The sequence below is a fragment of the Ochotona curzoniae genome, unplaced genomic scaffold (genome assembly GCF_017591425.1).
Source record: "Ochotona curzoniae isolate NIBS_2020 unplaced genomic scaffold, NIBS_Ocur_1.0 scaffold_1037, whole genome shotgun sequence".
Lineage (NCBI taxonomy): Eukaryota > Metazoa > Chordata > Mammalia > Lagomorpha > Ochotonidae > Ochotona > Ochotona curzoniae.
In genome coordinates, this window is record NW_024467083.1 from 24,544,776 (window position 1) to 24,677,698 (window position 132,923).

The 132,923-nt window shown below is 45.1% G+C and overlaps 2 protein-coding genes across 2 annotated transcripts; both read left to right on the forward strand.

Annotated features, from left to right (window-relative positions):
• Nucleotides 1-17,866: 17,866 nt before the first annotated feature.
• Nucleotides 17,867-58,497, forward strand: PTGFRN (prostaglandin F2 receptor inhibitor). Its single transcript, XM_040999046.1, has 9 exons — nucleotides 17,867-17,873; nucleotides 18,256-18,624; nucleotides 20,305-20,718; nucleotides 27,057-27,437; nucleotides 39,039-39,464; nucleotides 44,014-44,433; nucleotides 52,997-53,104; nucleotides 56,848-57,153; nucleotides 58,331-58,497. The coding sequence occupies exons 1-9, from the start codon at nucleotides 17,867-17,869 to the stop codon at nucleotides 58,495-58,497; spliced, it is 2,598 nt and encodes an 865-aa protein (XP_040854980.1).
• Nucleotides 58,498-75,788: 17,291 nt separating this feature from the next.
• Nucleotides 75,789-105,664, forward strand: CD101 (CD101 molecule). Its single transcript, XM_040999047.1, has 9 exons — nucleotides 75,789-75,831; nucleotides 83,073-83,453; nucleotides 85,006-85,422; nucleotides 86,994-87,374; nucleotides 90,392-90,775; nucleotides 91,390-91,794; nucleotides 94,943-95,350; nucleotides 98,679-99,071; nucleotides 105,432-105,664. Exons 1-9 carry the CDS (start codon nucleotides 75,789-75,791, stop codon nucleotides 105,662-105,664), a joined length of 3,045 nt encoding a protein of 1,014 aa, XP_040854981.1.
• Nucleotides 105,665-132,923: the final 27,259 nt, after the last annotated feature.

Here is a 132,923-nt window from a genome sequence, read left to right on the forward strand (position 1 = left end):
TGGGCATTGGTTCCTGTCCCAGCTGCTCTACTTCCCATTAAGCTGCCTGCTTGTGACCTGGGAAAGCAGAGGAGGATGGTCCAAAGCCTTGGGACCCTGCACCCACATGGGAGACCCAAAAAATGCTCCTGACTTCTGGTTTTGGATCAGCTCAGCTCTGGCTATTGTGACCATTTGTGGAGTGAACCAATGGATGGAAGATCTTACTCTCTCTGCCCTTTTCTCTGCAAATTTGCCCTTTCAATAAAAATAAATAAAGCTTTAAAAAGGACAAGGATAAACTGATGCTGATTGTCACCTCTGCATCTGTTTCTCCCTTCCCTTCGCCATGAAGGCCCCTGGAGTCTGGTGACTGTTGCTCTTCTTTTACCTCTCACATCTTGCTTGAAATACTACTTTGTCCACCTATAACCTGGAACAGCATAGAGAAGAGGGTTCTGGGAAATATAGTTCCAGCTTTTCCATGTTGCCACTGCACAAAGCCTCCCTTGGTAAAGAAAAATTGAAAGCAAGGATTTTGCCTTAGTGGTTAAGATGCCCACATCTCGCGCTCGAATGTCTGAGTTGGATTCCCAACTCTGGCTTTTGATGGCAGCTTCCTGTTATTCCACCATGGAGGAGAGGCAGAAAGGAGTGGTGTCAGGAGCAGGAGAGACTGGCTGGAATCGAGTTCCCGTCTCTAGGTCTCTAGGCTGCAGCCCCTGGCACAGTGCCAGCATAGCATGGGGCAGAGCTCAGTAGATGGAAACTGCGTCTTTCAGGTGAGAAAATAATAATGGTTACAGAAAAGTCTCCTCAGGCAATGTTATGGTTATGTGGTCTAGCGCTATGCTTCTAGTAAGTAGGAATTCAGTTTGTTAATACCCAGTCTGTTTCTTTACTGCTTGTTTTTTAATTATTGCATATTTACTTTCATTTTATTTGAAAGGCAGACAGACAGAAAGGTAGATCTCCCATCTGTTGATTCACTCCCAAATGCCCCTCAAACATCTAAGTCTGGACCAGGTCCAAACCAGCAGCCCAGTACTCAGTGTAGGTCTCCCAAGTGGATGGTATGGACCTCTGTTGAGGCATTACTTGCTGCTTTTCAGGGCTGTATTAGCAGGAAGGTGGGTGAGGAGGGGAGCCAGGACTCCAACCCCAAAACTCCGCTATGGCATGTGGGCATTCTGAGAAGTGTCTCAACCACAATGCCAAATGCCTACCCCCTGTGGGGCTTGTTCTTGAATTTGATTTTATTTTTGGAAAGAGACAGAGCTCTCTCATGCACTGATTCACTCCCAAATGCCCACAACACTTGAGGCCTTTCCCCAACCTGGGAGCCAGGAACTCGATCTGAGTCTTCCTTGTAAGCAGGAAACAGGATTAGGAAGTGGGACTGGGGCTCAGACAAGGGCATTCTGGTGTGGAATGTGGGCATCCCAAGCTGCATTTTAACAGCTGTGCCGAATGCCTCAAGTTTCAGGAGCAATGCACCGTTTTCTTTCTGTTACTGGTGCCGCTGCTTGCTTCTCTTTCTGTCCTCCTGCCCGTTCTTGTCTATAATTCAGGAGGTGATGATAATCTGAATAGCAGAAGCAAAGTAAAGTTGCATTGACTGTCCAGAGCCTATCAACTCTAGGGTGTGAGGTCGCCTTCCTGTCACCTCCTGTCTGTTATTTCCATCCAGAAATCACCTTCAGAACTTCCTACACGTGCGCCGAAGTGATTTCTGGATGTAAATAACTACAGAGCCAGGCACTGTCAGATGTATGTAAAGTAAGAAAAAACCTTCCCTCTCTGGACCACTCTGCACCCTTCCACACTGGCAGGCTGCCTCTCCTGGTGTTTTTTGTAGCCAGGCACGGGCTAGCAAAAATTCAGGGAGTGTCTTTGATGGTAATCTGAACCTTTAGAAAAAATAAAAGACTATGTGAGCTCTGAAGGCCATACCTGGACCTTATCATCACTCAGAATCCTTTTACCTCTTTGATTGTGGCCGCAGAAGGAAATATCAGAGTTGACAAACTCTTTACCTTCTACCTTTCATATTCCCTGTGTCTTTTGAACCGACTCCTCCTCCTCTGATCCTCTGCATTCGTTTTTTATTCAGCCATTCTCACTGTGGTTGGCTCCTCATCCCAGGGGGTTTCCAGGCATCAACATTTCAGCAGTGACCTATGAACCTTCCCTGACCCTCTGCCATATTTCTTTGCTAGTGCTCATATTGTGTTCAAGTAACACACCAGCCCTCATGGTTATAGTTGTACTGAGGAGTCTCAAAACTCACCCAGCTGTTTCTAACAAAGTTACGGCATCTTTTTCTATTCCCTCTTGTGCTTATTCTAAACCTTTCCCATGATCTTCAGCATCTAAACCCCTACCCACTACTCTACTGAACCAATAGAGGTCAACCAAGGGCTCCTTAAGCTTTTGAACTCAAAATTTCTGTGTTTTTAAATTTTGTTTTATTTATTTATTTTTTTAAAGATTTATTTATTTTTTATTGGAAAGGTGGATACACAGAGAGGAGAAGAGACAGAGAGGAAGATCTTCTGTCTGATAGTTCACTCCCCAAGCAGCCGCAACGGCTATAGCTGAGCCAATCCAAAGCCAGGAGCCAAGAGCTCTTCCAGGTCTCCCACATGGATGCAGTGTCCCAAGGCTTTGGGGTCATCCTCGACTGCTTTCCCAAGCCAGCCATGAGCAGGGAGCTGGATGGGAAGCGAGGACACCGGGATTAGAACTGGCGCCCGTAAGGGATCCCAGTGCATATAAAGCGAGGATTTTAACCACTACTGTATCGCGCCGGGCCCAAAATTTCTGTTTTTACTTATTCTTTTCTTCTCTCTCTTTTATTTTTATTTACTTGAAAAGCAAAGTAAGTGTGGAAGAGAGAGATCTTCTACCCCCTGGTACAATCTCTAATGACTGCAGTAGCCAGAGCTGGACCAAGTTGAAGCCAGGAGTCTAGAACTCCAACTGGGTGTCTCACATGGGGGTGTCAGAGCCCAAACACTTAGGTCATCATCCTGGGCCTTGTAGAATGCAGGCCCAGGGTGCTGGATCAGCAGTGGAGGCACCAGGCTTCCAGCTGGCACTCCGATGTGGGATGCAGGCTTCCCAAGCTGAAACTTAACTGGGCTACAACACCTGCTGCCTTTTCTTCTAACCTGGAAAAAGCGAAGGCTCCAGCTGACTCAGAAGGCTGCAGCTGACTCACTTCTGTCCCTGTGTGATGCTGTGCAACCTGAGGCTTCAACTACTACCCATCTGTTGTTGACTCTCTAATGAGTAACTCTTACGTGGGCTTCCCCTGAGCTCCACATTTAGATATGCAATTGCCTTCTCCACTGCCCCTCCCTGTGATGTCTGATAGGGAGCTCAAATATAAAGTGGCCAGAAGCAGGGCCAGTGTGGGCACAGAGGCAAAGAAGGTACACATTGAGTTCTCAACTCCCAGCTTTAACCTAGGTTAGCCCTAGCTATTGTAGGTGTTCATGGAATGAACCAGTGGATAGAAGATCTCTCTGTCTTTCAAATAAAAATAAAGCATTGTAAAATAAAGTTCATGTTTTTAAAATCCCAAACAACAATCCGACCTTGCCTGGTACAAATGTGCTTCTGGTTGCTCTGGAATCTCTGGAAGTAACGTCATCCCAAACACAGGTGCTTGGGCCACAAGTCTAGTTTATCCTTGACTTGTCTTTGTTCCAAATGCCAGCACCTTTTTTCCTTTGTATGTCAGCTGTCGCCTGAACCTGTCTACCCTTGAGGATTGTTACCACTCCAGCCTGAGGCCTGTTGTCTCTCATCCTTTGCTTAGTCTCTTATCACTTCCTCAGGTTGGTGTCTTTGCTTGCTAAGTGGCTCCTCTGATCTCCCACACAGTAGCCAGGGTGAACTTTCCATGGAGGAGCCAGGCTCTGTCCTTCCCTAGTTGAGGGAAGTCGCAAGCCATGGTCCCTGCTCCTCCATTCATTATGATGCAGTCACACCGACCATCGTTCTGTCCCTTAAATATGCCAAACTTGGCCTTCATGGAATGTTTGTGTTTGCTGTTCTTACTGTGTGAAAAATTCTTGCCTTAGAGCTTTAGCTGCTTGTTGTCTTCCCCATTCTGGGGTGAATTCAAACATGACCCTCTCAGAAAGGTCTTGCTTGACTGTCCCTGCCCCTGGTCACTATTGTTTCTGTATTGTAACTTGATGGGACTTGTCAGTAGGTTTCCTTCCTCACTTTCTTGTTAGTAGAACATAAGCTGTTTGCAAGCTGGACTCTTCTTGTCTTTCTCTTTTTAAAAGATTCATTTGTTTATTTGAAAGGCAGAGTGACTGAGAGAGAGGATGAGACACAGTGAGATCAATCTTCCTTCTGTTGGTTTACTCCCCAAGTGGCTGTAATGGACAGGGCTAGGGCAGACTGAAATCTGAATCCTGGAGCTCCCTCTGAGTCTCCCACATGGATATCAGGGACCCAAGCACTTTGGCCATCTTCTACTGCTTTCCCAGGGTTAGAAGGGATCTGAATAGGAAATGGAGCAGCTGGGACTTAGCAGCTCATATGGATATCCATGTCGCAGGTGTCAAATTAAGCTGTTGCACTCCAATGCTGGTCCCACAAGCAGGACTCTTGGCCTCATGTCCTCAGTAAGCAAAAGGGTTCAGATGTTAAGTGTCTGTCTTCCCAAGATGAACCTCCTGGCCGAGCCCTCTGTCTCCTCTTGTTCTTGTGTCCTTTCCACAGTGTGCCCTCCCATCCTTACTTCTCTGGTTGTTCCCACTCAAACCCCACCTCCACCACTGTAGGCCTCTTCTGTTTACTCATGCATCCGCTTTGACTTTGCTGCATGCCTGACATTGCCAGTCATTTTCTTTACCAAACCTGAGGCCCAGAAGTGTGCAGATACTATGCAGTGCAGGAAGCAGCTTGAGTCTGCCAGGAGCAGGTGCATCCATGGGTAGAAAGTAGGTATTGCTCCCAGTTCTTCCTCCTCGAAATTCTTGCATCCCTCAGCTACTAGGACATTTTATCCAGTTTTCTTTCCGGCTGACTGTTGCCTTTTTCTCTGCTGGTTGTATTTCCTGCTTGTGTCTTATTGGCTTTGACTACGGTTTTGTCCCCCTTAGTCATAGTCTTCTGCATACTCAGCCTCTTGTTGACCTCGTGAACTCTCACACCGTCACTTGCAGGCCAGCTTTTCACCTACTTCCCTGCACACGTGTGATTCTACCTCCAGGTTAGACACTTGTTCCACTTGCCCACTGGCCTTTTCAGATTTCATTGTCTCCTTTTCTCTGTCCTTTCAGAAAACAGTTCTCACCAGCTGTTCACCTTCCTCCCACCTCTGTTTTGCCACCTGCTGACCCTTCCTGTCCCACAGTATTTCCGTCCTGGCACTGCCCTTGTTTGATCCTTGCTGCCGCTCCCCACTCAGTTGGTAGAGGGCTCCCAAATGGTCTCTGGGCTTCCAAGTCCACACTCCAGTTTGCTCTTGAGATCCTGTTCTTGTCATCCTGCTTGGCCCCCCAAGTCCCTTCTTGGGGCTTTGCTTTTGCTTCTCCCCTCATCTCTAGTCTCTTTCCTTCTCAGTAGTTCTGTTCAACCTCCCCCTCACTCAATCACTTCTCAAAGGTCTGGCTTAAACATTGACCCTGTGGAAGGCCTGCTGTGGGAATGTCCCCATTTTTTTTGATTGTTGTACCCCAAGGTTGTTCACACACTTCCGTGAATGATGATGTTCCTGCACATGTTGCTGTTCTTCCCGTACTTAAAAGGTTCTCATTGACCTTCCTACTCTGGCATCGCTGCTCATGACGGCTTCCTGCTCTGTAGTTGTCTGTTGAATGAGTAATATACATATTGTCCTAGGCTTGTCTAAGGGAGGCCTTCTTTTTAGTGGTGATAAGGGCTGCTGTAGTGTAACCGTATTTGCTTTCGGTTGGGGTTTTGAAGCACTGCCATATGTGACTTCATTACACATTCTCTGCTGGCTGTAACTTGTTTAATGTGTACATTGCTGCATTTTCATCACTTAGGGACTGCCTAGAGGGATGCTGGCCCAGTCCCTTCCTGCCAGGCCTCTCCATGGCAAACATGAGGCACTAAAGAAAGGTTTTTCCTTCTGTTGGGTTAGGTACTGTGGCAAAGGGTAGATAAGTTGGCCTATGTGGTTGGGGTGCTTGATGGGCCCTGAATGTCTTAAAAACCTTATAAGACCTCCAGAAGGGATATTGTGCTGTCCTTTTACAAGGCAGACTGAGATACCATAAGCCCTTTAGTTTCCATCTCAGCACTGCCTGTACCACTGGATTCAATAGCGACTGGTTCTTATCTTATAGATGGTTCAGATTGGAGAGTCAGATTGTGTTGCGCTTGGTGGATGGTGAGATGAAAAACTGGAGCAATAATAGGACCAACTACAAGACTCCTTTGCAGAGATGCCATGCTCCACAGGCCTAGATTTAGAATAATGTTTGTGATCATCTGAGAAATAAAGCTATTTCCCATGGATATTGAGAGGAGATAGAAAGGGTAAGACCAAAGATAAGTTTGGTCATATTGGTTCGTCTGATTTCCTTGCAGCTGCCGGTAGCACTTACTGTAATCAGCATTGCAGGTGTAGGTGTTTACCTGGCCTGACTTTTCCTGCTTGTCCCCACCCATTCCCTCATGGTAGGAGAAAGGTCAAGACATTGAATTACTGTGAGTATTCCAAACGTAAGGGAATGGTAAGGTGTACATGGTTAACTTTGGTTTTTACCAAACTACTGCAAAGAAGTCAGAGCACAGGACTCCGAAATCCTGCCTAGATAATTTGGGGATAAAGTTCTCTTTATCTTTCAGATAAAGCCGACATTTAAAGACATTGGAAATTGTTTTTATTTTTTAAATGGTGTATTTGGTAAACTTCTAGTATGTTTATTTGAGAGATAGGGAGATTGACAGAGAGCTCTGTTTTGCTGGTTGACTCCCCATGGGACGGCCACAGTTGAGGCTGAGCTGGACCAAAGCCAGGAGCTGGGAGCTCAGTCTGCGTCTCCCACGTGGTTGGCAGGGAACCACCTACTGGAGCCATCACCTGCTGCCTCCCAGGGCTTGCACATGCAAGAAGCTGGAATCTTGAGCAAAGCTGGGACTCCAACCAAGGAATCTTTCTATTTCTGTTGCTTTGCTTCCTATTGGGCTGACAGCAACCTTGGAGAATTTGGAACATTTAATGGATGATTCCAAACTGTTTTTCCTCCTACTCTGAGCAAAGACAAGATCAACTATAGATAGTGTAGCACTCAAAGGCAGGCCCCTCCAGCCCTCTTTAAGCTCAACAGGGCAATGCACAGGCCATACAAATCTGAGCTGGAATCCCTCTCTAGATAACTCTTATTGCCCTTCTTCTCAGTTTTCCTTATAGGTGAGGGGTGATAGTATCTACCCAATGATCATGTTCTCTGTGTTAATTAAGGTAGCTGATTAGCAGTGCTTGGCTCAGTGCATGGCATGTAAGAGATCCATAGCATATTATTATTCATCCTCTTAATTCTATCCCATTCCTTATTTTGAAAAGACCTGAATTTGACAGTAAACAGAACTGAATATATTATACAATAGATACTTGAGAAATGCTTGTATGATTTTAGCTAGAACTGCAGATTTAAAAATGTCTATTTATTTATTTGAAAAGTAGGGCTACAGAAAGAGAGGGGGAGAGTCAGAGATCTTCTGTTTGTTGGTTTATTCCCCAAATGTGCAAGGACTGTAACCAAGCCAAAAACCTGGAGGAACTCTGCTGGCAGAGACCCAGCTGCTTTTCCATCTTCTGCTTTCCCAGTAGCATTAGCTGGAGCTGGCTCTGAAGTGGAGCAGCCATGTCTTGAACTGGTGCTTGTGTGGGATTATTGTGCCATAGTATGCAGTTTAACCTACTGTGCAACCATACTGTCCCCTTTAAGCTTTTGGTTAATGAAATATTTGTTATTCCATCCCCTTCCAATTAGTTTTTCTATCCATTCCTTGTCACTCTAGACATTAGAGCATGCCCACCTATTAGTATCTACAAGAGGTCCTTTTACCATTTCTAGGATAATTAAAGACCTTTGATATCCAAGCTCCACTTTATTCAGTTCCTCCCTCTCTTTGCCATTGATGACATGTGTTTTAATTATGTCAATCTGTTGCACTCCCGAATACATCGTTTGTATTGTATTATACAGTTAATATTCAGTAGACTTACCTACACAGTAACTTTCTATTTTTTAATCTTCTTTTTTTTAAATTGATTTATTCTTTTTTTTTAAAAAAAAAAAAAACTTATTTGAAAGTCAAGAGTTAGCAAGAGACAGAAAAAGAGACAAAGTCCTGTATCTCTTGATTCACTCCTCAGGTGGCCACAGGCCACAGGGTCCAGGGCTAAGCGAGGAACTGGGAGTCTCATCTGGGATTCCCATGTGGATGGGGGAGGAGCTCTAGCACCTGGGCTATTCTCCACTGCTTTTTCCAGGCCACTGAAAGCAAAGCTGGATAGGGTAGCCTTGAGAGGAATTTATGTCCATACCGAATGCTAATGTCATAGGTGGTGGTTTTATCTACCCTGCCACAATGTCTGCCCCTGCCTTTTTAAATTGGGAATTATTTTCCTTCTATTTGAATGCTATTATTGCTTTTGAATGCAGTTAATTCTCTTTGCGTTGTTGAAAACTGGTTAGGATTCTGTGGCATTTGTTTTTAAGGATTTTTTCTATGTATAGAATCCTAGGCCGCAGTTATTTTATCACTTAGAGATGTCACTCCATAAACCCAGGGGCTTTGTTCCTTCTGAGCATCAGCCTGCAGTTGTACTGTGCTCCGTTCTCTGTCCTAAGCAGTTTTACCTGGATGGACCTATGTGTGGTTTTCACTCATAGACTATCTCAAATCTGGGGTATGATGTCTTTTATGGTTTTGGAAAAATTTTAGCCATTATTCTTTCAAAAGTTTATGCTATTTCTATTTTCTTTTCTTTTTCTTTTCTTTGGCTCCTGTTACATATATCTTTAGCCGTTCTGTGGTGTCTTTTTTGTATCATATGCTCTTTTCTGTATCCTTTTTTCATTCTTTCTTATACCTGGACTTCAGACAGAAGTTAGTAATTGGATTATACTGACTTATTTCATGCAGCTGCAAATATATTCTGAAACCTAACTATTGAGCTCTTAATTTTAGTGTTTTTTTAAAGCATTTTAATTTAAATTTGATTAGTTTAGTAGGCTGCAGCTTGGGAAAGAAAATCCCGTTTTCTGTTTCTTTAGCATATTAATGATAATTACTCTGAAGCCTGTGTCTAATGGCATCAGTATCTAGATCCTACAGATCTGTTCCTATTGTCTGGTTTCCATTTGCTTTGTTTTCAATCATTTGGAATGTCTGGTAACTTAATCTTGAGTACTGGAAAAATTATAGAAGCTCTACATATTATCTTCTTCCCAAGAGAACGTACTTTTTTTTCTTGGAAGAGCATTAAATTAAGGAAAACTAATTTGATCCAATGAAGTATTGAGATACCTTAAGACTGGATCTTAATCTTAAAGAGAGCTAGTTGGCTTTTTCAACTTTGCTTTTAACTCAAGAGCATAGCTCTTCCAGAATTGTAATTAGAAGTCTGGATATATACTGCACACAGTCCACCTTTCACTGTGGATTCACAATTTCAATGTTTGCTTCCCATTCTCTGAGAATGGTTGAAAGCTTTGTTTAAATTTTTATCCTTTTAGTATTTGTTCTCTGCTTAGGCCCTTAGTCACTCACTCCTAATCACTCAATATATTTCTTTTCTTTTTTAAAAAAACATGTTTATTTTGAAAGGCAGAGCAACAGAAAAGGAGAGAGAGAGATTTTTCATCAATTGGTTTACTCCCCAAATAGCTGCAATAGCTAGGATTAGTCCAGGCCAAACCAGGAGCCCAGATCTCCATTCAGCGTGTCCACATGGGAAGCAGAGGGCCAAGCCCTTGAGCCATCTTTTGTTGCTCTCCCAGACACTTTAGCAAGGAACCTGGACTAGAAATGGAGCAGAGAGACATGAAGCAGCGCTCATTAGGGACTCTGTGTCGCAGGCAGTAGCTTAACTTGCTGCACCATAGCGCCAGCCCAACAGTGCATTTCATGTGGCTTCACAGGAAAAGCCACACCGGATGTCAGGCTCCCTTCTCTCCTGTTGCCCTTTTGTTCTAGGGTCTTGATTCCTCAAACTCTCGATTTTCTAAGTGTCCCTGAATTTAAGTTGCTACCTTCTTCATGTGGCTGGAGGCTCTGAGTTAGAAATTTCTACATAGTCTCTGACCAAAGCCATATAAGCATTGGCACATTTTTCAAGAAGAGTGGTGGATGTGGTTTGTAGCACTTCCGTGCGTTTTGTGATCTTTGTCCCTTGGTGGCTCCCTGGGTGTCCCTTGTCCCTGGGTGGCTCACCAATACGTCAGCCTTTTTCTGTCCACTGTAGTTGTTCTCAGATCAGCAGTTGTTCTAATACAAGCTACTCTACGAAGCAAGAAGCCAAGATCTGAAAGTGGAACTCTCAGTTGTTGGTCTTTTGAAATAATTTATAGTCTGCTTATCTCTCCCAGATCCCCCCACAATATCTGAGCAAGTTATTACAATGAAGTACACCTGCATGTGCAATGAGAACGTTAAGATAAGGGTAAGAGATCAAAAGTACAAAGGCACAGGATGGCACAGGAACATATATAGGTAGAGGAAGGAGAGGGTTACTGGGAATTTAAACCATGAGTGGTTTCCATAACAGACTGTGGTATTTAGCACTTACTCTCCTTGAAGCCAAGTTATAAAAGGAAATATGAATTTTATGTTTGTTGGTGAAAGGAGAACTTGGAATTATAGAGAGATTAAAAGGAAATGAAGTCAGCAGTGTCATTACATTAAATGATTTTTTTTTCTTTTTGTAGATTTGGATAATTTTATTTTAAAAAGTTTGATCCAGGTGACAATGGAAGTAGAATGTGGTATGTTTGCAGATTTGTCTAAGGGTGTCTGGTCTGCACAGAGTGTAAACCTGATGCTGGACTACTTGGTCATTGGAATTACTAATGATGTGGCCCGGAAGCCTTAATACCACTGTGCGAAGCTGATCCTGAAGGGTCCTTATTTAAGTCTCAGGGTTAAAGGTGTGGAAGAGAGTGTCTGAACTGGTCTGATGTGAGACTTGCCTATGTAGCCCCCCCCTTTTTTTTCCCCAAACAAGAATTTTTGTTTGCTTTCGAAATTTTAAAAATTTGAGGGCCTAGTGGCTGAATTTCACCTTGCGTTCACCATAATCCCATACAGGCGTTGGCTTGTGTCCTGTCTGCTCCACTTCCCACCCAGCTCCCTGTTTGTGGCCTGGGAAAGCAGTAGAGGATGGGAACCCTGCATCTACATGGGAGACCCAGAAAAAGCTCCTGGTGTCTGGCTTCAGATTGGCTCAACTCTAGCTGTTGTAGTCACTTGGGGAGTGAAGCAGCAGACAGAAGATCTTTCTCTCTGTCTCTCCTTCTCTCTGTATATCTGTCTTTCTAAGAAAAAGAAATACATCTTTAAAAAAATTTTTTTTACTTGAAAGGCAGAGTGGCAGAGAGAGAGGAAGATGTATCTTGCATCTGTTGGCTCACTCCCCAAATGTCTGCAACAACCAGCGCTGGGCCAGGTGAAACCAGAGGCCAGAAATTCCATCTGGGTCTCCTACATGGGTGGCAGGGACTCAAGTAGTTGGCATCATCGTCTCCATTTCAGGGTGTGTGTTAGCAGGAAATTGGATCAAAAGTACATGTGGAACTCCTTGCCAAGCACTCTGATATGCGATGCAAGCACCCTAGGTGGTAGCTTAACCCCCGTCATGCAATTTCAGTCCCTCATGTGTTTCTTATTTTTTAGGGAAAGAGTATACAATGGTCCATTAACAAAAAAATTTTTTTTCTGGTAATAAATTTAAATGGCATTTTATCACAGAGATTCTTGTGTCAGTGAACAGCACAGTATTTTTAAGGCTGGCCAAGAAGTGGTTTTCATATGAAAATTTCTTGTATTGACCCCTGAAAACAAATGAAACCATTGTTTTAAATTGTTACTTAGAGACATGTTTATGGGGTACTGAATTAGTGCAGTTCAGGAAATGTGTGAGATTCTCAACTGGAAACTCGGAGTGCTGGGGAAACTAGACGAACATTTTCCTTTCCCTTTTTCCTTTAATTATCAACTGCTACAAAAGGTTTTGACAAAAAACTGGCAACGTATGACTATGCAGATATTCTTTTTGATTTGAAAAGAGCCATATGCTTTATTTTTTTAAAAGGCAATATTTATTTTTAAATATCATTAGCTCTTATTTAACCATATTAACGGAAGTCTGTGCTAAATACCAGATTGCCTGTGGCAAGCTGGAATTCTGTTACCAAAAATCTAAATTCTTGATTTGCGTGGATGAGGGGACATTCCAGTTCTGCATGCAAGACACTACTCAGGGTTACATCTCCTCCGATTAGAATTTGATCTTTCAACATCTGTTCGTAGCTGCTGTACTTTCCCTTGTGGCGCCATCGCACAGCCCTTGTTAGAGGGACTTTTGCAGGTTGAGCTGGAAGGTACAGGAAGGAGCACCTAAGTGATCACAGGGGAAAGGGGAGGAAGTGCTGTAGGATGAAAAGTGTTGGGAGAGTGTGCTAGGTGGGGGCAGCCCAGGGGAGTGTGGCATTTCCAGAATGGGAAAGTTTCGCTTTGTCCAATGGAAGCAGTAAGGAGTGGGAGAATATAGAATAATGAGCCTGGCCACAGGCCAGGTCCTAGATGATCTGATTTGTCTTTTTAGCTATTCATTTTGGAAGTATCTAGTAAGATAGGTAGACTCATTTTTTTGTACTAGGCTACTTTGCAGGCACTGGAAATCAGCAGTGTATGAAGAATCTATGTTGTGTTGTGTATATACAACCAGTGTTTGGCACAATGAGTAAGTTGCCGCTTGAGATACCTACATTCCGTATTGGAGTGGCTGGTTCTAGGCTTGGTTGCTCCTCATCTGATCCAGCTTCCTGCTAATGTGCACTCTGGGAGGCAGAGGTCATGGCTCAAGGCCTTGTTGTGTCCCTGCCACCCTTGTAAGAGACCCAAATTGAGCTCCAGGTTCTTGGCATCATCTGGACCAAGTACCTGCTGTTATAAGCATTTGGAAAGTGAACTGGCAAATGAGAGATATTTTTCTGTGTTGCTCTGCATTTCAGATGAAATGAAAACAGATGCTTTTTAAAGAGTCACTATATGGACTACTATATTCTATGGAAAGAAAATAGACAACAATAGGGAAAACATCTGAATGCACATCATATATATTAATGATAAATGATAAGAAAATTAGAGCAAGAATAAAAGGGGGGTTGTCATTTAGGATGGTTGCAAAAGGCCCCTCCAGGAAAGCAGTCATGGAATAAAGTCCAGAGACTGGTGGAGGAACCCCTGGTATGGATGGCTAAGACCACCCTGTACTGAGGAATTGTGCACAAAGGCCCTGAAGTTGGTTCAAGGAAACTGTAGGTGGAAAGCATGGCTGGAGATGGTGGAGAGGCAAGATGGGAGGTCTGAGAAACAAAGAGGATCTGGCCTATGCAGCCCTGATGGTCTTTGTAAGGGCTCTGATGCTTTTTCTGCTTGAGATGGGGAGTGTCAAGTCTTCAGAAGATCACTTCCTGTGGAGAACAGAGAATGCAAATGGAGGCTGGAAGAGCAGCTAGGAGCGCTGGAACAGTGCAAGTGAGAGGGATGGACTAAGGGTGATTGAGTTTGGGAGTCTGTGAAGGATAGGGTTTGCCCTATAGGAGATAAGGAAGGAGTGATGAAAAACAAGTGATGTAGTATTTCTATGCTAAAAAGATGATTTTGATAGGCTCCTGGAAAAAGGATTGGAGAGTTGAGACAAGGAGCAGGATCTGTTTTCTGGACTTAAAGACTGACAAGGTCCAGAGCTGCCACCTTATGCCCTGGAGGTCTTGCTGCCGGCAGTCTTGGGAACCCTTGCCAACTTCTTGGGGAGGGACAGAAATGCGAAGATGAGGAGACTTCCTTGCAAACCTTGTCCAAGGAAGCAGGGTGAAGGATGCCAGTCAAGTTTGTGCTAGCGACAACCTTCCTTCCAGGAACCGCAGACCCTTACTAAGTGACAGGCACAGTTGTGAGTGCTGTAAGTGCAGTATCTGTGTTCATCATCACTGCGGCCCTCAGTGGGTCTGCATCTCAGATGGCAAGACTGGGGCACAAGGAGATTAAATGCTGGACTGTGTTGCCTCTGGAGGGTCTCGCCTGTAATGCTTTCTTTTGTCACATTGGGATACTTGGAATTGCCTGGTCCCCTCTAAAAGTGAATGTAGGAGCAGGTGTTTGACCTGTAGGTTAAGACAGGCCCTGTCCTATACTGAGATACCTAGTTTTGAACCTGGGTCTGGCTCTAGATCCTGACTCCAGCTTCCTGCAAATGTAGACCCAAGGAAGCAGCAGGTTATAGCTCAAGTAACTGTCCTTGCCATCCACATCACATAGGAGACCTGGATTGGGTTTTTGGCTTCCAACTTTGGCCTGGCTACTACAGGCATTTGGGGGCGAATTAGCAGAAGGGAGTGTTCTCTCTCTCTCTCTTTCTGCTTTTCTTCCTTTCTTTCTGTTTCCCTTCCTCTCTCTCTTAAAGATATACTTATATTGGAAAGTCAGATTTTCACAAAGGAGAGACAGAGAGGAAGATCTTCTGCCCACTGGTTCACTCCACAAGTGACTGCAGGGCTAGAGCTGAGCCAATCCGAAGCCAGGAGCCAGGAGCTTCTTCTGGGTCTCCCATGTGGGTTCAGGGTTCCGAGACTTTGGATCATCCTCGACTGCTTTCCCAGGCTACAAGTAGGGAGCTGGAAGGGAAGAGTGGAGCAGCTGGGACATAAACTGGCATCCATATGGGATCCTCCCACATGCAAGGTGAGGATTAAGCCACTAGGCTCTCATGCCAGGCCCTAAAATAATTTTTTAAAGAAAGAAAGATGTATTTATTTGAAAGAGTGATAGACATGGAGAGAGATCTTGTATTTGCCGGTTCACTTCCAAAATGGCAGCCAATAGCTGGGATGAGGCCAAGCTGAAGCCAGGAGCCTGAAGCTTCATGTGGATCTCCCATGTAGATGGGAGGAACTTAAGTATGTCATCATCAGCTGTTCCCCAGACACATTAGCAGGGAGCTGGTTTGGAAGCTGGGATTGTAACCAGTGCTCTGATATGAAATGCAAGCATCCCAAATGGCATCTTAATTTGCTACACAACGCAATGTCCATCGCTAGTGTGTGTTTTGCGTGTGTGTATATATGTGTGCGTGTTTTAAGATTTATTTGAAAGGTAGCGTGTCAGAGGGAGGGGGGGAGCTTTCATCTGCTGGTTCACTCCCAAATGGCCACAATAGCCAGGTCTGCAGGGCTGAGGTCAGGAGACAGAAGCTCCATCCTTTCATCCTGGTTTTCCCGAATGAAAAGGCCGGAGCACTTGGGCTGTTTTTGCTGCTTTCCTAGGTAGGTTATCAGGAAACTAGTTTGGAAACAAGTAGCTAGGACTCAACGGACACTCCTGAATGGGCTACCAGTGTTCCATGCAGTATCTTAGCCTGGAGACACTGACTAGTCCTTTATCCTTTTTGGATACCAGTTTTTACAAACTTTTTAAGGTAGTCTCATGTTATTTCATTGATGTTTGGATTACCAGTGACAAAGATGAGCTTTAAAAATATAAGTACGTGGGTGTGATCATGGGTAAGAGTCTAAGAATGCGAAGTCTCTGTGATAAGGTGTTTGAGTTTGTGCATGCACACGCATCTGAGTGTGTATGGAATGATCTAGAAGGCATTGCTGGATCCAGGTCAGTCAGATGCAATCTGCTTACCTCTCTGGCCCTGTCGCTTGTCCGAGTCTGACATGTGGCTGCCTCCCTAAGAGTAAGTCTGTCTGTACATACAGCACCTTGATGCCGGTGAAAGCAGAGGTGTCTTTACAATTGGCTGTAGTATAACAAAGCTGCAGAGGGAAGTCTGCTCTTCCCACAGTGTTAGCCCTGGCTCCTCACTGGGGCAGAAAGTATGGGGTCAGCCCCACCTAACAGATGGGGAGTTCTGACAGCTGTCAGGGCTGTGCTGCGTGTTTGCTGGGAGTGGGAGGTGTGAGACCGTAGGTGCTGCTTTGGGAGTGAGGGAAACAGCTTGTTCCGGCACTGCTCCCCCACAGTACCGAGCTATGAGTCCGTTCTCTGTAGGGAGTTGGGAGACACACACACACACACACTCACACACACACACACACACACACACACACTCACACACCTCTGGGTTGCTACTACCTGCAGCAGCTATTTGTAAAGAGGGCAACATGGTGCAGACCTCTGTAGCTTTTCTTAGAACTGGAGTTAGTCTGGTCCTGCCCCAAGCTGGACGCCATGGCTCAGAACACACATGATCCTTGGTCACTCTTCCTCTTGCAAGGCTACTTTCTTTCCCTTCTCAAGATAAAATGATGGTGGGTGAAGAAAGCTAGACATCATTTTAAGAAAGTGCTCCTCAACTTTTTTTTAGCCCTAACTCAAATCAAGATACATGGTTCTCTTGCACAGTAATTGGGTACACATATAATTTTGTCTGCTTAAGAAAGTTATAATGAGGGAGGAAAAAAAGAGAAAGTATCATGAAACAGCATTTACCTCTTATGAAGTGTAGGGCATCTTAATACTTTCCATTCCATTTATATAGTTTTGTTGGGAAACTCACACATGTTGTCCACAACCATTACACAGTCACTTCACAGCCCGTTGAAGGGTGCCAGCTCCAGAGTGTGAAAAATACTAGTTTAACCTGTGGAAAGCAAGTGGCGTTGAGATACATGCTGGGGCTGCCTCATTCAAGTTCCACGATGTGGGGGGGCATGAAGGACAGAATTCTGTTGCTTACCAGTTTGGGAGGCTGGAAGTTGAAGACAGAGCTGTTGGCAGTTTGCCACATCCAGGAGCCTGGTAGCTTCAGGCAGTTGTTGAAGTTCCTTGGCTGTGTCTTTGCTTTCACCCTCATGTACATTCTCCTTGGTTGTGTGACTGGATCCCAGTCACTTTGCATTGTAGCTGCTAACCATATCCACTACAAGTCCCATTCCCTAAACCAGGTCCTATTCTCAAGTTCTTGGGCGTGGGTGTCAGTGTCTAAATTTTGAGTAAGGGAAGGCTGACCCATTTGTAACAAATGGAGCATGCAAGTGAAACAAAGTTTCTGTTTTAATTGAGCCCTTGCTACCTGGCCGACTCTGAGTTAAGGGTTTTATTTCTTTCATAGAATGAACCCTTCTTGCCCCATTGTAGAAGTGAGGAAGCTAAGAGAGGGCTTGGGCTGAATCACGTTTTCTTCTGTATACTTTACCAGTCTGGCTGTTCCCGGAGCATGAAAAAGCAGCTGCTGATGCACAGGTCTGAGCACAGGTCATAGGTATTCCTCCACACAGTGCCGATGTTTGCATCTTAAAGCCATCATAGCCTCCAATCTGTCCCCCTGCATGTCATGCTTGTGGGCCAGGAAACACCCCTGAGCCCTTGGCCATGCCCACTGGGCTTGTCCCTGCGTGGCATTTTCAACAATGCCCAGCGACCTACCAGGTTCTCTCCCTCTGTGCTTCCCTATCTTCCTTCTGAATTTAGATCAGAGAGAAGGAAATGAGCCAGAAAATAGAAAATTAATACTCGGTAGAATCGTCATATTTTGAAATTAATTTATAGACCATGTTAGATAGCAGGAATTAAATCATTTTATCAGCAAGCCACTCTGGGATTTAGCAATTGGCATCTATCATTGTAAATCAGGTCCTGCAAGCCCCCAATGGATGGTATGTAGGGATGAGGGTTGATACCTGGTGGGCAGAAATGTAAACACTTGATAAGCCATATCCTTCCTTTCACACCAATAATTCTCCATCACCCCCAAATGACATGCTACGTTCAGCAGCAACTTGAGGGGAAGCTAGCCAGTTGTTTGGTTTGCCTGCTTTAATACTTACCATATTCGCTGTCCATCCCTAGGAACTGGTCAAGTGAGAGGTGCTCATATCCGGGACTATTCCTGGCTCATGGTTCCAGGGATTCGCTTATCCTCCTTCTGCATCAGTTGCCACATCTCTGCTGTTAGCAGGAGCCTCAGCAGGCTGCTGCACCTGGCCTGGGAAGATGTTCTGTGATGAAATTCCCGTCTTTGTTCTCTTGTCATTGCAGCCTTGTGTCGAGGGCGCGTGGTGAGAGTCCCCGCAGGGACCCTGGTCCGGGTGGCAGGCACAGAGCTCGTGATCCCCTGCAACGTCAGTGACTACGACGGCCCCAGCGAACAGAATTTTGACTGGAGCTTCTCACCTTCCGGGAGCAGCTTTGTGGAACTGGCGAGCACCTGGGAGGTGGGCTTCCCAGCGCAGCCATACCAGGAGCGACTGCAGAGGGGTGAGATCCTGCTGAGGCGAACAGCCAACGACGCCGTGGAGCTGCACATACGGAATGTCCAGCCCTCTGACCAAGGCCACTACAAATGCTCAACGCCCAGCACGGATGCCACCGTCCAGGGCAACTATGAAGACACAGTGCAGGTTAAAGGTATGGTCCTCAAGTGGGATTTACCTGCCAATGGCTAGGTCTTCCTCTGCCTACTCCTGTGGCTGGCCTAGCTCCTTTGGGTGTTTAGTCCCTCCATGGACAGTGGGATCCTAGTGACTTGCCTGATGGAAGGCAGGTGACCTCAGAGGGCCAGTTTTGTCGTGAAGCCTCCCATGAAAGGGGAGTGAAGATTGCCTAGGGTAGAGCCCAGCTCTGGCTGCTTGGGCTTGTATGACCAATCACCCACTCTGCCACTTGTCAGCTGCATGGCTGTGGGCCCATCACAGCCTCCATACTACAGTGTCTATCTTCAAGGCTGTGAGGAGGTGGTGGAGGTGAACGTGCAAACACTCTGGAGCAGAAGCGTAGTAAGTGTTCAGAGGTTAGTGATGAGGAAGGGGCGTGGTCAGGAGGCTGTCCAGGTTCATGGGAACAACAGACACTACCAAGTTCAAGTCCATGTGACCTTTCTGATTGAAGTGCTTGTTTCTAGCAGATGTTGTAAGTGTTCTACTGAGAGAAACGAGGATGTAGCCACTGCTTACTGATGGACTCGACCATGCAAATAATCACTTGTTTGGGGTTTTGTTTTGATTTTGCTGTTTTTTCCAAATCTTCTTTAAGATTCCTTCCTGCAGTCGATTTTTAGAGCTTGATAAAGAATGTAGGGCAGGATATTCCATGACATACACAGAAGGAAATGAAAGACCATAGGGTAGTTACTTGCCTAAAATCGCACAGCCAATTAGTAAGTGGGCAAGAACAAAGAAATTTAATTTGAGGCTGACAAAATAGAAGATTATTATTATTACTCAATTATGCAATTATTTGTGCCCGGCCTTATTCCCCCTGAAATCTCTTTCTGTGTAGCGATGTCAGTAATTATTAGGAAAGCAGAAATCACACATGATGATATGAATTCATGTCTGCTAAGTAGGCATTCAAACAGTCAAACTTTAAAGCCGTGGTAATAACCCCAGCCCTTGGTAGTGGCCCCCCCTAGTGACCGATGTGTCCATGCCCTCCTAAGTTTCCTTTCCCTGGGAGCTGTAGAAGTAGAAACGGTAGCCAGGAGGCTGCTGCTCTTCCTGCCTGGCCCCTATCCTGTAGGCTCCAGCCGCAGGCAGCTCATGCCATGCTTTCCTATTTTAACTGGTGGAGGTTCACTTTACCTCCAACCCCTCAGGCTCCCTCTTGCAGCCCTGTGTCCTCACCCAAGGAGTGTCTGGCTGCCATACTTGTAATTTTATCATGACTGATAGGTACCGGGCACTGTCCAGCAAAAGTGCTCTCCTTAACTCCCTGCACTCTTCGTGTTGGCTCCCTGGCGCCTTTGTAGTTGTCATCTCCCTTTTAGGAAATGGAAGCACATAGAGTAGCTTTTCTTAGGTGGTAGAAGTACATACCCAACATACAGTTCCCAAAAGAAGTCTTCACCACTCAGTGCTGGCAGAGGTGTTTTATTGCATCTAACTCTTTTTGTCCTGCTTCAAGTCAGTTGAGATTATAGAGGAGTGAAAATGGTGAAACATGCCCACACATGGGCATTTGAGTGAAGGGGGCAGGGAGACTGTTCCAGGTTTACAGTCCCCACCATGACTCAGGGCTGGGGTCAGGCAGGTGTAGCCCTTGCTGCAGAGGTGCCGTGCCCGGCTGGCTCACACTGTTCTCTTCCCGCAGTGCTACCAGATGCCCTACACTTGGGTCCCAGCGCGAGGCCCGCACCCAGCCTGAGCCTGCGGGAAGGGGAGCCCTTTGAACTGCGCTGCACAGCCTCTACCACGTCGCCATTACACACGCACCTGGCAGTGTTGTGGGAGCTGCACCGGGGGCCCGCCCAGCGCAGTGTGCTGGCCCTAACACACGAGGGTAGGTTCCGCCCGGGTCCCGGCTATGAGCAGCGCTACCACAGCGGGGATGTGCGCCTAGATACTGCGGGCAGCGACACCTACCGCCTCTCCGTGTCTCGCGCCCTGTCTGCTGACCAGGGATCCTACAAGTGTGTCGTCAGCGAATGGATCACAGAGCAAGGCAACTGGCAAGAAATCCAAGAAAAGGCTGTGGAGGTCGCCACCGTGGTGATGCAGCCCACAGGTGAGCATCTGGGAGGGGTGCGTGCTGGATGGGATCTCACTTTGTGATGGTGGTAGGTGGCATGAGGAACCAAGAACCAGGAGCCCCATCTTTTTCTGGTTTTATAATCACTTCGACTTCTGGTTGATGGTGCAGGGAGTAAGGTGGTAGTGATAATTTGGAGAGGAGTGTGTTTGTTTTTGTGCTGTGTGCACAATTTTGCTTTGCAACTGCTTTTGTCTGAATTTGTGCCCACGGAGAACTACAGCACACATTTGAGAGTATGCCAAAAGTTAAAAGTTTTAAAATCTGAGTATACTTTTATCATAATGTGTATTTTCCATGAACTTTTGGAAATTCCATGAATGAATAGATTTGAAATGTTTTATACCATCAAAACAAACTTGCCTTCAGAAAAAAAAAAGTTACCAATTTGTATTTATTGGAAAGACAGAGAGAGAGAGAGAGAGAGAGAGAGAGGCAGGCAGAGATCTTCCATCTGCTGATGCACTCCCCAAATGCCCACAACAGCTGGAATACAACCAGGCCAAAGCCAATAGCCCAGAACTCTATCCAGATCTCCTGTGGAGAGAATAGGACCCCAAGTACTTGAACCATCACCTGCTGCCTCCCAGACTGCACACTAGCAGGACGCCGGATAGGAAGCAGAGAAGCCAGGACCCAAACACAGGCACTTGGATGGGGGCAGGGGCACCCCAGGCATCATCATAACTAATGCATCAAATACCTACTCTTTTCATTCCATTTTCCACAGACATTTTGAAGTGCCCTGGTAATGCTGGGACAGTTCTTTCATTCAGAGGCCATGCCCCCAGCCCTTTCATCAGCGTTAGGTCCCACCTGCATTTGGATCACATCTGCTCACGCACTGCCCCTTGAGCTCATCTTAGTCCTTCCACCTGCCTTTTCCTCAGCCGTTGGTGATGGGTGCTCCTTGTGGGGCTTCCTGTCTATGATCCTCCAGGCTTGCTTCCAGGCCACCTCGGGTACCCCACGTCTGTGGGGTGAGGTGCTATCGGGTTGAATTTCTTCATACTTTCCTATGTCATGCATACCTCAAGAGCATCCGTGCTTGAGGTCGCTACAAAAATTCATTTGTCTTGTTGTCTGTAATTCGATTTTTGTTTTTAAAAACTTTTTCCCATTCTAGCTACAGAAGTAATCAATAAAATACAAAATGCATTTTAGAAAATACACTTAGACAAATAGTAAGGGGAAACCATTGCTGATTGGCTGTGCAATGGGCACTGGTGGCTCTGTTTTGGGCTGGGCCCTGGGATCTGAGGAGCTGGAGTGTGGCTGTCAAGCCCCGTGGAACTTGCTGCTTCTGCAGGGTTGAAGTGTGTGAAAAGACCACTGTGGGCAATGCTGTTGCTGGGGATAGGTGGATGGGCTAACTTTATTCCTGGGAGTCAGACCAACCTCTTCAGCTCTAGCAGTACTTTGCTGTCATTGCTGCTGCCCCCATCTGTTTTGAAACTGGGAAGACCTTGTTGGGACTCATTTCCTGAGGGCAATGCAAGGGTATGGCTGCTCTGCTGCCCCGATGGCAAGTGCTTTGCCTCTGCAGGCTACTGCACTAACCTGAGCACATTTTCTCTGTGTGCACACTACTAGGTGCGTGGGAGCTGGGGCTGGTAAGAGTGGGTGCTAAAAAGCAGCTCCTGTGATTGGTCATCACAGAGGGTGGCTCCCTAGCTGCAGAAATGGCTTTTGCAGATTGCCTCAAACCACCTTAGCATGTGAGCTGTCTGCAAGCTGCCTGAGAAATCTTCAGATTTTCAGTTTGCAATAAACACTTTTTTTAAAAGATTTATTTATTTTTATTACAAAGTCAGATATATAGAGAGGAGGAGACACAGAGAGGAAGATCTTCCATCTGATGATTCACTCCCCAAATGACCGCAACGGCCAATGCTGTGCTGATCCAGAGCCAGGATCCAGGAACTTCCTCCAGGTCTCCCATGTGGGTGCAGGGTCCCAAGGCTTTGGGCCGTCCTCAACTGCTTTCCCAGGTCACAGGCAGGGAGCTGAATAGGAAGTGGAGCCGCCGGGTCCAGAACTGGTGCCCATATGGGATCCCAGCACATTCAAGGCAAGTACTTTAGCTGCTAGGCCACGATGCCGGGCCCGCAGTAAACACTTTTTTTCAAGAAAAAAAAAGATCTATTTTATTTTTATTGGAAAGTCAGATTTTACAGAGAAAAGGATCTTCCATCTACTGATTCACTCCCCCAAGTAGCTGCAATGACTGAAGCTGAGCTGGTCCTAAGCCAGGAGCTGGGAGCTTCTTCTGGATCTCCCACATGGGTGCAGGGTCCCAAAACTTTGGACTGTCCACTACTGCTTTCCCAAGCCACAAGCATGGAGCTAGAGGGGAAGCAGAGCAGCCAGCAAAGCTACCAGCATCCATATGAGATTCCTATACATAAAAGGCGAGGACTTGAGCCACTAGTCTATGACTTTGGGCCCACAATAAACACTTTCAATGAGACAGACAGATTCTGGATTTGAACTATGCAGCACATACTCTTTCTATGCAGGACTTTGTTGGAAAGGTATTTCTTATTTTGGAATGTACCTCAAAGCCCATAATATCTGGTTATAAGACTACAGTACTCTGAAACTATTAGACTGGGAGCTTGTAATTTTTTTGTGCCATGAATTTCTTTGATGGTCTTCTGACATCGACAGACCCTTTTTCAGAAAAAAAAAATGTTTTAATTTGTAAAATATAGTATTCCAGCTGACAAAGGAAAGCAATTATATTGAATAAGTTATCAAAATATTTTAAGACAAATTTGCTTTCCAGTCATTTTATGCCGCTTTATAAATGCATTAATAATAAGATTCAGTGGCAGACCTAACAACCAGAGTGATTTCTAAGTAGCAGTGAAATGTGACTGGTTTTTCAGAGTATCTGCAATGGCTATAATGTGACAAGAAAATATCTGTGATTTCTATGGGGGAACAAAATCCCAGAGACAGGGAATGCCACACTGGTTTGTTCATGCTTTCACACTGAGAACAGAGGCTGTATTTCAGGTAAAGGCAACAGAAGGAAAGATGAGATTTTGTATGTTTCCACTCTGGTTCACACACTCCCTCCGTTCTCTTTGTGGACCCCAGGGTATGGTGTTTCTCTTCCTATCAGCCTTGACACGGTCTATACCCGGCTGTTCCTATGTTCTCCTCACATTGTTAAGATCAAGGCACAGAGCCCCCAGGACAACAAAGCCATGTTGCCAGTGTGGGGGCATCACCACCCTCCGTCACTGGCATGGTCTGAATGGTGGCATCTTGCTACCTAATTTGCGAATTCCGTTACACTGGGGGAGAGAGTCTGCATTCCTGCAGCCTTTACCTCAGTCCCCTGTTGCTATACAGACCCCTTAAGCTTGTTTCATTTTGTCCTTTCAGCTCTAGCAGTAAACCCTTGAATCCAATATGTACAGGACCTATGGTTAGGAATGCAACAGGTGTTTAGCCACTTATACAAAGAAAATTGCGAGGTGGACTATGCAGTTGAAGAGACACTCCTGCCAATACTTCTAGAACCTAAAAACGATGGTTTGCAAGCTCACAATCCACACTGCCTGCTGTGTACTTCCTGCTTCCTCACTGACCACATTCCCTCCTGAGACCTACTGATTCCAAGAGTTGTCAGCCCAGTTGCTGACTCCAGCAGGATTCCAGGGCTTCTAACTGGTGTAGGCAGGAAGGTAGCTGGCAAGGAGCTGAAGTGGACAGCACACCCCTACAACCCTGCCAGCACTGCCCAAACCCACCTCATTCCTAGCAGTGGGAAATCCCAAATTTTGTGATTTTACTGGGTAAAAATATCCATTATGACTGCCAGCTGCTGCCCTGTGTTGGCGTTTAGTTCATTTTAAAGTTGTTGCAATGACCCTGATTGATACTCCCACTCCTATGATGCACCTGATGCGGAGACACTTCTGAGATTTCCCCCCCCGACCTCCCCACCCCAAAAAGTGCAAAGTAATGGGCAGTACTCAAGCTCTACCCCAAACTCTGCTCTTTTAAATATTCAATCAAGCCCTATCTGAGACACCACCCCCTGTGCCTCCAGATCATATCAAGGAATGGTCTGAAGTTATGTTACATGTAGTTCTCTCTTGACCAGTACACTCCTTCCTGTGTACTTTCTCTTTGTGCATGAATAAGCCTTGCTTATCTGTTAGCCTTTACTTGTAGCTCAGCTTGAATTCCTTCTTACCTCAAAGACAAGAACCAGGAGTCACCTACCCCACCATATGACCGCAGGCATTGTGTATCGAGTGATTCAAACTATAAAACCCAGCTGAGGGCAGCAGCTTCCATTCTGAATACCTTCCAAAGCTAACCTCAGTTTACTTTTGGCCCTTTAAAAATGGTGAATGAAGAGGAAGTGCTTGGAGGGTGGGTAAAAAGAGAGATTGGACTTTTAAATTCGATTCTCTAATACTTGGTAGGCCTTATTTCCTGTATCTCTCAAGGTCATGCTTGAACTTGAAAAATTTGCTTGAAATGTTGTCAAGATTTGGAAATATTCACATGAAAGGAGTTGGGTCTGTTCAGAGTTGGGCCCAGCCCCTATCCCTGGGTTTGGGCATTGCTTGATGCTGAGCCACTTGCTAAGAGGCTGGGGCTGTGCCTCCACATGAATCCTTTGGGAGGTGTTGGCTGTTCGTCATCTAAGTAATTGTTCCTGCGCCATTATCACGGGCTGAATGTTTTTCTTCTCTGATTACAGATGTTCAACTTCGTTTTCAAAACCCTCTGAATAGAGGAAAATGTTTCCATGTAAAAAGCTTCAACAGGGGAATGCTGAAACTAGATCTGCCTTGAGTCTCTGGCACCAAATACTTGACTGCTTCAGCTAAATATAGCTGGCTTTTAATTATCCCCACTAATGACAGGGAGCAGTAGCATGGATAATCAAAAAAAACCATTGTGTTTTGGTTTTAGAATGTATGTTTTATACTTGACTCTTAGGTGATATGCCTATTGAAATAAGCGATATTCCAAATACATTACATTTTGAAGACTCGATTCCTAAGGAAAAGCGGTTCTTCTCTTAGGAAGTTTTTCCCTTTGGTGCACAATGTGCTCTACTTTTATCTCCTTCGCTCTCTTCCCCAGCTTGCAGCTGATGCTGTGTGTGGGTACCAGTCAGAACTCAGCAGTCAGGGCAGGTATTGGGTACAGCGGTGAAACTGCTGCTTGGCATGCTCCCTTTCCATACCGGGAAACCTGGTTTTGGCTCTCCCTCTCATTCCAGCCCTTTGCTCATGTGCACCTGGAGAGCAGCAGATGTAAGTAGTTGGGTCTCTGCCACCCACGTGGAAAACTCAGATGGAGTGACAGGATCTCAGCCCTGGTGTGACTCAGCTGCAGCTGTTGCAGGCATTTGGGGAGTGAGCCAGTGGATGGAAGGTCTCTCTGTGTTTCTGTGTCTGTCTCTCAAAATGCAGATAAACAACCAAAAACATTTTTTAAAGAGCTAACTTGCCCTTTTTCTGCAAAATCAACCACTTTGGTATAAATAGTAAAGGTTAATTTTAGTTCTTTAGTATTCAACATACTTCTTATTGATGCTAGAAAAAGGGCCGCTGTTGTGACACAGTGAGCTAAGCTTGTAATATCAACATCTACGTTCCATATCACAGTGCTGGCTCAAGTCTTTGTTGTTCTACTTCCAGTGCACCTCTTTGCCAATACACCTGGAAAAGCAGCAGGTGATGGTCCAAGTACTTGGGTCTGTGCTACCCATGTCAGAGATCCAGATGGAGTTCTGGATTCAGCCTGGCCCAGACCTGACTGTTAACAGCTGTTTGGGGAGTGAACTAGCAAGTGGAAGAGCTCTCTGTTTCTTTGTCTATGTCTGTCACTGTTTTTCAAATAAATAAATAAATCAAGTGTGAGGGGAGGGCGGTTAAGAGCAGATTTGCTAGAGGCAGGCAGTCTAGATTTGAATTCCAGCTCTGCTACATATTCGCTAAGTGGTCTTCAAGAAGTTACTTTAGTTTCCTGTAAGATAATAATAATTCCTACGTCCAAGAATTATTTTGAGGATAGATTAGTATAAAGCATTCAGAATACTGTTTGGCATATAATAAGTATATGCAAGTGTTTGCTGCTGCTGGCATTCTTATGGAATAAACAGAAATATATGCGTTATGAATTCTTTCATTATAAATGTTTAGCAAACACAACTGTCCAGTGCCTTCTAATTTTGATGCCATAAACCATAACCAGGAAGATGAACTGGGAGAAGGTTGGGCAAGGAAGACATAGCCCTGCCAATTACTGAGATATATTTGTTTTTCATTTCCAAGTTCTCCGGGTGTCCGTGGCCAGGAATGTGTCTGTGGCTGAAGGGAAGGACCTGGAGCTGACCTGCAACATTACCACAGACCGGGCGGATGACATGCGGCCCGAGGTTACATGGTACTACAGCAGGACACCTGACAGCACCTTGCCTGGCCCCCGCGTGCTGGCCCGGCTGGACCGAGATTCCCTGCTGCACAGCTCACCTCATGTGGCTCTAAGTCACGTGGATGCCCGCTCCTTCCTTCTGCTGGTTCGAGATGTTAGCAAAGAAAACTCTGGCTACTATTTCTGCCATGTGGCGCTCTGGGTACCGGGACACAACAGGAGCTGGCACAAAGTGGCAGAGGTCATGTCTTCTGCAGCCGGTGTGGGTGTGACCTGGATAGGTAAGTATCTGCAGAGTTGTCACTGGCCTCACAAGCTGAGTCTGTCCTCTGAGCTATCCAGAGGTGTCTGAGCAATCAGCATTGTGCACAATTTTGTCATTCTTTGTATCAGAATGGGCATTCTTTAGCTCAAATAGATCCCAGATCAAACTGGCTTGAAACAGAGTCTGGCAGGCATGGGAGATGTTCAGATAATCTGACCGCAACACCCTCATCTGGGAGGATGGAGCATCCTTTTGTTGTTGAGATTTGTGAGGGCAGAGCACTGGGGAATGGTGCTTTGAAACGGATCGCTGTTGGAGGAAGAACCTGATGTGCTTCATTCCTTTTCCTGGACTCCTGGCTGCTGTGCGGACAGCACTGGTGCTTTTCCAAAGCTGGTACAGAAAGAGGATTCCTTCTGTAATTGGCATTTTTCCACTGAATACCCTGGAATGCCTGGATAATTGTATCTGCAGATCCCTATTGTAGGGAGGGGTCTCCCTGCTTTTCCAGGCTCCTGTCGGGTGCCCCAAGCCCAGGCACGGTCCCCAGGGAAAGGAGCGCAGGGGCACACAGGATCAGCCACCCCGCAGTGGGTCATGCCTCTGAGGATCACTGGCTTCTCTGTTCTCTGCCATGCCCATATTTCCGTCTCTTTGTGTCCCACTTGTTTGCCCACTGGGCAAGCTAGTCTAACATTTCCTAATTGTTTTCATTGTTGTTGCAAGTAGATTTAGAAAGGCTAGGCTCAAGCAGGCTGTGGAGAGCTTCACTTTGCACCATCATTGTTGCAGAGACAGGACAGACCTGTCAGGTTCTGCTGTCTGGGCCTTCTTGTGTCTCCACTGTCCTGCAAGCGCTTTGTGCCCTGAAGGCGGCATTTGGCATGACTTCTGGGGGGCAAAGCAGATCTCTGAAGGTCTGGGAGAGCTCCCCTGCCTTGCCTGATGCCACATGCCCTTCCACTGTGAGCTCTTGCTAGTCTGAAACCCTGCCTCACCTCTGCAGCGGGGTCTATCTGTACTTGGGGTGGGAGCATATGTATTAATGAGCCTTGGGTTAGCAAGGATGGAGAGTTTGCATGTGGGAGTAGAGGGGACGGGGAGCAGGAGAGCAGGAAGAAGGCAGGCGGGTTAAGCCACCTATCCATTGGGACACTTGCATTCCATATCAGGGTCCCTTGGTTGAAATCCCAGCTTCCTGCTAGTACACACTCTGGGAGGCAGCAGGTGGTGGTGCAAACACCACATGGGAGTCCTGGAAACCTGGCGTTGGCCTGGACCAGCCACAGCTGTTGCAGGCATTTAGGGAGTGAACCAATGTGCAAAAGCTCTGTCAGTCTCTGTCTGGTAAATAAATAAAAGCAGATTAAAAAAAAAATAAGCAAGCAGAAGGGCCCACTTTTTACAGTCGAGCCCAGGCAGGGCATTTGTGAGCCCTGTTAGCAAAGTGAGCCTTTGATAGGCAGACAGGGAAGGAGCAGGATTTATCTGGTGCGTTTTCATTCCTGCCGTCTGAACCCCGCAAGAAAGACTCACCATGAAGTACTGAACTGGAACAATGCTGGCCCAGCTAGAACTCTCCTTAGCAACCTTCAAAATAAAACAGATGTTGTCAGCACCGAAAAAGGATTTTTCATCTCTGGAGCTGAAGCTGTCTCACAGCTCTGATCTCCAGTGCATTGTGTGGCGCTGTCAAAGCCGGCCGCTGGCTCTTACCCCTCCCCCTCCCAACTCTGAATCCCAGCTCCAGGATTTTTTTTTTTTTGAAAGTGCTGCCTGCACTCCAATTTGAGGGCTTCTTTGAAGTACTTGTGCATTGATCCGGGCATACCCCGGGGGAGATGCAGGGACTGTCAGATTACAAGGGGGAGCTCTGGGAGCAAGGGGGCTCTTGTAACTGGAAGGGATTTGTTGGGGGCTGTGTTCCCCAGAGAGCAGCAAGAAGAGACTAGATAGTGGCAAGAGCTTCATCCCCATTTTGAGGATCCTGCTGCTCATTGCCCCCAAGGCATTGTGGTATAAGTCAACTGCTTACTTTGCCCTGACCCAGTACAGAGCCCTGGATCCCCAGTGCTTTGCACAGCATAGACACTCAAGAATAGTAACTGAACGGGCAAATCAGCCTGGAGTATGTTGTAAGATAGGTGTGTAGGCAAACCAGAATTGTGAAGAAGGCAAAACTGTTCAACTCTTATGCTGTTCAGTTAAGATAGGTCCATAAGTAAATCCACCAGGAGTAGGTATGCCATAGGAAAACCTGCTTTCTTCTCCTTAATTCCTCTTAAATCTACTTGCTTGTGCCTCACACCCTTACGGCTGTTTAAACACTTTTCAGCAGGCCACTGGGGCCTGAGCACCATAGCAGACCTTGCTGCAGACCTCCCAGAAACCAATGGATCTGGCCTGACCCTGGATTATGGTCTCTAGGTCTCTAAATGTGTAAGATATATGGATGTCCCCGTGATCCAGAGTGATGACCTGTCAGGAACTCTCCTGCATAAGTCATATGCCATCGTAGTTTGTGCAACATGGAATATTGTCATGGAAGAACTCTGGAGAAAGCAGGTGGGATGAACCCACTTGATTTTGCTACTTGACAGTTTATTTCCTGGGCACTTACTTTGTGCCAGGTGCTAGGTTTAGGATTCTGGATGCAATGAACGGTTAATTTCCATAATAACCCTGTGAACCAGGAACCATCTAGCCCCAGTGCTTTTAATTTTGCTTATGATGTTGAAATCAGGCATTAGGAAAGGACTCAGAGGAGTTTTTTCTCTGAGATAGATGGTGACAGCTGGCACAGCCAGGACTGCAGATCCCCGTATGCTTTCTCAGGCACTTGGAGCCATGCTTCCCACATGCCACTCGTCCTCCAGGCCTTCTCTTTGTGGCTTGGGCTTCTCCCAGCATCATTTTCTTCAGGTGGACCCACTCCCAAAAGGCAAGAAGTGGGAGTTGCCACTGTGCATAGCACCAGCACACGATCCCTTCTCTTCTCTATCCATCCAGAGATCACTCAAGGTCAAAAGAGGGAGAGAAAGAGATGCCTTCCTTGGGATGGGGAGCCAAGGACCCTCCCAGCAAGCACACATCACATAAGGGACATGGACTGGTAGATTCTTTTATTTCCAGAGGAGATGTTTGGGACAGCTTGGAGAGAATTATACCTCCAGGTTAGGTCTGTCCCAATGTTGTCATCTTAGAAGTGTTTTTGGCTTTGGGGAATTAGCTTCACTTTTGAGATTCCACAGCAGAGTAGCAGAAGCCAGGCACTTCTTGTCCTGGTTTGCTTGGGTTGGTATCTGGGGGAAGGTGAGTGGGTTGAAGCTGATTGTGGTCTAACTGCGAAAACACCATGGCCTCAGAGTGAAAGGGGTTGATCAAATCAAGAGTGCTCACAGCAGTCAGGAGGATCATGATGAAGGTTGAGAAGGTGAGGAAAAGCCCCTTCTACATAGGATTTATGTCCCACTTTGAAGGACAGAGAAACAAAGAAAGAGATTTAAGTTGGCTTGCAAAATGAAGCACAATTTAAAGCAAGCAGCAGAAAAATAAAATAAAAAGGGTTTAAAACAATCTAGTGATAGATATCGCAAGATGGTTGGGATGAATTAGTTACTGCAGTTGAACACTAAATTTGCCTCTGAGGTTTTTAAGAGTTGAGACAAATAGAGATGTGAGTATATAGTTCTCCACTGAGGAGGGAAAACAAACTGCAGAGAAATAAACTTTTTCTTGGCACTGAATTTAGCATGTGCTTTTTCATTCCAGAGGCACTGGATGACATCATGGACAGTGCTTCCAACTGTGCTTGCACAAAAGCCCCTACATGATTGTTTAAATGGTTGTTTCTTATATCCACTCTATAAATGCTGAGGGCATAAATCTTAAATGTGTGAAGGAGTTTCTGTAAGAAGCTGAATTACTGTGGGGGACAAGCCTTGCTTTGTGTCGAAGCCATGTGGAGTAAGCAGCGAAAACTTTAGGAGAGTCTAGTGGAATGAGTAGTTAATCTGCACATTAAGCCATCTCTCCTTGCTATCAGATGTCTTAAATGAGCCTTTGGCAAGAGTTGGATACTAATCAGTTCATGGTTGAGCTCTCTGCCCAAAGTATCAGACTTCTGCGGTGTTAATTGGAGAAGGTTCCACGGGTTACAGATGCAGGAACTGGAGGAAGCAGAGCCCAGCTTGGCTCCTCAGGCTACAGAGGCTGATTTGCATTCTTTCTTGCTAGAGGGCCTCCCCCTAACCCCGCAAGTGTGCCAATGAGGAAGGTAATTATTTTTCTTTAAAAGGAGTTGTTAATCTGCTAAGGACTTGATAGAAACTTCAGGATTCTGGATGCCATGTATTGGAGACCAAATGTAAATCTGTGCGTTTTTCTAGGGAAATTATGATTGGCTGTCTGTCTGGGGTAATTCCTGAAGACAAAAGAGTGTGTAGCCAGATGCTGGAGGCAGGGAGACCCATGTGGAGTCCAGGTCCCCTGCTCTGCCTCCTTCTGGATATGTTGTCTCGGGCGTGTCACATAATGTGCTGAGGCTTTGATGTGCTTGGTTTAGTGGGATGACACCTGTGAAGTACCTGGCACTTTTTCTTGGTGTAAATGATAATGTATTACTGTTGAGGCGCTTCTGCACCAAGTTCTTAACCAATCAGGAATGGACAGGGTGAGGAGCCAGGGATACCTGTGTGCTGGAAGCACCTGCACTCAAAGAGGCAACCCTTCTACCCCTGCCCCAGATCTGGTCATTCACAGCCTTCTTTGGGCAGAGCAAATATGCCAAGAAACTGTGTATTACACAGGGTATGGGGCATAGGGAGCCTTCATGTGGTGTGTCTGTTGCTCTGGAGTGACTAATGCTGAATACGTCCTCACCATGACTCTGCAAGCTGGGTAAAGTTCCTTTCCTCTCCTACCCCCAGAGCAATAGCTCCATAGTTACAGCTCTGTTTAAATGTTGGAGAATATTGAATTGTGCAACTGTGTGGTGACTCTTTGAGAATTAGTCATTATACTTAACTGCCTCTAAAGTCCCTGCCCAATTTTAATCATAAACCATATAATCATCATCATTAACAGAGACAGGACTCTCCTGTGTCCTATAAGTTCACCGCAGCTTATTCAGCTAGCTGGCCAGCCTGGGTTCACTAAGTTTCAGAAGAGTCTGAGGACATGGCTGTGCTGCATACTGTTTGGGACCCAGGTGCCAGCTGTGACCACGCTTGTCTCCCCGGATGCAATGGGCTTTGAGGAAGCATTAATAACTTGAGTGTGTAACAAGATTGTATGGCTTAATCATAATGGGAGCCAGGTCATGGATCTGAAGCCTTCTGTAATTTTGCTTACACGGGCTTAGTCTACAAATTTAGCTTTGCTGGCCTTCACTTTTGTCAGACCGTGGGTTTGTTTCCCCGCCGCCCCCTCTAGGAAGCCAATGTGAAAATAATCCCAATCTCACCAGGCTGTTGTACAGAGTGAAAGCAAATAACAAGGCAAGAATATAGCATGGCATGTGTGGGAAGCCTTGCATAAGTGCCAGTGTTGTCGTTCATACCATAAAATGGAGCTAATCATACCTTCTTTGTGGAGTTGTTGTGAGAGGAAAGGGGAACCTCTATGTGGAAACCTCTAGATCAGGTTGCTGCACACAGTGGGCACCAGATATTTGCTTTTACAAACTAGCTAATGATTCCCAAAGCTTTCCATTATTTGAAAATCCCTACAAAGGAGTTGCATAAACTGTATTGTTGAAAGGGTCTTGGGTTTGGAGAGGATCCCCTCCTGTCTGCAGCTTCAGAGGCTAAGTGTCCATAAGCAGCTCTTGTCTTGGGGTCCAGATTCGAGAGTGGATCCCTGCATTGGAGGATATCAGTGACATGGCATTGGGATGGACTTCGGTGTCCTGCTGTGGACAGGATTACCGTGTGGGCTGCTGCTGTTTTCTTTCTTAACCTATAAAAATAGAAATTTTGATTCCAGCAGAAGAAATAACCACCAAAATCAATAATTCTTAATATGTTACTGATCTTATTCTATCTCTTCCTTCTCATAAACACATAGTTTTTATTTTTTGCAGGATAAAGCATGTCCCAAACATCATGTCTTGTTACTGTCCAGTACTTGAATGTGCATCCCTTACTGATAAGCCTTTTGAAAGCCTAAGCACCATTGCATTTCTTAGCTGATTTCCTGATGAGATCGAGCAGAATGTAGTGGTAATCAGTGTTGGTGCCAAAGATGAGCCAATTTTCATGCAAAATATTAAGCTTAGCGCAATCGAAGAAATATGCTCCTAGCTCCTATCTTTTATGTACAAGGCACTATGTGCATAACACATGCAAACGAGTAAGATAGGAAGTCCAGAGCTCTGAGCAGAAGTCCTGTGGAAGGGGTGTAAACCATACAAATAAGCAGAGTTGAAGGCAGTGTTCAGAGAAAATCCTTAGAGAACGAAGAGCCTGGCAGGTAGTAGGATCAGTGCACGTTTGTTGAATAACAAGCAGAGGTGTGATATGCTGAGCGAGTTCAAAGGAGGCATCCTTTGTTAAGTAGCAAGGGCTTCCTTGAAGAGGTATCTGTATGATGGGGATCGAGGAAGACATGATTTCTGCAAACCATCTTTTAAATGGTAAAAATAGTATTAAAAGATCATTTCTACACATGCACCCAAACTGAAATAAATAAGAACCTGACCCTACTCCTACCTGCTCTAGGGGTGTAAGGCCAAAAAGCGACCAGGTTAGGGAGTTCACAAGCCAAGAATCTACTTAATTTTGTCTTTGTCTTCAAGCTGAGGTCTTGTTTCTGGGACCTGCCATTAGTAGAGTCCATAAGGACTTTTCTCCCCTACCAAGCTGGAATTGCTGCAACTAACTGCACACAACCTGCTAAATGCACAGCACCCTGGCTTCTCTGTTTGAATCCAGAGGATTTAAATGGATCCATTTCAGGTATTAGATGGAGTAGACTGGGAGAATCTGTGTCATCATTTCTTCAACAACTTGCAGATAGTTCATGTGCTCAGGCAGCAGGACCTGCGGGAAGGAAGGCAGGGAGTGATGGGAAGCATGGGGGTGATTAAGGTGGTGAGAGGTGCTGCCCAAATGGCGTGAGGAAGGCAGTTGGCTGTGGGGCTGTGGAGCTGGGAGCACCTGTGCAGGCCTTGGGTGCCAGCCTGGGGTATGAGCGCTTACGTCACTCCGTGAGGGAAAAGGTCATGGGGCGGGGCCAAGGGGTGGTTTCCAACAGATGGACTGGCTGTTGTATTGCCCTGGAGGTGCCCCTGGGAGGTTGTCTTGGCTGCGGACAGGGAGGGTCAGGACAAGGGGATTGTCCATGAAGTTTTCATTTCTAACCATGATATTTATGGAATGCCTGCAAGCAGGAGAAATGGGAGATCCTGAGGAGTGGGATGTGTAAAACACAGGAACCCTGAGGATGGAGAGCAAGAGACAGGGCATGTTGGAGCCGTCACATGCGTCAAGCTAAGGTGGCCGGAAGAGTGCAGGGCGGATGTTGGGAGAAGGGGCTGGCTGTTTGGAGTGGGTTCTGGGGGGGGGGGCGGTGTATGTTGTGTGCATATGTGTAGGTTGGCAGAGGCGGAAATGGGGGCAGAGCACTGGTTTGTAGATATGTCTGACTTGAGGTGCTATGGAGACACATAGGTCAGAATGCTGGGAACTCAGCTCTGGGCCACTGGCAGGTCGTGGGCCTAGGGAGAACTTCAGGTCACAGCCGTCTGAGACTTGGGGCTTGAGACAGGGAGGCTGATCCTGGGATGGGTGCAGGCCCTGGTTCTGACGGCCTTTTCCATGGGTGCTTGTTCTGAACACCAATGGGTCATTCAAGTCGTCTTTTCTCTGCTGACTTTTTAAAATGTTTTAGTTGACGATTAAAATCAAATATATTTGTGACATACAATGTGATGTTGCATACTTTGTAGAATGGCTAAATTAAGCTGATTAACATAGCTTTTACCTGATGTATCTTTTTAATGGTAGGAACATTTAGATTTAATTTAACATTTGAGATCACTTGGTAGTTTTCAAGTGTGTTGTTGGTCACAGTCACAGGCTATCCCGTCTGACATTTGGGGTCCTTTGACCATCAGCCATCTCTTTGCCCTCATCACTGTTGCTTTTACTCTCTGCCTCTGTGGGTTTTACTTCTTCAGGTCCAGTGTCTTATAAGTGTGATCACGAGACATTTGGCTTTCTGTGCCTGGCTTAGTTCCTTTCACTTACCATATTGTCTTCTCGGTCCATCTGTCTCCTGAGGAATACTGGAATCAATTCCATGTGCACATAGACCAAGTTTCCTTATGTACCTGTCGCGAGACACTGGGGTTGATTCCTTATCTTGGCCATCACGAATAATGTGTTGATAAACCCCCACGATCTTTCATCCTGATTTTCACAAAACACCTTCGAAAGGGTGTGACTCTGAAAGAGTATGTCTAGGGGGGTTGGGTGGAAGTGAACCTTGACAGACAGAAGGATTATCCCTGGGAGGGCATAGGAAAGGGTTCCTCACAGGCAGCCTCCTGGCATTGTCGGTCATACTGGTCAGTCAGGCTGAGGTGCTGGGTTGCAGAGACAGATCTCCCGGGTCAGAGTTCCAGTGTGGTGACTTAGCTGTGTCACAGCCACCATAGTATTCGGGCTTCCAGTGGGCATTCTGTGAGTCAGCGGTAGAGGGAAAATACAAAGTGTTTGGTTCATCCAAGATATGGGGATGTTCTGGCAAGGCAGGGGAAAGGATGCAACCCTGGTTTAGAGCTGCTGCTTTGCAGCTGTGTGGGCAGCTTGTCAAGGTCCTTCTACTTGGAGTGAAATGGGGATCATGAATAACAACCTCAGATGCCTGTGTCTGTGTGTATATCTATACACATGCATACAGCATAGAAAAAGAAGACAGGCTGATGTGAACACAGTGTGTCCCCAGACCCCTGGCTCTTACCTGCTGCACTTTACTGCCTCAAAGTGTGATGTTCAAGCTGAGGGGTCTCCAGCATTGTGCTTGACCTGGAGTCCTGAAAGAGGCAGCTGGCGTGGGGTCTGGTTGATGCTGCAGCCGTGTAGGTCAGTTTAGACAGGCCTGTGGGAGTATGTTCTTGCTGTGCACTTAGTCAGTTCGAATCAGTCCTCCCCTTGTCAAACAGACCTGGCTATTCTTCTCTGCTCTTGGGTCTGCATTCAAGTTTGCAGCCTGGATGTGAGTAATATGAATATTCCTCATCTTGGTTCATAACAGCTTTGTGGGGGTATGTATCCTGCTGTCAGTTGCTGCTGGGAAAGCCTGCGGTGTTAGGACCCTATGTGAAGGACACCCTCCAGCTGGGGAAGTTTAGCACATGCACCTGACAAGTGAGGCAGCAGAATGGCCAAGTTGTCTGGGGTATGTCTCCAGGGTCCACCTCCCAGCCAAATCTGTCCCTGTGGGCAAGCGGGGGCCACACTGACTCAACCTTTCATGGCACAGGGTCTAACGTTGTTTGTAGTTAAATACTCATGAAGATGACCTCAGAGGGAATTTGGAGTTTGAATTCTTTCTGTTTCTTGGCCCAGTGGATCATTTTTTTGGTGAAGTCATGATATTATAACTTTGCTTAGAGGTGTAAATCAGAAAAAGAGCAATTCCTTGACCTCAGCGGTTTATAGTCTGTATAAGTCATAAATAAAAGCCACGTTACATAAAACTAAGTGGTTTCATGAAGGGTGATGCAAATAAAGACAGTGTTGGCAAATGGGAAGTTCTTGTTTCAGTAAAGCTGTTTTTTTTTCCTAGAAGGCTAAAGGTGATAGAAACAAAAGTCAATGCTTAGTGAGTGCCCACTTCAAATAAGGCATCATAATTGGACCTTGGGGGTGAGATCTGCAGGCACAGCGTAGCTGGTTGGCTGGTGTGCAAGAGGACATGGCTTAGGGGAGCACAAAGGAGAAGCATCAGCCCTGAGACTCTGCATGCAGGTGGCTGAAGGCAGGTGGGATGAGTCCAGGTGATGACCAGATAACTCAGGTAATGAAATGAAACCCACAGGAGAGTCTGGGGGTGGGGGAGGGAGAAGAAAAGGAGCTATAAAGAGATTGCACCGTTAGTCTTCCTTTGGCAAATGTGCAGGAAATCGTGAGCCAATAAGGACAAAATGTGGAGGGGCAGAAATGAATTACATAATGCAATGAGCCTCCAAGGAAACAGGGCTTTTACACAAGCGAAAACTAGACCGAATGAGAGGTGGGGAGAATGTCAGGAGGGCGCCAGGTTCTCTCCCAGCACTGTGAACATGAGGACAGGGCAGGGAGCAGAGTGGCAACAGGTGCTGTGCTCTGTTGGGGTCAGGTTCACAAGGAGATGGTCCAGGTCTGCAGAATAAGAACATCCTTGGGGGAAATGAAGATGGGAGTGATTCGGAACCACTGAGTGCAGTCAATAGAAAATTTGTGTGAGGATGAGACTGTGCAGAGGGAGTGATGACCTAAGGTGTGTGTTTGGGTCGTGACCAAGGGAGGCAGGAACCCAAACCATGGTGGCATGGATGGCCCTCCCGTCGTGTAATGTGGTCTGGGCTTCCCAAGGCACAAGGCAGATCAGCCAATTTGCTGGGCATTTCTGAGCCAGTCTTGGCAAAGTGTGCCCCAGCACTTCTGAAAAGTCCTTCTTAGGATACTCCAGCCTGTGGGCAAGGTGGGAAGCATACGTTATCCCTGCAGGAAGACCTAGGTTCTTGGCTTCTGTCCTGGGGAGACTTTCTGGGTGGTGTGTGGCAAGAGTATTTTCTAGATTTTGCAGAGACCCCCTAACAGAACCCTTTCTGCCCACTGTGGTTTGTCCGTAACAGGTTCCTGTGCTGGAGATGTGGTCCCTAGTGTGATGAGGCTGAGCAGTGATAGCTCAGTTGCACAGAGAGAGTGAACTATCCCCTGGATCACTCCCAAGTGGCCAGGAGCTTCATCTGTGTCTATCACGTGGGTAGGAGAGGCCCAGATTCTTGGGCCATCTACTGCTGCCTTCCCAGGCCATAAGTAGGGAGATGGATGGGAAGTAGAGCCAGTGGCACACAAAGCCATACCCATAAGAGATGTTGGTGTCTTGGGCAGCAGTTAATCTGCTATGCCACAACACAGACTGCAGAGTTTCAAGGCTGGAGCCTAGTGGAGGTCATGAGGACACTGTTGTTGAAAGGGATTGATGTTGGAGTCATGGAGTGAATGAGTTCTCAGGAGAGCAGATTGTTTGCAAATGAGAGCACCTCATGCACTTGGTCTATCCCAAATGCTTCGTGTTCCCTTTGCCCATCTCAGCAATCTTGCGACAAAGCCTAAGGAGCCCTCAGCAGAGGCTAAAAGGATAGGACCACCTCATCTTGGACATCCAGCCTCTAAAGCTGTGAGCTGAATAGACCCCTTTCCTTGTTAAAGTATCCAGCCTCAAGTATTTTATTAGAGCAACAGAAAGTGGGCTCATATCCCATCTGCTGCAAATACTGCTTTCTGTCTCGACAGTCAGTAGGACAGGCATTAGTGGGTAGAGCAAGAGCAGTGTGTGTCTGGTTCCTTCCGTGTAGTGTTGCTATGTCATTCTGTTTTCCGGCTTCTCTCCCTGACCCGTCTAGAACCCAGCTATCAAGTGTACCTGAATGCGTCCAAGGTCCCCAGCTTTGCAGATGACCCCACTGAGCTGGAGTGCTGGGTGCTGGACACAAAGAGCACAGAGGCGAGTGTGCGCTTTACAGTCTCATGGTACTACAGGAGGAACCGCCGCAGTGATGACGTGGTGACCAGTGAGCTGCTGGCAGTCATGGACGGGGACTGGACAGTGAAATACGGGGAGAGGAGCAAGCAGCGGTCCCAGGACGGAGAGTTGATCTTTTCTAAGGAACGCCCAGACTCATTCAGCTTCCGGATCCAAAGGACAGCAGAGGAAGACAGAGGCAATTACTATTGTGTCATTTCCGCCTGGACCAAGCAGCGGAACAGCAGCTGGGTGAAGAGTAAGGATGTCTTCTCCAAACCTGTCAACATCTTTTGGGCATCAGAAGGTAAGAGCTTCCTTCCTGTTCATGATCTGGTTTGGTTTGGTTTTTGCTGAGGTCATCCCAGTTGTGCAACTTTAGGATGCACTAGGAACCCATTAATCACCCGACAGTCCTCTACACTGTCCTTGGGCTTACTACCACCCCTCTAACCTTAGAGAACTTTCTAGAACCCGCTGCCATCACCGACATCCTCCTGACTTCTAAACTTCATCTCTTGAGGGCTCCTTTATTTGTGCATTAAATACTATCCACCTCACTTGCTGAGGCCACCTCTCCCCCGAGCTCTCATAGGTGGTGGCATTTTCTTCCCATACTCCTGCTATATCCAGGCCTATAAGTAGGGCCAGTGTCCACTGGTTCCTCACTGCAGCTTCCGGATCACTCCCCTCACCTGGAAAAACATCTGACTTAGACTCTCGTGTCATCAGGCCAGACCACCTCCTCTCCTTGCCCTTGTTGCTGCCTTTTAGTCCGTCACTCTTTGAAGATGATAACTTCCATTTTGTGACCATTTTCTCTAATACTGCTTCTCTCTTGCTAACTTCAATATCCAGGCAGAGCACTGAGCTACGGTCCAAATCACCCTAGGAGGAGCTTAGCAACAACCACAAAAAAGGCTGGTGCATGGGTCCACTAAAATACTATTTTAATTGATATGTTGTGTGTTCAGTCTGGACACTGGAATGTTGCAGTGCTCCTGTGGTGGTTTACAAGTGCAGCCAAGGTCAAGAACCCCGTCAGCCTCTCTCTAGTCATTGTGTTCTTGATCCCCTTTGCTGCCTCATCCGCATGCTGAGCCCTTTCATTGGACCATAGCACTATGGTGACTGAAGCGACTTGCATGGTCTTGATTGCAAGCATCCCATTCTCTAAACAGCTGCTGTGTTTCTAGATCAATCTCTGTAGTACTCCAGTTGCCGCCCTTCAGCCCTACCAGGGCCAGCTATCAGTTGTGCCTACCACCCTGTATTGTTCTTCCTTCCTACTGTCTCCTCTCTTCTCTCTTACCTCGGGTGGGACCATTTGCTCAGGAGATTTATGGCACCAGTTGTCCTGCTGGAATGACTACTCTTCCACTGTAGCCTAAGTCCAGGAGTGGGAGAGGGGGATCAGGTATGCAATTGCTAGTATAATGCAGCCCAGATCCCAGTTGTTCATAATCGCTTTCTTGCGTCTACCTTTAACTTTCTTGTCCCTCCTTTAGTTTGCATTGTACTCTGTCTAAAGTACAGTCTAGTTCAAAGCACCTCCCTGCTGCCTCCCTCCCTGCATTTGCAAGGCCAACTGTGGTGGAAGAAAAAACACATCGCAACATGTTGACTGGCCTCCTTTGCATCTGTGATCATTTATGTCCCACGGGCTCTCAGCACTGCGTTGCCTTCATCTGTTTGCTTCCTGGCTCTCCTGCATGAGTGTTCCATTTTGCCTTCTTTGCCACCCTCTTCCCCAAACAGCTGTCAGTCCTTCCTATCTCTATTTTTAAAAAAAGTGCATATCAGGAAAATTCACACATGCTCTAGCCCAGTAGCTGAGCCATGTTACTCGCCCCGTGTCCTAGGATAGACCAGCTTCTCTTATGGCTCCAGCACCTGGCTCCTCACATAACCCAGCAGTGGTTCTCTCTCTGCTAAATGTTTCCCATTGGCCTGTTAGCATTTGGTTTGGTTTGGTTTTTCAACCTAGTCTTGGTCTCATCTTCCCTGCCACCTTTCTGTTCCCCACACCCTCTTGCTTATCTATTCCTCTCTTTTTCCTTTATTAACCATCATATTATTTGAATGATCTATACTTGATGTCTCCAATTTCTCTACCTCCACTATCTTTGGTACTTATTCTGATCAGATTTTTCCTCCTGTTCACGGTACAATGACCGGCGATTCGCACATGCAGGATCTAGTTGTCGATTCTCTTGCTTTACTTGGTGCAGTTTGACATAATGGTCATCCTTTTGTCCTAGGGGTATTTTGGTTTTTCCCTAGCCTTGTTGGACAGTGCCTTAACCAAGCTTTCTCCCAGCCATCCTGGCTACTCTTCAGCTTCCTTTGCCAGTTCTTGTTCATTTTTGACCCTCAGCTATTAAACCACTTCATGATGTGGTCCTTAGACTACCATGCAACCTTGTTCCTTTGGTGATCTGCTCTAATCTCAATAATTTAATTATCATCTGGATAACACTGCTGCCCAAATTTGCATTTCTACCCTGGACCTTTTTCCAGAGCCCCCATGATATACAGTCTTCTTTTTCTGAAATTTATTTGTGAGACAGAGATAGATATGAACTGTCAAAAGGAGATCTTTCATCCACTGATTCACTTCCCAAATGCCTGCAGTAGCCAGGGTGGGCCAGGCTGAAGCTGGGAACTCAGCACGAATCTTCTCCCAGAGTGGCAGACATGGAAGTGTTTGAACCATCCCCTGTTGCTGCCCAGGGTTGTGCTGCTTTCTGGACACCTCTGTTTGTCTAAAGGATATCTCGAGCCTCTGTTAAATGGCTTCAGTCTTCTTGGCCAGCTCTCCTCTTTCAGTCTTCTCAGGCATCATTGAGCTAGTTGTTCAGACCGCAGCTGCTTTACACATGACTCCGCATTCTTAAAACTGAGTCCTTGTCACACTGTACTAGTACTGAGCCGCCATCCCGTGTTGCCTGACTTCTGCCACTAGACTCCTAACCAGTCTTTCTTTTGCTCTTACACAAGACAACTAGAGCAATCCTGATCAACACCAGGAAGCTCCTGAAACTCCTTCATGACAGCAACAGCCAGAGGACTTTCAGTGGCTTTGGGTCCCTCTACCAACCGCCCACTGCCTCTGGCCTCACCTACCACTCACTCCACACCCACTCCATCCTTCCCACGGCTCCTTGGGCATACTCCAGGCCTGCTTCTGCATCACAGCATTATACTTGTAGTTCTTGCTGTCTGGGATGCTTTTCCCTGGATGGCTTCAGGACTTGATTTCTTGCCTGCCTTCAGCTCCTTGTGCAGCCTTCTCAGCGAGGACCTCCCTGGCTGCTCTATATACATTTTCTTAACCCGCCCCCCAGCCCTCCGTGTAAACCCACACCTTTTCTCTTCCTTGCCTGGATTCTTTTCTCCAAAGCATTTATCAACATCTTACCATATCATGCATTTGATTCATCCGCTTTGATTTCTGACATATAAAGGGAGGGATTTCTGTATATTGTGTTTACTGTTATATTCCCAGGACCTGGTACCCAGCAGGCTCTCAAAAAGGAGTTGCTTAATCAACAAATGTTGACCAGATTCACAGGAGAACCAAGCAAGAATGTGTTTGGCTCACTGCAGTGTCTGAAATCAGGAGAGGCAGTCCTGGAATAGCATACATATTCTGCTGGTAGATTTGGGGAACAAGTGTTCTCAAAAGCCCAACATAAAAAAAATCTCATGTATTACAGGACAGATTATAGGATTAGGTGTCTTACTGAAGGAGAAAAGGAGTGTGTCTAATTCATTTATTCATCTATTCAGCAAATATTTAAGTAGCTTCCAAGTGACATTGTGCCACTATAAAAGATGAATTCTAGTGCATATATGCTTCAGTTATAGGCTTGGCAGGGAAGCAACGGGTGATGCACTTAGACCTGAAGTTATGCTGCTGTACACACTTGCTCGCCATGTTAAAGCAGAGTCTCTAAAAGTGTAACCCAGTGGGAATGATTAGACCTACACATGCATATGCTGTGATCACCTTAGCAATCGATCTGTTCGAGGATGTTACCCTCCTATGATTAAACACAGAGAAGCCATTTCTCCCTTCCCTGCCCTCCATGAGGGCTGGTCCCCTAGGATTAGTTTGCCTGCACTCAACAGATGCTCAGGGGAACAAAGCAGGTAGCCTGACTCACAGACTGGCCTCTGTCACATTCATCCCTGTGTTCCACAGCTCACCAAGAACTGACTCCAGCTCCTATCCCTGGGAGCCCAGTAGATTCCAGTTTGCTTAGTGAAAACTTCTCAAGGACTTGAAAATACTTAAGACCAAATTTCCACCATCAATTTCTCATCCCCTTGTACTAATTTTTTTTTTTTAAGAAAAAAATGTTTTGTTTTCTGGGAGGGAGAGACAGCTCCCATCCACCGGCTCTCTCCCCAAGCGCCCACAGTGGCTGGGCTGGACCAGGCCAAGCTGGAAGCCAAGAACTCAATTCAGATCTTCCATGTGGGTACCAGGGAGCTAACTACTCAAGCTATGAACTGCTGCCCTCCAGGGTGTGCATTTTCTGAAAGCTGGCATCAGAAGTAGGGAAGGGGCTCAAACCCAGGCACGCCACTGTGTGTGGACATCTCAAGCGGAAGCTTAACCCTTGGGCAAAACACCTGCTTCCCATTAAGTCATTTCTGACTGCTTTCTCCAATATGGCAGTTTTCAGCCTGATTCCAGCTCCCCATGTTCTCTCCCTGGGTCTCTAGAATCTTCTAATTGCCTTTGTGGGGCAGTTTGTAGACAATGTTCTACTTCCTCGACATTTTAATTTTCATGCAAATGTACTCTAACCAATCCTCTTGGAAATTCCCTCTGTACTTCATTCCAGAGTCTGTGCTCGTGGTGAAGGCAAGGCAGCCGAAGCCTTTCTTTGCTGCAGGAAATACTTTTGAGATGACTTGCAAAGTGTCTTCCAAGAATATTAAATCGCCACGCTACTCTGTTCTCATCACGGCTGAGAAACCTGTCGGGGACCTCTCCAGCCCCAACGAAACCAAGTACATCATCTCCCTGGACCAGGACTCTGTGGTGAAGCTGGAGAACTGGACAGATGCGTCACGGGTGGATGGTGTTGTGTTGGAGAAAGTCCAAGAGGATGAATTCCGCTATCGAATGTACCAAACTCAGGTCTCTGATGCGGGGCTGTACCGCTGTGTGGTGACAGCCTGGTCTCCTGTTGGGGGCAGCCTGTGGCGAGAAGCAGCAACTAGTCTTTCCAATCCTATTGAAATTGACTTCCAAACCTCAGGTAAGTGGGGAGCCCTGTTGGGTCATAGATTGATTCTATTGAGGGAAAAATAATAATTTTTATATATTTGAGAAACAGAGAGCTGCCAACTGCTGGTTCACCACTCCCTCCCCACTGATGGCTACAGGGAACACAGCCTTGGCCAAATCCTGGAAGATGACAACTCAGTTCAGGTGTACCACATGAGTTTCAGGGACCCAAGCACTTGGGCTGTCTTCTGCTGCTTTCCCAGGTGTGTTAGCAGGGGGCTGAATTGAAAGTGGAACAATCTAGACTTGAACTAGTACTCAAGTGGGAAGACTGCGGGGTCTCCCCCACAGATTCCTTTAGTACCCCTTTGCCGGAGGGGATGAGCCTGCTGCTCACCACCCAACCTCTCTGCCCACGAGAGACAAACAGACGGACAGGGGTTCATCTGTCTAAGCAGTTCTGATTTATTGGAGAAATTCAATTTCTTATACAGGGTAAGGGATACCCTCAGGCCGGGAATTTCAGGAATTCCAGGAGGGGAGAAACTAGGAGCCAATTACTAGGAGAATAACTGCGGAAGCCACCTCCCATAGGCCAGGGGTAGGTGAGTGAGATGGCCCTGGTCAATCAGTATTTCCTTGGAGCTATGTGACTCCTGCCCTGGTTCACGCCCAGGACTCTGTCGTTGGCAGCCATCTTGTCCACCAGTGACCTGGACTGACCTTAGTTGCCATCTTATTGACTTAGTGACCTCTTTGCCTCTGAGCCCCACAAAGACCATACCACAATGCTCACCTTCACCCTCAGATTTCAATGGAATGGCCTCACATTTTGTTTTGTTTTATTTATTCACATGCCATAGAATTTACTCATGTGACATGCATAGTTAGATGGTTTTTCATATATTCACAGGATTGTATGGCCATCCCTGCACACCACCACCAATTTTAGAACATTATCATTATCCCTCAAAGAATCCCTGGATGTTTTAGCTGACATCCTCCAAGCCCACACCCCATCCCCCTGCCCAGCCTCCAGGAACCACTGCTCTTCTTTTGTCTCTGTAGATTTTGCCTGTTCTAGACATTTCTCCACAATTAGAATCATGTGATATGTGGCCATTGTGTGCCTGTGCATGATGTTTTCCAAGTCCATTGTTGTAGTGTGTTTCTACCTCATTTTTATGACTAATAATCATTTGTGTGGCTGTACCACATGTTGTTTATCCATTCGTCATCTGATGGATATTTCCAGTCCTTAACTATTACAATTAATGGTGCTGTGAGCATTTGTGTACAAATATTTAGGAGAACATTCATTTCTGCTCTTACTTTTAAGAAATAAGTAGAAACTTAGCTACTTGAGAGCCTTTGGAAAAGTGAAGAAAGATGAATACGCTGAATCTACAGAGGGCCTAAGTGACGTCCAGCAGGGCGAGATGAAAGCTGAGACCCAGGTGTTGCCCAGTCACATGACTTTCCGTTCTTGAGGCCCTTTAGGATAGAAGGTCGTGACTACTATTCCTGGCCCAACTCATTAGAGCCTTGTTTCCATAGGGGGCATGATTATCTCAGCCTTATTCTTCACCTTGCTTGTAGGTTGGAAAAAAGATTTCCTGTTAAATAGTCAAGTTGCTGGAGCTGCCATGGTAGGGATGGATGGATCTGTCAGCTCAATGTGTTAAGGACAGTTATTAGTTATAGTCAACTGTAGGAAACTTGATTAAAGCATGCGTTTTTGTATCTGCTTCTATTCTCAAATGGAATAGAAGTATTCTATTCTCAAATAGAAGTATTTCCTCCTCATGAGTGTGTAATTTAAGATACTCAGACCTATGTGTGTGTTCCAGCAGAAAGATGATTTTAAAGCTTTTCCTCCTGAACCTTATTTAGATGGTCAATAAAAAGATTATCATTTGTGAATTTATAAGTAGATATTTTTACTCATCCCAGTTAAAAATTTCTGAATGTATACATTTATACTCATTTATAAAAATTTGGGTATGAACTGAATCAGTGAAATGAATATAAATATTTATTAAATGAATTTATTAGCATTTGTATTAAAGGTAAACTCTAGTGAAGTTTGTTTTCTATTAATATTATCTTGTATTATTATAACCTCTTATAGTAGACAGTGAAATTTTCTAGCCTCTTTTAACCTTTAAATTAATAAAAGGGAAATGTTGATTTATGCCTTTAGGTGTGGGAAGAGCAAAAATAGCACAGGTTCTCCTCTGCTGTGTATCTATTTTTTTGTTTTCAATAACAGCTTTACTGAGGTGCAATACATATGCCACAACATTCACTCATTTAGAGTGTACAGTTTTCAGTGGTTGCTAGTGAATGTATAAAGTTGTAATCTTCCAGGATTAGAACTGGTGCTCATATGGGATCCTGGCGCGTTCAAAGTAAGAACTTTAGCTGCTGGGCTACCACGCTGTGCCCACTCCTACTAGTTTTAATCCCTGTTCCCATGAGTAGCCACTTCCTGCCCCAAACCCTCCTCCCTTAGTGACTACTAACCTACTGCATCCCTATAAATTGGCTTCTTGGTTCGCAAACAGAAGCAAACAACACATGGAACTCTGTGGATAACTTCTTTCACTTGGCATGATGTTTCCCAGATCCAGCCATGTTATAGCATGAATGATGACTTCAATCCTTCTGTGACTGAATAATTTTCCATTGTATGATTATGCTACATTTGATTTATCCATTCACTTGCTAATGGACATTTAGATTGTTTCTGCCGTTTGACTGTCATGAATGATGCTTCCATGTGTGTTAGCTTCTTTCATTCTTTCGGTTCTCTTTCCACTTTCATGTCCACTAAGGAAACAAAGTTTTGAATTTTCTTTTAAAATGATTTTGATTTATTTGAAAGACAGAGAGACAGACAAACAGATACCTCTTATCTGCTGGTTTTTCCCTGAATGCTTGCCATAGCCCGGGCTGGGCTGGGCTGGGTCTAAACCAAGAGCTGGGAAGTAAATTCACACTTTCCTCATGAGTGGCACAATTGAGCTGTTACTGCTGCATCCTGTGTGTTCATTGGTAGGAAACTGGAATCAGCCGTGCAGCCAGGAGTCAGACCAGGCACTTCAGTAAGGGTCACAGGCCTCCTTCGCCACTAGGCCAGATGCTGACCGTCAGAGTGTTGATGAAGTCCAGCTTGTTGTGTTTCTTTCTCTTCTTTTTGGTTTGTACATTGGATGTATTGAGAAATCATTGTCGAATCTACATCAAGAATTACACCTGTGACTTCTTCTAGGAATTTTTCAGTTTTAGCTCTGCATTTGCAGCTGTGTTCATTTTGAGTTTATTTTTGTATGGGATGTGAGGAAAGGGTACAACTTTGTTCTTCTGCATGGATGTGCACAGCTCTCCCAGCAGCATTTGCTGAAGAGCCTGTGCTTTCCCCCATTGACTTATATTGATGCCCTTAGCAAGTGAGCATTTAATCATTAGACATGTAAAGGTTTACACATGTTTAGACTTTTCAGTTCTATTGCAGTAATCTATATTTCTGTCCTTATACCAGTATCTTTTTTTGTTTTTTGCTTATTTATTTTAAAGATTTATTTATTTATTTGAAAGAATTGCAGAGAGAGATGAGATGAGATGAGATGGCCAGGGCTGGGCCAGGACAAAGACAGAAGCTGGGAGTTTCTTCCAGGTCTCTCATGTGGGTACAGAAGACCAAACACTTGGGTCACCTTTTCCTGAGCCATTAGCAGACACCCAGATTAAAAGTGAAGCAGCCAGGATGGGAGCTGGTGCCCATATAGACTACCAGGTATCTTAGGACGTCAATTTATTCACTATGCCACTCATTTTTTATTTGCGTTCTGAAGTTTTATAACTAAAATTTGTCATGTGAGCTTGGGCCTGGCGCGGTAGGTAGCCTAGTGGCTTAAATCCTCGCCTTGAATGCACAAGGATCCCATATGGGCACTGGTTCTAATCCCAGCAGCCCTGCTTTCCCAGCTTGTGGCCTGGGAAAGCAGTCAAGGATGGCCCAGAGCCTTGGGACCCTGCACCTGTGTGGAGACCTGGAAGAAGCTCCTGGCTCCTGGCTTCAGATCAGCTCAGCTCCGGCCATTGCAGCCAGTTGGGGAGTGAATCAACAGATGGTAGATCTTCCTGCCTGTCTCTCCTCCTCTCTGTATATCTGACTTTACAATAAAAATAAATAAATCGTTAAAAAAAAAAAAAGATGTGTGATCCCCCCAACTCTGTTCTTGAATTCCTTGTGTTTCATGTGACTTTTAGGATCAGCCTCTTAATTGCTACAAACAAACAAACCAGCTTAGACTTGGATAGGGATTGTGTTGAATCTATAGAACAGTTTGGAAATATTGTCACTTAGCAATATTGTCTTCCAATCCATAAACATGGATGTCTTTCCATTTATTTTGGACATGGTAATTTCTTTCAATGATGCTTTATAAATTTCACTGCAGACATAAAACACTTCCTTTGTTAAATTTACCCTAAGAATTTTAGACTCTTTGATACTATTATAAATTATATTGCTTTGTTAATTTATCTTCAACAGATTTTTCTGTGTCTTATATCTAGAATCTTGCTGAACTTACTTATTAATTTTGTTACTTTTTTGTGGACTTCTTGGGAAGATATGCCATCTGTGATTAGGGAATAGGTTTTTTTTTTTTCTTTAAAAAAAGATTTATTTCTTTTTATTGGAAAAGCAGATTTACAGAGAGGAGAGAAATATCTTCCATCTGCTGGTTCATTCCCCAGATGGCCCACAATAACTGCAGCTTGGCCGATCCTAAGGCAGGAGCCAGGAACTTCTGCCAGGTCTATCACATAAGTGCACAGTCGCAAGCCTTTCCTGGGCTATAAGCAGGGAGCTGGATGGGAAGAGGAGCAGCGAGGACACAAACCCATGCCATATGAGATCCTGGTACTTGAAGGTGAAGGATTATCCAGTTGAACCATTGCACTTGTCCTTACTTTTTCATTTCCAAACCGAATACCTTCCATTTCCTCTTCTTGCTTCATTGCTGTGTGTTCTGGAAACTCTAGTACAATGTTGAATAGAAGCAACAGTACATGTAGGCATCCTGGCTTGTTCCTGATGGCAGGAAGGCTTTCAGTCTTCCATCATGGTGTGCTGTGTCACACGTGGGTTTTCCTGGGTGTCCTTTGTCAGGCTGAAGGAGTTTCCTTTGGTTCTTAAGTTATTGACAGTTCTTGTCACGGAGCTGTTGTCTGATGCTGCTTTGTTGTCCCTGCAGTGGAGATGACCCTGTGGTTGTGGTCCTTTATTTGTGTAGACATAGACATCAATTCCATCTCATTTTACATTTTTATTTGATCTCTCTTTTAATCTGTGATGTGGAAAAAGGAAAACATAAGAGCTTTCCATGCTTTTCTGGGTGAGGAGTGGGTATTAAATCTTATTTCTCAAGTCCGTAAATCTCAGCAGAACAGATAAAATCCCCGCAGCTTCCAGGTTGAATGGACTGCCTAAGGTTTTTATCTTCTTTAATCCTTGATGCCAGGGTAGTCAATTCACATTTTAAGTAGGAGAAGCTGCCAGTGAATTCACACAGCACAATGCGGTAGCCCTAAGTAGCCTGCAGCAAACATGGTCTTGAAAGCAAACGGCCCTTCTTTCCTAAAAATCAGCAGCTTGGCTTTAAGACGCGTGATGATGAGGTCTTCCCTGCATCCACCTTCCTGTCCCAGTTTCAGGGCCACTGCCTGTTGGTGAAATCCAGTGTAAGGAGGAAATTGGGATATCAGAAATGGGATGGGTCTAGGCTTTTAGCCTTTTAATAAAATAAGAGTGAATTTTTTTCTTCTTAATACATGAAGTTTGAAAATTAGAGTAAAATAATAGAAAAAGAGAAAAGAGAATCATAGCAAACAGATGATTCTTCTGTATTGTTCGTTTTCCTGGAGTTTTTGTCCTATAGGTTTTCACTTATGGCTTTAATCTTGGGCTATGTCTCCCACTTTGTCACCTGTTTTGTCCCATTTAGTCTTGTAAGATAAGCATTGTTGGAGCTAGAATAAACTCTAGGTAAATGGCAGCTCCAGTGAATGGATGAGCCAGAATTTGCTTATTGTCACGATACTGATGAATAGACAGATGGGCTATGATTTTTGCTTTCATTAAAGTACTGCCATTAGCAGATATGTGTTCCAAGGGCTGGCGTTAAACATGGCTGGGTTTGTCTGTAAAAGCTTACCGCTTCTGATGCACTCTGCTGATTGGACCCTCAGGGATTCCGGTTCATGGGAACTCCCTATGCCATTATCTGTTGATGGGAATAATCCCCCTTACAGCAGCACATCACCTTTAACAGTTAACCACAATGGAAATATTTTAAGCCTGGGTTAGGGACCCAGGGAGTTGATGACCTGTTCGGGCAGGCCACTGAAGGGCTACCACACCCACGGCCTCTTCCTTCTTGGGCTTGAGCAAATGATGTGCCATGGCACAGCCACCGTCCATGACCAGCAAGGGGAATGGCAACACTCACTTGTGACTAGAAAGCACTGGAGGGTTTCTCTGGTAATAGTGAATTGTAACCCATTCTGTAAGTCTTTGATGTTTCAGATCAAGTCACTAAACACAAGAATCCACCAAGAAGATTTCTTCATCTTTTGTCATTTTGCTTTCTCTTGGGAAGGGACTTGGTGTAATTCTGTTTATGACATGATATCCTTAACCAAGAGCAGACAGAGCACATGCCGTGGCTTGCCATGCTGCCGCCCACCTGTACTCACTCTCAGCGTCCACTCGGTCACCACCACCACTCCCTCTGTGCCACTGTAGACAGAGCAAGTCTATGCTGAGGACCCAAGGGAGCCAGGGCCAAGAACTGAGCTCACCAAAGGACGTGGGGTCAGGTTGGACTCCTTGTCCTGTTTGCCCTCCCTGGGTCTGCCATTCTGTTGAATCCTCCTTCCCCTCTAGAGTTCCTTCTGCCCCACTGCCCTCCAGCTAATCAGAAATCTCAGCGGGGACCTACCAGGGCTGGCTGACCCCCCAAGGGCTCCGTGCTCTACAACCACCCCTCACCTTTCTCCAAGCAAAACACAATTTTTTCCTCTACTTGGCAATGTGTCCTGTTAGTAGTTGTCATGGTGAAATGGAAATAAGGCATTTCAGTCAACTGCTTCCTGCTGTTGATTGACCTTGTACTGTCTTTCTCATAGTCATTTCATCTAGAAGTTTATAAACAGTGCATTAGGGTCCTTTTTCCTTTCTGGCAACTTGAACATGAAATTAGTAACACTTTTATTTTTTTTTTTAAGATTTATTTATTATTAGGGGTGGGAATTTGAGGGGGAATCCCGGCCTATACAAAATTGTACCACATAATTCAGAATTCAAAATAAAACTATATTAAAACAAAAGAATATTTAAGATTTATTTATTTTATTTGAAAGGCAGATTTACAGAGAGAAGCAAAGACAGATAGAGAATGTTCTATCCACTGATTCACTTCCCAAATGGCTGCCTCATCTAGAGCTGGGCCAGTGCAAAGCCAGAAGCCAGAGTTTCTTCTGGGTCTTCCACATGGGTTCAGAGGCCCAAGGACCTGTGAATCAGCCTCTGCTGCTGAAGCAGAAAGCTGGATTGGTAGCTGGGACATGAACCAGTGCCCATATGGAATGCCAGCACCACAGGCAGATGATTATCAGGTTATACCACCACACTGTACCTAATACCTCTATTCTTAACTTCTGTGAGAGTCACCAGCCAAAGCCCATCTATCTTGGCTTCCCAGGAAACCCCATCGAGACAAAGCAAACCTTCAACTCGGAGCTCAGTGTGCATTAAAGCTATGAAACACTCTCACAAAAAGACACGGTATCCATTGTGTTCTCAGGGAGGTATGCAAAACAAGTCTTGCCTGGAGAAGGGAGTTCTGTTTGCTCAGCTTTATTAAGCTTTTTTTTTTTTAAGGGAAGTTTTAAGTTACAGAAAGTACAGAGTTCTCATATATTCACCCTCCACACTAAATACAGCCTCACTCCCTTGGCTATCCAGGCTGCCTCAGTTTCCCTTGGTGGCCTGGAGCCATGCTTCATGTCCTATTGCCTATGCATACATATCAGCAATGGTAGTGTGCCCATGTCCTTGCTAGCATTCAGCCTCTCTACATCAGAGCTCTTGTCCGCAGTGCCCAGCACAGCATGATGAGGCTGCTCACCCCAAAAGCATCCGTGGACCAGTCCCTGTCCTTGTGACTTCCAAGTGCCCCTGACCTAGAACTCACTGCACTGAATCAGAAACAACCCTGGCTGTACCAGGGGGCAAGGTAGGGGTGGCCTGCCTGAGACCAAGGTTGTCAAAAAGCAAAGGAAAAGCCAGGAGCAAAAGTAAGTCTTCAGGTAGAGTTCTATTTTGTTCTCCTCTTAAGGTGAGGTGCATTTGGAGGCAGCCAAGGCTCGTGTCTCTCTGAAGAGCAGCAAGGGAACCTGAAAACATGTATTCATGAGTTTCCAGACCACTTTCCACATGGAGATTCCCACATGAGCATCAGCAGTGGAGTCTCACAAAAGTGTGAGAGGGTTAAATGAGAACACTGTGACTTTTCTTCCAGGTCCTGTTTTTAATGCCTCTGTGCATTCGGAAACGCCGTCGGTCACCCGAGGAGACCTGGTCAGGTTGTTCTGCATCATCACCGTCGAAGGGGCAGTGCTGGATCCAGGTACCTCTCCCCATCCCAGCCCCTCCTCACATTGTTTTCTGTGGCTCTCCCGTATCATTTTCAATGTGCTACACAGATGTCGGGGTCCGGGACAGGATTATCTGTCTGTCCCACAATTGCCTGGCTTGGCACGTTATGTACATTATAGGCATTTAATAAATACTTGCTGAATGGCTGAGTTGAAAGGGCAATCAGTGGGTCCCTCCAGGCCCATGTTGGACTGGTTTGAGTTACCCCTCCAGGTCCTGCTCCTGCTCTGTGTATCTCATTCAATCAGAGGTTCCGGAGCTCCTTCTACGTGCAGGTGCTGCTATGAATATAGAGTGGTGGAGTGCACAGAATACCCAAAGGTTGCCACCATGGAGCGTGCAATCTAGCAAAAACAGTAGCAAGACACAGATTGCTAAATAGTATCACTTAGCAGTTAGCATTGTAGAAAGATATGGAACAGAGGGGCTGCAAGCAACCCTGGGGGTACTGTTGAAGTTAGAATTCTCAGGACATCTTTGTAGAGCTTTTCTTTGTTCCCAACAGGATGGCCAAGAGTTGTGAGACCTATCGGTCTTACTCATTAGGGCTTAGAACATTGAATGCATTGAGGCAATCTCTGTTGCTAGCCAGGCCTGCACCTGCCACTGCCCTTTCCCTCAGGGAACCCAGCTCACCGCTGGCTGCTTTCTGCTCTGCCCCTTTGACCCTGAACATTCCTTATCCCGCCCCACCCTGTTACAAACAGAACCTTGGCTTCTAGCCAGGAGTGGAATTGTACTTCTGAGACATGGCCCTGGTGAGAAACTAGAAGCAGGTTCAGTCTGGGGATGGTGACCCTAGTAAAGTCAGAGCCAGCACCCAGGGCTGGTGTGTGACAGTGGAAGTCTGGTTCAGGCCCCCGCAGGACTTGCAGGTGACCACTGGCTCACAGCCAGCACTGACTGCTGTGAAGGACCTGGGCAGGAAGTATGTTTGGCTCTGAAGCAGCTACAAGTGCTATAACGCAGTGCAAGAGCAGCAGTGGGCATCAGAAGCTGATGGTCATGGCTGTGTTCTGGTGTCGCTTTGCCTACAACAGCAGGTGGCAGCCTGGATTTGACCCACGAGCTGTGGTTAGCTGACCCTGGGCTTGTTGGTGGATAACAACATGGGCTGTCTTGGGAAAGCTAGATACAGTTGCCTGCCAGAGGTGGGAAAAAGCAGTGTTTGTGGAAGACAGAAGGAAAGGGAGAAAACCCATTGAACCAGCATGGGCATTCACTGGGTGGGTAAAAAATGAAGAGCCTAGGTCTTAAGTGAGCTGTCACTCCTCCACTGAGCTGCCTATGTGCAGATAGGGAACATGAAGGCAGCATCCAGAAGTGAAATGGACAGCGAGGTAAAATAGTCCACATGGAAAAGTTGGGACACATGCTTCCCCAAAGCAGGCTAATGCCATTTTTACCCCCTAAAACTCACGTATGATGCACAAAACTAAACCCTTTAAATGTCCTTTCTCAGTAAATTAATGGGTCACTGGCTGTGCCCTCAATATGAAAGTATTTTTCCTACAGAGTAATTGCAAAGCTATAGGTGGCTGTTACCTGGCAGATCCCAATTTTCCAGAACTTTGCACTCTTGGACTGTGTGGGTGGGAGATTCTGAATAATTAAACACAGCTACAGTTTAGTTCTCCCTCACGTCTCCTAAGGTTTGGAGAAACTGCTTCTGGAGAAGGTGTGTTGCAGATGGATGCTGAGGGCCAAGGCCACAGTGGCCAGGGTGGAGGTGGGCAAATGGCACAATGTAGCCCATGGAAATAGAAGCCCAAGGCAAGCATGCCAGTGGTCCCCCAAGGCCCAGCACCACGAGGGAATCAGGAATCCATATAGAACCAAAGAAGAGGACGGGCAGAGGGATTCCAACTCCCCATGTGATGCTGCAACGAGTCCTACCAAGAGTGTAGGCCACCTGGGCACTGGGCTTTTACAGCCTTAGGTTGCAGTGCCCAGCAGCTAGGGCACTGCACAACTACTGCCAGGCTCCCCCAGCAGGTGGTTTCTGTTAGCAAGGGCCAGCTGTCTGGGGAGAAGGACAGGGGTAAGAGCTTCAGCAGCTGACACCTGCAGAGCTAGGGGAGGGAAGGAACTCAGTATCCCTGCTGGTGCAGGCAGAGTACCACCAACAGGTCTTTGGGTTAGTCACATGTGTGTGTAGGACCATGGATGTTGAACTGTGGGGATAATTAAGCATATGCCTACTGTTAGGGAGCTCTAAGTTCTAAGAACTGTTCTAAGCATTTTTATAACCTGTAACCATGGATGCTACGATTTCTGTTTTACAGTTAAGGAAGTGACATTGCCCAGGGCCTAGAGTCATAAGTGCCAGTGCTGGGGTTCTGGCAAGGCACAGTGGGCAGCAGGGCTTAGAGTCTCCACACAAGGACCAAGCACTCCACTGGGGCTTTGTACCTTCAGTGAGCAGCCAGACACAGGAAACAGTGCTGAGCTGGGGTCCCACTCGACCCCCTATCCACTCTTCCACCCCTGACCTAGGGAGGGTGTGAGGAGGGCCTCAAATTCCCACTGCTCTTCCTGCAGAGAGAATTCTACTCCAGGAAGAGGACAGTGCAGTACCACAGTGCCCAGTGAGCTGACCGCCACGCTGGGCTGACCAGGGAGGGTTGCAGAGGCCATGTTTCTAAGAGTTGGAAAGGTTTAGCATCTGGGTAATGCTACCCAAGCTCTTGCTTTGCATTGAACATTATTTTTTGTTGTTGTTAAACATGTGAGCAGCTGAGCATGATTCATTTGCCTCCTGATGTGCTTTCTGAGGTTATTTAGTATGTTTTTTTCCTAAATGAATAAATTTCTATTTTATTTTGTTTTGGGGGAAAATTGTCTTATTTAACATCTACAGAAAAACCCTTCTTAGGAGGCTGTCAGGAACGCGGTGTTTGTGGTACCTGCACCTTTCTCTGGGCTGCCGGGGGTGCCCCAAAGCTGACACAGCCAAGCATTGCTGACACAGGTCGCGAGGAGGGGTCAGGGCAGGTGCTAGGTGCCGTTTGCACTGCCTCTGTGAACCGCCATGCATGCCAGAGTCTCTTTTCTCTTGTGCCCATATCCATTGATCTGAGGCTGTTGCAACCTTAATTTCGCGAGGCACTTTACAATTCAGTAGCATTGCTCTCTGGGACTGTTAAACCGTGTTCCATTTTCTCAGCTTGACTTTTTTTCCCCCTCTTGTTTTGAACATAAGCACATTGGTACAGAAAGGGGGAAAAGAAAAACACAGTGAACAATAAAATTTAAACTATTTACAACTCTAAATTTCAGGCAGCAATGTTTTTAGGTATATTTTATTCCACGGATCTCTAGTGTCATTCCAATCCAGGATCCTTCTACCTGGAATGTCACTTCCAGTGTCACGTCAGGGCAGTTTGATGATCCACATGGTCTATGGGAGTCCCTTTCTGGCCCTGGCTTCTGTGACTCTGTATGTGAGGTGGTGGTGGTGGTGGTGGAGTGGTTAGCTGAGCTGCACACTGGACATCTTGAAGCAGTGCTACCTTGAAGAAGATCTGGGGTGCTCCCTGGCACTGGGGCGGGGAGTGGGGGGAATGTGATAGCATCTTCGTGGAACAGCTATCGGGGGATTCAGGGAGGCCTGTGGTGTGGTGGTCTGTAGCCAGAGTCACACTTAAGTGGGAGGTATCCAGGGCCTTCCTGCCCTCAGATCTGATCCCAGGACCTTGGCTTTGTCATCCACAGATGACATGGCTTTCGACGTGTCCTGGTTTGCCGTGCACTCTTTTGGCTTGGACAAGGCTCCTGTCCTGCTGTCTTCATTGGATCGAAAGGGGATTGTGAGCACGGCCCAGAGGGATTGGAAAAGCAACCTCAGCCTGGAGCGCGTGAGCGTGCTGGAGTTCTTGCTGCAAGTGCACGGTTCCGAGGACCAGGACTTTGGCAACTACTATTGCTCCGTGACTCCATGGGTGAAGTCACCCACCGGCTCCTGGCAAAAGGAGGTGGAGATCCAGGCCAAGCCTATCTTCATAACCGTGAAGATGGACGGTAAGAATGACATGCACATCTTGCCCTCATTTCACGGAATGTTGGCTACATGTACCCTGTGGCTACCAGCGGGATCTAGGCTCCCAAAACATTGAGAAGTGTGCCACAGTTGGTGCTGCTCCCTCTCTAGACCTGGCCTCTGCCTGTCCCCAGAAGGAACCCAACATCTCTCACTAGCTTCCCTGCTTTGCTGTTGTGTGCTGGTTGGCATCACTAAGAAATGATTTTTTGAGACTTACTGGAAAGAGTTTTGGAGGATTTGTCTCTTCTATAAATCCTGTACAAACCCACTTGGCACAGATCCTATGGGGCACCAGCAGATGGCAGTGCTGAGAGAGGGGGCTCAGGTCTCCAAGCAGGGCTGTAGCTCAGAGACCTTCTGCTAGGGTCCACTGCTTCCTGGAGAGGGGAGGCTCCTCCTGCAGTCAGCAGTGCGGAGTGGGGTCTCCAGGAGCCAGGCACTTGGCCTTGCTGGCCCACATGGACTGCCAAAGTCAACCTCACTGGGTGGGTGGTCAGGAACTGCCCGTTCCTGGAGCATCACAGGGTAGGGAGTTATTGGTTCCCAGGAAACATGCCTTCTCTGCAGAGAGTAAATGTTACTGAAAGAATTCCTTAGAGATCTGTACCTTGTGCCTTTCTGGAAATTTCCCTCATCTTTAATACCTTATGTGAATCTTAGAAACTGCTTGCTTACAGTGACTCCATATGAAAGCCCAGATTTACCAAACATGCCGCGGAGTGATTATTCACTTTACTAGATAATTTACTATAGTGTTACTTAAAATAACACCCTTAGTACACTTCAGTTATTTGATGCATAGAATTGATTTATGCAACTTCTTAAAGGATGCATCTGCTGCCGAATGTGCGGTGCCCTTATCCTGACTTTTAAAAATCAATCTCCTGCCAAAAGCTTAAAAAGCAGGTTGACATTCAAAGGCTTCGAGTGGAATCATTTTTTTTTTCATCCCCCTCCCTTACCCCACGCACGCACAGAGGAAATTGAGGAGGGAGATATTTGCTCATTTTTGCAACAGTTGAAGGTTTTGGTACAGTGCTGGGAGCTTCCTGTAGAATGCATAGGCTCTGATCCCTCAGGGATACCCTACTCCGAGGGCAGGGAGGCCGCCTTGGTCAAACACTAAGCAGCCTCCACTTTGATCTCTTCTGCCAGTGCTGAACGCCTTCAAGTACCCTCTGCTGATCGGCGTGGGCCTGTCCACTGTCATCGGGCTCCTGTCATGCCTCATCGGGTATTGCAGCTCCCACTGGTGTTGCAAGAAGGAGGTGCAGGAGACGCGGCGGGAGCGGCGCCGGCTCATGTCCATGGAAATGGACTAGGCCGTGTACGGGCACACGGGAAGGGAGGGACTGATGGAGGGACGTTGTGGGAACAACGGGACAAGAAGAGGACCTTGACCTTGGAAATGGAAGTGTGTGACACTACAAACCAGTCCTCTCTAATCTCAGGTGGGACTCGGCGCGCTCTCTCTTCTGCATGTCAAGCTCTGAGCGCGGACACGGTTACCAGCACACAGCTCTTCTTCCCACGGCACTTTCTGAAAGACAACCTTCGTGTGTGTGTGGTGTATGTGTGTGTGTGTGTGTGTGTGTGTGTGTGTGTGTTTTCCAACCGCAGCTTCCTAACGGTTAACCTGCGTCTAACTTTTCTTTTCTCCTACTGGTTTATAGATCCGCTGACTTGTGTGTGTTTAGAGCTTTCATTGCGAGGGGTGGTGGTGAGGAAGGGGTGATGGGCCTGGGGAGATCTTGGTCCATACCTACCCAGCAAGAGTCTTATCCAGCAGGGTGGGGTGGCTCAGCCTCAACCTGGTGTGGAGCTGTGCCAGAGGCTGGAGGCCAAGGGTGGCTTTTGCTGTCTGGCCCCACATTTTCAGGGGTTTAGACCTCATTGGAAACCTAAACTTGGAGTGTATAACTTCTCATTGAGCCCAGATGCATTTTTCTTCCCTCTTCCCTCTCGCTTCTCTGCTCCTCAACCACTTCTTTTGTATTTGTTTTTCTTGTGCGAGTGCTGGAATGGCGGCCCTGGAATCCAGAATTTGGCTCTCCACCGAGCACCTTATCTTGCCACCTTAGCCTTAAGAATGAATATGAAGAAAAATACACAGCCACCTCTGTCCAGGGCAGGTAGGAGGAGAGGCTGGGGACAAGGAGAGGAGCAGACCCCAGAGAGAGTTTTGCAGGATCCCCAGAAGCTTAAGCAAAGGCTCAGGAGCACAAGGGGCTGCTTAGGGCTACCCTCACGAGGGCACAGGAACTGTCCACCAGGGGCTTTGCAAAGGCACCCACAGATGGGTCTACTGGGCACTGCCTGGGCTCCTTAGCATGAAGGCAGACTGCTGCATACAAGACAGGCAGGCGTGTATTTTGCCATGACCTTTGCAGCCCTTCACGTCTTTTTAGGCTGTCCCACAGGGAGCTAGTGAAAAAAAGTGTGCTTTGCAGGGTGCTTTGCTTTCCCATTAGGAACACAAATAGAAGCCCAGCGATCAACTGTCATGGGAACAGCCTCTCCAGTAGGGTTGAGAGCAGGCCAGTTTGTCCCTGAGGCCCTGGGCCCTGCTCTCCTGGCACTTCCCCTGAAACTTCTGCACACACAGCGTTGGCCTTGCAAGAGGCTCCCTACAGGACTCCTAAACAAGATCCGTTTGTTTTGAGCAATAAAATAATGCAAAATCATGGCCACTCACATGCGGCTCTTTGTCACCCCTGCCCAGCTTGGCCTGATGAACTAAGCTCTTCCCTCCCAGCTTGCCATCTCCCCGCACTTGCCCCTCTCTGCTGCCCACCCCTGGCTCTGTGCTTACCTCCACATGGCCCCGAGGCAGAGTTCCACCGACTTTTCCATGTTTGTTCTGCCCACCAAAAGAGACCCCTGTGAGTTGGGACATGTACATTCTGCACTGATGGTCTCAGCACAGAGTGTGGGGATGCCCCACCCAAGCATGCATAATGACAGGAGGAGCAAGCAGCCACCGTGGCAGCTGATTTGGTATTTTCTAACAATGCTATTTGGGAGGAGATGAATCACAGGTGATTGCCCTAACCAGAATTTAAAGAGAACAGATATAAACAGGTTCCATATCTGTCACAGCCAAGGCCCTTCAAGCCTTTGCAGTTACCAGGCCTACAGTCAAAGGAAATTCAGGATTGTTATAGCTCAGGCCCTTCTTAGGAGGAGGAAAAGGTACTTAACTTTGGCTGTGACCAGGTAGCCCCGGGCAGACAAAGAAATGTGCACGGAGTCACTCCGGATGCTTAGCGGCAATAAGCATGATGTGGAATGCTCTCGCATTGTACCTTTTTGCTCTCAGACTGGTGTGAAGTTCAAGGCTAGAGGTACTGGGGCACTGGCTTCCACCTATGGCTGTGTGTCTCTGATGTCCACTGGGCTGGCCAAACTATGAGTCATTTGGGGGCTGGGAGAAAGAGGAGAGAAAATCTAGTACTTTGACCCCAGGGAGCTGATGCCTTCCAGGGACGTTGTCTGGGATATGACAGTGTTGTTGTACCAAATAGGGTTCCCCACAAAGTGCTCTTCCGGAAGAGGTCAGCAGCATTGGTGTGAATGAAGAAGGATGTCGCCAGGCCTCACGCGGTGAAATTGCACTTCTTAACAAAAAGGAACTTTATAGAAAGTTTGGAATTTTTTTTTCCTATTCATAAACATATTCCCTCCCGCCCCCGGAAGGAGCCTACCCTGTGTCCAGAAAGACGCCTCAAAATTACAGTCATGCTGCTCATGGGGACGTGTTGGTTTGGTACCACCTGCCACTGCGGTCCTGACTGATAGTGTCACTGCGACGTCTTAGCTGGCAGGAGTGACCTCGGCGGGCGACCCCAGTGTCCTCATGAGGCGTGTCCGTCGTTAAGCGCTGCCTGACTGTACTGTAAATTGTTTACTTTACGATGTTTACATACACATTTTACTTTTTAGAAAAAATAATGATAAGAAAAATGCAAACTGACTTTTTAACAACTTTCCAGATTTCTCACAGATCGGTGGAACTCTTGACTCACCAGCTGGATTAATTCTTAATTTAGAAATGTATTTATTTGTGTGTGTGTCTTCCCCTCAGCCTCCCCAACCCCACCCCAACCCCACCCCAGTCCTGTGGCTCCCGGAGATCCTGGGGTAAAGGAGACCCCTTCTGCCCAGACCTTTGCCTGTTTCCCTGGTGGCTCTTGCTTCTTGCTTTGCAACCATGATTTTGTCACCTCTGTGAGCCAAAGACTGAGCCTTTTTTTGGCAGGAATAATAAGCAATACTACACAACTTGCTACTTTGAGAAAAAAAAAATTTTTTTTTTTTTTTAGCTTCACCAACGACAACAGAGGAAGAAGGGGGCTGGGATCTGGGTAAGTTCTCTGCTGTTTGACCCAATTCTCAGTGAGAAATATGTGTGCAGGTCACTGGGAGAAGAAAGGTTAACTTTTCTTTAGCGTGGCACCTGAGGATCTGCAGAATTTTCCATAGACAAAGAAGGGGTCTTGTGTATTTTTGTCCATATCTGAAGTTATATGAACTAATTGTATTGTTTTATACTGTGACCACAAATATTATGCAATGCACCGTTTGTTTTTTATTTCATTAAAGGAAATTTAATTTAAATTGAATTTGCATGAAGAGCTTGATATTGGCCTCCTCTCTTTCGGTTTCCAGCACAAGGAACTGCAACTGATCCCCTGTGTAGTGTTAGCACCTCCTAAGAAAGCTCTCTGCGCCCAGTAAGCATTGTAGATCCAATGAGAAGGAATACATTGACTAGGGTTGCTGTTGGGCTTCCCACCAAAGGTGGAGGTGAAGGCTAGGAGAGACAGCTGCTCATGGCAGATTCTGGTGGTCTGTCAGGGAATTCTCAGCATTTTGTAGGTCACTTCTCAACAAAGAGAAGCTGGACATTATTCCGCTGTGCGGAGCGGGCAGCACATCCCAAGGTTCTGTGGCTGTACTGTCAGTGCAACAGAAAGTTGTTTCTGACTTGTGTTGCAGTTTGGAGCCAAATCCACCGAGAAAGTTCCAGGCCCTCGCTCTGCCCCAGGTGGCTGGCTCCAGTAGCCCCAACCAGGAGTGAGTGTCTGTACCCCAGCTCCCCACTGCCTCCCCTGGCCTCCTGTCCTGTCAAGGGACTGACTACCTCACAGTGCGAGTCATTCACAGGCTGGGTCTACATCCCTACCTCTCCCACTGCCTGGTGACTTGGTACCTTTTCAGAGCTGCAGAAGACCCTCGCATCTTATGTGCAGTTAAGATTCTGCATGGGAAAGGACCACCATTGCCAGCTTCCTGATGTACACCAGAGGCCTGGGTTCAGGTCAAATGCTGATACACAGAGAGCTGGTCTTCAGCAACCCTTATTTCTTAACTCATTCCTGCCTCAATTTAAATTTACAAACAAAACAAAGCCTTATTTGTACATATAAACTATTTGAGGGTTTGTGCTGAGAGTGACCTGCCACTTAATTGGCCTGCAGGCCTTGGCACATACCCTTGGCTTGCCTGAGGGCCTCTTGTCACCTGTCTACCTTGTACTTCTCTTTCAAGCCCCAGGGACTCTTCTCCCCTCTAGGCTAAATGAAGATACCTGTGAAATTATCTCAATTGTCATATGAGGGTAGGGACCATTCACTGCTGGAGTCCCAGGGCCAAACTGTGATAATCATGGTGAGATTCTTGGAACGGACCATGCACTGGACAGGACCATTCTGGACATGAACAGAACCTTCATGAACAGAACCCCAGGGGCTGCTGCAGAAGTTCTGTCACCTCTTGTCCACATCCCTAGAGCATTCTGGTCACTGCCACTCTATTTCTTCTGACCCACACACCAGTGTGCACAATTCTGTGTGAGTTAATAGGTTTCATTATTACTTCAGAGTGGCAGGGCCAAGAGCACACAGGAGGCCACTACTATTACTCATAGATCTCAGGAAAAAGGATCATGGGTAGGGCCAGAGGGCAACACAGAAAAGCACGAGAAACAAGAGGAAGAGCAAAGGAAGCACGAGCAAGAACATTCATTGTGGTCTACACAAGAAGGCTGGGGAGAGGCCGGGGCGCAGCTCTAGAACTGGTTAGGTAGACTAATTCCAATAGGCTCTGGGGCATATAGGTTATCTTTCTACGGCTGGTGCCTGGTGATACAGGCATGGCTAGTCTCCTGAGTGTGAGAAGTCAGAGGAGGAGGAGGTGTTGGGACCTGAGGTCTGGATTGGTTGGTTTGCATGTGAGAGGTTGGCTTTCAGGTGAGTCTACTCTTGCAGGAATTTCTAGCCCTGGGAGGAGCAGTCTCTCTAGGACTAGTTAGATCCAGATGTGAAAACACCAAAAGGCCAAATAAGAAGACATGACTCATAAGAAGTACACGTTCTCCTTGGGCTATGGACTGCTGAAGCATGCCTGAGGGCTTGGCTTATCCCAATGAGATGATGCTCACCTGAGCCCACTCTGATCTGTTTTCTGCATACTACCTGAACCAGTACTTGTTACTGTGATTACAGGAACCCATTGGCAAGCATGCAAAGCTATGCCAAAGAAAGAGATTTCGAAAAATGTTCTTGGAAAAGCTAGATACCCACATGCAAAAGAATGAAGTCAAATCCAACAAAGCAAAATGCAAAGGAATTAGGACTTTGTTGTACTGTTGGTGACAAAATAAAATGATATAGCCATGTGAAAAACAATGTAGCAGTTTCTCAAAATATTAAATTACAATAGTTATATTTACAACAATTACAAAATCTAAATTATTACAAATGACCAGCAGTCACACTCATGAGTACATATTCAAGGAACGTAAAGCAATGTCTCTAATCCTCATGTTCATAGTAGCATTCACAATAACTACAAGGCAGAGCTCAACAAGGTAGAAACTACAAGGTAGAAACAACCCAGGTGTCCACGGAGGAATGAAGAAAATATAGTATATATACACAATGGAATATTATATGTAGCCTTAGAAAATAAAGGAGGTGCTGGTGTTGTGACTCAGCAGGTTAAGCCACACTGATTAAGATTACCACACTGATATCCCACACTGTGTTGTCTGTTCAAGTCCCAGCTGCTCCACTGTCAGTGCAGCTTCCTGCTGATGTGCCCAGAGAAGCTAATAGCTTCAGATTATAGATCAGAGCTGGCTGTTGCAGCCATTTGAGCAGTGTGGTCTCTCTCTTCCCTCCCTCCTTTTGTCTCTCACTCTGGGGCTGCACCTGCAGCACCGACATCCCATATAGGTGCCTGAGTCTCAGCTGTTCCACTTCCTGGTAATGCCCCCTGGAAGGCTGCAGAGGATGGGCCAGGACATAGGAGACCCAGAAAAAGCTCCTGGCTTTGGACCAGCCCAGCTCCAGCCATGGTAGCCATTTGAAGAGTGACAGTGGATGGCAGATACCTTTCTCTCTCTCTGTAACTCTGCCTTTCAAGTAAATAAATCTTTTAAAAAAAGAAAAGGAAAGAAAGGAAAGAAAGAAAGAAAGAAAGAAAGAAAGAAAGAAAGAAAGAAAGAAAGAAAGAAAGAAAGAAAGAAAGAAAGAAAGAAAGAAAAGAAAAGAAAGAAAGGATTCTATCATGTGCCACAAGGTCATGTATGGAAACAGAAGGTAGAAGTGTTTGCCAAGACCCTGGAGAAGGGGAAATAGATCAGTGATAGGTATAGGGTTTCCATGTTGCAAGATGAAAAAGTTCTGCAACTCTGTTAACCACACTGTGAACGTGCTTAACATTACTGAATTAGATCTAACAATACATGAGACAATAAATTTATGTCATATGTTTTTATAACATAAAAGAAGCAAAGAAGTATCACTAAAAATTAAATATTCTGTAAAGGCTCAGAAGCAAATGACTTAAAATTATGATGAATGGGCCTGGCATGATGACTCAATTGGCTAATCCTCATCCTGCAAGTGCTGGCATCTCATGGGTGCCGGTTCATGTCCTGGCTGCTCCATTTCCCATCCAGCTCTCAACTTGTGGCCTGGGAAACCAGTGGAGGATGGGCCAAAGCTTTGGGACCCTGCACCTATGTGAGAGACCCAGAGGAAACTCCAGGCTCCTGGCTGCAGATCAGCTCAGTTTTCTGGCCGTGGCGGCCATTTGGGAAATAAAGCATCAGATGGAAAATCTTTCTCTCTGTCTCTCCTTCTCTCTGTAAATCTGCCTTTCCAATAAAATAAATAAATCTAAAAATAATTAAAGTTATGATGATTAAGTAGAGAGGAATAGAACCAGAGAGCGAGCAAGTGAGCTCCCAATGTGCTGGCTCTCTCCAGTGTCTGCTGTGGCCCCTGAATGGGGCCAGGAGCTGGGAACTAGGTCCAGGTCTCCCTGTCACTCAGTTACTTGAGCTGTCAGCTGTAGCTGCCCAGGGTGCAAATTAACAGGAAACTGAGTCAGGAGCCAGAGGTGGTATCCAACCCAGACATTCCCATGTTGAACATGGGTGTCCTAATTGGCATCTTAATCACTAAAGCAAAGTTCACCCCTACAAACTGCTTCTTTTTTAAAAGGCAGAGAGACTATCAATTTAGTTAGGGTCATAACAGCAGTCGAAGGTTGAGGATAGAGTGGGATGGCTCAGGAAAGCAGCGAAGGATTCTGTACTCAGGTTCACAGATATTTTTATATTTTCAACTTCATTTTAAGGAAATCAAATCTGAAAGTTGGAGAGACTACAGCACAGATGTGACTTGGGCAAACCAGTGGTGAAAAACTCCAAACACCAAATAATCAAAGGAAAGGTTGGGCCTGTGTCCACAGATCGGTAAATGAATGTGTGTATATCTGGTTTCAGTGAAAATAAAAGATCTATGGGATATAAGAGTCTTCATAATTTCTAACTTTACCTGAAATTTTCTCTTAATTGATTAACAAAGGCTTAATTGTGTCAGGTAAGAGTTCCTTCTCACACACATTGTCTTCATTGGGACTTCAAGAAATGAAGCAAACTTGCTCAGGCATTGAACCCAACTTGTTCTGATTGCAAAGTCTGTGTATATTCCAAATCCCTACAGCAGCCTAACTGTTCCGGGTTCTTAATAAGTATTTTTTTGTTAGATCAGTGAATGAGAACTGGGTCCTGCTCCTAATGAAATGTATAGGAGTGAGGCATGTCAATTGTGTTACCATCCAACAAGGGAAAGCATTTAGGTTCACTGGGATAATACAAAGGAGGGTCTCTCTAACGGGTCAGGAAAGACTTGGCATAGGAGATGCAATTTGGGGTCTTAAAGTAGTTAAATGGACAGGCACTTGCCAGGTAGGAACGGAGCAAGGAGGTAAGTAAAGGGAGCAGCATTCACCAAGTTGGAGAGGGAAACAATGGTAAGACAGACAAATACACGTGGCCATGTTTCCCATAGCATAAGAATCTATGTGGAGGTACTGGGGGAATCCCCAAGGAACAGCTCACAAAAGTTCTGCCAAGAAATCTGGACTTAATGTTCTAGAAGTATTTGGGGAGCCTCTGCAGAAACGCTGGTCTGGAAAGTCCATGAATATGTTTGTATCTTAGATCACTCTGGCAGGAGGATGGGGAGAAGATAAAAGGCTGGGAGACTTCTGGACTACATGAGGCCCATGTGAAAACTGGAGGCCTCTATTGTGACAGTGGCAGGTAGAATTCACTCCTAAAAAGATCTTAAGGAGGGGCCAGTGCAGTAGTGTAGTGGGTTAATTCTCTGCCTGCAAGGTGCTGGTTTGTGTCACAGCTGATCCACCTCTGATCTAGCCCCTTGCTTATGGCCCAGGAAAGCATAGGGACCTGCACTCACGTGGGAGACCCAGAGAAAGCTCCTGGCTCCTGTTTCCTGGCTCCTGGCACCTGGCTCCTGGCTCCTGGCTTTCAACTTCAGATCAGCTTGAAATCTGTCTGCTGTGGCCATTTGGGTTGTCAACCAGCAAATGGAAGACTTCTCTTTCTCTCGGCAAGTCTCCCATTCAAATAAAAATAAATCAATCTTTTAAAAAGAGATTTCAAAAGAAAATCGATGAGGCTTGTTAAGTGGAAGTAAACCGTGGAAGTTGGCCCTAGGGCCTGTGTGGCATTCAACCACAGTGGAGATCACCAGCAGTGATTTCAGTTTGATTCAAGTTTGAGTTCCTGTGGGCCCAGCTAGATCATCAATTTGGACCCTAAGGAAGAGCCTGGATTTTGTGATTGTCCCTATGTAGACGCAGACTGAGAGGGGACAGTAGGAGAGGAGAAGAACAAAGCAGAGAGTCCTTGAGAAGACTACAAAGTCAAGGTGGGATGGGGAAAAGGATCCAACAAGAAGACATTTGTCAAGTAGTAAGGGAAAGTCCTTCCTAGGCTGCTACCAAAGAAGGAAGAATTCTTTGTGCATGCCCACGGACACAGAAGGACCAAGCCCCATGAGTGGTGTCCATTGTGCTGGATTTTCAGTGGATCTCACCCCTGGTTTCCTTGGGCTGAAGAGCCAATGAGAGTTAGGAAATCCAAGTACACAGACAGAACACCTATGAACTGTTAGAAGTTTGATTGGGTGGGGGAGAAAAGGAGCTTGGAAGTAAACAGTTGGCTATTTTGTAAGGGATAGGAACACTTGCACCTTTTTATGGGATGCATGTGTGTCCCTTGTCCAGGGCCCAGGCAAAGAGTTTCCCTATTCTGCACTTCCCATCAAACTTCCTTCATCAAAACTTACTCTCAGTTAATTTCTTTAAGAAGAGAAGGAATAGCCCTTCCCAAAGGAACGTGCACTTAAAAAACATGGCTGGCCCAGGAGTCCCATCTTTGTCCTTTATCTTCCAGGAAGTTTGACACCTGGCCTGCACTTCTGCCCTTAGACAGACACCTCATCTGTGCTTTCCCCACAAACCACAAGAGGAGTGATCCATGTAGAAAATTTCTTGGGCTTTGGTTAACTGATTGTCACGTCCTGGTAAAGCCAAACCAGTGGGAAGTAAGCACGACGAGGCTGGGACTTAAGGCCTGGACATCATTGTCAACCACAGGGGCCAAGCTGCCTCTGGGGACATCACAAGCTTCAATATCTCCTTGGGCTGCTGAGGAAGTCCACTGGAATGCCCACTTGGTGCACAGGTGCAAGAGCTGCCTGGATGTTGGCAAACCCAGGTGCTGTGGAAGAACAGTCCATGGAACCTGAAGGAGAAGAGCTCAGGTGGGAAAGAGACCTAGTAATGTCCAACTTCCTGCAGACTCCCTTGGCGTTCCTGTGCTCCCACCACTCTCTATCCCACACTCTGCTTTGTGTAGACCATAAGCATTAGCACAGATGACACGCTAGGGCAGGGAGGAAGCCTGACCATGTGTTCTATTCATGTCATCTTGCATCACCAGTGGATGTCTCTAAGCCTCAGCTTGCTCATCTGTAAAGGGATCAGAGTGATGTTAGTTACTTTATGAAATTATGCGTATGAAGTATGATGCACGGATTTGTAAAATCCTGTTTAAGAGTTCTCAGGGAGGGGTGGGAGCGTATGGCCTACCAAATAAGAAACCCAGGTCCCATTTTGGAGTAAGTGGGTTGGCGACCCAGGTCTGGCCCCTGACTCCAGCAACCTGTTAATGCAGAATTTGGGAGGTGGCAAGTGGTAGCTCAAGTTATTGGATACCTGCCACCCACATTGCAGACCTGGATTTTGAGTATCTGAATATTGGCTTCAACCCATTCAAGCATCTGAGAAGGGAATCCGCAGACGAGGATTCTTGGTTTCTCAAATAAGTAAGTAAATACATTTTTTAAAATAAATAAATAGAAATAGCCATTTCTTGGGCCTACATAACTAACAAACAGAGGTTCCAATGCCTGGAAATTCCTATGACTCTAGGAAACTAACACTGGAGCATGTCAGTTTCAAAATAATCTTTCCTTAACTGAAGCAGAATTTTTCCTGTGGCACATTCCTGGCTGCTCTGCCCATGGTGGCCCTTCTCCCACCATGTGAATCAGGAACTGTGGTCCTGCATTCCTTTTAGCTGACACAATTGTGATGCAGTGTTTCCCAAGGTAATAGCTTTAGTTTTACTTTATTTATTTATTTTTCTGACAACAACAGAAGGGTTTTTTTTCCCTCCAGAACAGAAGTGACATCATCCTGTCAGTTAAGTTCTGGCAGAAAAGGAACCACTAAAACGGGAAGGGAAAAAATATATTTTGGCCATAGCCAGAAATGAGACATTACATAGCATGACTTGGTTGTATATATTTCATAGAAACAGAGAACTCTGTATATTGACAATAACTGTGGTGAAAGCTTACTTTTCTCTTCATTTTATTTGGAAGACAGAGAGCTAGAGACAGATGGAGCTCTCCCCTCCCCTGATGGAGTGCCTAAATGCCCACAATAGCCAGGAACTAGGAACTCCATGGAGTGACAGGGACCCAACCACTGGGCCCATCATCTATGAGCTGCCTTCCCAGAGTGTGCATAAGTAGGAAGGTGGATTAGAATCTGATTCAAGACCCAAACCAGTAGCTACAAGAGAACACAGCTTAACAACTGTGCCAATTTCCTGCCCCATAATTCTTGCAATTTTCATGGTAGGTCGATTGCATTGGTGACCTCAGTTGGTTTATATCTCTCTCTGCAGTTCCCCTAGAGAGATGGTCTGTTAGTCCGTCTGTTGCATTTAATCTTGGTCATGTTACTTGCTCTAGCCTGTAGGTTAGTATTGGTCATGATGTAAATGGAACCTTTAAATATTAAGTAATGCTTAAGTATTTAATATTTAAGCATTAGTGTGTTTCCAAAGCCTATTTTTTTCTTTCAGACTCCAAGCATCATCATAGCCGCTAGAGGGTTATCAGGCCTGTGTAGCAGAGCCAAGTCCAAGCGAAGGTGATCCTAGACCATCAGCTCCTGTCAGCTGACCACAGACAAGAGCAAATCCACTGCCAGTAGCAGAAGCATCCAGCTGACCCAAAGACTTGCTAACAAAAATAAACATTGGGACCCATGTGATACCACTATGGGTAGAGCCACCTTCTGTAACACTGGCATCCCATAGGAGTGCCAATTCAAGTCCCAGTTGTCTCTTCCTCTTTTCTGTGTAAATCTGCTTTTCAAATAATTTGTTTAGATGTTAAGGTTCACTGTTGGAAACAACAAGAGTTTGTGCTTATTTGTTTACACAGCAGTAACTGATTAATACAGTGTATTTTGTCAACAACATAGGTGCCTGAGGGTGACCTATGATCTATCTGACTGAAGAGGTGAACAAATTAGCAGCCTAAAGAGGTTAGTTTGAAACTTTGTTCTCACCACACTGCCCTTTAAGATTTCCCTAAACACAGTCTGCACATCCCTGCTTCAGATTGAATACATTTTCCCTTTCCTTACTGAAGTGTCCTTCCCATTTCTCCTTGCCTATTTTGAATTATGCAATACCTCTAAGGACCTCTCAGTGGGGAGTGGGGGAACTCAATTATTTGAAAGCAACAGGAACAGAAGCAGAGAGCTTCCATCTACCAATTCGCTTCCCAGATGCCTTCAACAGTCAGCCTTGGGACAGGCCAAGGCCAGGAACCAAGGACTCCATTTGGGTTTCCTATGTAACTAGCAAAAACTCAGTATTTTTCCAGCCATCACTTGCTGTTCCCTAGATGCATTAGCAGGAGCCCATTCAAACGCAGAAGCGTAGGCAGAACTGAATCCCAGGCCTGATGGGCTGTAGATATACCAAATGGTGACAACCTGCTTCACCAGAGTGCCTGTCCCACCAGACTTTGCTCGATGGCGTTCTCTGGTGCCTGCTGTCTCTTCAGCCTATTAACTTTTTGGGTACATCCTGCGTGAACCATGAATTGAATGTTACCAAGAGCCTGGAGGGCAGCCCTCCTTCTTATGGTTCTTTTATCCCCCAAAGCTTGCCTAACATAGTCAGGACCTTGAGAAGGGGAATGCAGACCTCTTTGCTCTTTGTAAGTAGATTGCCACAGGGGACTAATTTTTAGAGATCATTGCAAATGAATGAAACCAGATGGTTGATAGACATTATAGAGAGATAAGATAGATAATGTATCTTATATTTTAGGTGAATATATAAGATAGCTTAAATACATAAGATAGATTTAATAGAGGATAGATTGATGATAAAGGCATAAGATGGATGGATTCAGTAGACACATGATAGATAACAAAATATATGATAGATTTTGGTGGATAAAATAGATGAATTTAACAGATTAGATGGATAGATAAGACAGAAGCTGTTAGAGCTGAGTCTGTAGAATGTTATTCCATTCTACTATAATCCTAACATTTCCCATGAAGATCTTCCTGACCTCCCATTCTCCCCCAAATTAAATATGCTCTCTCCCTTTTCTAAATGTCTGTATTTCCTCTCTTGTCCCTCTCAGGAGCCTCCCCCTCATCTCTCTGGTGTGAGCTCAGGTATGTTTTTCTGTCCCACTCACCATCCAAGATTATCACCATTCTCAAGATCAAAGGTTTAATCATGCACATCTCTCTAACACCTCTAGGGGGTGCTCATGACGGTTTGATGACTTCACTGACTCTGATATTGTTTTCAGGGTCCTAAATCAGACAACTGCAGAAATCGTGTACTTGGCTTTCTCCCTTCTACCCTACCTTTCAACCAGTTAGAAATACACAAGTATGGAATTCACTTTAAAAGGCTATGCTCCTCAGGTGGACAGGAGGAGGCTTGTATCCCAACCCTGGAGACTCCCAGATCCTCACCAAGAGCTATCAGTACGGGCACCAAGGACTACATCCCAACTGCCAAGGAGACCATGGCAAATTGGAGTGCCTTCAGAGGCCAAGAACTCTGAGGTCATCCACTCCCGTTTGGATCTCCCTCATGGGATGGAAGAAGCCCAAATCCTTCCTCACAGGATTCAAGGTCATCGGAACAATTGCCAGGAGCCCTGAGCAGTCTGCAGAAACAGAAGAACAGTAAATGTCCTTTGGGACTAGGGAGAGGAGCTTTCTCTGATCTTTACTTAGTTCCAACTTTGGATCCCCACCCTCTCCTGCAATGACCATGAGGGTCACTCCAGAGCACCCCCACCAAAAAAAAAAAAAAAACAAAGACAAAAAATTATAATAGATAGACAACAACAAGGAAGGCTTAGAACCAGACAGGAAATGGTCAGCGTGGACTCACATATACCTTACTAGGTAGGACACAAAAATAAGTTACTCCTCACTAAGGTATTGAAGATTTCTCTGCACACCCCTCCTAAAACTGTTCTGTACCTCAACTGTTGACATATGTCTTGTTAGAGTTATAAGCCAGTTTATCCTAAAATCCACCAAGTTCAGTAATTATGCCTCAACACTATAAACTGCTAAATACAAAAATGAAAATAGACACAAGATAGCTGAATAGTACCCTATGGCCATTTTAAGGTGTATAGCAGCCGGTTGTGTATAAACCAAAATAGAAATGTTAATGAGGTAGTCACAGGACGTGGTTAAGAACTAGCATTTTCTAACGTATTGGTCACTCAATACCATGTCAATTAACTCCATAAGGTTGTAAATTGTTGTTGATGTTATGTTGGGGCTTTTAATTGATCGGGATGATATTCTGCCAGCTCTGCTTTCAGACCAGAGATGGTCTCCCCAAGAAACTGTTGAGCTTATCTGGACAATAAGATGCTGGGCTCTATTCATGGTACATGCTTGAAATGAAAGAATCATGACTGGATTTGAACTGTAATATTGCAACAAGGTGGAGTAATCCACCATGGGGGGAAGGTACGGGAAGGGGTTGGGGGAACCCCAGAACTTATGAAACTGTGTCATAAAGTGTAATGTAATAAAAAAAGGCTATGCTCCTGCTAAATACTCTTAATTATTCATATCTCCTTCAAGATAAAAGTACAGTCTATGACTGGCATTGTGGCATAGTATATTAAACCTCTGCCTGCAACATTAGCATTATGCATGGGTGGTGATTTTAGACCCAGAGGCTCCACTTTCAATCCAACACCCTGCTAATGTATCTGGGAAAGCAGCAGAAGATGGCCTAAGTGCTTGGGCCCTGCACCCACAAGGGATACTGAAAGATGCTCCTGGCTTCAGCCTGGCCCAGGCCTGGCCATTGCAGCCATTTGGGGAATGAACTAAGAAACAGACAATCTTTGTCTCTCTTCCTGTCTCTAATTACACCTTTCAAATAAATATAAATAAATGGATCCTTAAAATGAAGCACACACAATTTAAAACCTGGCATACAAAGTTCACTAAGGGCTGGCCCAGCCTACTCCCTTCTTACACCAGTCTGAACTTATACACCAAAACCTGTGCTTTGCCATCCATGCTGGGTCTGTGCTAGTCCCCATGGCATGCATCCTAAGTGTGGCATCTCTCTTTTTCTTTCTGGATAATTATGATTATTCTATATCTCTCTCCATTTTTTAAAGATTTTAAAATTTTTATTGGAAAGTCAGATACACAGAGAGGAGGAGATTTAGGGAGAAAGATCTTTGCATCTGCTGGTTCACTCCCCAAGTGGCCACCACACCTGAAGCTGAGCCGATCCAAAGCCTGGAGCCAGGAGCTTCTTCCAGGTCTCACACATGGGTGCAGGGTCCTAAGGCCTTGGGCTATCCTCGACTGCTTTCCCAGGCCACATGAATGAAGCTGGATGGGAAACAGGACTACTGGGACACTAACCAGTGCCCATATTGGGATCCTGACACATGTGAGGTGCGTACTTTAGCCGCTAGGCTACTGCGCTGGGCTCTTTTTAAAGATGTATTTATTTTTATTGGAAAGGCAGAGCTACAGGACGGAGATACAAAGAGAATCTTCTATCTGCTGGTTCACTCCCCAAGTGGCTACAACAGCCGGAGCTGAGCCAATCTAAAGCCGGAAGACTTTTTCAGGTCTCCTATGTGGGTGCAGGATCCCAAGGCTTTGGGCCGTCTTCTACTGCTTTCCCAGGCCACATGCAGGGAGCTAGAAGAGAAGTGGAGCAGTTAGGACAAAAACCGGCGCCCATGTAGAATCCCGATGCTTGCAAGGTGATGACTTAGCCACTGAACCATTGCGCCGGGCCCTGCATGCTTCTATCGCCACAGGAACTAGCTGTCTGAAGACTGCTGGGTGATGAGACAGGTTAACGTTGAGGTCTTCACAAGAACAAGGAGGCCCCATTTTCCTGTGTGGGCCCTCCTTCTCCCTGGTTGACTCATCTGGCTCAGCTCGATCCATCTTGACCTGCTCTCCTGCCCACCACTTCCTTCTTTTGCCCGTCCATGATGGTTGACTCATTATACTGCGGATAGCTAAGTGGAAGCATCCTAAGAGTGGAAACCTGGATTGCACACATTTTATGTATGCAGAAACTACCACAGAACTCAGAAAAAAAACTTACAGGGGATGAATGCATGGATGGATGGATGCATGGATGGATGCATGGATGGATGGATGGACAGACGGATGGGCACACACAGGAGGGAGCAAAGACCTACCTGTAACTATGGACTGAAACAGACTAGTTTGAAACTAACCTGTCTCAATATAGGCTTGACCTTGGGAACTAAAGTTCTCAATAAGTTTGTCCATTCTGCGGTGTGGCCCTTACGAACTACAACAGGTTACTTGTGCATATAGCAGCTCTTTTGCCATCTTTGTACCCAGGCTGACCCTGAGCAGGTAGAGACTCACTTGTATGTCTCACGCAATGATAGTAGCTGAGAGCTGTTGAATGCCAATCTCAAACCAGATGTTATGTGTTTTTCATGAATTCACTAATTCAGCTTCTCAGAGCAATCTAATGTGGTACACCCTATTAGCATCTCCATTTTAGGGAAGAGGGTTAGACAAGGTTTATTAGCTTCCTTTTTAAGAAATTAAAAAGATCCATTCATTTATTTACTTGAAAGTCATAGTGACAGAAAGAAGAGGAGGAACAGAGACAGAGATCTTCCACTTGCTGGTTTTTATTCCCCAAATACCTAGAACAACCAGGGCTGGGCCAGGCTGAAGCCAAAAGTGTGGAACTCCAACCAGGTCTCTCCTGTTGGTGACAAGGACCCCAAGAACTTGAGCACCATCCCTTGCCTTCCCAGACTCACCTACAGAAAGCTGAATCGGAAGCAGAAAGCAGCCATAACTTGACCCCACGGCGCTCCAGTATCAAATGCAGGTGTTCCAGGTGGCAGTAACATGCTATGCCACAATGCCTGCCACTAACTAGATTTTCTAAGATCACACAGCTAAGTAAAAGTAGAATTTATGTGCAAACCTAACTAAGCTGACTCACCACCATGTCACCTCTCCTTAGAACCAGGTTTTCCTAGCACCCTGAGGAAGGAAAAGGAAGTAAGGGCCAAGAAGAGAGCATTTACGGTCGCCTTTAATTACCAAATTGGTCCATCCATATTCACTCAGGCTGAATAAATGCTCTTATTCTTATCTGTATGAGCCTACTTAACCTTAAAGATCACTTTTTTGCCCCCAAATATGAGTGATCCACCAAGACCTGTTTAATGCAGCCACTGTGGCTCTTTGCAAGCCACCTCTGCTTCTCAGTGGGCTGAAAACCACACAATCGCTTCCTCTTTGCTTTTGCAGCAAGTGTGGCCTTTGTCACTAAGATTTGAGCAGCTTCGGTGACACAGCTGTGAAAGATCCGTTCTGGTCCCCAATGGCACGCATCCTGAGTGTGGCATCTCTCTTTTTCATTTTGAGTAAGTGTCACTGTTTTGCATGTTGCTGTCTTCCCAGGAATTGGCTGTCTGAAGGCTGCTCGGTGATGGAACAGGTTAACATTCAGGTCTTCACAGGAACAACGAGGCCACATTTTTCTGGTGTGGGCAGTCATTATTGATTCTAATGGTAGGTCTTGGCTTCCCTAGCCATCCTTCAGTTTCAGGGAGGCGCAGTGCTTGGTTGAGTTCCATGGTACCTCTTTCTATTGCTTTTTAGGCTTGCCCACTTTGCCAGATCTACCAGTTTTTCTTGGGTTTGGTTAAATCTCATCTTCTTGGGCTAATCCTTCCAGGACAGAGTAAAAGACTTAGCTTCCCAAACCAAGAAGAGGACTTAACGTTTTCCTGTCTGTCTTGGGATATGGCTGGATTGAAGGTTATGTTAAGAGAGCACCTAGTGGGTTTAAACTAAGCTTAGAAGGAGACCATGAACTTTACCTGGCAACTTTAAGCTTAGGAAGATGTTGGGAGATTCAATTGACCCTGCTGAAGGGCCCCTGAAGCGCCTTCCTGGCTCTTTTTCCCGTGAGAGCCGAGTGAAGGAGAGGGATATTCAGAGGTAGAATGAAGAATAGGTAAACCACAGACAGAATGAAATATTGCCATACCAGATGGAACAGGTAGCAGCAACTTTTTGTGTTATGGGTTCTTTTAGCCTTTCGTGAAGTTTATAGACCTCAGATTGGAATAATTTTTTTAAAGGCATAGGATTATAGAAGAAATCAGCATTGAAATACAGTTATCACAATATTTGTTAGCACTGTGATATAGTGATTTGTTTAATTCTTTATGCATCTTAGGAGAGGATCTGGAGATGGAACTATTAATCGCTAAACTTCAGCATATTGATAAGCATGAATAATATTTTAATATAGCTGTAACAATTATAATGTGGTATGAATATACTCTGTGGTTTGTTGTCTCCATTCTTAATAGAAGGAAGTGTTACATTTCTGTTAGAGGCGAGTGAAAATAAGGGACTGAGGGCCTTTTGACTCCAGTGTGTAGGATCCTTTAATCCTGTAAATGGACCCCCATTATGAACTCAGCTTCTGGGAGACAGAATGGAGTTAGACTTGAACAGCCTGGATGTGGGCAACTAAACCAAGTGTTCAGTATGAGAAAGCACTGAATAAACATTGGCAGAGTTAGACTGGGCTAATGTCTCAAGGGATGTGTGACTGTGTAAGGTGAAGACCAGATCTTGGGCAAGGTCCTAGGCCCTTTGCTGGAGAGGCAGGGAGTGTCTTCTTCACCTGCAAGAATGCTGTGGCAGGTGTTGATGGACAAGAGCCTGGATGGGACCCTTTGGGGATAGCTGTATTTCCCTATTTGTCCTGCTTAGTTGTCTGAGTGGCTCTTGAATCAATGTGCTTTGTGTGTTTGGACTGCGTGAGAATATTTGCCTTGTGCTTAATGGAAACTGGGTTTACATTGTGCAATAAATCAGAGAGTTACAAAACCTCTTTTCTCTTTCTCTGTGTTTTGTGCAAGGTAGAAGATTTGGGGAAAGGAAAGTGCTAACCAAGATTCAAAAAGGGGAAGCTGGAAGCTTTTCTTTAAATAAACAATCCACCTACAGCAGACTATATATTTATGTACTATAAATTATGACTCAAAATCAAGCACTAATTTTGCATAGAATCACAGATTTTCAGTGTAGGATACATCAATCAATCAGGAAGTCACTTGAAATCTTTGGAAGCTTGCTATTTGTCATTATAAATATATAAATATAAGAAAAAGAACAGCAGTAAAGCAGTAACCAAAATGATGAATCACAGATTAATTACAAAGTTTAGAAAATGTATATGTCCTTCTTCATTGTTCCCCCCTCCTCCCGGTAAATATAGACTAAATAATCCCTTCAGGATATGGTACCAGAGGAGATGAATGTCATGGGTAAGCGGTCTCTGGACTTGGCAACCGCTTTGCCTGTTTGATAAGTCAGGCTCCTGTTCTACAGACGAAGGCCATTAACGTGGAAGGTGGAAGGCACTGGTGGAGAGGCTACTGTTTGTTTGTGTCCATGGTTAGGGGTTAGGAAAAGACGCCACTTCATCACAGAAGGAAGCTCTCTTCACCTCCAAGCATTAAGGTTGTTGTATATGTAAAGAAAGAGAAGTTGCTTATTACATTGTCTGTTCCTCAGGTAGGTTTTGTATCAGTTAAATTGGTTCAAGTGTTTTATATTAAAAATAATCAAATATGGCCCATTTAATAGGATTCAACCTAATACTTTCCTTTCAAATAATTATTTAGATGGTAAATATGACAATCCCATCAGTGATTTTTTTTGGGGGGGGGTGGTAAGAATGCCTATGTTATCACGGAATTCTAACAGGGGATGCCTTCCCTGTTAGTAGGTCACCATGAAACTGCTTACTCATGGGTCAGCAAGGACCTCGCTGCTGTGCAAGGGGTGCCTAGCCCTCCATCTATTAAAAGAGAAAGCAAGGAAACAGCTCTCTGTGCTGACTCCCTCCCTAGGAGGAGGAACGTTCAGCTCCTGAAGCATCCCCCAGAGAACAGATCTAAAATAAGATGCTTCAATGCAGGATCCCAGGCACACCCACCTGAATTGATCGCTGTCCTTTTTTACCCCAGAAACACTTCAGAAGCCTTCACTGCACTTCTACTGTTTTTCTAACAAAGCCAGATGTCTTCAACTGGGCTGTTATCACAAGCAGTAGAAATTCATTGTCCACAGCTCTGGAGCCTGGGGGGTGTCCAAGACCCCAGCAGGTGCAGGGCTTGCTGAGAGCCTGCTCCTTGTAGATGGCACCTTCTAGCTGTAGTCTCACCTAGTCACCCTTCCCAGATACCATCCCTGTCTTCTCTCTCCTCCATGGGACCCCTTGAAGAAGTTTACACTTCCTGCAGTCACTTGCCACTCTTCAAGCCCACTGGCTTCTGCTCCATCAGAACCTCTTCTACAACAATGTCTTTGGACGACCTCTTCCAATTGATGATTCAGAGACCCAACGTACCACCCTTGAGCACCACTGCAAGTCTCTTCCTCGTGGATAAGCAGATGTTGGGTACTGGATATCCTGCCTCCCTCACTTCTGCAATCTCTTGGGCTCTCCTCATACTCTCTAAAATTTCCCAGTCCTCTAGTTTCGAGTTATTGACAGGGGCTGACAGGAAGTAGTGAGAAGCAACAAAAATGCCGTCCGTGGTTTAGGCAATTGAATGTCTGGGTTCAAGCTTGACTCATCTCTTGTAAGTTTTAATATTACCAAATATGGGAATAACACAGAGTTGAGGGAAGAATTAGATTATGGAATTTTCAGAGTTGAAATTCTTATTGTAAATTTTACACACACACATTAAAATATTTCTAAGAGTTTGCCTGTTATCCTGTTTATAAAATTAAATGCCCTCCTTCACCAACACAGCAGTAGCTCTTCCTGATACTCCTATTTCTGTTAAAAGTACTGTTACTCTACACCCAACCTTATATGATAATCTGGATAGCATCCATGAATTCTCCTTCCCCCCATCCTATCCTTTACCTATGCTATCCCCCAAAATCCCAAACACTGAAACCTCTGTAGCTCTTGTCTCCAGGGAAGCTCCCTAGACCATTATACTTACCGGATGCTTATCTTAACTTCCATCAACTTTCATAACTATCTAGTTAATTGTCCTAAACCCTTGCAAACATTTTCAGTGACCTGTAATGCACCAAATCCAAACTTCTAAGCAGGGTAGTTAATGCCCTTTTGTTCTGCACCCCAAATTTCTAGTCAGGATACCCTCTCTGTGCATCTTCAGCAACTTCCCCCACTCAGGAGATGATTCTCTGTTTTCTAAACAAGTGTATCCATTTCCACGCCAAATATAGTCATGTCAGGAAGTGGCCTTCATCTAACAGGCTCTGCCTCCCCACTGACTTGATCAGACTCTTTCTGAGTCTCCAAAGTCTGTTTCTAATGCCACCTCTTCTAAAAATCTTTCCTACTACCCACTTCTTCCAAAAATGCAACTTTCTTCAAATTCCTATAAGCACTTTTATTTATATCTTTTTCACAAAGACATGATTACCACCCTACTTGACAAGATCTTAAAATCTACAAGGCAGGGACTCCCAAACGCAGCCTCATATTTTAGTCTCTCAAGCATCAAGGATAAATATTTTTTGAATTGGCAGATAAAGCACTAGAAAATGAAGTGCTAGTTTTCACAATAAAACTTTTCAAATGTGGTACCCATCTCTCTGAAAAGTGATGGAAAATGTTGCAGAAGTGTCGCCCAGCCACCAAAAATAACCTGGTTTGTGGCAACATGCCCTGATATAAACAGATTAGCAGTAGCTAAAAGGCATATTTTCTTACAAGAGTATTTTATTGTGAAATGTCACATAAGAAAATGTTAACAAAACAAATACACAGTTTAACAAACAAGTAAAAAGTGAAAGCTGTGTGATCAACTATCCAAGTCCAACAAAATAGGACATTATCATTACCCCAGGGGTCCTAGACCACCTGCTGTGTGCCCCACCCCCACCCCACAATCCCTCCTCAACCCAGTTGGTCTCTTGACTTTCACGATAACCACTTCCTTTTTCTTTCAATGATTTTTACCACTTCTACTTGCATCACTAGACAACACAGTGCGGTTTTGCCAGTTTTCAAACTTTGTAAACTGTAGAATCATTTCCTACATTGTCAAAGGATTCAAAAGTGCTTTGTATCTACCATTGAACAGTCATTTGTGTTACTGAGAATAGTTGTAATTAATTTTCACTTTTTTTCAAATTCTTCCTTTCCTCCTTCCTTTCTCCCTTCTTTCCATCTTTCTGGATTTAGGGTCACTACTGTGACTCACCACAGTAAACTAGTGCTTGTGATGCTGGCTTCCCAGATAGCAGTGCCAGTTTGAGTCTGGATTACTCCACTTCTGATCCTGCTTCCTCCTGATGAAGCTAGGAAAGCAGTAGAAAGTTCTTGGATCTTTGACACCACTGTGGCAAGCCAGGATAGAGTTCCAGGGTTTTGTCTTCAGCCTGGCCCAGCCCTGGCTGTCATGACTATTTGGGAAGTGAATCAGTGGATAGAAAATCATGCTTTCCTTTTCTCTAATACTCTCTTTTTAATAATTAAATAACTCTTGGGCCAGGCTAAAGACTAGAACCTGGAATTCAGTCTCCTACCACTGACAAGGACCCAAGTGCTTGACTCATCACCCGCTCCCCTTCAAAGTCCGCATTAGCAGGAAGCAGAAATCAGGAGCAGAGCCAGAATTTGAACCTAGGCACTGCAATGGGGGATACAAACATCCCAATAGATAGCTTAACTACCCTGCCAAATACCTGCTCCATTCATTCTCAGTTCTGTAAAATATTCCAGTTTATGCTTTCTGCCATTGGTGGTCATATGGGTTACCACATGAGCAATATAGCTAGCAATATTCTTTCTCACATAGTAAGGCATACAGTGTACACATTTCTCTAAGATAGCAATACTGAAAAATGCTTAAAATTGCCTCTGTGGTTTACATTTTGGTACGTAATAAATTTTTCTAAGGTGGTTTAACATTCATTCTTAAGTACTTGTTACAAAAAGAGCATGATATAAATCTATTACTTCAGATTTAGGAATAAATGAGCATGTTTTAAATTATTACTGGAGTGTTTTAGTTTGTTGATTAGTTGATTGAGCATTGATTTCTTTGTCTACCAGACAGAGAAAGAGAGAGAGCTCTCCCATCTGTCATTCTTTCCCCAATTGCCACAGGCCACAGCCAGGAGCCAGGAATTCCATTTAGGTTTCCTATGTGGGTGGTAGGAACCTAAGCATTTGGGCCATCTTCTGCTGACTTCCCAGATGCATTAGTAGGAAGTTGAAATGGCAGTGGAGCAGGTGGGACCCATATCTGTGCTCTGAAATGAGACGCCAGCATCTCAGGTAATAACTTAATCCACTGCACTATGATGTGGACCCCCATATGTACAATGTTTAGTTGATATATTCAGGTGGCCACTTGTTCTCTCTGTTGTGTGTGTGTGTATGTGTGGATCTCCCTATCTATTTTACAATTGTTTTCATCTCATTTAGATTTGTTATGCTCAGTTTGCTATAATATCATTATGGTTGCTATAATTTTCCATTCCCTCACTCCTCACCCTTCACTCAGGTGTCCTTTATTCTTTGTCCTTACTGAGTCACCAAATGTAGCAAAGGTGCTGTTCTTCCACTTTTTATGAGCTCCATGCTGTTAGCTCCGTTGCAGCAGCAGTCCCTTCCCATTGGCCCATTCTGATGTTTTCAGCCCTGACTTCCTTATTCTCAAGCTCTATGACCCTATTGAAAGATCCAGTTCATCCTTGTGACCACTCTTTCATCAGTCTTTGTTCTGCCTACAACGCAAAATGAACTAACCTTTAAAGATTGATGTTAGTATTAATAATTAAACCTTTCCTTCGAGTTCCGAAAAATTCTTGATTTAAAAGTTGTTTCAAATGTTGCCATTTCATCTTGCATTCTTCTTTGCACCTAATATTTGAGATTTACTTCCACAAGAGCCAGTCCTGATACCCTCTTGCTTACAAAGAACTAAAATAAATTCTGAACCTGGGATCTACTGGACTTCACAGTTCATCTGTTATCAAGTATTTCAGTAAAACAGGCTCTTAGAAAAATCACAAGACAATAAAAAAAAAAGAATATGTCTACCTGTGCTGTATAGAAAGGAAGTGGTGCTGCCCATTCAGATGCTAATTTTAGCTAGTCTATTCTCAGACCTGGCTGAGAGCTACAAACTGTCCCAACCAACCAGCTACAACAATGATGGCACCTAGAAAAGAGCTGGAGACTTTCTGTCAGGGGGAGGAGCAGGTACTCTGGAATTTGAGAACATGGATGCTAAATTTCCCCATGAAAGATCAATCATCATACATTGTCTGTGCTTTAAAGTAAGCACACTTAGATAAGCAGATGTTTTATGAAAGTAGCCATGTTACATTGATGAAGCTTAACTCTTTAAGAATGAGACTAGCAATTACTATGGAGTTCAAGTTATAAAAGAACAATGAACTCATCAAGCTGTTCTACTACTGCTCAGCCTGAAGAAGGTGTACAACATTAAAGTTGATTATAGCTAATAACCTCCTTCTCATTTACCAGCTTTGTAATATAGGAGGCTACATAATGCAGCACACTGGGGACCCAAACGCTCATCTATTTTTATTCCTCTTTCTTCCTCCTCCTTGCAAGCTAAGCTCAGCACTGGCCAGAGAGAAGTCACAGTTCAAAAAGGACCACTGTATAGAACTGAAGGTTACTCAGTCAGCATTGGCTGCAACGTAACAGGCCACCAGGGACCTTCTGAGCAGCACTTCGAGTGGTCTGTGTACCTGCCGACAGATCCGGCTCAAGAAATCCAGATCATTAGCACCAAGGACACCAACTTCGCCTACACAGTGTATGCACAGCGAGTGCAGAAGGGGGACATCTATGTGGAGAGGGTGCAGGGCAACTCCGTTTTGTTGCACATCTCAACACTCCAGATGAAGGATGCTGGTGTGTATGAATGTCACACTCCCAGCACTGATGAGAAATATTATGGGAGTTATAGTGCAAAGACTAATCTCACCGGTAAGTTGTCTGCTTCTGTTATCTAGATTCTATAAAGCCAGAGGGCCTGGCACCATGACATGCCCTTCTGCCCTTATGCTGCTCCACGTGCTTTGGGAAACGACACACCTACCCATTTGGATATGCTAGAGACGGGTCCCCAATAGGTATCCCCTTCATCCCAACCATTATGCCATAAAACTTTTAACAACATGAAGTCTTCCAAAGGTCTCCACATGTATGTGTAGGTTGGTACTAGCAGTAGCATTAAACAAAGCTTTAAACAGTCTCCTCATATCCTCTCTTCTTGAAGGCAGAACAGAAATTTGACAAGAGAACTTGTATTAATATTATAAGTGACTAACATAAAAATGATTATTCTCAAGCTACCATCCCCCAGCATATTTACCTAGAGAAGAGGATTGTTGTCCATGCAATTGCTATTTTTGCCTTTTTGCCTGGACTGTACAGTACCCTCTTTAAGTTGAGCAAAATCCTGCATCTACTTTAGCAACCAGGATAGACAGTATATCCGTGGAATCCCTCTTCACTGCTAAAGCAATATTGCATCTGTTTATAATTTTTTAAAAAGTTTTAAATAAACCTTTAAATGTGGAGTGACAGAGAGGGTAAGGGAAAAAAAAGTGAGAGAGCTCTTTCATCTGTTGATTCACTCCCCAGGGAGCTGGACCAGGCTAAAGCCAGGAGCCAGGAATTTCATTCAGTTCTCCCACATGGAGGGCAGAGGTCCAAGTCCCAGTGTCATCTTCCACCACTTTCCCAGGCACATTAACAAGGAGTTAAATCAGAAGCAGAGCAGTTAGGACTCAAACTGGTTCTCCAATGGGATGCTGGCTCTGACTTATTTCCTCCTGGTACTCAATCCAAACCACTGTTTGTGTCACTCACCAGCCATGTGACAACTGGCTGTTAGCATCTCTCTCACCACACCTTGAGAAGAGCATGCACATATTAATCCCTAGCACAGTGGCTAACACTGAATAGATGCAAAGTAAATGCAGTTAAATGTGATTAAATCCAACATGTTGCTCTCATATACCTTTGGGTGTCTGATTTTATTTGAGGAAAAAGAGAATGAGAGGGTGTAAGGATACTTGCAAAACCTCAGTAAGGATTAAACCTTGACACTGAGTGGTAAAATTTCACAAATTATTTCAGAACTGCATTTTATGAATAAGCAGAGAAAGGCCCAGCAGGTCAAGTGATGTGCCTGTGGCTGCAGTGGCATGAACAGATGCAGGATCAGGATGCAACTTTTGCAGCTCCCCATGAAGTTCCCCTTTAAATACTCCATGTCTGAGGGCCTGAATTGGTTACAGCTATGCTGATGAAGCAAAGCCAGAGTCAATACATCACTGAGCTCTTCGCTTTGCCAAGTTCCATAGACTACACAGATGCCAATGTTCCCATGGGCAATGGGGAAAGCATATGGCTGATGAAAAATCCATCCCAAGGCGCACACCGTGCAGACAGGGCTGCAGGCTCAGGTTCCACCTGCGAGGGCTGTCTACATAAGCAGGCGGGTCATTTGACCATCATTCCTTGCTTCCAGTTCTGCCAGACACCCTGTCTGCCACCATGAGCCCCAAGACTCTCAGCAAGGAAGAAGGTGAATTCTTAGAACTGGTCTGCGAGGCCTCCAAAGCCACAGCCCATCACACACACCTCTCTGTCACCTGGTACCTGAGGCCCAATGGAGAACGAGCTCAAGCCACCGAGATCGTTTCTCTCTCCAAAGATTTGGTGCTGATCCCTGGACCGTCGTATAAACAGCGGTTTGAGGCAGGTGATGTACGGCTGGACAAGCTTGGGGTCACAACCTACAGGCTGTCCCTAGGGAGAGTGCAGCCCTCAGATGAAGGCCAGCTGTTCTGTGAGGCAGCCGAGTGGGTTCAGGATCCAGATGACAACTGGACTTGCATCGCGAACAAGAAGACGGCTCCCACCACTCTGAAGATCCAGCCAGCGGGTAATTATCTTCTCACGAAGTTCATTAACACACAGTGGTGGGTTAGGGAGGGAGTGCCTCTGATCGTTTTCTCTGATCGTTTGTTGGCTCCCAGAAAATGTGGCGGAAAGCTTTGAGTAAATGTTGTCTCTCGGGGAAGTATAGCTAAGCAGGATGTTCTGCTTCTGCCCCTGGGGGTTTGACACTAGACAAGGCCTGCTGGGGGTGAGATGGATTCCCTGAGACATGTGGAAATGGAGTTCCCTTTTTAGCCAGCTCTGTGCAAGCACATTACCTATTTTCCCTAATGAAAAACTCATAGTCACCCAGAAAGACAAGAAGCTGACACCCCACTGGAAAACAGAGGTTGCTGAGCTTGTCTGACCATAACCACTGCCTCCCACTCACCTCCCATCCCCACCCTCCTCACCCTAGCCACTGACAGAGGGCCTGGACTCAGAGCCAGACCAGTCTCCCTGCAGAGACACTCACCATGGATACCTCAAAGTAGGAACAGTTCTCAACCCAAGGTTTGGCTTGGTCAGACCTGAGGTTTCCTTCCCCCAACCCTCCTTTTCCCAACTTGGAATGCTATAACCCTCACTGGTATTTTCATCCAAACAAGTAGGAAGGCCTAAATCTGAATCCTTGGCCTTCTGCATGAGTGTTGGTCCTGCAGGAGGGAGTTGTTAAAATTGCATCTATCCTTTGCTAAAAGTCATTGTTGGATTGAAATTGAGAGGCAAAGAGAGGAGATGGGACTCCCAGCTGCTGGCTTACACCTCAAATGACCACAGTGATCACAGCGAGGCCAGGCTGAAGCTAGGAGGCAGGATCTCAATCCAAGGCCCCCATGTGAGTGACAGGGACCCAGTTACCTGAGCTATGCCTGCTGCCTGCCAGGGTCTGTATGAGCAGGAATCCGGAGTCTGGTGCAAACCCAGGGCTTGAGTGTGGGACATTAACATATTAAACTCTAGACCAGGTTCTCACTCCACCTTTCTTTTTAAAGAAGTCACTCTAATTGAGGGTGGGAAGGAAGTAGGGTTGTCTTAGAATAGTGTCCCTGAAATTAACAAAATCGATTCTGTTTCTATTAATAAAAATTTAAAAAGTTACCATATTCAATTAAGTTGTCCCGTTGGCCTCATAGTTAAGTCCTGCAGAGCCACACCACATGTGCCTTTCACTTACAAAAATTCCTCTGGATAGTCTTAGCCATGAAGAAGTAATAAATCACAGCATGCAACCATTCAACATAGTATAAAATATTTTTTAATTTAAAAAGCATACCTAAGTATGTGATTTCTACACTTGTGCCTCCATCCTGTTTATAAGGGTTGCATTCCAAAAGCTCCCTGGAATATCCTGTCTAGGTGATTTAAAGAGCAGCCAGGGTATATTTCACTCCAGTGACTTGATTTTCTTTTTTCTTTTTATTTATTTATTTATTTTTGCTTACCTGCCACTATAGAACTGAACTCCCAAATGAAAGGTGAACCCTGTGGTATTCCTGCAATGTGGCATCCTCTGTTACTGCAAGCATAGACGCAGTGGACTCTCTAATTACCAACCTTATTTTTGTTTCCCAGGGTTTCAAGTCAACATTACAGCTGAGAGCACATTTGCAGAACAGGAACCCTTAGAACTCCATTGCCTGGTGCAGGGCAATGGCAGCAACCAACAGCTTCAGGGCGTTTGGTTCTTCAATGGGACACAAATTGCCCACATGGATGCTGATGGAGTCCTGGGTCTGAGCAAAGATTACGAAAAGAGAGCAAGTCAAGGACAGCTGCAGGTTTCAAAATTAAACCACAAGGCTTTCTCCCTCAAGATCTTCTCTGTGGGCCGAGAGGACGAAGGTGCCTACAGCTGCACTGTGTCAGAGGTGGTGAGAAATCAGACGGGCTCCTGGCAGGAGCTTCAGAGAAAGCAGTCAGCGGTCAACCACGTGTACCTGAAGAAGCCAGCAGGTGGGTAAGGACAGCACGGGGCATGGCTCCTTTGTCAGACAGTGCAGGGCACCTTGCTAGACAGAAAAGGATGTTGCCCCGATGCCTCAGTGTCAAACAGATCATGCTGCAGGTGAAATGCGTGAAGGGAAGTATCCACCGTAGCTGAAGAACTGAGTCCAACTCCTGGGCCAGTACCACAGACACATCACTTCCTTTCTCTAGATGTCTTCCTCCTTGTCTATGTAACAATGACATGCAGTCAGAGGGACCCTAAGTCCCTTCTTACTGCCTTGGATTCTTTGACTTCTTTGCTCTGTGTGTGAGAGAAACAGAGACAGAGAGAAAAAATGAAAAAGAGAAAGAAACGAAGAAAAGAAAATAGGAAGGAAAGAAGGGAGAAAGGGAGGGAGGGAGGGAGGAAGGAAAGAAGGAAGGAAGGAAGAAAAAGAAAGGAGGGAAGAGAGAGAGAAAAAGGAAGGAAGGAAGAGAAAAAGTTGATTAAGCATTGCTATTCTTGTTGCCATTCCAGGGGGAACACCCTGGTTACATCTCAAAGCTGGGCTAAATCATTCAGTTGCCTTCTGTTAATTGCCTGTTATATTAACCCATGATGAGGAAGGATGCTTGGCTGTAATACTGAGTTAAAATGGGAAATGAAGAGGTGGATGATGGCACACAGACTTCAGTCCCTGAACTTGCTGTGATGGAATGAGATACCTGCCCAAAAGGCTCTGAATAGCTGATACACAGAACTGAGAAAAACACTCAACTCACCTCTACTCTGTGACCTTCATCCCTTATGGATAATCCATATTTCAGCGTGGAGACAAAATAGATAATCTCACTGCTAATATTAAGATGCTCTGGACTGGGTGTTAAATTTAAAGACTTAGAAAGAGTAATTGCCCAAAAGCAAACCAAGTTTTTCAAAATTAGAAAAAAAAGTAAGCTGAGCTAAAAATAAAGACATCCTGTTGTACTTACTCATGGGAAGCATCTCTGAAGATGGATAAATTCCCTTTTCTCTTCTCTATTATCCCAGATGCCAGAAATGCAGACGCCCAAGCTCTGGTGTAGAGTGGCAGGCCAGGAAGTGTGTTGGTGGAGTTTTCACACTGAGCATTTGGTCTAACTTTCTAGGATTCAGAAAAAAAACAATGTAGGCAGATTTGGATATTTACATTGAGCTAAATCTCTGCTTCATACGTCTCAGACTCTGTTAGAACAATCTGCAGGCTTTCTTCAACCTGGGAGGTGGCAATTTGTGCCAAAGATGTCCAAAGGCGTGCTTTGAGTACACAGCAACTCAACCCAACAGGAGAGGCAACTCCCAAAGCAGAAAACAGCTCTTTGCATGGACTCAACTCCAGCCTGCGCCTTCTTGGCAGAACCAGGAACATTAGCAAATTCATTAAGTACCCTATTTAGTATGCTGCTCCATTATTTGAAGTATGAGAAGAGTATTATCATTCTATGAATATTTTAAACAGAAGGGGGCATCCACTACCACTGTGAACGTGTAACTTATACACACTTAGTAAATTTATTATCTCCTACTAAGAGGCAATAACAACCACAATGAGCTAAGGAAACCTCATTGGGTTTTTTGTTTAAATGATGTTAGTTGAAACACATAATGGTTATGTTAAAGTGGTGAGGATATGTGTCATAATTTCCCCTCTAATTTCTACACTTCAGTGATGAGTCTATTTTTAACTTAAAAAAAATTTTAAAGTATAATCATGCTTCCAACATGCAAACTCTGGAAGCAAGTTTGCTAATTTCTTTAACCCATTTATGAACATTAACCTTCAGTTTGCCTTTGGAACTTACATGTTATGTATACATAAAACACAAATTGAACTCCTTCCTCAGCAGGGAAGTGCAATTTGCAAATTCATTTAGACCCTCTTAGGAGTGCTAATGCCAGCTCTGTTTTTGCTTTTTCTCTTTTGCTTTGAACCACCTCTTCTTTCGCAGGTGCATGTCATTAAACACGGATGCTAACAGCTAACCTTTACTGAGAACTTACCCTAGCTAGCCAGGCTAAGCCCTTTGCAGGTGCCAGTAAACTGGTATTGCTGTCCTTATTTTTACAGGAAAGGAAACCGAGGTTCAGAAAGATTGAATAGGTTGCCAGGGTAGTTGTAACTCCAGGGGCTTTGACCTTAAACATGGTGTTGGGCTGTGCAGGATGTATGAGCTCCTAATGTGTGTCTGCATTGCCTACAACCAGGACAAAACGCTATGCAATAAGTGGCTGCTGAGTGGATGTCTGCCTTTCTGTGTCTTTAACTTCCCATCTGGGAGCTAGTCCTACATCTATACATTTACATTTACTTTTTTTTTTTTAAACTGTGGCTTAGATCGAAAAAGCTCCTCTCTTTAAAAAAGTACATATGTATGTCAATGTATAAATATGTGTGTAAACGTATTTATACAGATACGTGTATTTGTATATTTCCCCCAAGTAATTGTCCCTCCTCCTAGTCATTATTTTATGGTAGTATTGTAAACAGAGATTTAATAATGTTCTTTCCCTGTTTGAAACATATTCTAAATGAATTAGGATTAATTAGGGAAAGATAAGTAGGAAGAGGAGGATCATTTTGAAGCCAAAGATATGAATTTGGAAACACTAAGAAGTTAAATAAATATAGCTTTATTACTTCCAGTCCAATACCCCTACCCTAATTAATCTAACACAGTATCACACAGATGTTTGCCCAACTCTGTATTCCTAAGGAAGGGCCAATTTAACAAATTGGTTTAAAAAATGTACACAGATGATTAGTTATGTAAGTAGAAACAGGCTTGATATGTTTTCTACTCTCTTGTTCCCACTCTTCAAATGTTTAGCAAATCTTTTTCCCTGGAGGGGGTGAAGGAGGAAACAACTAGATCTGGTTTGTGACAAGCCAATCAAATCCCAGTAAACTGGCTTTTTGTGTGTGTCAGACTTTTTTGTTTTGTTTTGTTTTGTTTTGTTTCCATTGACCTAAACCCTCTTTTCTTCTAAAATCTGAAATCCACAGCGAGAAGTGTGATGGTGTCAACTAAGAACAAGCAACAGGCTGTGTGGGAAGGAGAGCCGCTCACCCTCCTCTGCCAGGTGGGGGGAGCAGCCCATCCGCTGTCTGTGAGCTGGTGGCACACCCCGCAGGACCAGACCCAGCCTGAGCTGGTGGCTGCCATGACACAGGATGGCACTGTGCAGCTGGGAGCCTCCTCTAGGGGACACGGTAACCATGGTAACGCAAGGCTGGAGAAGGGCGACTGGGCCACCTTCCAGCTGGAGATCACCTCTGCCACTGTCACGGACAGTGGCACGTATGAGTGCAGAGTGTCTGAAGGGACCTGGAGGCAGGCCAGAAATCTGAGCTGGACTGAAAGGACTGCAGTGACCGTCAAGTCTCTGCGTAAGTGTCAAAGGGTTCCCTCCCTGAACACGTGTATCCGTCTTTTCATCCTGCAGTGGAATTTGATCGTGTGTCATCCTGAGTCCCCCACATACCTCAGGACACACAGCACATGGTCACTGGCTATAGGCTCTGCCCATCAATCGCTACAGTTTTTTTTTATCTGTATGAAGATCATCTTTAGAGTGCAACTTATAAGTTGTTAAAGTTTTTTTTTTAATGTCTATGAATTACAACTTGTGGAAACATGTAGCTGTGCCTGCCTGTCATTGCAAAGTCTTCTAGCAGGTGCAAGAGGGTGCTGATACTGAATCCATGCCTAGGGGGAGGAGAGGGAGAGCAGCCTCCAGGCTGGGGAGGGTTCTACCCACCAGGGGCAGCTGTCCAAGTCCCTAATTGGAGACATACTGCCTACTCATTGTCATTACTGTGGGTGGTGGTAGAACAGAGAGCAGCTTTAGAAAACAGGGTCAGCAGGCAGGACAGACCATACATAATATATGACTCTCCAAATATACAAATGAACAATCTGAAGAAGGAGCAACAAGAAATGCTTGAAAGTACTTGGATTTCGGAAGCATAGCAGTAATTGTGTTGTACTTTTCTGTGTGCAGAGTCAAGTTTACAAGTTAATCTGCTGAGCCGTCAACCACAAGTGAAGTTAACCAACACAGTTGACTTGTCCTGCATCGTTGTTGCCAACTACAATAATCTCAGGTATCCACTGACCATGACATGGCAATTCCAGCCAGCTGGGTCTCATGTCTTCCAGCAGCTTATCCAGATCACCTACAATGGCACTATTGAGTGGGGGAATTTCCTACCCCAGTTCCAAAGGAAGACGAAGGTGTTGCAATCTTCGTGGCGTTCTCAACTCCTAATCTACGATGCTGCTGAGGAAGAGACGGGGATGTACAGGTGTCAAGTGCAAGTTTATGACAGAAATGTCCTACAAACAAATGCATTTGCAAGGGCCTCTGCCATCTCTCACCCTGTGAAGGTAGACATCACTTTACCAGGTATAAGCACCTCTTGAAGTTCTACATTTTTTGTTGTTGTTGTTTTAAAGCATCCTTCCCATCCTGGGAAAGTCACAGAAATATAATTTAAAGCATCTCCTCCCCATTATTGTGTTGTATAAATAAGCATCATTGATTCGTGACATTCAACCCAACATCAAGTAAGAATGCATGGGGTGGTCATGTTGGTGGTTGAGACACTAGAATCCTTTTATACTGGCTAATATAACCACTGTAGTATGTCCTTTCAGCATCTTCCTATAAAGCTCCTTCCACCTGCTGACTAAAATCCCATGGGGCAGGGGCTGGTGCGGAGGCTCAACAGGCAAATGCTTCTCCCCTGTGGCACTGGCACCCCGTAGTTGGACCAATTCATGTCCCTGCTGCTCCAATTCCAGTCCAGCTCCCCTATTATGGACAGTGAAAGCAGAAGAGTAAGGGAACCTGGGCCCCTGCCCTCACGTGGGATCCAGAGGAAGCTCCTGATTCCTGACTCCTGGCTTTGGATTGGCTCAGCTCCAGCTGTTGAGACCATTTGGGGAATAAAACAACAATGGAAGATCTTTCTGTCTCTCCTCTCTGTAAATCTGCCATTCAACTAGAAATAAATCTTTTAACAAAGAAAAGAAGGAAGGAAGGAAGGAGAGAGAAAGGGAGGGAGAGAGGGAAGGAAGGAAAAAAGCAAAGAGAGAGAAGAAAGAGAACTAAATAAAGAAAGAAAAAGGACAGGACAGGAAAGGGAAGGGAAGGAAACCAGAGTACAGCAGGGAGGCTCAAGGACCCAACTGCAGATGAGAGAAAAATCTTTTGCTTGGTTACTGCCCATGCCTTACCAGTTATCTAATGTTGGAATGTCTTGCCTGGTAGTCAAGAGCATGTAAATTCCATCAGAATACCTTTATCTAGTTCTTTTTAATGTGTTAATATATAAGGAATTTCTTATTACAGTCAAATGAAATCTACCTCATCGACTGATTGAAACTAAAACACAACTTAGCCAAAGTTCTGCTATGTTGTATATCTTCTGTATCATAATTTGAGTTCTCTTAAGAATGACTGAGAGATTAGATGTCATTTAGACCTGACAGGCATTGAATAGCAGCAATGATAAATCAATTTGTTCAAGTCTTAGTTACTTTAGCTGTAAATTGCTGATGTGCAATTTAAATGTGACATATGTAACATGCTTAGTACCATGCCTGACACATACTTAAACATGTTAGCTATCATAATCTCTCCTGCTCAGTGTTGTTTTGTGCTCACGGTTATTTTGCTTATGAACCCATTTACTTGTGCTATCTCTGGTATTGAAATGATTGTCCCAAGACTTTCTTCTTGGAGCTTCTTTTTCTCTTGACCCCATAACACTAGAGTTTCTTCTTAACAGCATGTGTTGCTTCTCATTGTCTTTTGCAGAAGTCACCATTTTACTAATTCAGTACTTAAAACTCTTCCTTTGAGTTTTGTCTTTAGCTTGTTTTCCTTCCACTCTGCACCCTCCCAAGGTGGATACAGCCTAAAAATTTCCCCAAACCATTACCCGGAAGCACTTCCCTTCTGACCTCCAGGAGAGACATGTCGAAGACATGTCCACACTTATAAGGACAAAAACATAAATCCATCATGATTATCCAGATCTACTCCTGCATGATTCTCATGTCTCCATGATCTACGAGTGAGGCATGTTGGAAACCTGAGTCATCACAGCTCCTCCACATGCATCTTATGTCCAAACTCCCTTGTCATGCTCCACAAGATTGCTTATCTGGCACAGTTGGGCTTTCCTGTACCATCATCCACTTCCCATCTTGAGTTTAGCCACATGAAATCACTTACAGTTGCTCCATTTTCAGTGTTCCCTTTCAGTGTTTCAAGCTGCTTCTTTTGTGTGGAGTTCTTTAACACCTTCTGCCTTAGAATTATTCCCATGAACTCATAAGATTTAGCTCAATATCTTTTCTTTTTAAGATTTATTTTATTTTTATTGGAAAGGCGGATATACAGAGAGGAGGAGAGATAGAGAGGAAGATCTTCTGTCCGATGATTCACTCCCCAAGTGAGCGCAATGGCAGATGCTATGCCGATCCCAAGCCAGGAGCCTCTTCCGGGTCTCCCACGCGGGTGCAGGATCCCAAAGCTTTGGGCCGTCCTCAACTGCCTTCCCGGGCCACAGGCAGAGAGCTGGATGGGAAGTGGGGCCACCAGGATTAGAACCGGCGCCCATATGGGATCCCGGGTGTGCAAGGTGAGGACCTTAACCACTGCGCCACTGCATTGGGCCCGCTCAATATCTTTTGTCATCCCTATATTTGGGTTGTGGTCCTTCCATGTGCTTTGATAACCACTTCTCTTTAACCCTGTAGCTCAGGGTGACATGATGCTGTAATATCTAAGCCTCCATCCCTGTGTATGTCTCTGCTTCTAACTATGAGCCACTGAGAAGCCACAAAGCCTGGAGTAGTCCAGCATAGAGTATACTAGGCACTTAATAAATGTTTGTTGAAGAACAGAAAAGGGACCTATGTCAACATCAATAAGCAATTACAAAAGCAGAATCATGGATGTCAGCAAAAAGTCAGAATAAGAATTGGAAACAAGACTTACAGTCCATCAAAGAGACATACAATTTTAATAGCCCATGATGACTTCCTTGTGTTTACCCGTGTTTGAAGGCAGATACAAGCAGAGTCTGGCAGACTGTGTATCCAGAAGTACTCTGGGTAACAAACACACAGAAAAGGAAGCTTTAACAATGCCACTTCCCCTTGATTTGTTGCATGCAATGTTGCAGAAAGCAGACCTGTGCTTAAACACTGAACTATTAGCATGTGGAAAAGAGATTGGGCTTTTCAGGGTGATGCTTCCTCTGCCATCTGTTTCTGCAGCAAGAACTAGGCAGAGTGGATGGAGTATGAAGAAAGAAAATTCAATTTGATATCAGTGAGAGCTCTCCCTATTGGCCGAGCATCCTGCAGTTGGAATGGGCTGCTTGGTCTTAAAGAGGCTGCCCAGGCTGAAAGAGCATTTAGAGGGGCTGTTGTCAAGGGAATTCACATAGACATTGTAGGAAGAACTGCCTTGGTTGATCTTTAATATCCCTTCTACCTTTAAATTCCTTTTTAAAACTGTTTCCGTTCTTTTCATGTAGAGAGCAAGCTAAAAGTGAATTCAAGCAGCCAATTCCTAGAGATCTCTCCCAACTCCAACATCAACATAGAATGCAGCATTTTGTCCTGGTCCACTGGAAACCTTCACTTTGCTGTTATTTGGTATTTCTCTGTTTCTACGAATGCACCCTGGCTGAAGGTCCTTGAAATGGACCAAACCAATATTGTGAAATACGGGGATGAATTTCTCACCCCTTGGAAGAAACAAAAATTTCACACTGAGAAAGTTTCCCAGGACTTGTTTCAACTGCACATTCTGGGTGTGGATAACAGCGACCAGGGCCACTATCACTGTGTGGTAGAAGAGTGGCTCTTGTCTTCAAACAGCACTTGGTACAAGCTGGGACGTGAGAAGTCGGGACTAACAGAATTGAGGCTCAAGCTCACAGGTAAACCTTGCAGTGTACAAGAGTTATGGGAAATGGAATTAAAGGCAACCTAATTTTGATATAAGCAAATTTGAAATCCATGCATATCAGAGATCTTCAAAAATTCATGTATTAGGAAAAACTATGTATGGATTTTCATGCGTCTTTCTGTAGGGCTACCATCTTTGCTTGGGCAGCTATCCTATGATGTGATTAAATGGAAATGAAAAGATGACCTTGAATTTCAGAGTTGATGTCCACTCATCAGTGACTCTAGCACCTACTAGTCCACTTAGTAAGTGAGGTCATTCAAGGTGAATCTATCCCAGAGTCCTAGGAGCTGAGATGGGAGCAAGAGCTCTGACTGATTTGCCTATCAGCCTGGCAGCCTGGTCTGCAGCTACCCAGAGTATCATATCTCTGGATCTCTATAATAACAAGCTGTGTCATTCCAATGGGGCTCAACTGTAATTTGGCTGAGGAAGAGTAATACGAAGCATATTTCTCCCACTGTGAACAGAAACTGTACAACTCTATGGGGATGTGGTGGAGAAATTGCTTTTCAACATTTGGCAAATAAGAGTAGTTAACCGTTGCAATGGCTTACTGAGGGAATCTCCTCTTCCTCAGGAGATCTTTAAAAATGTAATGGAAATGCCACCCATTTGCACTAGTTTAAATGTGGGCAGGGTTGATTAGGTCTCTCAGCATTGGTTAGGTCACCTCCAATGTTGATTAAAATTAAATGAATGTCACAGCTAAGGTTCAGCAATTGGATAAGCTCTGGTAGCACAACGCAAACAAATTGGTTGAGTTTCATGCTTAAAATTCTGTTTTCAAGGCAGCATCACAAAATAAGATTATAAAGCAGGCATTTGGCATGGCAGTTAAGATGCTCACATCCCACAACTTAGTGCCTGGGGTAGAGTCCTGGGTTTGCTTCTGATTTCAGCTTCCTAATGCATACCCTGAGAGGAAGCAGGTGATGGTTCAAGTGCTTAGGTTCTTGCCATCTATTGCATTCCTGGCTCCCAGTTTTGGCTTGACCCAATCCAGGTGTGGGAATTGAGGGCAGTTAACTAGTAAATGGGACATTTCTGTCTCTCAAATAAGTAAACAATGCTATGTGTGAGGTGGAGGGTATACAAAGAAATAGAAGGGCCAGCTCTTTTCTCTGAAGGAATTCACAGTCTGTGAAGGCGCAAAGAGCATTATGATAGCTTAGGCTGTGTTTCAGCCTGAGTCTTGGCCATGTGTGTATGCCACCTTTTAAAGAGACATGCTGCCCATGTAGAGATGTGGGCTCAGTGCTGTCAGATCATTTGTACATTAGAGATAACTATAATTTCTGTGTATGTGTGTGTGTGTGTGTGAGAGAGAGAGAGATTCCCAGTTTTAGCACATTCATTGCTAATCCTTAATCTCTTAGTATACGCCAAGTAGGGGTGGGCATTTAGCATGGTGGTTAAGATGTGAGTTAAGATATCCAGTTTTAGCATCTTGGTATGTGACCCTAGGAGGCAGCTAATGATGGCTCAAGGACCTGGGACCCTACCACTCACTTGGGAGGTCTGAGCTGAACCCTACTCCTGTCTGCAGGCATCTAAGGAGCAAATCAACAGCTGGGAGTGTTTTCTCTTTCTCTGCTTCCCCCTAAAAAAAACAATAAAATAAGTAAAATAAAATACTGTAGTTGTCACACAAAACAGGTCTGTAGGTTGATGTGCCTTCAGGTTGCCAAGAGTCTGATATAGGGAATGACTTAAGGAAGAAGCCCCTGAAGAAGAAACATAGGAAAACTGGTTAGAATTGGAAGAGGGAAGTTTTCTCTGAGGTCAAAAGAGAATCTCAAGAAGAAAATGAATGTCAGTGATAAATATTGCAGGCAAAAAAATAATAATAAAAGACTGGAGCTTCCCTTGAGCTGAGTAACCAGGCCCTGGCTAAATTTAGTGTTGGGACTGGAAGTCAGATTGCAATAAAATAGGGAGTGGTCTGAGGCCTGGAAACAGAGACAATATCACATGAACTAACACTTCACCTGCTTCTCTAAGATGGAAAGCAGAAAGTAGATATGGTAACTAAAAAGTTTGAGATGAGACAAAGTTGTTCTTTTAAAAGTAGATCAGGGCCCAGTGTGGGTAAAGTGTATGGTGGGTAGTGCCTCCATCTGTAGTGCTAGCATCCTGTATGGACTCTGGTTCAAGACCTGGTTGCTCCACTTCTGATCCAGTTCTCAATAATGACCTGAGCCAACAACAAAATATGGCCAAATACTTGAGCCTGTGCACCCAAATGGGAGACCCAGGTGAAGTTCCAGGTTCCTGGCTTCATCCTATCCCAGCCATTGCAGATATTTGAAAAGTGAGCCAGCAGATGTAAAAGCTTGCTTTCATTCTTTCTCTCCCTCTTCCTCCCTTCCTTTCTCTTTCTCTCTTTGTGTAACTCTTTCAAATAAATAAATAAGTTTTTTTTAAAAAAAGAAGATTAATAAATGTTTATGATAGAATTGGAATTTATTTTGTTTGTAACTACTCTGAATGATATTCCAAGTCCTCACCTGCTGTTTAGTGGAAATGGGGAAGGAGGGAAACAAAAACTAGATATTAAAATCTGTTTAAAACATCACCTAATCTAGTCATTGAAATGGCTCCCTTGGGTAATATTTTGATGCTTGAATCCAAAGGCAAAGCCTGGGTGTGCACAGAGGGTAGCTTGTTAAGGAGGGGCAGTGGTGGATACAAAGCTGGAGGTGCAGAGAGGGCCAGATAGCTCCTCTGGGAAGCAAAACAGGAAAAGAACCGAGGAGAAACTAGAAGCTGCAGATGAGAGGATCCACTTCAAGCTGGGTGTTGCTCAGTGGTAGGTCCAGGGGCCAAGAGGTCGGGTTAAAAAAGGGAAGTGGCTGGTTTGGTTCCAGAAGAGAATGTTCTGGCAAATCTGAAAGAGGGCCAGGGCCCAAGGATAAATAATAAAGTTGAAACATTGAGAGTGGGCATTTGGTGCAGAGGTGAAGACATCCTATCTCACACTCCTATTCCTGAGGCTCACTCTCTGCCCTAGCTCCTGACTCCAGCTGCCTTAGGAGGCAGCAGTGACAGCTGAGGTAATTGGGTCGTGGCCATCCATATAGGAAACCTAAATTGTTGCCAGCTGCTGGCTTAGGCCTGGCTCAGTCCAAGCCATTGCAGGCATTTGAATTAGCCATTGGTGGCTCACTCTCATTCTAGCTCTCTCTTTCTCCACCCCACTGCCATCTCTCTCCTGGATCTGCCCATTGAGAAATAGATTTTTCAGAGTACGTGGTCAGTCTGCATTCTTCTCTAACTTACTGCCATCTGTTTCCTAGGAAGTAAGCTTCGTATCTCCAACGTGAACTGGACAGAAAATGCTACTGAGCACAGAGAGGTAGCCATGCGCTGTGGCCTGGAGAGCTCAGGCAGCCCAGCCTCCTTGTACTCCGTGATGTGGTACTGGGACAGAGAGAATTCTGGAAGTAAAATGCTGGTACACCTGCAGCATGATGGCTTGCTGGAATTTGGAGAAGGGCTTCGGGAGCGCCTGCACTGCTATCGCTCATCTCCTGCAGACTTCGTCCTGAAGCTTCATCAGGTGGAGATGGAAGATGCTGGAATGTACTGGTGCAGAGTGGCAGAGTGGCAGTTACACGGGCAGCCAAGCAGGTGGATTAGCGAGGCATCAGATGAGTCACCACGCATGATGCTCACGGTGCTGCCCTCAGGTAATGGGATTCACCTGACATGCAGGGGTCAGGGACTGGGAAGGTTTTTCCTCCCAGGAACGTTTTGCTTCTCCATTGGGCTGAACAGAGTTTTAAGATTTCCTAAAGTCAATACTATGGCTGTCTCTTTCAACAGTAGCTCATCTGAACAAAGTCTAAATGAGTTTTTAACACAGACATTTAATTATCAGGAGCATCTGACCTGCTTGCCCTTCTTCCCCCAAACATCAAAGCCACCAGTGTCATGTCCTTTGAATAGCCAAATAATGGCTGAAGCAGACAGGCTTATCCCTTGGTTGATCTTTTCATCTCAGAAATGCTAAAGTGAGAATAGGAATGAGAGACAGGAGGTGGTGACTTTACAATTTGATCTGATTGAACCAAGGTCAACTGCAGAGCTAAGGGCTCCCTATGTCAAAAATAAAAACCTGCCCCAATGAGTAAGTGCCAACCTCCTGGTGTTTCTTTGTGCTCCACAAACTGCCAGGATGACGTTGCTAATGAGCCCATTTAGAGTTTCTATTCTAACACCTGAAGGCATCATGGAAATAACTTGTTTGGGGGCTGCAGCAAGGAGGGCAACTACACAAGGTAAAGGGTGACCCTTCTTGAAGAGCAAAGGTCATCATTCTCAGCTGGACACTCAGCCTCAGGAGGGCAGTGTTATAGGTGACTGATGGACGAGAGGGCCAGTGCCTGGCATATAATAGCCATTTATTGAACCCTTGCTAGTGAAATCCAAATGCCCCTGGTCAGGCTAGGGCATCTTCCCTGCTGATCAGTGAGCAGGTGTTGTAGCCAAGTTGATTTATTCAGTCAGTTCGTTCCACTGGGCAAGAGGTGAACTAGAAGCTGAGCTTGCTGTGGGAGGATCATTGGAGAATAGGTGTGGTCTTGTACTCACACCAGGAAGAATACACAGAAATGATCAGGAAAGATTCCAAAGACTCCGGCCAACTTTCTCAGGAGGGAAAAACACAACATCTTAAAGCATGGACAATTGCAGCCAAGCTTCAAGAGTGAGTTCAGAGTTATCTGTTACGTTCCCTGGGGCACCATCATCCTCTTGCTCCCTCTATTCTTCAGCAAAATTATTCTCGCGAGTGTCCAGGCAAAATATTATTTTTCCTCTCAGCCTTTCTTCTATTCCAACAATTATAGGAAGTCACAAACCCCAGAGAACGTCCCATACATGTTTTCCCACTAGAATTCATGGGCTCTGTAGAATCAGCAGTTTTTGCAGCAAAATAGATAGGTAATAACCTTAAACAGTATATATTCTGTGACTAAAACACACATTTCCTGTGGGGCAGTTGAGATCCTTCATTTTATATATATATAAGCATATATATATATGCATATATATAATGAATGTATAGGTAGTTATTTTCTGTGGAATCCTTTTGAAACAGCTGTAATATTTTGAACAATTGAGTTCTAAAAATACAATATTAAAACTTGAGGGATCTTCATATTCTTCACAATTGCAAAGTCTCAAAAGTAACTAATGCCATGACCAATGGAAGGCTTTTTGTATAATTACAATCAAAGCCCTTCCACCCCAATAAGCATTAGAACTGTAGGTTTTTTCCATCCAAGTTCTTGACTGATGAAAGCCCCCCAAAGTCAGAGTCAGATAAGCTTCATAGTTCCACCACCTACTATCCATGAGATTATATGCATATCATTTGACTTATGTGCACAAGTGCGTTTCAAGCATCTAGCACAGTTCACTTCCCCCATGCCTCAAAACATGTTACACACACAGAGAGAAATGCAGATACTCACACAAACTGTCATTGAACCGGTTCCAGCTGAGAAGTGACATCATCAGATTTGCATTTTAGAATACCTAACTGGGAGTAGTGTTCAAGAGGAATTATAGGGGAAGCAGATAGAACAAAAAGGAAAATGTAAGAATGAAGGTGAGACAGGTGGAAGACTTCAGTTATGGTAGCACCAGTGGTGACTTAGGGACAAGTTTTGAGAATTAAGAGAATCTTCAGGATTCAGAAACTGGTTTCATATATGTGGAGAGTGAGTGAGTGGAAGGGAAAAGCAAGACTAAATGGTTGGATTCTGGTTTAGGTGGGGACTGGAGTTATTTCCCAAGCATGGCAATGCAGGAAAAAGCTTTAAAAGGAGATTAGTTCAATTTTGAGTCAGTTCATCTGGAATTGAGACTGGAGCACCTGTAAGTTGCTCAAAGGGGAACTGTCTGGGACACATCACGGCTTTCAAATTGAGCTACACATGAACAGTTAGTTATCCATTTATAGCCAGTAATGATGCCCCAGAATGAGCCTCCAAGAGAAGCAGCATTTATCGGGGAGTGGGAATGAGGAACTTGTGAAGGAGCCTGAAAGGGGAGCCTGAGGGGTCTGGGGAGAAGCTGTGTTGATGGCAGCCAAGAATGCAAAGGCAGAGAGGGTGTCCATAGGGGAGGGGGAGGGTCTGCACACTGAACTCCTGCTAAGGGGTCGATTACAATAAGAGGCTTCAAGTGTCCATTGCATTTGACATTATAGGACAGTTACAGAAAAGGAATGAGAGATATCAGACTGCTGTGGGCTGAGGAGTAAGCAAGTGCCCACATCAAGTGCAGATTACTCTATCAAGAGCTCTGACGGAAAGGAAAAGAGAAAAGGTAGTGACAAATGACAGGTGTTAGTCAAAGCATTTTTAGCTCTACTTTTTCTGTTTTGGTTTCAAGATGCTAAAAATTTGAGGTCTTTTAAGTTACACAGGGAAAAGAGAGGAAAGAAAAAAAGGTACAATGTAGAAGAGAGTAGCTATGACTGAATGTCTGACCTCTCAGTTTGAATGGATCGCCATACTGGAATGCTCCATGCCACCATTCCCAGGTAAGTATCTATTAATCCTCTGCCTACCAGCTAAACTGCCAGTTGCAGTGACTTACCTTTTTCTCCATCATTACACCTGCAATTGCCTATTCATCACCATTGCCTATTCATCACCATTGCCTATTCATCACCATTGCCGGACCATGAATTCTGAGACACAAAGACTGTGAGCATCATGTTGCCAGCACTAATTAGCACAGTGCCTAGATGGGGGCAGGTGCTTAAGTATTTACAGAATCACAGTGGATTCATCTCTTCGTGAGTATCAGTTCCATGTGTTGATGAAACCTAGATTAATTATAACATAGGACCAATTCTCACTTCCGTAAGGGTTTTCTATTCATTCTGTTTGTTCCTCTCAGATTGATTTTGCTTTAGGACTACATTCCAGAACTCTTGGAACATGTGGTTATGCAAGTAAAGGCAGAAAAATTAAGACAGATTTCTTGGGGGAAGAATCTTGCCTTTTCCACACTTATTGTGGGATATACTTCTTACCAGGTCAGTTCACCCCACTTCTATATCCTTTATGGGAGTCAATTCACCTACATGAGCACACAGGCCATGGTTAGGTGCTCAAGTTTTGGGTTGCATATGGGAAGAAGTTGGTAACCCCCTTGTTATTCCATAGCTCTCCTCAGATGTATTTCTAGGACAGTGCAAAAAAAGAGTGTTCCTCATGTTGTATTTGGCTGTGGGCAGCAGCAAGTTATGAGCTAAACCTCATGATGAAGTATTCTCATTACATTGTTGGCTCTGTTTTGCAGACCTTGTACTTTGAGCATTGAGCACTTGGACTGATTGAAATTGCCAAAACTTAATGGTGGAATGTCACTAGTTCTAGTTCAGATATGGGTGAGAAGCAGATGGTGAGACATGGTGATTGTAGGATGTCAGGCAAACAGTGTGCTCTCAGGAGGGGTCATGGAGAAACTCCAGAGCTGCAAGTGGCTGCTGCTGGCCAGTTTGGCACCGAAAAGAGCACTTTAAGTGGAGCCAACCTCTCCATTAAGATAGGCAAGCTCTCTGGCAGTGCTGTCATGTTGAAGTCTCGCGGACAGACTGTGCACTCTTAGAACTCTCCCTAGGTCCTGGACATTGATCCTTCTTGCCATTCTGATTATACCATGTTAGCAACTATGGTAGTTGGTGCCATGAATTCTAACCTCACATTTCTCTGCCCTCTGTTTATTCTCATGGGAACGTCACTTTGGTCTGGAGACAAAGATAGAAAGAAGAGATGCAGGCTCCGGCCTTGTGAGATTGCTTGTGATTATCCTGGCCCATAACTTTCTCTAGCATTTTAGTTAATGCTTATGGGCTTGCCAACTCAGCAAGTACCCTCAATCTTCTGTGAAATGATATGCATGTGTGTGTGTTTATATATATGTATATATATACAGAACTCTAGAAATTAGTATCTCCATTTGATGGACCGTTAAACTGATGATTAGGCAGGACAAGTAACATATAATGCTAAATGGAGAGTTAGGATTTGAACCTGGTTCTCTTTGAGACCCACTAGGTGTTCACTTGGTACTCTCTGTAAAATCCCCAAACAAGGGTTCTTAACACCTGGAGTCTGGCTTCATTCTCTTTCAGCATTGCTATCTATTCCTTCTTTGGCCCACTGGCCTTCAAATACACATCAATCAAACCTAGAAGAAGAATAATGATCAAGAAAGATGGGTTGTTTGGGAGCAGGGCTGGCTAGGATGTGAAGAGGAGATGGTCAAGATTTTAAAATTTAGCTTAATCATTGTTTCCTTTTATACATACACGAACACAGACACATATAGAGACACACACCACTTAATTTGGTTGGGAAATAGAAAAGAGCCCAGAGAAAATCCCAGCCCAAACCTTAAGCAGCTCTTCACTAGCCCACTCAGAGCAGCCAACTTATGCACAGTGATAACCTTGACCTTGTGGAAGGTGAAGGCAGCTGCCCCTGCTTTCCCAACTGTGAGATGTACTTGCGCCATGGATGCACTCACTGAGCTCCATGGAGGCCCTGCACACAGTGCTGCCCCAGATCCCATGACATGTAAGGCACAGGCTCTACCCTCAAGAAGTTCACAAGGCTGGAGTTGAGCACTCTTCTAGATTCTTCCTTGACTTCCATCAGAGAGACATTCTTGCACATGGAAATGCATCAGCAATGACAAAATGGAATTCCTGCTGCAGAAGGCTGGTTGACCTGCCTTCTAAAAGCTGTTTTTATCTTTAAGAGTATGTGAGCTCGTGAATCCCACTGCTTAATCTTTGAAAGAGAAATTGCTCCTATCATTCCAATTCTCCAGCAAATTCTTTGTTAGCTACTGTTAGCATCAGAATTTTCAGAACATCCCTGCTTTCAAGTACTATCTTATCAATAAATATAAGTTGCTTGAAGACCCCATTTAGTGAGCAGTGTCCCTTTAAGCATGTGTCTTTCTGCTTCAGGAGAATGCACACCTGGTTCACTGACCAGCTGCTCAGGACGCAGCTTCCTGGAAACTGGAGTGTTTGCTGTCCTGCCTGCCTTTGCTAGTCTGGCTGAGTGGTCAGCATCCACTTTGGGCTGCTCGTGCGTGCTCAGCGTGCTGGCTGCTGTTGCCGCTTCTTCTCCCGGGACGGCAGCTGCCGCCGAGCAAATGTCTCTGCCTGCACAGAGTCCCCGTTGTCTGTGTGGCTGCAGTCGATCCGGTTTAATTCAGATCAGCAGAAGCCATGGAGCACGTGTTTGCAGGGGATACTAAAGCCAACGGCATCCTCAGCAAACCTCCACTAAAGACAAGGAAGCAAAGGGGACGGGTGGAAGGGCAAAAAAGAGGTCTACATAAAGGGGATAACGAGAGGAACTGTGCCTGAGGCTAGGTAGGAAGCAGGTGGAGGAAGGGTAGTACCAGCCGGTTGGGAAGGAGAAGGGTTGGGTCCCTGGAGTAGGTCAAGCGATGACTACAGGGGAGCTACACGGTCAGGGAGCCGAAGGGTTGGACCCCCGGGTTGGGGAGCGGCAGGTGCTGTGTATGTGTGTTGGGAGGGGCGGGCGGGGGAGCTTTATCAGGGGCTCCTCACTGAAGATGCACGGACTTTAAGAACAGGGCGGCATGTGCCCTGGAAGCAGCCGTGGGAATAACTCAGTTAAAAATTCAGCAGCAGCAACACAGTTGAGAACGAGGGCTGAATTATGGATATCTTTTCCCAGGAAGGCAGATTAAAGGAGAGGTTTGCTTTTTGTTTTGTTTTTTTGTTTTGCCTGGTGTCTTTAAGTAGGTCACTGGAACCTCCAGCGGTGTTGGAAATTGCCATACCCAGGGGGAGCTACGTGGGGAGAACAGAGCAGCGCCCTCCTCCCTCCCTGGCCCGCGTTAGGAGCCCGCTCAAGGGGCTATTTGGCCCCATTATATGGACATTATTTGCCTTAACAGCAAGTCCCACAAGTGTCAGGAATTGAGCAGGACGCAGCCGTCAGAAACTGATGCTGGCTTCATTTGTCTCCCCTTCTTTGCAGAACCCACATTTCTTTCCGGAATTTGCTCTTCCACCTCTCTGCTCTACTTCCTAGTCATCTGCCCCTTGGTCCTGTTCCTCCTTCTGCTCCTGGCGCTGCTCTGCTGTTACCAGCATGCCAGGAAGGTGGCGACACTGACTTTCAAGGAGCAGCAGAAGGCTCCCTGGGTGCATCTGAGCGGGGCTGGAGACAGGACCACCGGCTGGATGGAGGATGGAGAGGAAGACAACTGAGCCCTGCTGAAAGGCACCTGCTGCGGACTGGAAGGAGCACAAGGTCTTTGGATTGGACTCTCCAGGCATTTTCTCTTTGTCACCGTTGCCTGTGGCCTTAGCAATCAGCAAGCACGCATGTATTATTGATTGTTTCTGTGGGGTCAGGTGGTGTTTCGTGCTGCTGTTATGGAAACTGACCACCAGACTCAATGGCCACTGGTGGAAAGGAAGAGCCTTTAATTTGCTGCAGAGGGCATCAGCCTGCATCATGCCATAATCGTTGGGTCTCCGTGGTCCACTCTCTCTAGATTTTATAGAGCAGGAGCTATCTCTTAGTGCTGGTGAAGGCAAGTGATGGGGATACACATGCAAATACACATGGTTAGCTTTGGGGCTAATATAATCCCAGGAACTTCCTGAGTTGTTCCAGCCAGCTTCTCCCATCTCTTTCCTGATCCTCAGCATTTCTGACTTTACCTGACTTTGCTGTTCCTATGAAACCTGTTTCCTTGCTATATGACTGCCATGTTCTGCATATGAGCTTGGGTTTTGCCCCCACACAGGCCAGTTTTCACTTCAGTGATATATGTTACCTCATCGCTCCTTTGTATCGCCCCAGGAGTTGAATGGCTCCATTGATCCACCTGCACAGACCATCCTTCATGGGAGGCTGTACTCCTCCTTGTAAGGATAGGAGTGGCCTCTAAATTCCATGAGATCCTGTGGTAACACCCAGGCAGCCTGCTGTCTCCAAGGCAGGAAAAGCCAGGAACATGCTCTCATGTGCCTCCATGCTTCTTTTGAGACAAAAATCCATTTTTCTTCCTCCAGCTCATCTACAAATGGCTCTCCAAGACCTTAGGAATAGGTGTTTAACCTGTACTGGCTCTTTGACAAAATGCTGAGACAGACAGTAACCTGTTTTTTTGTTGTTGTTTTGTTTCTTGCTATTGTTCAGTATGACTTCCTTAGTCATCATAAGTAACAACTGGGCTTTTTCTTGTTTTGTGTGGCACTGCCCCTGCCCACCCCAAGGGCCCTCTACTTCCCTCCCTCTCCCTGCCAAAAGGCTCACGGGAAGGTGGACAAGTCATGTGATGAGGGAAGTGGCTAACGGTGCTTCTGTCCCCTCCCTTGGGAGCAGAGGTCAGGGTTCAGGTGCGTCAGCTCTTGCCCTTTTGGCTAGAAAGTCCCAAGGAGGCAGATGTCATGGCTTGAGGCTTTCAACAACTGGACAAGGGTCCCCTCCTTTGCCCTCTGAGATGCCGAGGCCTTTCTGTACCCAGTCTTGGAGTGCAATCAAAGCTGCATGCCAGACTTGAGAAAATACAGCTATTTAGTGCCTGTGTGACAAAGGGTTAACATTTAGCAATTGGTATTTCCAAGGAGAGCAATTTATTTTTAATTATTTTATCAGGCACACAATCCTCTCCAAATGTAATTAGTTCCTTTGCAAGTGGATTATTGGTGGTGATGAGAACTCCTGCTATAGACGCGCTTGTTCCTTGAACTCATTCCCTTTATAGCCTCCTGTGGAATACACCCGATGTTTCCTTGAACACGTCAACACATTAGTTTCTTCTCTCAGGTAAAGGGACACATGTTTAGGAAAAACAAAAACAGAAACAAAAAAGCTGGAGACTTGTTAGAAAGCCAGATGACCCGCTCCTCTCACTTTCTGGGCACCTGCATTCTCATTGGGGGTTTGAAGGCACGTGAGCCCCTGCTGGCCATCACAGATTTTGGTACTATACCTCTGCCTGGAGTGCTGCCTGTGCTCCACCCCTCCATACACCCATAACCCCTCACCTACCTTTCACTCAGCGTCACCTTTCAGAGTGCTACAAAGAGGACCACCAGACTGTTCCAGCCAGAGCAAATTAGGGGGATATGATTTCCAGTGAGTACCTCCCATGTGTCAGATGCCCAGAACTCAAGGTCAAGTACATGATCTTCCCAGGGAAGGTCAGTGGTATTCGGGCTGGTCTCTCTGCTTTCATGAGTGGGCCCAACAGCACATTTGGTTCTCCAAGCAGCCTGTTACATCTCACTGTGGGGCTCATAATGGGTTTTTTAGCAGCTAAAACCCCAAAGTCTTCTTTCTCCTTTTGAGCTTCTAGGATGAAATTTGCTTGGCTCCAGTGTAAGCAGAATGCCTTCTCTCCAGTGATGTACTTGTTCATTTTAGTGCTTGAAGTTTTACCAAGAGTTTTACCTTTCCTCTTTGGGGTACCCCTCTTAGCTCTGTGTCACCACATGCTTTTACTTTCTCCATGTCTTGTGTTATGTGCCCTCCCTGGCTTCCACCTCGGGGGCTGGCAAACTGTAGCTCACCACTTCTTTTTCTTAAATATAATTTCTAGGAAAATAGCCACTCTTTTTGCTCACATTCTGTCAGCAACTGCTTTTATGTTAATGTGACAAAGTGTAGTGTTTATTACCTGGCCCTTAATTGGGAAGGTATGCCTGTCTCTGCTCACTTTCTCTCCTGCAAAAGATTTATTTTATTAGGAAAGCAGAGAAAGGGAAAAAGAACACTTCCATCACCTGGTTCACTCCCCATGTGCCTGCAATACCCAGGACTGGACTGGGATAAACCCAGGATCCTGGAACTCCTTTCCAGTCTCTAACATGGGTAGCATGGACAAGAGTACCTGGGCTGTCTTCTACTGCTTCCTGAGGCGCACTGGCAGGAAGCTGTACCAGAAGTGGAATAGCCAGTACGTGAACTAGGGCTGTAACATGGCATGCCATAAACAAAGTCCCTGCTTGCTAACTTATAATAGTTGTATTTAGTCAGTTTATTCTTACCAAAACAAAAAAATTCCTAAAATAGGCTAGCTTTATAAAGGAAAGTGGCTTATTTAAGTCTTATTTAATTTTGGAGGCTGGAAGCCCAAATAGTGTGACACAGAAGTCAAGTGAGGGCCACTGGTTGTGAGCAGTCACATCTGTTGTCAGGAATAAGAAAACAGAGCAGGAGCAGGGCTTGCTCCTACTACAACAAGGCTCCCTTGGGGACTACCCAGGGCTCAAAAAGAAAAGATCTAACTCCTTTTAGAGGGCAGGGCCCCCAAGGGATCCCAGGACCTCCCATTAACCACTGTCTCTTAAAGACTCAAACCTGCCAGTGTGGAGACCAAGCTTCCAATCATTGGGCAACACTCCAACCATATGTAAACCACAACAATGCTTTATTACTACCTGTCTTACCATGTATTGCATTCCTGGGAAACTTGATTTGTCCTAGCGTTTCTGACTCTCTTATATATCTGATAATCTTAATAAATGACCTTGGTCTGTCAGGATTGGTGTCTAGTCCAAGCCATTCTGCAATTTGAATCCTGTTTCCCAGACCTGTCCTAGAGATGGGAAGCTCGTTGCTTCTGGGGCATGCCATAGTATTGAATTCCTACTTTGTGCAAGGCAAGTTGAGACGGATGAATAAGGCATGGTTGTTCCTTCATCATTTCTGGTCTGTTGCAATGTGTATGAGAGTAACTGAGTTATGACAGAAGACGAATGGCATGGTGCATAGTCATGTGCCATAATAATTTCTCACACTCATGCAGGATTTGTTTGTCATTTCTGGATCTCATGACACCCCCATGCAGAAGGAGTTGCTATTCCTATTCTGCAGCTAAGGAATCAAAGCTCAGAGTAATCATGGTTTATCCATGCTCCTATAGCCATATGAAGAAGAATTTGTGCTCATAATTAGAGCTGCCAGCAAGTCTTGGGTTCTCTCCTCCACAAATACTGTGCTCACATCCATTGCTGTGGGGAGAACCTGGCAGCTATACCCACCTCACATGGAGTTTATGGTGATCAAGTCAGACAGTTATTTGGAGACAAATTTTAAACAATTCCAGATTGTAAATGAATGTCAACACAACCCAAGTTTTTTCCAGGCTTCATTTTCTGTGCACATAAATGAGATGAAATCAATAGTAATAATACAAATTCTACAGAATCTTGTCCCAGATTTCAAATATAAGATCTTGGCTGTCTACAATGCCCTTCACACATTCCTGACAATTTCTCAGGATCCTGGCAATTCATATGAGCTCACAAGCATGTCTGATCTCAGCTGCTTTGTTCAGCCACGCAAGTTCCCACTGCAGCTGGAGACTGCAGCTTAAGAGATGCCAGGCTGGTCAGGGCTCAGTCAGAGTGACAGCAAGCTAACACTCTCCTTCTGCCCCTGATCTAAGAGGACAGACCCAAGCCTGTTGGTGTCCCTCTGTCTCTCTGCAGAGTCTCTTGGGAAAACAGCTCTGTCAGCTTTGGCCCAACACCTCCTGTCCCCATGGGGTCCATACAGGAGCATATCTGGAACAAGGTTGGGAGATAGTCTGCATATCTTCTCCATTTTCTATGCTCTGCTCCCAAGAACCTATGTACCAACCTATTCATCACACCTTCCCACTTCTTTCCAACAGATGATATCATACAATTGTACTGTGGGAGACTCCACCCTTTCTTAGGCAGGTCCAGAGAAGTGTACATTTCCTGTAGGCTCAGATGGGACTTCTGTTACACTGGCTACTAGTTTTTTCAAATTGCTCTTATTTGAGAAACAGAGAGAAGAACAAGCACATACAGTCCTCCGATTCACTCCTGAGATGCCTGCAACAGCCTAGGCAGGCCTGGAGCCGAAGCCAGGAGCCAGGAATGGCATCCAGGTCTCCCATGTCGGTGGCAGGAACCAAATTACTTGAGCCAACACCACTGCTTCCCAGGATCTGAGCTGGTAGGAAGGATGAGTCAAGAGTTGTAGCCAGAAATGGAAGCCAGGTACTCCAACTTTGGTTGCAAGCATCTAATTGGTTAGGCTAAAAATCTACTCCCCAGTTTTTTGTTTTTTGTTATTTTTTTTTTTTTTTACTCCTAGTGAAAAAAAGTGTAATGGGTATTAAGAAATAAGACAAAAACTCCAAAGAGAAGTGTCATTTGAGTTGGGCCTTAAACGAAAGAATGTCTTTTGACAGGAGAATGGGAGGTAAGCTGTAGTCTGGGCCAGGAGGCCCAGGTAAAGTACAGTGCAGAGAGGAGCTCTGGCTTGATTCTAGTGTCAGATTCATGGAGGAGAACCATGGAGATAAATCTGGGAAGGCAGTTAGAAGGAGCAGTCACAGAGGAGCAGGAGAATAGCTCCTGAACATGCATAAGAACTTGGACTTTATTTGATAGTGATGAGCTACTGGATGTTACTTAGTAGGCAAGCCACTGCATATTATTTAGTAGTACATCAACAAAGAGGAGGGGCTGGGTTCAGGCATTAGTACCAAGGTGAGGCGGGTCAGCCAGCTGGAAAATGGTCTTCCCTTTCCTGATTTACATGATGGAGATAATGCTTGTAAATGTTTAAAGTCCAAAACAAAATTACCAGAAAGTTCTGCATGTCACTTCAAGGTCATAGAGACTGCTAATACATACATTTGTTAAACACAGTGCTGTCTGTTAGAGATCCTCCCTCTTATGTCTTGTTAACCTGCTTTCTGCTATTGAGTGTAGAGGTAAGAGACACTCCTCACCATCTTAACGGGCTTATTTGTTTGGCCTTTCAGCACTTGCTTTTATATTTAAGTTACTTGTTGGAAATTTGGAGTTTCTATCATGTCACCTCTGAAGTTAAAGCTCCTTCCAGACCAGTTCTGATGGCTAAATAGCAATGAATGACTACAGTGTAAATTATCCCATTAAACCATTTGCTGGGACAAAAAAAAAAATACACTGGGTGAGAACTGTGATTAAGAAGTTCATGATGGAAATCCAAACGTATTACTCCTTCAGGGTCACAATGGCAGGATGTGGAGAAGGTTTATGCTTCCGTATCCAATGGCCTTTGCTGGCAATAGGCTCTTTGTGACCTCATCTCACAATATTTGTTTCCTGATATGCTGTGCTCTGACCTCACAGAATTACAGGCAACCGAGCCCTAAGGATGCCCCTCATTTGGTGTCTTTCATTTGCAACTCTTATCGCTTTGCATGATCCCACAATCCCCATTGAATTCACTTTGGTATTTGCTTATTGCTCAGGATATTCATTTAAGAAACCAGAGAAACACCAAAGTGTTCCTTCTGTTTGCTTGCAATGTTCTGAACTGGACCATGTCCCTGAGAGAGCTGGGACGCCATCCGGAAATCTCAGAAAGCCTCTGCTGTGCTTTCTGCTCCAGGTGCTGGGAACTTGGTAGGGCATGGTGGTGGGGAGTGGTGGAAACTTCAGGAGGTGAGAGCATGTGAGGTTCTTAGGTCATGTGAGAGGGGAGTGTGCATACTTGGGAGGGGATACTGGTCTCCTAGGGTGGTGAGTGCTGCTGAGGGGAGGTTGCTATAAAAGGAACAAGCATGGTTCCACAGTGGCTCAACAGGCTAATCCTCTATCTTCAAATGCTGGCATCCCCTATGGGTGCTGGTTTGTGTTTTGGCTGCACCACTTTTGATCCAGCTCTCTGCTTAAAGGAAAGGCAGTAGAGGATGGCTCCAGTGTTTGGGAAACCCCAAGGAGGCTCCTGGCTCCTGGCTTCAGATCAACTCAGCTCAGGCCGTTTGGGAAATGAACCAGAAGATGAAAGATCTTTCTCTGTGTCTCTCTTTCTCTCTGTAAATCTGCTTTTTCAATAAAAATAAAATAAATCTGGAAAAAATATATGACTGTTCTCCCTCCCATCACTACAATCCATCCAAGACTCTCACCAACCATGAGCTGATGCAGGCACTGGACCCTTGAACCTCCAAAACTGTAGGATAAATGCACTCCATTTCTTCTTAAGGAGACTTGTCAGGTATTTTGACAAAGTGATGACATGCTTGTTAATTCACCCCGTTCCCCGATCCATGCCCTTTTGTAACTATACTATTATAAACTGCTATAATCATGTTTTGGGTCCTCTTCCCCAAGGGCACACTCTGCTGGGAGACCTTTCTCTGTTACCTGTTGTCTCCACACAGGGAGGGACACACAATGTGGAGCCTGTCCTGTGCCACTGGTGCACAAAGTGTGAGGGGTTTTCAAAGTCTCCTTAGAACATTAATCATGAAGAGTCCCCAGCCAATAGAATAAAGGTAAACTAGGACAATTATACTACATTTTCATTGATGGCATGCACATGTGTAAGCACAGTAAGCCCCTAATTAAAAAAACATACCAGTGGGCCCAGCACAATGGCTCAGTGGCTAAATCCTTGCCTTGCACATACAGGGATCCCATATTGGTGCCAGTTCATGTCCTGGCTGCTCCACTTCCCTTCCAGCTCCCTGCTTGTGGCCTGGGAAAGTAGTAGAGGCTGGCCCAAAGCCTTGGGACCCTGCACTCATGTAGGAGACCTGGAGGAGACTCCTGGCTCCTAACTTCAGATTGGCCCAGCTCTGGCCATTGTGGCTACTTGGGGAGTGAATCATCGGATGGAAGATCTTCTTCTCTGTCTCTCCTCCTCTCTGTACATCTGACTTTGTAATAAAAATAAATGAATCTTTTTAAAAAAAACCGATGTGCAAATAAATAAATGTAGAAACAGGAAGATGAATCATGAAAGTATTTGCCTATGTTTCCTTGTAGCAACTTCATTGTTTTGCCAGTAAAAAAAAGATATCTACAATACATCTCAAATTAATTTTTGTATAGGAATTACAAAACAGCACTACTGAGGAGAATATAAAATGGCACAGCTGTTATGAAAAATAGTATGGCAGTTTCTCAAAATGGAATTACCATGTGCCCAGTAGTTCCATTTCTGGGCACTTACCCCAAATAATTAAAACCAGGGACAGGAGGAGACACTGGCATACCTATGTCCATTGCAGCATAATTCACAATAGACAAAAAGTGAAAGCAACTAGTGTCAACTGATGGTGAATAAACAAAATCTGTCGTATGTGTGTGACGCTGTATCATCCAGAATATTGTGGAAGTTCTGATACGTGCCACAACATGGATGAACTGTGAAGGCATCATGCTGAGTGAAATAAATCACAAAAGGATAAGTATTGTATTATTTCATTTATTTTAAGTCCCTAACACTGTCAAATTTATAGAGACAGAATAAACTTGGGGGTATGGGGGACAGGAGGAAATTATTATTTAATGGGTTATAGAGTTAAGAAAATGAGATTTCTGGAGACAGATGATGTGGGGGATTGTACAATGTTTCTGAACTGCATTCCCCTGCCACCACATACCTCAGATGGTTGAAATGGAAAACTTCACGTTGTGTGTATTTCACTGCATTATAAAAAGTGGGAGAAAGATCAAGGTTTGTTTTATTCTATATGATGATCTCATAGTTCAAGTATTATGCTTTTTTTTTAAAAAAAAAAAGATATATTTATTTTTATTGGAAAGGCAGATATACAGAGAGGAGGAGAGACAGAGAGATGAAGATCTTCTGTCCGGTGGTTCACTCCCCCAGCGGCCTCAACGGCTGTAGCTGAGCTAATCTGAAGCCAGGAGCCTCATCCAGGTCTCCCACATGGGTTCAGGGTCCCAAAGCTTTGGACTGTCCCAGACTGCATTCCCAGGCCACAAAGAGGGAGCCTGATAGGAAGTGGAGCCGCTGGGATTAGAACTGGTGCCCATATGGGATCCTGACACATTCAAGGCTAGGACTTTAACCGCTACGCTATCATGCCGGGCCCATATTATGCTTTTTTAAAAGTGTTATTTCTCCACGGTAGTGCTATCTATAACAAAACTAGATGAATATTAAATTTTAGTGTACTGCTAAGAAATTGTTTCATTTTCTTAATAGACATCAATGAAATATTAAATCACAGTCAAACATGCTTTAATGAAAAAAATTTTTTGCTGGGCATGATTCATTACAAGAATGCAAGGTTGGGGGCTGGTGCTGTGGCATGTCAGGTAAGTTCTGCCAGTGACACCAGAATCCTATATGTGTACCAGTTTGAGATTCAATTGCTCCAACTCTGTTCCAGCTGCCTGCTAACATGCCTGGAAAGCATGGAAAATGGTCCCAGTTTTTGGGTTCCTTCATTCAAATGAGACACCTGGAAAAAGTTCCTGGTTCCTAGTGCTGACCTGGCCCAGCCCTGGCCATTGAGGACATTTGAGGGAGTGAACCAGTAGATGAAAAAGCTCCTTTTCTCTCTCCTTCTCTCTCCCTCTCTCCTCCTCTAACTGTACCTTTCAAACAAATAAATCAATCCTCAAAAAGGAATGCAGGGTTGTTTTAATATTTAAAATAAAACCTACATAAATAATTATGAATAAAGAAGAAAAATTACTTGATCATCTCCACAGGTACAGAAAAAGAATTTAATAACATCAACTCATTCTTGGTATTATTTCTCAGGAAAATCGTGATAGAAGGGAACTTTCTGAAGAGTATTGTATTCAGTAGTAGAATATGGAGTCCTTCTGCCCCACAGTTAGCAGTAAGATGAAACATTTCTATGTCTATTGAATATTATGCAGGCCATCCTAGCTAGTACAATAAACTAAGAAGTAAAAAGATTGAAACAAAAGAAGTTAAAGTACATTTATTTGCAGATGACTTGAATATTTGGAGAAAATTCACAAGTATCTACAAACAGGATTGCTGGATGCAAGATCAGCCTGCAGGGTGGGCATTTAGCTTCATGACTTCGATGCCAATGAGGCCGCTTGCAACCTCTGCTAGAGTGCAGGATTCAATTCCTAGCCCCAGTTCCTGACTCCAGCTTTTTTGCTAACGCATACCCTGGGACACAGCAGTGATGCTTGCTTAGTTGGTTCTCTGCCACTCAGATGGGTGATGTGGATTGAGTTCCCAGCTCCCAGCCTCATCCTGACCCATCCCCAGACCCTGCAGGCGCTAGGGGAATGGATGAGCAGGTGAGATCGCTCCCGGTCCCTCCCTTTGTTTCTCTGTCTCTGTTCAAATAAACAAAATCAATGGAAACTCTATCAAGAGAAAGGCTCAATATCACGAAGAGGTCAGTTTTCTTCCGTTTCAGCTTTACATTTGTTGTCACCAATGGGGAAGAGGTGGCCATCGCGCTCCTCAGGAGACAGGGGGCAATTTATGGAGGCATTTTTGGTGTCAGCGATTGGGGAGGTGTTCCTGACATCTTGTGAGTGGAAATGGAGATGCCGCTAACATCTCTCTCATCACAACAAAGAATTGTCTGTTCCAAGATTTCAATAGTGTCAGTAATCTTGATTTAAGTTAATCTTAATTCAGACATTGAGTTATGATTTGAGAAATTGACAAATTATGAACATTAAATTTTAAAGAATCAGGGTCACTGAGGACAGTATTTAAGAATAAAATGTTGGAAGAATTAAACTTTCAGATTCCGGAATATTCTATGAAACTGCAACAATGAAGATGTTGTGGAAAATGTGTATTTACAAAGGAATTAATGTGGCAGAATGGAGTCCAGAAATACATCCCTGTGTAAACCTCATTCTCGTTCAAGGCAATATTATGTTGAGGAAGGGATGTTCTTTCTAATATACGGTATTGGAATAATGGACTAATCCTATAAAAATAAATCTTGGTATCTTCATCACATTTTATGTGATAGAGAAAGCAGATTGATAAGCTGGACATAATTAAAATTAAAATTTCCTATTTATTAAAAGACAACTTTGAGGCAGTTTCCCCACAGACTGGGGAAATGATATTCACAAAACACAGAACAAGGACTTGCATTCAGGCTGTATATTGGACTCCTATAAATCAACTTAAAAAGGGAGAAGCACATAATTCCATTTGAAAATGGGCAAATAATAACCAAGGGTTTGAGAAAGAAAAATAGAGACTTGGAGGTGAGCTTCTCCAGAGGGCACCAGCACAGTGTGCACAGATCAGCACGTGTGTCACTCGGGCTCTCAGAGAAACACACACCAGAATTAGTCATGCAAAGGCTCTACCAGGGCCAAGAAGCTTAAAGGCAACAGGGAGATGGCTCAATGGAGCCGGAGAGGAGTGGAAGAGCCCTTGATTGCCATGGAGGCTTGATTGGTGTGAAAGGGAACAGGCAGGGAAGAAGGCTTACACAGCGAGAGCTTCAGAGCACACAGCAGTTCCAGGATCCTCTGGGCTGAACTGAGAGCAGTCTGAACAAAGGCTGCCAATTGGAGGAGTAGCCCCATTAGGAAGAAACAGCCTATTTTTAGTATCGCTGCCAGGCTTAGTGTTTGGCTGGAAGCAGCTGGAAGGAAATGTACCCCAGCACGAACATGATAGATCTGAAGATCTGGAAGCCGGAGGCTGTCAATCAGCTACGCTCTCAGCATCAGAGTTCCTTGACGGGAGATATTAATGAAAGATACTCAGCGTTATTACTCATCAGAGAAATGCAAATTAAAACAGTGAGATAACTCCATACATGCAGAACTAAAATAAAAGGTAAAAGACAGTATCGATGCTGGAGAGAATTTGGAGCAACTAGTACGTTGCTGCCAGGACTGTAAATCTGTTCAGCTGGTTGGTAAAATAGTTCAAAGGTTTCTAATAAAGGTAAAAATACACGTACCTTATGATTCAATAGTTCCACTCCTAGCATTTACTCAAGAGATGTTCACTAAATGACATGTAACCGATTCATCCTTGTTAAAGAAAAAAATTGTTCATCAACAGATGAGTGGGTGAATTATAGTTTCTATGTATTATTGAAAACTATAATAAGGATGAATAAACTACTGATGTACATGACAATATAATGAATCCCATGGCGTTTGTTGAGTGAAAGAAACCTGATACAAAAGGGTATGAAGTTCAAGAACCATAGAAACTAATCTGTGGTGATAGAAATCAGAATGATTTCCTCTGTCAGGGGAGTAGCAAGTAGGAAGTAACAGCAAAGAACCTTCTAGGGGAATTGGAATTTTCCGTATCTTGACCTAGGTGGTGGTTTTATGAGTATATTCATGTGTTTTAAAAAAAGGGCATTGTACTTTATGTAAATAACGATACATAAATGTATATAATAATATATCTTCTGTAGGCAAATAACTCAAATCTGCTGGTTTTTTGAAGATTGGCTTATTTTTATTTGAAAGGCAGATAGATTTACAGAGAGAGAAGGAGAGACAGAGAGAATCTTCCATCCACTGGTTTACTTCTCAAATGGCCACAACAGGAGCCAGGAGTTTCTTCTGGTTCTCCTACAAGAGTGCAGGGCTCCAAGTATCAGTGCCATCCTCTACTCCTTTCTCAGGCACATTAGCAGGCAGCTGGAACAGAAATGGAGTGGCTGGGACTCAAATTGGTGCCAATATGATATAGGATCCCAGCACCATAGGCAGAGGTCTAACCTGCTGTGCTGAGTGTTTTGTTTTGTTTTTTTAAACCATCTTTCAAAGCAGATTTGAGAATCAAATAGATAACCAATGTGGGGTGAGAAATTAAAAACATTTTTCCTGCTTAATTTTAATTATTTGAAAGGTACTGAGACAAGAGGGAGAGATGGACAGACAGATCTTCTACCCACTGACTCACTCTCCAAATGCTTACAATAGCTGGGGCTGGGCCAGGCTGAAGCTGGGAACCAGAGTTAAGATGGATTTCTCATGCGGGTCCCCAGGGTGTGCATTAGTAGGCAGCTGGAATCAGAAGCAGAGCCCAGACTCAAAGCCAAGCACAGAGGCAGGATGCCAGAATCTCAGCCAGTGTACCTAATGCATTGTCCCTCCCGCCGTATATTCATGTAGAAGAGAAATGAAAAGTTGAGTGTGTTCAACAAGCAGTTTTCTGGCACTTCATAAGCACCAAGACTTAAGCTAGGTGCTAAGGCATACATAAGTCATTGACACTGTCCCTCCTCTTAAGCAGGAGAGGAGAAAGGAGCTAACATGTTCCAAGCACCAAGCAACTGTGGTGTGTTAGGAGGACTGAATGCTTGTGCCAGTGATGTAGTGAAGTCAAATTGAAACCATTGTATTAGTCAGGGCCCTCTGTAGAAATGGAAGCCATAGGCTTAGATTATACATGCACAAGGCAATTTATTCTGGGAACTGTCACACACCTGCTTACAGATACTACTAAAAGCCCCAGGACCTGTGCTCCGTGCTGGAGAACCAACAAAGCCTCCGGTCCAAGCCTTTCTCCTGTCAAAGGCCTGTGAGCCAGGAGAGCTGATGCTCTAACTCCCAGCCTGGGGCTGCTGTCCGGGAGTGAAGGCGCACACGGGGCCAAGTTCCAGAGTCTGTAGGCCCTAGAACCAAGTGTAGTCTCGCCTGAAGATGGAGAAGGTGGACTGCTCCTGCTCAGGAGCCGGGAGAACCCACCCTTTCTCTGCTTTCTTGTCATGTTCAGGTCCTCTACAGTTGGATTATGCCCACCTGTGTCAGTGAGGGACACTACTGATTCAAATGTGTATCTCTTCCTAAAACATCCTCCTAGAAACATCCAGAAATCATATTCTGTCAGTTGTCCAGGGGTCCCTTAGCTCAGGCAGGTTGACACACACAGGTGGCCACTACAGCTGCAAATTAGGCAAGACTAGTTAGTTGACTGTCATGATATTCACTGGCATTAAGGCTCATGGCTGGTGCTATGGCATAGTAGGTTAAGCCTCTACCTATGGAGCCGGCATCCTCCATGGGTGCTGGTTTGAATTCCGACAGCTCCACTTCCAATCCATCTCCCCGCTTATGTGTTTGAGGAAGCAGCAGATGATGGCCCAATTCCTTGGGCCCCTGCAGAAGAAATCCAAGCTTCTGACTTCGGAGCAACTTAACTTCAGTCACTGCAACCATTTGGGGAGTGAAACAGCAGATGGAAGATCTTTCTTTCTCTGCAACTTTGACTTTCAAATAAAAATAATTAAGTATATTTTAAAATGGCATCATGGCTCACGATTATCAAAGCCAGAGGTATTGCCTCCAAGAGTGACTCTCCTTCACCAAAGTGTTCCTTTGGCTGTAAGCATTCTACTATCTCATTGTGACAACAAAGCATTCCCATTATAAAGTAGCAAGAGGACCATGGGTCAGAAAACAGGGAGAGAGGTTCTTGCTTTGTCCCTGGGTCTGCACGACTCCAGAGAGATGGATTCAGATTGAAGGAATAGAGGACCCTTTGCCATCTTTGCCCTGGTTTCCCTAGATTGCCCTTTAGCCCAGTACATGCTGATTCACTGGCTCCCCTGTGTTATCTTATACTATTCCAACCCGCACGAAGCAGCATGACTGATTAGGGTCTCCCAGGGTGGCAGACAGACACTACAAGTTCTTGAGTCTGCCTCTAGGAGATTTTGGTATTAGTTAATGGTTTGTGTAACAGCAGCAACTATGTGTGCTACTCTGCTGGCAATAGACGATGGAAGGTCCTACCCTCGGGGCTCATCATCAAACAATCCAGTGTAAGGGTGCTGGTGCTGTGTGGCTTACAGATCCTAAGCATGGGGAAAATGCCTTCTAGAGCCTGTAGAAGGGAGTGCTGTGTGAACAAACCTATACTACTGAAGGCAGGCATGGAGTGATGTCATAGGAGTGTGCAGCTGGCTGAGCACAGCTTCGATACAAAGTGACAGGTCGTGCCTAGCAGCAGTTCTATCATATACAGCATGCCCAGACAGCTTTCTTGACACATCTATGTTGACTGAAGCAAGCACTCAATGTGGTGATAATTGTGGGTCATCAAACGGGTGTCCCCTCTGATGACAAAGGCAAATGGCAGCCAACATATCTTAGTAGTTCTTCCCATAAAAGAAATGGTAGATCTATGAGCCGTCCTAAGAAGGATGGCCCAACAAGGCAAAATGAGGCCCCCGACTGCTCCCTCCTCCTGTCTTCTTTTTCAGGTCTTTGCTTCTTGTCAGTGGCATGCTCAGGGATTACAGCTGGCAAGTTAAGAGACAGGAATGGGAGATTTAGGCTTACAATGCTTGTTTTCAAATTCTGACCACATCACCCCTTGGCTGTGTGATTGTTGACAGTCTCTCTTCAGCTCCCTTTCCTCATTCATAAAATGGGGATGATACCTGGTAACATTGTCAGTCACAAGGGGAGGGCTTCGAACTCATAATCATGGGACTGGTGTGATGGCTCAATTGGCTAATCCTCTGCCTTTGCCACTAGCATCCCATATGGGTGCTAGTTCATGTCCCAGCTGTTTCACCTCCCATCCAGCTCCCTCTGATGGCCTGGGAAGGTAGTGGAAGATGGCCCAAGTCCTTAAGGCCCTGCACTCATATGGGAGACCAGGAGGAGGCTTCTTTTTTTTTTTTTTTTAAAGATTTATTTTTATTATTTTTTTATTGGAAAGGCGGATATACAGAGAGGAGAGACAGAGAGGAAGATCTTCCGTCCGATGATTCGCTCCCCAAGTGAGCGCAACGGGCCGATACTATGCCGATCTGAAGCCAGGAGCCTCTTCTGGGCAGGGTCCCAAAGCCTTGGGCCGTCCTCGACTGCTTTCCCAGGCCACAGGCAGGGAGCTGGAAGGGAAGTGGGGCTGCCGGGATTAGAACCGGCGCCCATATGGGATCCCGGGCGTGCAAGGCGAGGACCTTAACCACTGTGCCACCGAGCCGGGCCCAGGAAGGGGCTTCTAATTCCTGGTTTTGGATAGGCTCAGCTCTGGCTGTTGCAACCATTTGGGGAGTGAATCAGTGGATAGAAAAATCTTTCTCCTCTCTGTAAATCTGTCTTTCCAATTTAAAAAAAATCTAAAAAAAAGAAACAATACCTCATAAGCATTAGGTATCATCATTTTTGTCATTTGTAAACCAGTCATTTAAATTCTTCCCACCTCTGGAAAGCAGCCAGACACCTGCAGTGTACTTAGTACCCCACATGAGAACCCAAAGTAAGTGTGGGCTCTGCCACAAAATGGGATCAGTGCTTTAGTTCTCAGACCAACAGGCTAATTTAGGGATTGAGACAGGGAGAATGAAGCATGATGTTTCCAAAACAACTCATGATGTTAAAGCGATGTGGACAGAGGGACATTTGACTACACTTGTGAGTACTCACAGTTAAAGAAAAGTGTGAGGTCTAGGTTTACACTGCTGGCTTTCAAATTCTGAAAAGGAATTTTTTTTAAGATTGTTTTTATTGGAAGGACAGATGTACAGAAAGAAGGAGAGCCAGGAAGAAAGATCTACCATCCACTGGTTCACTCCCCAAGGGGCCGCAATGGCTGGAGCTGAGCCTATCTGAAACCTAAAGTCAGGAGCCAGGAGCTTCTTCTGGGTCTGTCACACAGGTACAGAGTCCCAATGCCTTGGGGCATCCTATACTGCTTTTCCAGGCCACAAGTAGGGAACTGGAAGGCAAGTGGAGCAGCCAGGACATGAATTAGTATCCATATGGGAGCCCACTGCATGCAAAGCATGGACCTTAGCCACTAGACTACTGTGCTGAGCCCTGAAAAGGAAATTCTTAAAGGTAATTCTTCAGGGTAAGTTAATCCTGGAGTTCCAAATACAGACCAATACATCTAAGGGAATTAATGAGAAATTGAGTCACCAGAGACTCTTATTGCGAGGTATTTTATACCTAGATGAATTAGAGAATTCAATTTGCATGTAGATTGGTACAGTTAGGAAACAAATATTATGGCAGAGAGCAGATAGTCTAGAAATCTGTACCAATCAGCTTGGGCTGCCGCCACAAAACAGCATGGACTTGGTGGCTGAAACCGCAGCTGGGACAACTGGAAGTCCCAGATCAACAGCCAGATGATGCAGACCCTGAGAAGGGCACCTTCTGGCTGTGTCCTCTCACAGCAGAGGGACCACTCCCTGATGTATCCTCCTGTGAGGGCACGGACAGCACTGTGAAGGCACTCACCGAGATGCAGTCATCTCCCACAGGCCCTGCCTCTAGGTACCACCTCATGGCAGGCTATGACTTCCACATACAAATTGTGGTGGACACATTTCAAACCACAGCACAACTGACCTATTTGAGGGATTAGACTTGAATTTGTCCTGTACCTATCCAACATGAGCTGTTCATGTCCATTAACATGGATCAGATGGACCAGGCCACTTGAGTGCTACATGTTGGGCATGTTGTATTGTACGTGTGCAATGTTAGGGAGTATGTACAACTTAAAAGCAAAATCAGTCAAGTGAACTGAGCAAAACTCGCCGCCGCCCGCCCCCCCCAAGCCACCCCCTGCCACTTAGTCATGCTCCAGCTCTCCCATCAGAAGCAAGTGATTACTGAAGTGGCAAGACGGGTGTCATTATGAAAAAGTTTAAGGATGAAATGGGATTGCTTACACGTGCATGCAGAGCGCTGGCTGGGAATATGAAGAATCCAGGCAATTCCCTCTCCGCAGCTCATCTTTCATGCTGTTTGTATCCACCATGCACCGCAGGAAAAGTATTGAAGGTGAGAAGGAGGGGGTGGCGGGGATGGCAAGAGAAAAAGAGGTATGGGAGAGAAGAAGCAGAGACCTTGAGCCCATACATGTGAGAAAGCAGAAATAAAGGCTGGCAACTCAGAGAAAGCAGAACTGCCTGTCCCCTGCCCCACTCAGCCTCTGCTCTGGGCCATGGGGGCTGTGTCTGAACCCACATGGCAGCACCTGCAAGAAGGAAGCAAAGAATGTGCTGGCAGAAAGTCTTGAGACGCGGGAGAGGCAGCATACCCCTTCCTTGCTGGCTGTCTGGCACAGCAGACAGAAGAGTCTGTTCTGTCAACTCTGTCGAAATAGGTCTGCAGCTTGTGCATAGAGTAACAGGGAAGTTCCAGGAAGGCGAGAAAGTACCGAGAGGGAACAGACGAGCAGGCAGAACATCTCTGTCTTTTGAAAGGCAAGTCCTGGGCTCCTGGCCCCATCTCCCCAGGCAGCTGCCTTGGATCCCCATCCAGTGAGTTGACTCTGTCTCTGCTCGTTGTGTGCTCACAGCAAATCCCTCACATGGCCCCCATCCAAAGGCATGTAAACCTTGACAGAGGACCCAGACCAAGAGGAAGGAGGTGGTAGGACTGCTCAGAAGTGAAAAGTGACAGATGTGAAGCAAATGAATAACATGAAAGTTGGTGTGACTCAATGAATTGCTAACCTAGTTGAGGCAAGAGCCTTGGTCCCCACAAGCCCGCTGTGACCACAAGGCCGCTGCCAGTACTACTTACCAAGCAAAACCCCCTACCAGGCTAAGCTCATTTCTTTCTCTGCTGTGCTTTGCAGACTAGCAAATGAAGGGATGACTGTAGGTCTACACATGAGCTGCAGCAAGGCCTTCAAAAGAGAGAACCGGCATGGGCATGATGTGACTCTGTACCTGACCAAGCAACCACACAAAGCATGGTGGCCAAAGTGCCACACAGCCCAGGGAGACAGCTCTTCCGGGGACAGTCAGGGGTTCTGCTTGCCCAGCATTTTTTCCTGGAAACTTAGGTGAAGTTAAAGAGAGCAGCCTTGCCAAGTGCTCACTTGACACTGAGTCAGGAGATAGCACTAATAAGTCAGCTGACAGGAACAAGACTCAAAGAGAGCTAGACAGGCTAGAGTGACAGATCAAAACCAGCAAGATGAAATACAAGAATTCATGGTTAGGTTCAAGCAATTAGATGCTGCAGGTAGGGGAGACAAGTTCATGTGCAAAAGATGAAAGCCACAATTTTGGATGATTGCATACTCCATTTACATTATTAGCATGCAGATTTGCTTAAAAATACAGAAAAGCTTTTTTTTTTCTGCAGCTTTACATTGCTTTTGCAAAGTGGTCACCTGTGAGGTAGCGATTACTGTCCACAGTCTTCCCCATACTTAATTCTTTTCATTGAGATGCTTTGATTAAGTAAATGCTCATTAAACAATGTTGGTAAGGGGATTTGGAGGGAAGTGATGTAATTGCAACCACTGCAACAGCTTTGGGTGAAGTTTGGAAAAAGATGAACTAGTTCTATTCAAATAAAGAAATTGAGAGGCCGACAGAGAGGGAGAACTCTCATTCTCCAATTCACCCCCCCAAATGCCTACAACGGCTGCCATGCAACTTGGAGCTTGGAACGCAAGCCAGGTCTCCCAAACAGACTGATGGCAGGGACCCAAACACTTGAGCCATCACCACTGCCTCCCAGGAGCCACATTAACAAGAAGCTAGAGTCAGAAGGTGGATCCAGGCCTTGAACCCAGGTACTCCCATGTGGGACACAAGCTTTATAACTGGCCTCTTAGTCATTAGGCTAGCTGCCCAGCTCCCTAGAAAAAATATTTTAAAGTGAAGCTAAAAAGGATTGAGTATATTATATGTGACTCCAGATAAGAAAATGGGAGTTTCAGACAGGAAGATTCCTACTCAGTATGCAATAGGATGGCCTGACATTTTGAGACATTAAAAGAGATCTTGCTGTGACCAGAAGTTTCTAGGCTGAATCCATTAGGGATGCTGTGGAAGAGATAGGGAGAGCACATTGGGTGGCTTCAGGGCTTCTTCCACACCGTCGTTCCATTCATTCCATTTGAAGATATGCATTGAATTTCCCTGGGCTGGGTATATAGTGAGTGACAAGCAAAACCAGAAATAGGTTCTTGCTCTTTGGCCCTTACACACATAGTCTGCGAAGGAGACAGACAACAAACACAGAGCTAGACAAAGTGCAAGCTAAGAGGGATGTAGAAAACGAACTCGGTTGAGAGAGCGAGAATGACAAGAAAGATCCCCTGTATAGAGCAGGCGGGGCAAGTCTAACACGGCCTGCAGGATTTCTAAAGAACTAAATGGAAGAGCATCACAGGCGGAATGCACAACCCAAGCAAAGTCCTTAGGTTAGAACAAAGCCTGGCAGGTCACAGAGTGGAGGTCAGGTGGAGGTGGCCAGATCGTGGCACAGTGAGTGAGGCGGTAACAGCTGAGAGGCAGGCAGGCAGGCAAGGCCAGCTCCTCCAGGGTCCCAGGGGCCAGAGGGAAGCTGGCGGCTTTTGCTCCAAGTTGAAGAGAAAGCCACTGAAGGGTTTTCAGCAGAGGAGTAACAGAGTGACTCGGGTTTTTCAGAGTGTGATCAGTGGTTGATCAGATCTTTAAGGCCATTTTTGGACTGAAAAGTAGCAGCATAAAACAGGTTGCTCTGTTCCAGTGTCCAGGTTAACTGAGAAAGAAAACAGAGGGAGAAGCAGCCGCAGTTCTGCCAGAGTTGTCTTAGTCCTCACATCCATCCAAGCATCTAAGGATGCTCCCAAACCTCACGCACAAGTCTCCATGCTACTGGACAGCAAAGGCATTCTCTACTCTACAACCTGCAGTCTACCTTGGTGTTGTTCGCTGCCTTCCAGCAGAACAGCCTGGGCTGACTGCTGGGAAGCCAGCCCATAGCACACAGTCATGGGGAATTTCAGGCCTCAGGTGGCAAGGGCTTTAGGGAACACACCAGCAGTGCCCTCGCCCACTAATCACACCCGGACATAAGATGAGGGTCAGGCTGGAATTAAGCAGAGGAATTTTTCTGAGGTCAAGGGAAAAGGATAGTAAAAAGGTTGGGGTAACATCAGAAATTAGAGATTCTCTAGGTTTTTCTCTGTTCTCACATCAGAACATCCAGCACAGATCCTTTCTGTGACCTTGTCATGAACGGGGATGTCTCTCCAGCAGCCAGCAAGCCCTCGTTTCTCCAGCCGTGGCCACCTGCTGCATGTCCTCTAACTGCTGTCCCTGCTCTGCAGCTCCCACAGCCTGAGGGTTCAGTTCCCAGCATGTACCCCCGCCACACCTAGGAGATGCCAAGCATATGTGAATTGGTATTAGAGCAACTCATAGCACCATGGGAAACTCGTCCTTCTATACCTGCTTATTATGAAAGGTACAGACCAAGAAATGCCCAGGGTGAGAAGGGAGGGTGCAGAGTCTCTGTGTCTTTCCCAACTGCACCATCCTCCAGGATCCTGCAGGTGCTCAACGATCTCCAAGTTCCTGGAACTTTATCCATTGGGGATTTTATAGAGGCTTCCTGGGAGAGAGGAGATGATGATAGAATATAAACTGCACAGTATCACAGATACCAACACGGAGGTGGGAGTAGAAGGACATTCAGAATCTTTGCTATTGTGGGAGACAGAGCCCCTTGAATCTCCTCTGGAAGGCCCAGGAGCAGTTGATATGGAGATGAATGGACAGGAAACTTCCTGTCCATGGGTTTAGATAAAGGACCTGCTAGAGGAACAGGTTGTGTGTTGGGGGGGACTGTCTCTTGCTGTTGAAACGTTAATGGCTCAAGCCCCACTCCCTGGATGCATGAGAACCCCCTTTTAAAAGTCTGATGCTGCTGATAAGCTTTGGCTATTGACCATCAGTCAGTAGTCAGTGTGTGTTATTACAGGCTCCATGAGAGTCTATCACTGTAGGACAGCGAACAGGTGTGAGGGAGTAAACCAAATATGGGAAAGCATTAATCTTTCCAGTAATATTATGTGCCATGTTTTAAAAAAATGAGAGGGGAAGCTGGCCAACAGTCCTGCTATTTAAATAAGCACTTTTTTGGGTACATTCCCTTTGTTATTATTTTTCTTCAATGTGCTCACTTTTAAATATCTTTATTGAATTTTCTAAATCATATGGAATTTATATGCTAATTATAGAAAAAATTCTTAAAAGATGTACCAATCTCCTTTCCATTAATAGTCTGCAGTTTGTTGTGCCTAAAAAGAGTTTAACATGAGGCCCGGTGTAATAGCGTAGTGGTTAAAGTCTTCGCCTTGCACGCTCCAGGATCCCATATGGTCACCAGTTCTAATCCGGCAGACCCCGTTTCCCATCCAGCTCCCTGCTTGTGGCATGGGAAGGCAGTTGAGAATGGCCCAAAACCTTGGGACACTGCACCCGCATGGGAGACCTGGAACAGCTCCTGGCTCCTGGCTTCGGATCAGCTTAGCTCCAGCCGTTGCACTCACTTGGGGAGTGAGCCATCGGATGGAAGATCTTGTTCTCTGTCTCTCCTCCTCTCTGTGTATCTGCTTTTCCAATATAAATAAATCTTTTTTTTAAAATAAGAGTTTAACATGATCACAGCCAGAATACATTAACAAATTTACCCAAACCATTGCTATTTCTTTGATCTGCTTGGATTAATAGTGATCTCATTTTTGTCTTAGTTCCAAGCAAATTGAAAGGAAAAAGACCTTTATAGTCATCTAAAAAGAGGAGGAGAATGGCAAACAAACAAACAAACAAACAAACCATGAAAAGGAGCATTTGGCAGTTAGTCACTGATCAAATGCAAATTGAAACAAAAATGGGATTCCAGTTCACATCTATGCTAGAATGACTCATGATAATAATAATAAAAGACAACGGCAACATTGGTAAGCATGAGGAAAGCCAGTAACCCTCACTAGTGGCACCTGAGAACAAAACATGGTACAACCACTTTGGATGACGGCTTGGAATTTTCTTAAAAGTCTGAACATGATCCAGAAATTTCCCTCCATTTTCAAGAAGAATGAAAATGTATGCCCACAAAAGGACAATCTGTTGCTAACAACATTTTTTTTTCTAGTAACCTTTAGAGGCAAAATATTCAAACACGCATCAATGGTGGCTGATTACAATAAAATACCATTCAGCAACAAATAGCACTGGGCTACTGACACGCGCTACACGGTGGAAGAACCTCTGAAGAGTTACGCTGAGTGAAGGAAGAGAGGCAGCAGACCACATATTCTTTTACATACTCATTCACTTTGCATAAACAACATCTGCTACAGGAGAGTTCATGAAGACAGAAAGCAGACCAGGGTTGCCTTGGCATTGGGGGTGGCAGCGGGATGGACCCCACACAGGTTGGGGTGACAGAAATGTTTTGAAAATGTACTTTGGTGGCAGTGGAGCAGTTCTAGAAATTTGCTTTAAAAATCCATTGAAGGCAATGCATTGTGACATAGTAGGTTAACATCATTGCTTGCAATGCCAATATGGCACATAGAGGCAGGTGTGAGTTCCAGATTTCCCACTTCCAATGCAGCTCCCTGCTAATGCGCCTGGGAAAGCAGCAGAGGATGACACAAGTGCTTGCTTGGGTCACTGCTGCCCACACAGAAGATACGGATTAAATGCTGACTCCTGGTGTTGCCCTGAGCTCTTGCTCTGGCTCGTGTGGCTATCTGAGGAGTGAGTTAGCAAATGCAGGAACTCTTTCTGTCTTTCTCTCTCTTGCTCTAATTCTGCCTTTCAAAATAAATGAGTAGAAATCTTCTTAAAAAAAAAACCAGTGAAGCGTACACTTACAGTAAAGCAGATGAGAAAGGGTTTGCTTCTGGGCCATTTTTGGTTTATTTTAACAATGAATCTAGTACAGCAAAAATATCAATACAACAAGAGTTTGTAAAACCTCTTTTCAAATGATCACGATTCATTGCTCTACCATATCATCCTGACTGTGCCTGTCAAAGGGCATGCTAAAAATGTTGTGTATTTGAAAGACAAATTTTTAATTGCCATTATCTAGCTTCAAGATGATTTTGATGTGAATCTGCTACCACCTAGTGATTTCTTTTAAAATTGCAAGTGTGTGTGTGTGTTTACACACATTTCCATATTTTGAACCCTGTCTGTAGATTGCAGCAAACACTCAAACGCTTAATAAAATGTAGGTTAAAGGGCCTGGCTCAATGGCTCAATTTGTTAGCCCTCCCATTTCAAGTGCTGGGATCCAATATGAACACGTTTGTGTCTCAGCTGTTCCACTTCCCCTCCAGCTCCCTGCATGTGACCTGGGAAAGCAGTAGAGGATGGCCCAAAGTCTAAGGACTCTGCACCCACATGGGAGAACAAGAAGAAGCTTCTAGCTCCTGGCTTCGGATCAGCTCAACTCTGGCTGTTGTGGTCATTTGAGTGGTAAATCCGTGGATGGGACATCTTTCTGTCTCCTCTCTGTAAATCTGCCTTTCCAATAATAAATAAATAAACCTTTCTTTATAAAAAGTAGGTTAAGGGTCCAAATAATTTATGCTTAAAAAACAACTATCCTGGCAAGAACTGGATTGTGAATCTCCCCAAATGGCTTTCAGTTCCTGGTCTGCTATGTCAGTTTTATGGCTTTTAATCACAGAAATTAATCTATTAACCTTTCTGATTCTAAAGTAGTAGGAGTGGTTCTGTGAAGGAGCTGCTAGGACCTGACTGACTTCTGAACTTCTGTATCCAAGCCACTAAAGGGAGGACAAAAGCATGTTGCTGGAGCGAGCGGTCATGGCATGCCTGGAAAGGCACGAATCTCAGAGCTTGGAGAAAGCTGGAACAGAGAACTTTCACTCATGACTCACCTCTTGGACAAAAATGATTTATTTGCCAGTTAAAATTACTTACCCCTGATTCCTCCAATAAAACACGTTTCTTTTTTTTTTTTTAAAGATTTATTTTATTTTTATTGGAAAGGTGGATAGACAGAGAGGAGAGACAGAGAGGAAGATCTTCCGTCCAAAGATTCACTCCCCAGGCGGCCGCAGTGGCTGGAGCTGAGCCAATCCGAAGTCAGGAGCCTCTTCCGGGTCTCCCACGCGGGTGCAGGGTCCCAAAGCTTTGGGCTGTCCTGGACTGCTTTCCCAGGCCACAGGCAGGGAGCTGGATAGGAAGCGGGGCTGCCGGGATTAAAACCGGCGCGGGCTGCCGGGATTAAAACCTGCGCTCATGTGGGATCCCGGGCGTGAAAGGCGAGACCTTAACCACTGTGCCATCGCGCTGGGCCCCAAAACACGTTTCTTAAGATTATTAGCTAAGCAAAGCAACATATTTGAGCAATCTAATTTTTAAAATACGAAAATCAAAAAAATTTCATTTTTAATAAACTATGGAAACAAAACAGTAACAATAATGAGCAAAGACAAAGTTTCCGTAAGTTGGAATTTTACAGGTCATTTGAGTCTTGGAACTGGTTATGCTTTTAAAATTATTTTTTATTTATTTGAAAGGCAGAGAAAGAGAGAGAGAGGTCTTTCAACTTCTGATTCACTCCCCAGATGCATATAACAGCTGGGGCTAGAGCAGGCCAGGAGCCTGGAACACAATCTGGTTTTCTTCTGTGGTGACAGGGATCCAAGGACTTGAACCATCAGTGGCAGCCTCTCTGGGTGCACACGAGCAGGAGATTGGAACTGAAAGAGGAACCTGGACTTGAACCGAGACACTCCAAAATGAGACACGGATTGCTTAGTAACTGCCAAACACCTACCCCTACTTTGTTGTGACAGGGGTGACTGCTCTATCTGGTCCACTCACCTCTGGCATCCCATGGATATCTGATATGCTTCATTATGTCAGCTGGCATGACACCAACCAGAGAAAATATCACGTTTTCATTTCCCCAAGAATTAAAATGCAAGTTGGCACCAGCTGGGGTTTGATTGCACAGATCAGAGAGCAAGCATGCTTGGCCACTGTGCCAGGTCAACACCGTCTGAAGCCAGAGGGCTTTTGCCACTGCTTTACCTCTTCACCTGTGACGATATTTGCGTAGGATGCTAGTGTATCTCGGCGAGTTGTTTTCGTTTTTTCTTTCCATGCACACATTTGGGTAGTGCTTACACATATTTTAAAGAGTTTTACTGAGGTATAATTTGGAGTCAGAATATAGCTATTTAAAGTATACAGTTCTATGAGTCTTAGTAAATTCACACAATTGCACAGCCATTTTCACAATCCAGTTTTTAGGTTAATTCTCATATATACTTTGCATTTGATTCCGCTGCCCCTTTACTGAAAGAATTGGATGTTTGACTTGCTGCATTTAAACTATGTAGATCTGGACCAACGTGTTCACTTGTAATAAAACAAGTGTTTAGGAAAAAGCAAACTCAAATGCTCAACAGTATTCAAAACAGAGACGTAAAGCTCAACTTCAAAGAACTTCTGGATTCTTTAACTAATGAATAATATCAATTTAAAATAAAAAATATAACCCCAAAAATGCAAATATAGGCACTTGTATACACATATGTGGTTATTTTAAAATCATAATATTGCAAAATTCATTAGAGTTCACATCAAAGGGCCGATGAACTGATTTAAAACGTGTTTCCAGTGAGGATCTTTGATTCAACATAACACTCATTTTTCCCATTTGGTAAATATAAGTCCACAGGATGAGCCGCCCAGGGACCACACATTCTGACTGGCAGATTCCAGGTTTGCAGAAACATTCCTGTCTTTGTAATTCAGCCATGCACATTTGTGTGGAGTTGGATCTGGCTTGGGGGAGGACTTGGAGAGGCAGGGCTTCTCTTTAATGATGAATTACAGGGCCCTAATTTCTTCTTATAAAAGTCATATTATTCAAGAAAAAATTGCCATGCCCATATGTTTGTCAAACCAGTATTTAGGACTCATTCTCAGTTTAGTATCTATTAAACATAAGCAACATAAACCCTTTCCATTTGGGGCCACTGCTGTGGCTAAGTGAGTAAAGCCATCATCTGTCGTGCCAGTATCATAAGAGTGCCGTATTGAGTCCTGGCTGCTCCAATTCTGATCCGGCTTCCTGCTAATGCACCACATAAAGCAGCAGAACACGGCCCAAGGGCTTGGGCCCTGCACCCAAATGAAGACCCAGAAGAAGCTCCTAGCTCCCGGCTTTGGACTGGCCCAGGTCTCACTATTGCAGCCATTTGGGGAGTGAACCAGTGGATGGAAGAGCCCTCTGTCTCTCTGATTCTGCCCCTCCCTCTCTGTAATTCTGCCTTGCAATTCTAAGAATTACAACCTTGGAATAATGAAAACGTCTACCTGTTTTTTTCTTTGCCTATGCCTTATCTTAGAGTTCATCCATGGGTGTTTCAATGGGGCAATTTTCAGCATAAACTAACACCACTTTGGAACGTTTAGACATATCTTTTTATTTCTCTTCCTTCCTTTTATTATTTTTAAAAATATTTATTTGAAAGGCAGAGTTATATAGAGAGATTTTTCCATCCACTGTTTCACTCCCCAAATGGCCACAAAAGCCAAAAAACTAGGAGCCAGGAGTTTCATCCTGGTCTCCTGCAATGGATGTAGGGGCCCAGGCACTTGGGTCAGCTTCCACTGCTTTCCCAGGAGTGGAGCAACCGAGCCACAGGTGACAGCTTATCCCACTTCATAGCAGCACCGGGCACCCAGATAACATCTTTGTCCAGCTCTCCCAGGTTTTAACAGTAACTATTCATTCTGATATCTAAACACTATTTGGTATTATTGAAGTGGTCAGTGTATGTTTATTCAGTCTCCCCCAGATACCGAGTCAACTGTTTCTGTAGTTAGAATAGTTGCGTTGAGCTTTGTGCAACCATAAACAGATTTTATTATTTTCCAAGCACATGCTCTGCATGCGCATGTAGAAAGCTACCTGCTAAGTCCTGTTTCATTCCATAAATGATGCGGCAGGTTTGTCTTCCGCC

Coding starts and splice junctions, on each gene's coding strand:
- CD101 (XM_040999047.1), top strand. CDS start 75,789: ATGGCACGCATCCTGAGTGTGGCATCTCTCTTTTTCATTTTGA. Junction 83,454..85,005: donor TGCAAAGACTAATCTCACCG/GTAAGTTGTCTG, acceptor CCTTGCTTCCAG/TTCTGCCAGACACCCTGTCT. Junction 91,795..94,942: donor GGTAGACATCACTTTACCAG/GTATAAGCACCT, acceptor CTTTTCATGTAG/AGAGCAAGCTAAAAGTGAAT.
- PTGFRN (XM_040999046.1), top strand. Junction 20,719..27,056: donor CGTGGTGATGCAGCCCACAG/GTGAGCATCTGG, acceptor TTCATTTCCAAG/TTCTCCGGGTGTCCGTGGCC. Junction 53,105..56,847: donor AGGGGCAGTGCTGGATCCAG/GTACCTCTCCCC, acceptor TGTCATCCACAG/ATGACATGGCTTTCGACGTG.